The 132,832-nt window shown below is 41.4% G+C and overlaps 8 protein-coding genes and 1 pseudogene across 10 annotated transcripts in view; 5 read left to right on the top strand and 4 right to left on the bottom strand.

The window, feature by feature from the left end:
- Window positions 1-11,208: 11,208 nt before the first annotated feature.
- LOC111621785 (hypoxia-inducible factor 1-alpha inhibitor-like) lies at window positions 11,209-55,285 on the bottom strand. 3 transcript variants are annotated; one of them, XM_023364034.1, is made up of 4 exons: window positions 53,932-55,270; window positions 32,058-32,228; window positions 28,663-28,770; window positions 11,209-11,686 (listed from the first exon to the last, which is right to left on the bottom strand). In XM_023364034.1, the coding sequence occupies exons 1-4, from the start codon at window positions 53,986-53,988 to the stop codon at window positions 11,642-11,644; spliced, it is 381 nt and encodes a 126-aa protein (XP_023219802.1). In that variant the 5' UTR covers window positions 53,989-55,270; the 3' UTR covers window positions 11,209-11,641. The 3 variants fall into 3 exon arrangements, with proteins under 3 accessions (XP_023219802.1, XP_023219801.1, XP_023219803.1); XM_023364033.1 differs by lacking the exon at window positions 11,209-11,686 and adding an exon at window positions 25,314-27,109 and having other exon boundaries at window positions 53,932-55,285; XM_023364035.1 differs by lacking the exon at window positions 11,209-11,686 and adding an exon at window positions 27,150-27,659 and having other exon boundaries at window positions 53,932-55,280.
- A 13,898-nt stretch (window positions 55,286-69,183) lies between these two features.
- LOC111621784 lies at window positions 69,184-72,665 on the top strand. The gene is made up of 2 exons (XM_023364032.1): window positions 69,184-69,731; window positions 71,467-72,665. The coding sequence occupies exons 1-2, from the start codon at window positions 69,709-69,711 to the stop codon at window positions 72,317-72,319; spliced, it is 876 nt and encodes a 291-aa protein (XP_023219800.1). The 5' UTR covers window positions 69,184-69,708; the 3' UTR covers window positions 72,320-72,665.
- A 9,670-nt stretch (window positions 72,666-82,335) lies between these two features.
- LOC111621805 (vegetative cell wall protein gp1-like) lies at window positions 82,336-82,998 on the bottom strand. The gene has a single exon (XM_023364054.1). It carries the CDS (start codon window positions 82,996-82,998, stop codon window positions 82,336-82,338), a length of 663 nt encoding a protein of 220 aa, XP_023219822.1.
- A 691-nt stretch (window positions 82,999-83,689) lies between these two features.
- LOC111621804 (uncharacterized protein T26G10.4-like) lies at window positions 83,690-85,537 on the bottom strand. The gene has a single exon (XM_023364053.1). It carries the CDS (start codon window positions 85,535-85,537, stop codon window positions 83,690-83,692), a length of 1,848 nt encoding a protein of 615 aa, XP_023219821.1.
- An 843-nt stretch (window positions 85,538-86,380) lies between these two features.
- LOC111621803 (mucin-2-like) lies at window positions 86,381-87,406 on the bottom strand. The gene has a single exon (XM_023364052.1). It carries the CDS (start codon window positions 87,404-87,406, stop codon window positions 86,381-86,383), a length of 1,026 nt encoding a protein of 341 aa, XP_023219820.1.
- A 2,596-nt stretch (window positions 87,407-90,002) lies between these two features.
- LOC111621802 lies at window positions 90,003-93,305 on the top strand. The gene has a single exon (XM_023364051.1). It carries the CDS (start codon window positions 90,003-90,005, stop codon window positions 93,303-93,305), a length of 3,303 nt encoding a protein of 1,100 aa, XP_023219819.1.
- Window positions 93,306-111,780: 18,475 nt separating this feature from the next.
- On the top strand, window positions 111,781-112,872 carry LOC111621800 (extensin-like). The gene has a single exon (XM_023364050.1). It carries the CDS (start codon window positions 111,781-111,783, stop codon window positions 112,870-112,872), a length of 1,092 nt encoding a protein of 363 aa, XP_023219818.1.
- A 19,506-nt stretch (window positions 112,873-132,378) lies between these two features.
- Window positions 132,379-132,550, top strand: LOC111621808 (annotated as a pseudogene).
- Window positions 132,551-132,797: 247 nt separating this feature from the next.
- The window catches only part of LOC111621765, a 1,514-nt gene continuing 1,479 nt past the window's right edge, over window positions 132,798-132,832 (top strand). The window contains exon 1 of the mRNA XM_023364007.1: window positions 132,798-132,832. This exon is cut by the window's right edge and continues 1,479 nt beyond it. The gene's annotated coding sequence lies outside the window, so the exon portion shown is untranslated.

Genomic DNA, 132,832 nt, shown 5'->3' with positions numbered 1-132,832 from the left:
CAATTTTTATCCATGGTGTTATGATCGTTATTGTCTAAATTTCCTCGGGAGCAATTAATACACTTGGGTGGATTCTGCTTATTCGGACAACATTTAAATAGATGCTTCTCGTTACAGTGACTACATATATTTTCTTTTTCAGGGCAACGTTTAGCAAAGTGATGGAAAGATAGACATCTGTAACACTGTATTACTGGAATGTAGTCATAAACACGACATGAAGACCATTGTAGATAAATTTTCCCAGCTTTTATCATCTTTTGTCTGATCTCTGGAGTTACTTCCAGTACCCAGGAGACATTTTCAGTATTCTTCTCATTTAATGAGAACTTAATGTGTACCTGTTCAGCAAAGATTCTATCAGTAAAAGTATCTAATAGATATGCATTCTGCTCAAAAATTTGTAAGATTAGATCTTCTTTAGCTACACATTTAGGTACTGATGCTATTTTTATCAGAGGTAATCTTTTTTTAGGTAATTTTGCACTTAGATTAGGAATTTTTTCTGCATTCTCTTTAAAATATTTGACTTCATTTTTGTGTTGTAAATCCACAGCGATACCTCCATTTCCTATTTTTCTAACATTTCGTACTCCTATACCTAACACTCCAGGATTCAGATTGTCTGTTAATTGCTTTTTTGTCTCCTCACAAGTAGCCTCTTTCTTATTGCTATAAACTAGTACTGTGTATTTTGGTGGAGGCGGCTCACTTACATTAAGAATTGGTTTTAATCCTTTTTTTAAAACATCCCTATAACTCGAAGGACAAGAGTCGTTGCCTCCACTAAAATTGTTTATCTGATATGTTTCCCTATTGGTAAGCATGGTATATTGAATATCCTTCATAATTTTGCTAGTTTCTTTATTTTGAGTTTCTGTAAATCTTAATAAATCATCCTTTGTTACTAATCCAGATAATGTTTCATTAATTACATGTTATTGTGGAGGGTTACTTCAGCAAGTTCGACTAATCTCGAGAATTGTGTTAAGATAAATGATAAGTGGCAATCAGCTCCAAATTTAGCGTTCGGAAATCGGCGAAAATATTGTCTAATTTCGTCCATAATACCATTAGTAGTTTCACGAAATTTCTGCATTATAGATTCCATTTTAAGTAAAATAGTATAAATTTTATTAGAAAGCAAAAAAAGCCAACTTCCGGTTATTGTTCTAGAAGCTTATAGAAGTTGAGGTCAATGACCTTTAACTGGATGTTGAATTTGATGAAATCTAAGAATTGCTGTAATTTAAAAACTATTAGTCCGATGATAACAAAATTTTCTGAGCAGGTTACGTTTAGGGTCTTAAGAGAACTGCCTGAGTATTTTGTGAAAATGGCCCACCGGAAGAAAGTTAACTGAGTTCGAATTTAGACCGGAAATAGTCGATAATTCCGCAAATATTAAGTCCAGAACAATTAAATCGCTCCACAGAGTTTCAGCTGCATACATCAATGACACTCACAACGTCACTGCCCACTACACCCTCCACTCTGACTCCTCCATCTTTACGGCCGAGGGTTATGCCATCCTGCAGGCAACCTCTTGTGACAATGCTGTCATCTGCACAGATTCCAAATTGATCCTCACTGCCTTGACTAACTATAATGTTAACTTCCCTACCATCATTCAAGCATTCACGAGTGCCTCCACACCCATTACTGCCAAGGCAAACACTTACACCTTGTTTGGACTCCGGGCCATATAGGCATCAAAATCAACAAAAAAGTCAATGCCCTCGCCAAAAGTAATCCGCAAACCTCTGTTAACTCCAACTACATCACACCTGAAGACCTCCATGGGGTCCTGCTCCTCGATCAGCAGCAGAACATGGAAGACGGCTGGAACCACTATCCTAATAACTCCAATTACCCCTGGCTACACGACTGTTCTCATATCAGCATACCCTCCAACATCGATCGCCACATAAACGTCCTTGTTAATCGCACCAGAACTAACTCCTGCTTACAAACCACTTTCTCTTCACCCGGAAAATTAAAAAGACGGATAAATGTAGTACATGTTTGACCAGATTGACACATCCTCAAACTGCCTCGACTACTGTCCCAAATTCAACAATGTCCGACAAAAAATTCTAAACAACTATCCTCTTAGAACACCAAATAATGCCAATATCTCCAATTACCTTAATCTCTCTCCTCCCGCCACCTGTCAGGAGGCCTTGATTATTTACTTTAAAGAGTACACCAAAACATTCCTCTACTAGTGGGCACCACCACCACTCCCAACAATAAACATCTACAAGTTATTGTCTGACTTCACTGCCAGAGGACGGCTAGCCAGCAAGCAAATGTCGATGGGATGCTAAAGCCTCATAGCAGGCATCCAACTTCCTACATTAAGAAGAAGGTTTGAATGACTACTGTGGCCATCGGCCATATAATTTATAGTTTTCTATGTAATATAAGTTAGTCTTAGAAACTCTTTTGTTCTTTATCTTGATTATTTTCTAAATTTTCCCTTCTAATCCGCTTACCCTTGGGGTGGGATTACCATTTCGAAGAAAAGCCCGGTGAACAATAGGAGGAAGACCCAGGGGGTCTTGCAGGAAGGAAAGGGAACTCATTCTTGTACCAGGACGAGAGAAGGCAAGGTGGTAGAAAGGATCGTCCTCGAGCAGCGTGAGAGTGCGTGAAGTGAGTGTGTTACGGAGAGTCAAGAAGGGACACGTGGTGCAAGGAAAAGAAAGGACGCTGACGACCAAAGGAGTCACGACAAAAACAAAGAGTGGTATCTCACCCCAGTATTATACGTACGTTAGGAAAGGAAACCCGGGTATTTCTGTCTTGTTCTATCTTCTCTCCTATCTAATCTTTCTTTCGATAGTTATAAGTAGGTTAAGTTCTAGTTTTAGATCTACACGCGCTTGATTGTCGGGTCACGTATAGCACGTGATATCTTTGTTGTAATAGACGGCAAGCCTGTACGAGTGTTTGTACTCGAGAAGTTGGGATCCATAAAGAACCTGCTTCGATTCTTTCTGGCGATAATAAAAGGGAACCGGATTTTATTTTATTTAATTCGTTTCTTTTATTTTGTGTCGGTCTGTTCGCGGAACCCATCACACATCGCTACAAGAATCACCACAATGGCGTCCGCGACAGGATCCCAACTGTAATAAAGGCTTTTTGTTCTTGTCTCGGGTACCCACGTAGTGTTTTATTGTTATTTGGTGTATTGCACTGCAAACAAAATTATAATGGCCACGAGTTGCCAAGCTGAGAGTTCGAATGCCGGGGATGGGGCTTGCTTCAGTACACCATTAGTAGTTACGGGTTTTCTGGGCATGATCCCCATGTTCTCGGGGTCACCGAATGATACTGTAAACGTAAAACAGTTTTTTCAAACTGTCGAAAATATCGCGCACCTAGCTGGTTGGAATGAGGAGGTAAAGGTAGCGGTGTTACAATCTAGACTGAAAGGTGAGCCGCTGACCACCTTTTTTTGCCTTTTGGAGCAATACCCTGGCTCTTACAAGGATATAAAGCGGGACCTAATTAAGTGTTTTAGTAAACGGGAAATAGGCGACAGGGATATCATCGATCAGCTGTTGAACATTAGACAAGGAGGTAGCGAATCCGTAACAGATTTCGCAATACGGACAAGGACTTTGTTGGCTAGAGCTGTAAAAGGTAATGAGACACTAGGCAGGTTGCGCGACGATGTAATTTTGGAACGTTTTATCAAGGGTTTGAGGGGAAACCTTAAGAGTAGTGTGTTAAGGAGAGCCCCGAGAACCCTGGAAGAAGCGTTCGAAATTGCCAAGACGGAGGAGTCAATTGAGATTGAATGTCACGGCCGATTTGAACGAAAGGGAGTTAGCACGGTGACGGAAGACAGAGTGGGGACGACAGTTAGGGCTTGCGATAGCATGGAACCGCGACGAGACGAATGTGTTAAGAGAATTGAAGAATTGGAAAAGAAAGTCGATACGTTAGTTGATACGGTAAGCAAATTGGTAGACGAAAAAAGGAAAGAGCTTAGAAATACAACTAATAAGCGTTGTTACGCCTGTGATAAGGTAGGGCATTTCGCCCGGGACTGCCCAAACCGTGGAAACCCCCGTTTAAACTGGTAAAGGAGCGTCAAAAGGGTCAGCATAACGCTCCATATATAACCATTAGTCTGGCCAATGAGATAATCAGGTCACGTAGTGGACTCCCCGTCATCGAAGGAAAAATCGAGAGTAATAAATTTTACTTCCTGGTTGACACAGGAGCGGAGAGATCAATAATAAGTTCTAACACAATAGAAGGTTTGCCACGGGAAGGCATAATGAGTACCACAATAGAAGGCGAAAATGTAGGGATCAGGGGGATAAACGGTGCCGTTACCGAATGCAAGAAGGTCCTAAGGGTTAAAGTAAGTTACAGAGACCAAGAATGTATCGCGACGGTAGCGTGCATGCAATTGCTCGGTCATATTGATTACGACGGCATTTTGGGAATGGACGTCGCAGCAAGGTATACAAGGTCATTGAGGGGATGAGGACGGCGATAAAAGGGAGTATCCCTAACGATGACAAAAGTAGAGGGACGTGTAATTCATGCCTTAATGTCACCCCGATAACTATTAAGGGCCTGGATGGTCTAAGCCAGGGGGAGAAAAGGCGCGTTTATGAAATATTCGAAAGACACCCGGGATGTTTCGCCGAGTCGGTTGAGGAGCTGACAGGTATGATTGGGGTATCACACAAACCAATAATAGACCAAAGTAAGCCAGTCAGCACACGCCAATATCGGATCCCGGAGTGCTATTTAACGAGATTAAAGGCGTTAACAAAGTCTTATTTAAAGGCGGGAATTATTGATGAGAGTTCGTCCGCGTGGAACTCACCAATTCATATTGTAGATAAAGCTAATGGGGAGATCTGGATGACTTTAGATCTCCGACGTGTAAATGACCTCACTGAAGCCCAAGAATTTCCAATCTCTCGTGTAGATGAAATCCTGAGCAAATTTCACGGCAGTAAATATTTCTCTGTATTAGATCTGAAGTCCGGCTATTTTCAAATCAACTTGGATGAATCGGTTAGGCACGTGTATGCTTTCTCCACCCCGTGGGGTAAGTATCAGATGTGCCGCCTCCCACAGGGAGCAAAAAATAGTGGGCGGTTCTTCCAAGCTGCGATGTCTAAGGTGTTAGCTCGTTTTGCAGGGATAAACTGTTACATCTTTCAAGATGATGTGGTATTATTTTCTAAGTCCCTCAATGACCACATAAGCTTATTGGAAGAGGTCATAAGTACTCTCGATAGAAGTAACCTGAAATTGCACCCGTCGAAAAGCCGCTTTATCGTGAACGAGGTTAAATATCTCGGACACATTATAAGCCAAAGCGGGATACTCCCAGATGAGGATAATGTTAGAGCAATTCTTGATGTAAAATGCCCCAATAACGTGAAAAGCGTTAGGAGTTTCCTAGGTATGGTCGGTTTCTTTAGGGACTTTATACCAAGGTTCTCCGATTTGGCTTTACCTTTGACTAATTTGACTAGAAAGAATAGTAAATTTGTATGGGATGAGAGTTGCCAGAGGAGTTTTGACGAATTCAAAACGATATTAACGAATCCGCCTCTCCTAAAGCACCCCAACTTTAAATCCCCATTCCACATGTACACTGATGCATCGGATAAATGCGTTGGAGCTGTACTGGGGCAAGTGGAAGGCAGCGATTTCTACCCGGTAGGATACTTTAGCCGAAAGTTCAGTACCACTGAAGAACAGTACTCTACAATCGAGAAGGAGTGTCTGGCAATGATCCTGTCCCTACGACATTTCAAACCCATAGTTTTAGGATACCCGATTGAAATACACACTGATCATAAACCACTCATGTTTATGAGTGATATGAAAAATCATAATAGAAGACTAATGAGATGGTCAATGGAACTGGCGAATTACGATGTGAAAATAAATCACATAAAAGGAAAGCATAACGGGATAGCCGATGCTTTATCGCGGCCAAGTTCAGGAGCGAGAGAAATGAGGAACGAAGCGTGTATCAACATCGTCGAAAATCAAGAGATTTGGCGTAAAGTAGTCGAGTCTCAAGGGAGGGATAAATTTTTAAGAAAATTACGGGAAGCCCACGAACATATAAAGGAAGGAAAATCGGGAGCAAGAGGGAGGGTTAGACCTGAGTTCCAGTTGGAGGGTGATGTGGTTGTACACGTAAAGCCCGGAAAAATGGGGCTCAGGAGGTGGACTCGCATATGTGTAGGAAAAGATATGACCGACCAGCTGATATGGTTATTCCATAGTTCACCGCTATCGGGACACCTAGGTGTTAAGAAGACGTGTGACCTAATCGACAGGTATTACTACATCAAAGACCTGAAGAGCCATGTTAAGCGTATAATAAAAGGATGCAGGACTTGTCAAAGGTACAATCTAAAAGGGGGTCGTGCGCCGTTTCAGGAAACGGAAACCGCCGAGTTTCCTTTCCAGAAAATAGCTACGGACATAATTGGTCCCCTCCAAACATCTCACGGAGGACATAAGTATATCCTCACGATCGTTGACATATATACACGCTATGGGGAAGCGATGCCTATCTCCAACCAATCAGCCCCAGTTGTTGCTGAGGCGATCTTTAATAATATTGTATGCAGGTATGGGTGCCCAGAGGTGATAGTCTCCGACAGGGGAGCGAATTTCACCTCCAGCACGTTCCAAAAGGCATGCGATGAGCTCACAATTAAACATAATGTAACAACAGCGTATAGGCCGTGTTCCAATTCTGTGTGCGAGCGGTTTAACAAAACCATCTGTGGCATAATAGCAAAAATATCAGGAGGTAACAACCGCGATTGGGACAGATTCATAAATATGGGCCTCTTCGCTTATAATAATTCGACCCATTCTGCTACAGATGAGTCTCCCGCCTACCTATTGTATGGCTTCGATCCTCGGTTTCCAAGTGCCTTCCCCGAAGAAAACCTAGAAAATCATCAAGACCATGAGCGTGGCCCAGATTTTGTTGATAAGTTAAAAGCACTTAGGGAAGCGGCATACAATCTGGGAAGGAAGCGAAACTCAAAGAATAGAGGGCGAATTAACGAGAGTAGAAAACAAAACGTGTGGAAGGAGGGTCAGAGAGTGTGGTTGTTACGTAAAGGGAGGAGAAAAGGTTTGGGAAAGTTCTCCCCCAAATACCTAGGACCGTATAGGATCTCACGTGTCTTAGGACCCGTTACTATTGAACTAGAGAGTAACCGGCAGAAAGGGAAATGGGTGGTGCACATCGATCGGATTAAGCAGTGCTACTCCCCGATATATAGGGAGAGCAGAACATCCTCGTACCAGTACGGGAAGAAGCCGAGGAATTAGAAGATGGAGAAACGGAGGAATACATAAGAACTTGGATTCCCCGAAGAGATACAGGGCAAAACCCGACTCCACCCCAACCAAGAGACGAAGAGAGGGTCGACTCGGAAAAAGCCCCCACCAACGTAAAGGACACGGAACTTCAACATCGATATAATTTAAGGGGAAATAAAGTAAACTACCGTAAGTTGCACTACGGAGTTTGAATCTTGGGGGGGGGCGTATGTGGCCATCGGCCATATAATTTATAGTTTTCTATGTAAAATAAGTTAGTCTTAGAAACTCTTTTGTTCTTTATCTTGATTATTTTCTAAATTTTCCCTTCTAATCCGCTTACCCTTGGGGTGGGATTACCATTTCGAAGAAAAGCCCGGTGAACAATAGGAGGAAGACCCAGGGGGTCTTGCAGGAAGGAAAGGGAACTCATTCTTGTACCAGGACGAGAGAAGGCAAGGTGGTAGAAAGGATCGTCCTCGAGCAGCGTGAGAGTGCGTGAAGTGAGTGTGTTACGGAGAGTCAAGAAGGGACACGTGGTGCAAGGAAAAGAAAGGACGCTGACGACCAAAGGAGTCACGACGAAAACAAAGAGTGGTATCTCACCCCAGTATTATACGTACGTTAGGAAAGGAAACCCGGGTATTTCTGTCTTGTTCTATCTTCTCTCCTATCTAATCTTTCTTTCGATAGTTATAAGTAGGTTAAGTTCTAGTTTTAGATCTACACGCGCTTGATTGTCGGGTCACGTATAGCACGTGATATCTTTGTTGTAATAGACGGCAAGCCTGTACGAGTGTTTGTACTCGAGAAGTTGGGATCCATAAAGAACCTGCTTCGATTCTTTCTGGCGATAATAAAAGGGAACCGGATTTTATTTTATTTAATTCGTTTCTTTTATTTTGTGTCGGTCTGTTCGCGGAACCCATCACACATCGCTACAAGAATCACCACACTGCAATAAGACGATAAGGTTTGTAATAGTTTTGAAAATTATATAGGTAATATTTTAATAATAGAAACCATATATTAAGTGCCTCATAGGAATTTGTAATGCTGCTAGAACGCCCACAGGGGGGCGTCTAGCAGCGGGCGTCCCGGGCTACTAGTATGTCAGAACTGACCAATTCAGTCGATTCTGGCATATTTGTAATGCCAGAATAAAGGCCAGTTTTCCTTAAGTCTACCTGGCAGGCACATTGCTGGATTGGCAGATCACCCTCCTGCTACATTACATAACACCAATCAATACACTCATGCATTGAAAAAAATCATTTGCTTCTTGAAGTGACTCACATGCTACTTAGTGCCAATTTTTTGTGTAGCATACTAGCAATGAAAAAAATAATAAAATATAAAGGCTAAGATATCTTTTTACAAATGCAAAGTCAGTCAAGTATTGCATGATGTTTCTACTTCTTTGTTGAACAGCAGAAAAAACATACAAAGCTCGGTATATATTATACAGAGTACAGCTCTTTAAACGATGTGAATATATTCATTTAAATTTTTGGAGTTTTTTGGTTACAGAAATGCAACACAAGGACATTCTGCAGAGGGGGGTTATCTCCTGGGAGGACTTTTATGGAAAACTGGTCCCTATTTAGATGTTACTAATGTAAAGGAAACATGGAAAATTCCACATGGCCAGCTCGTTGACAAGGCACAATCCAGCTATCAGTGTTCAAGGGTTATCCATTTGATCACTGGTGGGCCTTAAATTAACAACAGCCAGTCAATATATACAGTATTGTGTAAAGAAATGGCTATTTTATTATGTAAAAGTACATTTCAATAGACAAACTTTAATAGAAATGTATATATAATGTCAAACATTACAACAAAAACGACACAAAAAAGATACAAAGCAGATTAGGAATTTAAGAAGTTCTAATTTTTATTTATTTATTTTTTTTGTTTCAGTTTAATCCATCTTTGTGATTTTATTCAAGTTTTAATTATTTTGTTTTGTTAAATCTACTTGACTTTTATTACTCTCATACTTTTCCATATGTCAATAAGACAACACATCAGATTACAATTACGACTGACATCCAATTAACAGAAAAGTATCTTTATTTTAATTAGTTTCATGTATTTATTTTTATGTTAAATATTAACCAATTTGTATATTAAACCTTTGCACATTTGATGTGTAACAAGATTTGAATCATTAGACTGTTTGTATTTTTAAAATTGTTTTCTGTTCTATCATAAGAACCTGATGATGATCTGAAATGTTAGTTTGGTTTTGTTTTTGTTACTGGATTAAGGTGCATTTTAAGTTAATTATAGTAGTAATTATAGTATCCAGTTTTTTTAAATAATTATAATGTAATAAACACAATGTGTTATGAAGTAGAACCATCTGAAGAAAAGAAGAAAAACAGATAATGGTTACTATGTTAATAATATGCCCTCATCTCAAACTTAGGCTACTTATCTTTTTTACACTTATACCATAGCTAAAAGCTTAGTGCTGCCTGCAAAAAAATATACTAAACAATTTTTTAAGTTTGTTCCCAAATGATTTATTCCCAATTACCACACTAAAATAAAACAAAACTGAGTCACTTTCTAAACAGATCTCTGGGAGTCATTTCATTTAGAGAGAATTACTGTAAACTTCTCAGCTTTTAAGATACAAGTTCTATTATAAATGTATAGTATCTATTTAAAGAATATAAATAAGAGAACTATGGATGAGGGACACAGGATGTTTTGAAAGGTCTCGCCAAACTAACTGCTTGTTCTACAGTCACAAAAATGAAAAACTCCCCTATAAACATAAGGACTTTCCAGCAGTGGATTGGGATGTGATTTTGAATCTGACAAAATTGGGATCACCAGCCCACTTAAACTAATGTCAGATATTAATATTCGAAAAGAACTAGATGAAGAGATGATAAAACGATACAAAGCAGAAAGCAATATTTATTCAAATGTAGTTGATTATACAAAGTATTCACATTTGAATATTATAATACTTGAAAATTTCAACAAACGACACTTTTACATACAGAATTTCTAATGCTACCAGCCCATTTTGGCACTGGCCCTACTGGCATTTGCCACAACTGCCCTATGGCTAAACTGCCACTAGTCATATAAGTTACAGTAGTATGAAAAGTTGTGTACAGTCACTGCATTTCACATGTATTGCCATTGGCTTGGCAATAAATTGGAAATGACATTCATTTTATGTAGAGTAAGAATTCGTCATATTAAACAATGTTTAAAATGTTACTCAAAAACAAATCAAAATCATAACTTGCTATTAATTTGAATGATGTAAAATTTTTAAAGTACAGCTAATCTTAAAATTTCTATAATTTTGAAAGAAAGAATTTTCAGACCTGTGTTTACATGGAATTTTTTTCATTTTTATGACCCACAGAACAAACTACTAAAGTCTGCTGAGACCTTTCAAAAACACTAAATATGTGACTTTGATGGTTTTTGGGATTGTTATAGCAGATGAATAAGTCTATAGTATACAAAGGACTCTTCATTCTTTTGAAAGATGCTGTTGATAAGTTTAGCCAAAAGAACTGTTGGATGAGGTCATAATTATGAATTAAAACTAGTAAATAGACTAAACCTGCTTTCAAATTAACTTTCCAATAAAGTTATCCCAAGTTGTCTACACAAAATTACAGCAGTATTTTTGTTATTGGTCAACTCTAATCTTAATTTTTTAATGAACTTATTTCTGTCTTAAAATTTATGAAAAACTACTCACAAGAATTTCTTTTGCATTTCTCAATTATTTTTATATATCTATCAAAATTAAATTCATTAAAAATTTAAAGACAAATGCAATTAAAATTTTAAACAAATATTATATTTTTATATATTTTTATTCTAGATTTACAAATATTGTGTGTTTCAATTTGGGAAACAACAGACACATTCTATATGCAATAATTTTATACATTTGACGTGAGCAATGCTAATAATTTATTGATTACTCATTTATCAGGCTGTTTTACATCTAGTAATATAAATATTGCTTTGAGGATTATTATTAAATAAAAACTTTAAAAAAATACTACACTTCATCTAAAATCTGTTATCAAAGATCCTGATAAATAACTTTCTATTAACTACCTGTACAGACTATTATATTTTCTATCCCTGCCTTTTTAAATCACAGATGCGAGAAAACTGATAATACCTAGTAATAAGTTATGGAAAACGTTCAACTTCTTTGTGCAAAATATTTGAAACTTTATAAATTAGCAAATCTTCTATGATGGCTTTATAGAGAAAGTTTTCTTCTTTTCCTAAGTAAAACTTACGTATATCTTCCTAATACCATTGCACGAAGTAATGGTCCAACCTGAAAAATAAATTTTTTTCTTAATTTAAAATAATCTTTTAGTTAGATTTTAAATATAAAATATTTCTTCAATAAGATGTACCATGAAGTTTTTAATGAGAATAAAATAAATTATTAAAAATTTTTCCTAAGTCTTGTTAAATAACAAGATCATATTGTTTCTAATGCCAAAAATAATTGCTGAACTAGCTATTTCCATACTCTCTAAGGTATATGAGAACTTTTCTTTTAATGTCTGAAAAACCACACTTCAAATTTGAACTGTTTTTTAATCTTTAATGTTCTCACCAGCAAAACTCATTTCAGGTAATGTAACCATTTGGCATATTGCCAAAAACACTTAGACAATGTATTATCATTACGCAGATGAATACTTGCTTACAACTGTTGACCATTCTTTTGGACTGTAAATGTAAGATGCATCTCTGTTTTGGACAGGTAAAAAGAATGTGCAAGAGTGCTTCTTAAATTGAGAAAATGTTAAATAATAATACATATTATAAATACAGAATAAAACATTTTGGAATTGAAATAAAAAGTGAGTCAATTTCATAACATTAGTATGTAAAATGTCTACAAAGGACTTATTTTATTAACAGGACTTATTATATTGGTGACCTGGTTCAGCAAAAGTTTAGAAAACTAATCAGAAAAAAGCAGTCTTTATTTTTCACCTGAACACCTTTTATATGATATAGTTGTGTTTCAGACCTGTTGGTCCCTCATCAGCAGGTTTACATCCAAAAACTTCTAAAAGCAAAATATTTAAAAATTACTATAACTTATACATTTTTTACCATAAAACTGACATTAAAATGAAATAAAATAACTTACAGTATCTTGATTATAAGTTACATCGAAATTTAGAATTATTAACAGGGTAAATCCAAATATATTTCCAATTCCTGCATTCAATAACAGAAAATATAAGCCATCTATTAGAGAAATGAGTTAAACATTTTAAAAACTTGTGTATCCACACCAACTATAACTTGAACAATTATCCTATTACAATGTTACTTCCCTTATATACCCATCATTTCCTCTTTCAATGATACTTTCCATGATTAGTGAATTTCTCTTCCCATATTGTTATCTTGTTATATAAATATGTTCATATAATTGTCTTTTATAATTATTTCTCTCTCTTTTCTTTATTTTAACAGTATTCAAATTTATTTCACATCCAGTTTTATTCAAATATTTACAATGTTCTGCTGCTGCTGAATTTGCATAATTGTTACTTATGGCACAAATATGTTCTTTTAACCTTATTTTCAGTTTTCATTTTGTTTCTCCTATATGTCTTGTTTGTGTTCATGATTGCAATTAAATGAATATACTACACCTTTTTCTTCTGTAATTTCATATTTTCTATCATTTCTGTAAAGTAAATATTTTTTGGTTGATTCTATTTTCTTGGGTATTAAATTTATTTTATTACCTACTAGCAGACCCCGCCATGCGTTGTTGTGGCTCAAAATGTATCTATTATAAATGTATAACACTTCCCCCGTGGGGGGAATTTTTCGAAAAATTTCTTCTTACTGTACATTCTCTTGACGTACCCTATTGAAACAGGATCAAAAACGCAAAAACCCGCATCTAAAATAATATAATAGAAGCCAAGTTTTTCACAGTAAGCCTTAATTCTGTCCCTCTCCCCCGCAGAGGAATATTGAAAAATCCCTTCTTAGTGTACATTCTGTTGACGTACCCTATTAAAACGCAATCAAAAACGCAAAAAAACCGCATCTAAAATAGTATAAATATAAACAGAGTTCTTTACGGTAAGCCTTAATCCTAACCATCTCCCTTCAGTGGGGGGAATTTCGACACATATATTACATAAAAAGACGTGCGTATTCGAATGCAGCATTGTGTGAATATTTGAAAAGAGTCGGTAGGAACAAACAAACATTACATTTTTATTTATATAGATAGATAGATGATGATCTGCTTTAGTTCATTTTCACAGAAAAGCAAATTTAGGACGCCGTACTCATAGCGCCATCTGTTGGACATAAAAACCTTAACCTAGATTATATTTTGAAATTTATATGAATGTTTATCGGAATAATATACAGCCTATGTCCACCCTGAGGTTCCATTCTAAATATTGGTGAAAGAATTTTTGAAATCAGATGAGTAGTTTCGGAGATTACCTGCTGCAAAGAAACTTACTTACATACATACAAACATAACCTCTTTATAATATTAGTATAGATTACTTTTTTAATTGTTTCAAATATTTTTGGTATGTACTGTACATTAATTTTACAAAATTTTTTCCATCATCATATAGTTTTTTGGTCATTTATAATTTTCTATTTTTTGTATCCATTTTTCCAGTTTGATTTTCAGGTAATCGTTTAATGTGAACATTTTAACTATTTCTTCTATTTCTTTTTCTTGAGTTTCTATTTTACTTATTCTGCTTTTTTTTTATCAACATACATTTTAAATATATTAAATTTCATGCTTATTGGAACTGATTTATAATTAATTACTTTGGGTAAGTGCATAGGCTTGACATATTTCTTGTATATTAATTTATCATCTTTCTTTTCTATTGTTATATCTAAGTAGTTAATATAATTCTGTTTTTCCACTTCAATTTCAAACTTGATACTCACTTTAATGTTGTTTGTTCTAATATTAAACTTCCATTTGTTTTTATTTTGTCAAATATGATAATACAATCATCAACATACTTATTGTAGAATTTGATCTCTTGTATATTTCTAATTTTTTCATCAATCTGTATCATGAATATTTCTGCCAATCTTGAACCTATGCATGTTCCCATAGGTATTCCATCTGTTTGGGTAAAAATTTGTTATCAAACTGGAAATTATTATTTTTGATTATTAATAAACATAATTTGATTATCCATTCAGGTGCATCTATTCTAAATAATGAGTTTTAATATCTTCTTTAGTAATAATAGGATACATATTTTTTATATCCAATGATAATATTAATATTAATGATTAAAAAATTATACTAATTTCATGTTATCTTTTTAACAAGTCATCTATATTTTTTATACCATATTTTGATATTTCTAATAAATTTAATTTATTTTCCAAGAATTTTTCTAAATTATAAAATATATCGTTTTTAACATCTATTAACAATCTGTATTTAACTGGATCTTCATGTGTTTTTACTAGTGATATAACAAATATTCGGTTACTATTCAGTATTCAGTCTATTTTTTGCTACTCGGCCAAATACCAAATATTCAAATCACTATTCGGCCAAATACCAAATACCAAACAACAGGAGAGAGAAATAACAAAAACACAGTAAATTAATCATTTTGGTATTTAGATTTATTATTATCAGGTTAGTGTTGTTTGTTTATATTTATTTATAACTTATAACATGCACAAAATAAAAAAGAAAATAATATTAGTCACATGTATTCACAATTTACAATTATAAAGATCAGCACACGTGCACACCTATTCATTCAAGAATCGTCGCTCATCTGAGGGTCTGACCCTGCCTATCCTTCTTTTTAAGTGCTCATCTTTGTTCTTCCCTTTCTCTTTCCTCTATTGCTCTATTCTACATATGCCAATGCATACATCATAGTACACGCTCACGATACTTTCGATTCGTCACTTTTACATTGTAGATTTCCCATTTTACAATTACGTGACTCATAGCCTGGTGATAATGGCGAATAGAGACAGATAGGACATCGGTATAAGTCACAGTTATGATTTCACAGATTCCAGACTACTTGGTAGCCCAAACGGCCCCAGACTTTCACCCATGCACGCTAAGTGACTTTCATTACAAGCATTTACCTTTCTAAAGTATATGACAACAATTGTTTGGCATTGACAGACGCGAATTTTGTGCCAATAAGCTGCCTCGACTTGTTCGATTATGTTATCAATTCATTTCATATTTATTTTCACATTTTCACTTCTCGGTCCTTCTCTTCCATTATTTACACATGTAGGTCATTTCATTGTTATCCACATTTGATATCATCATTTATCACATACTGCCATGATGCTCTTGTTTGTCTGCTACATTTATTCATTTTAGTATTGTACATTAAAAGTACAGACTGGCCACACATAAGCATTACCGGTTATACATGTTACAAAATAATAATAATACACAAGATTTAGAAGATACACTGTTATAAATGATGAAAATATACAGGTAAAGAAATAGTCAGTAAATACATTAAATAAAGTAAAATGGAATAAAATATAACAAGTAATAAATTATATACAAATCTATATACATAAGGTTAGCGAAATGCTAAACATGATGTGCACAACACACAAGATAAGATGTGTAACTCTTACGAGGAGAATGATGATACACAAGATAACATGTGTTACACTTATGTAAATAAACGAAATAATATGTATATATGCTTATATAAATATTGAAAGAGTTTGCAGGTAAAAGAATCAATAAATACATTAAATAAGATAAGGAATATTACACATAACATGAGTTACACTTACAATAAATACATCAAATAAGATACAGTAATAATATACCAGGTATATGATAACAAATGTTCACTAAGTAAAAGAACTAGTGTGTTACACTAACACATACTGTCCGCTACAACTATCAATAATTAATGCGATTGGCAAAGTGTAATGACAGCAGGGTTCTTGCCATAATGCAGTTTGCATGCCAATTTTTGTACATGCGTTAATCAAGCCGAATAGTTTGACCGAATATACTATTTGTTGCAACACTTTCTTACTCTAATGTTAAATCTTGGTGTTCTATTATCTTCTCTTTTTATATTCTTAATGTCTTCTTCCATTATTAGTTGTTGTATTTTTAAATTTTTCAATTCATTATCCAGTAATTTTGTCATTTTCTTAATCTGGTCCTTTTCCAGTTGCTCATATTTTCCTTCATGTGTTAATTCCTTTATTACTTTTATTTTTCTCTCATTTTTCATGTTTATTATTTGTTTTGTTTTATCACCTTGTAATAATTCCAAATTATAATAATGTTAAAACATTTTTCATAAATAAAGTTGTAGTAATTTTTAAATATTTTGTTTTTAGAAATTTTTGGATGTAAACCTGCTGATGAGGGACCAACAGGTCCAAAACACAAGTACAGTATATCATGTAGAAGGTGTTCAGGTGAAAAATAAAGACTGTTTTTTTCTGATTAGTTTTCTAAACTTTTGCTGAACCAGGTCATCAGTATAATAAGTCCTGTTAATAAAAAAGTCCTTTGTAGACATTTTACATAGTTACCTACACAATAAGGACACAGTGGCATATTGTAAGGAACCAAGTCCGTGCTTTATTTTTAGTTTACTTTTACTTTGCTTTATTATATTTTTGTTTGGGGCTTATGTTTGGTTAGGACGAAGGTTTCCTCACCCACCACCCTAACGTTCAAAACGAGAAGATAAAAGATTAACCAACTCACCGACGACGAAACAATAGCGCCATAGCTAGCATTGCACTCACGTGCACGCCCGAGCGGCAGAATTGTAAGTCCGCACTGAAGGGGGGGACACCCCAATAGACTTTCTAGGAACTTGTGTAACCTTAACAAAACATCCCGATAATTGTTAAAGAAATGCTGTAAAAGGTTAACAAAGTATTGTCGAGAAATAAGCTACCAGATAACGAAGAGAAAACAATGTTACGTGTAGATATGTAAATGAGGGGAGTGGCTACAGTAGAACTGTGACGTCACCTCATACTATAAGTACAGTAGCTCAAGTGAAGACAGACGAGGTGAGCTCCTGAACCGAAAGCGTTGGTCTGCTGGTAGCAGTGAATAGGTGTCGAATAGGAAATCCTAGTAGGAGATTGAAGGTTCGATTTTGGTGATTTGGAAATAGGAAAGTCTTGAGTAGAAGAAAAGGTTCCGAGTATTAATTGAGGTGACGGTTAGGATTGATAGTTATAAGAGAATTTGTATCTAAGTTAAGAATTGGATTTTGTTTTGTCGGAATTCCAAGGGGAATAGTTCTAAGTTAGAATAAGACTTAAGTTTGTCGGGTTGATTTGTGATTTGATTTTGATTAATAAATTTGTTGTTTGTTTATAAATCTTGTACATAGTATTGGTTAAACTTGATTAAACATTTATTATTGAGATTTTTTTGTGACTAACTTTGTCCTTAATTTATTTCGGTGCACGCTAAAAGTCCAGGCCTGGCAACTAACAAACGCGAACACGCGTAAAGTACCCGTTAGGTCCCGGCTCTAAGAAAAATATCGTTGTAGAGCAACAAATTAAAAATAGTACTTTACAATATGAATATATACAATTTTATAACAATTTTAAGTGTGCATTTGTTTTGTTCTGTGACTTTGTTGTGAACATTATTCTGTAAATTTGGCAATGTCTTGCTCATTCAATGTTTTTTGAATTAACAGTAATATTGCAAACAAAAAAATGATCTACCTTGAATAGTTCTATTTTTGTTTCATACATTTATTAATTAGAAAATGTGTGTTGAAATTATTTTTCTTTGTTAATATATTTTTTGGACTGGCTGAACGGCTTGAAGAGTTTTTCAAATTATGGTTTGAGTTAAAATTTTAATGGTTCACAAATGATATTACCTTCAGTAAAAATACTTGTAGTACTTGTATTGATATCATTGAAATATTCTCTATGAACTAAATAAAATAGATGCATTGGTTAAGTACTAAAAATTTTTTTAACAACTTTTTTCTTATACTGTAATTATTATTGTCATTTAGTGATAAAATTAAGATTATAAAATGTATGTATATGAAACTAATTTCTCTGAAAGTTTCACAAAACCAAAAACAAGTAAAAATGGTAAAAATTTTCTGCTAATTTTTGATTTTTGTGAAGGTAGTTTAGCTAAAATATATGATAATCACTACAGCAAGAAAATGCTGAACTGACTCCCAGTCAGTTCAAGGCAAGTCAAAGATTTATCCATGAATTTAACGTCATAATTTGATCTATTCTGTTGAACAACTTTTGATAAAAAAAAACCACTGCAAGATTACATTCCAAAAATCATCAGCTTCATTACTTGTGTGAGACATCAGCAACAGAAGAATGTTGACATAGATGACATCTGTGGTTGTGACAAAACTCAAGTGTGATTCAAAGGAACTGACAATACAACAATAAATCAGTCTGATTCCAAAAGTTCTAACCCTTCTGAGAAATGGACATGAAAACATGTGCTGAACTATGATGCTAACTGCTGAGACCAATGGTAAGAAGGTACAGCTATATGTTGTTTTCAAATAAATGTGTCATGTACTGGTTGACTAGAAAAAGGTCACATATATAACCAGAAACACCTTTATTATAGAACAAGAACATCATTAAACTGTAAGAAAAAAAGCAACAATCCTGTTCCCTCAACTTACTTTTTCATAAAAAGGGGATTAGTCATACAATTAAGTCATACATAATAATAATTACATAATTATTTTTATTAAGGTACTAATAAGTACATACCTTGGCCCCGCTTTTGGCATTACCAAGAATTAAGTCATAGATCCATTTTTTTTTATTGCTTCATTGATTACGTCACCCACTGAACATCACCTTCTCCAAGATATTACAAAATATAAAAATTTATGCCAACGATTCCTACATAATGTATGATCATTTCTTTTTATCATTTTGTACAAAAATTTTTTTACTTTGTTAATTTTATTTGTTATTTTAAATTGTATTTTATTGCATTTTTGGGTGAAATGAGTTATTTGGGAGGTGGAAATCTATTGTCCATTGACAGTTCTGATGAAATGTATAATAAATAAATATAGGAAAATAGAATAAAAAAATTCCTTCCTTAGTTAAACAGTCCTGCAGGTGCCCAGAATGGCAAGTTTAGACATGAGCCAAGGTAGATGTATGTAGAGTCTGAACTTCAAGCAAAGGAGATGTATCAGAAGAGTTTGAGAGGCTGGTGTATCATTTGGTGGAATTTATGTCAAGCATCTGGTCTAAATGTTGATGTTGGAACCATGAGTGCAAAATGAGTCCAAATCACTTTTTTGATGAATAACAGCTTTCAAAGGGCTTTGAGCCAGCTCATCTCTTCTATTCCATAATCGCTTGCATTCGACATTGTTATAAACAATCCATTTTTTGTTGCCAGTTATAATTCACTTCAAAAATGAATTATTTTCTTGATGTTTGAAAAGCAAATCACAGATGTCAATGCAACAGAGCAAATCTCTTTCTTTAGGAACATGTGGAACCCATATATCTAGCTTTGAATCAAAACCAAGTCATTTCAAGGGATCATAAAGAGTTCAATTTGACAAATTTAATCTCTTAGTGATTTCTTATTTTGTTATTCAGCGGTTTGCTTCAATCAATACTTTTATTTTGTCTTCATCAGCTTCAACTGGCCTTCCAGAACACAGTGCATCTTATATATTGAAATTGCCAGAACAAAATTTTGCAAACCGGTTTTGGCATTGTCATTCTACCAACACATCTCCATACATATCACACAATTTTTTTCTTACTTAAACAGTATTCTTACCTTTTCAGTAATAAAAAAGCAAAATATGCCGAAAATGATGCATTCAATTTTCCATATTTGATGGGACACAAAAAAAACCACTTGCAAAGAATGAAACAAAATTTTTTGCATAAGCCTTGAAATGTCAGCTGTCAAAATATATAATGACAATACAATTTAGAATGAAATTGGAGGGTAAAATACAACTAATCCCTCTGGTGGTAAAAAAAAATTACTTTCCAAACAACCCAATATGTATCCATTATTGTAAATTGGGGTTATATGTTTGGAATGCAAAAAAAAGTAATATAGCAAATGAATGATGTAACAAGGAGCTATTGTAATAAAAACTTTGTAGTCCAGCAATGTTTGTAAAACGATTGTTGGCCTTTTTTTGCTGTTAGTTTTATAATTACAATAAAACTCACTAAGTTAAACACTGGAAGTGGAACCAGTTGGTGTCCAACTTAGAGGAATTTGATATATGAGTTTTTGTGCACAGTACATACCATAATTGAAAACTACAATTCAAGTTCTTTTTATATTTTAATGTTTCTAGGCTCAATATTACAATTATTGCAACATGTTAGCTTTGTTTTTGCAAATAATACAGTTAGTATAGTACAGTTCAATTATATGAAAAGACTTTTGATAAAAATTGTGATGCCTCCAGACATGGTGAAGTATGCATGTGTAATGCCCGTGTTATATAATACTTCACAATTTAATAATAACGTACAACTACACACTGGAGTTTACTAAATATTACGTACCTCCGAAACCTTTAACCAATGTGAATAAATTTAACATTACTAACGTTTTCAGACCCCTTCTGGGTCCTTCTTCAGGTGGATACATAGTAGATACATAGGATACATAGTAGATAGTAGAAAAATACATAGTAGATACATGCTGTTAGTCATAGAAGGGATACAATAATATAATAGCAGAGAAAAGGGAAAGTAAAATAAAATAAATGAAAATAAGAATAAAAATTAAATAATAAAAGAATAAAAATACACTATAACTAAAGTAACATTGTTGTACATCAAAGTCTACATGCTGTTATAGCAGAGCAAGGCGTGTATATACATTGGCATCAAGGCTAGAGTGAATCAGATCACAAGAAAGTAGGTCGATGGATCCGACATCTAATAGAGTAGAGTGAAACAAACTGTTAGATCAGTTAAGCAGTCATCCACATAGACTTCCAAAATATTGTCAAATGTTGCTACTGCTTCTATGTCAACGACCAAACTGTCAGCCAAAGATTTAGGAAGAGCATTCACTGCTTACTTCAGTTCTTTTTATGTCTTCTGTCTTTTTGTTCTCTTATTAGCTCTGGAAAATCAGAGCATGCTTAATGAAAGCTTTTTTGAATTAAAACAATTCAAAAATGTTCTGTTAAAGGTAACATTTTGCAATCCATTAAAATTTTAATATGATTCAACATTGGTTCATAACCAGTGGCATGCCATGACAATTGACGATAGGGAAGCTGTGTTTCTGTAAGAAGCTGACTTCCAGGGGCAATCAGTTAATTGCACATCAGGGTTCATTCGTATTCGTTTGTTCAATAAGCCAGTAAAAAGCGTAGACTTCTTTAACCAGTCAGTTGCGCTGTACTACCATTGGAGTAACCAGTTTTAGTTAAACTGTTGCGCAGCAGTACTCCAGTTGGAGTAAGTGTCAATTTTTTTCATAATTAACTAGTTGGTGGTGATTAAGCACTGATTGGCATTTATCTACATAGACTAAGTCTGTTTCAATGAATAAGATATTTGTTACCATCCCGTATTTTTAAATTTTCCCACAAAACCCCTCCTTTCCATGTTAAGTCTATGGGAAATGTTTCTTTTGTTCATTGGACAATAAAATTTTTGTTTACAAGCCTGTTGAACTCCAATTGGTATATTATTGCTAAATGACTATGGTTTAACGAATAAGCATCGACTTGGGTTTGTAGGGTGGGAACTTTCTTGAAAAAAGTTATTTTTGTCCGAGCTACATTGTCAGTTATAAACATAAACAATCAATCATAAATCAATATTGTCATTTTATTTTTAGCTTGAATTTAATAAAATCATACATATATTTATCCTATTTAACAAATATTAGTGTTTTTAGGATCATTCAGTTGTAAATTTTTTTAAAAAATGAAGTACTTCCGGTTAAGACCATGCCCCTAGCAGAAACAGTTGTTGTCCTAAATATAGAAAACAGATATACCCCCCAAACAATGTGCGTTAAATATTATAAGTCGCATTATCACTTTAAATAAAGTTAGAATGCTACAGTTTTTTTATTTCACAGAATATAGACATATCTAAGTAAGATATATAATAAATTAATAAAATATTTATAAAAAACATTTCTTCCATTTCCCACAGTTATTAACTCCTCATTTCCTCTTTGAAGGATTTTAACTTCAATATTGTGGTTCATAACATGACAAAAGTCAAAATGTGGTTTTTCATTGTAAATATTTTCACAAATTGAAACTAAAGTTTTCACAAACAAACTATAAGTATGAGCAATTCTTTATTGTGACAGAGTCATAATGCTGGGCTGCAATTTTTAATCATATTTTTAAATCATTTAATTTAAAATATACGCTCTCCTTCTCAAATTAGTAGTGACTTGCCCCTGTACATTATACTTTTTCTTTAACAGTAGAGTCGTGCCAATCATCAATTAACTGCTTTTGAGGCATTTTTAATTGAAAAAATGTGACTTCCAATTTGCATCGAAAGTTCCTATATAGTTAATTGGGGCCTCCTGTCCCTAAGGTTTTCACATCTGGTCTCGGATTTCAAACTCTCTGTTCTCGAGATTAAGACAGACGGACAGTCAGTCAGTCAGTCAAAATAATCTTTATTGTCTGGCACCGGTGAGCACAGCCAGGCAGAAATACAGAAAAATACATAGTAGATACATGCTGTTAGTCATAGAAGGGATACAATAATATAATAGCAGAGAAAAGGGAAAGTAAAATAAAATAAATGAAAATAAGAATAAAAATTAAATAATAAAAGAATAAAAATACACTATAACTAAAGTAACATTGTTGTACATCAAAGTCTACATGCTGTTATAGCAGAGCAAGGCGTGTATATACATTGGCATCAAGGCTAGAGTGAATCAGATCACAAGAAAGTAGGTCGATGGATCCGACATCTAATAGAGTAGAGTGAAACAAATTCCTTTAACGAGTTAAAGTTGCTATTGTTTTGTAAGAAAAAAAATCAGGCTTTACTGGCCAGTCTATATTGTTCATATTGGCATGCTGCATGCACTGATACATGATGTCATCCAGCATAGGACAGTTGTATAAATAGTGCATGAAACCGTCCTGCACTCCACACAGCTGACAGTAGTCAGAATTAGAATGGTGAAACCTTTTCAGATAAACATGAAAGCACCCATGTTCTGTCAAAAATTGGGCTAAATCATGTGTGGGTTGAATCCATTTGCTATGAATGCATTCCTTGACCTTTGGGATAAAACGTCTTGTTATGTGTTGTTGTGGGATCTCGTCCCAATCCAGTTGCCAGGTTTCCAAAGCATTGTCCTAGATAAGGTATTTAAGTCTTGACTTAGGAATGAGATTGTACGCAGGAGGAGTATCAGGATTAGACATTATGTTTCATGCCAGAAAGTCAGTAAATTCATTACCTGGAATGCCACTGTGTCCTTTGATCCAATTGAAGGCATACTTGTTAAAAGACATAGAAGCTGCAGCGAAGATGTCGTTTGCAACAGGATGATTATTATATTTATTCCCCAAAGCAGCAACAGTCGCAGCACTGTCTGTGAAGATATTTATCAGTTTGTTCACAACATTAGAGTTGTATCAGTTGATTGCCATCAATACAGCGAAGATCTCAGCTTGGAAGACAGAGCATTCTGGGTGTAGAGCAAAGGAATCATTGTAAACCTCTTCACTGGCTGAAAGATCACAAAGGCACTTGCCATGCCTTCAGTTGACTTGGATCCATCTGTAAAAGCTTCAATCTCTGTAGAGGTAACACGAGGAGAGAGTCCCTTCCTTAAGACAGGATGGGGGAGTGTAGATACAGGCCTATCTAATTCAAACATGGTGGCATTAAAGATGGTTACATTAATATCAACATCACTGCCCCTAGAGATACAGAAACATTTGCTATTAAATTGGAGAAATTGGAGGATGAGGAGCTTCCCAGCCACCACAGGGAGGGCTGCATTTGAAACAGTGGAATAGCACCTGGTAAGTCGTAATAAGGCAATCTGTTGTGCAGACCTCAGACGCCAATAATTATGAGATTGAGAGGCAGCAGCACTCCAAACAGCAGATGCATATGAGATAGTTGGTAAAAACAGGCAATCATATATGGCATTAGCTGCCTCAAAACGAGGCCCCACTTGCATCTGGAAACCTTAAAAGACCATTAAAGTCAAGTTACTTCGACCAGTAATGTGTTTTATATGCTGTTTCCAGGAGAGTTGATGATCAATCACAACCCCAAGGAAAGTGAGATGACTTACAACTTTTATTGACTCATTACGAAACCTGATACAAGGCACATGTCTGTAAAGGTCAGGGGTGCTCAGAGAAAAGAAAATGATTCCCTTAGTCTCTGTCATGTTAAAACAGTTTATTTCTCACACCCCAGTTATACACTTTTTTAAAAATGTCAGTGTCTGCCCTTTCTATGTAGTTTCTTGATGGGGCAGGGAAAACCACAAAGGCATTGTCTGCATATGCATAGACATGACATTGGTAGCTGAAGTCGTTACGGAAGAAGTTATCGAATAAAAATCCCAGAACAGGAGCTCACAAACAGACCCCGTGGACAGCCGCGTTGTAGCTTACATGTAAATTGAAAATGCCCCAGAGAGATAATTGCTTCTCTATCCTCAAAATAATTAGCAGCAAGATGGAATAAGTTAGACAGACAGACATTCATTCATTCATTAGTTTAATTGTACATTTAAAACAAGGTAAAAAGTCCTGCCCCGCAGTGAGCATTACAAGAGCATATCCGTTACATAGTTCCACTGAGTTACACTAATGAACTAAGCAATAGTGAATGAAAAATGCACTAATGAATGAAGTATGCACTAATGAACAAAGCAAAGTGAAAAGAAAAAATAAAATAAAGAAATAAATAAAATAAAAACACAATGACAATAAAAGACCCAAATAAAATATGCAGCAGCTTGCTGCATCATATAACAGATTACCTATCTGCAGGAATATTTTCGCAAAAGAAGGTCGCAGTAAATACAAAAATTCTGACAATAAGTGTTGTTTAACAGCATTTATCCCGTGCAGAAAATTTGTAAAACAAAGATTTGAGAACCCCACGAGTCCATATATATGTGTACAAGTCAAAAAACAAAGTCCACACAGCTAGTAAGTGTATCAATTCGAACACTTTAAACCCAAAAACAGAGAAAGATCATGAAGCTTACATATTTCCTACAGTCAGCAAACACAAATGATGATCTGCTTGTATCAGTTGTTGTGCTAAGAAGCAGAGGTAGCACTATGAATTAAACAATTTGTGCCATGTAAAGGATTCCATAATCATTAAGATAAGTAATCAGCTGTCTTAATATATAAGGCTTTTGCTTTAATGTAAAGTGGACACTCCTTGTCCAGTGTGTTATGTTTATGTTTATCTAGGCAACTCCTCAAACAATTAGCACATTTAGGCTTTCCACTTTTCTTTGTACATGTCTTAAACAAATGATCATCACCACAATGGCTACAAACTTTCTTCGGTGATGGGCAACTTGCTGCCAAATGTCCAAAAGCAAGACATTTGTAGCACTGCCGTACAGGGAAAAAAATCATAAACATTGCACGTCTTCCACTGAACTTAAAGATATCCTTATTTTTTTAATCATTGCCCTAACCTCCGGTGACATTTTTAACACCCATGATAAAAACTCATCATTTCTCTGTTTGATTGAAAATCAAATGTTTAAAACCTTTTTAAACTCCTCTATCATGTACTTCTGTGAAAAAAAATTCTGTTCAAGCAGATATTCCAATAGGTCCTCTTTGGTGATTGAGTTGGGGACTGAAGTCACTTTCATCAGAGGAAGATGCCGTCTTGCGTTTCGTTCCTTTAATCCTTCTATTTTGTCTAATTGTTCCTGAAAGTATTCAGCCTCCTCTCTGATAGGAAAATCAACAGCAATTCCACCCTTGTTAATCTTACAAATACGCTTGGTAAATTACCTTATGCAATCTTTGATCAAAAGAATTAGTGAGCAGTGTCTTAGTCTCTTCCAATGTGCTCTCTTTATTATCATTGTAAACTAGAACAGTATACGTTGGTAATGAGGACTCCTTTTCAGACTGTGTATTCTTCAAAGAATTAAGATCGCGTTATAAAATATCTCTATATGTCAGAGCAGTAGTCCCTTGAGAACCTTTCACCCCTAAAAGTGGAGGTTTCTCTAAGTCACAAGACAGACAGACAGACACAGGACAGTGGGAATTTAGAGGTCTACAAATTTTTTCCAATTGCCTCAATGCCACAAATCGACATGAACTAACAGATTGCAATGCCGATGGGAAAAATCCAACTTTGACTTTGACTCTTGTAGACATAACAAAATTTAGAAATAAATGTAGCATTCCTTCAAAAGCAAAATTGTTGCCTTGTAAAGTAATGAAGACATAAAGAAAAGTTCTTAACCATCAGAAAAGAAAATATCGTGGTGAGATACAACCGAAAGTTTCAGTCTATCAACACTCGCGTGAGAAATAGAACGGAAGTGTCAAACTGATTAACCCATTAAATTAAGAATTTAGCAGACAGATCCTTTAAAAAGCCAGAAATTTGAGGAGAAAGATTGGTCGCTTTTCCTCGGCTCAGTCTGTTTATCCTCCATGTCAGTTTCCCCCTTGTCTCCAACTTCATTTTCATTCAGCTGTATTATAAAAATTTTTTGATATTTTTAATATTAACTTTATCCAGTTTGATGGTGAATTTATTTATCAAATTACAAACACAAGAAAATGATTGAAGCAAAATTTAAAAAAGAAAAAAATTTATAAATTAATTTAAAAAAAATAAAATTTAATTCCAAATTTTACGTAGTTCTAACATTGTTGATGCATCTTTTAATGTTTGTTCAAAATTCATCACTCATGACGATTTGCAGTTCAACTGTGTTTCTGGTTCTGGTTGTGTTTCAGAAAAGGATTTTGTAAACAGTTATGCCTAAAAAAGTCTTTTTTTATTGTTACATAATTTATTTTTTATGTGATTTTTTTTGTGGTAGTTTTTGGCGTTACTCCCGAAAGAATTTAACGGATACAGTATATTCGTCCCTCACTGCTGCCACACGATCGCCCTGGACAAATATAGCCATCCCTCACTGTTGAGTGGTTAATGCATATTGGATATGTCTCACAGAATTCACATAAATTCTTAAAACTTTAAATTATCAAAGTTTCTATAAACAAAACTTGAATAAGCTGAAAAAAAGGAATTAATATCTAAAAATTAAAATAGCTATAAAATTAGATTATACTAAACTTGCAATTAACTAAGACACATTTGACTGAGGTTTTGTTTTAATTGACATGAAATTGGGAAATTAAATAAAACAAAGAATACATTATCTATATATATATAACCCATTCAACAGGTGTCCGTCCGTTGGTAACCATTTGATAACAGACACTAGAGGCGCCCCTATCATGTGTCATATTTCAAACATTCAAATTAAATTAACAATTTTAATTATTATTTAAATTAACAATATAAATTATTATTATTCATTTGGCCAATAAATTATTATTTGGTCAATATAACAATATAAATAATTCAGTATATTTGTAATAGGAATTTATTATTGNTATAAAAATAAATTAATATTTCATGTATTTTTTTATACAACTATGCCCAATAAAAATAAAATATTATCTTGTAAAAAGCATTTCATTTCACTGGAATTAAAAGTACAGATTTTGGATCATCTGAAGAAAGGAGAAAAATATCATATCTTGCAAAATATTTAAATTTGCATAAAACAACAATCCAAACCATACAAAAAATTTGAGGTTCTGTTACTGCAGGATGTTCAATTTCTGCAAATATGACAGTGCATTCTAGAGAACTGACATACAAATATAAACAACTCAACAAAACCCAATATATATTGCCAGAGTATTTTATAAATCATTAAAGAAATTTTAAATGTAATTATAAGTTTGTATTTACTTTAAGAAATATAGTTATATATCATATTACAAGTGTTTTATATAATTTAAAGGTCATTATGTTCAATAAGTGAGTGAGTCTACTGTAAAAATAGAGTATGTTATATTTGTTGTTAATTTAAGTAAACTGGATTCAGATACATCAATTTACCAAACATTCTTAGCCAAACTTTGACTATCCAAGATAACCCAATCAATAGCACCTTGGAAAATCAAGACTACTATTCTTACAACTGTATGAAAAAAACGATAGTACCTCATTAACATCTTTTAAAGCTTCTACAAGCATTTTCTCTATATTTCTCATAATTGCCATTTTTTGATGTCCATTTAAAGGATATTTGATTTTACCAGTTGGTCCAGACTAAAAAATAAAAAAGCACATTATTATTCATTTTTTAAAAACAAATATATTTAAATTACAGTGACTCAAAAAAGTCTGTGTATAGCAGTTAATAAAGTCGTCAATTGTCTTTAAGATGCAAAAACAGCATGTTTCAGAATACTGTCTATATTTATTGTAATTGTCTACATAAGCACTATATATAAAATAAGGTATTAAAAAGTAACTAACATTATACATAATATAATGAATAATAATAAGATACAGATATTTAAAACAAAAAAGTCTGCATTCAAACATATAAAAACATCTCTAAGCCCAAAAGTTATATTAAAGCCAAATGATTACCAGATTACATTGGCCTATATTACCATTATTATTAATAATTAAATACAGGTATCGCTCGTACAACACGGTTTCACTCTAACACAGTTTAAAAAACAGGGACATCCCATAACACAAATTCCGGTTTTGCTCCAACACAGTTCAAGAAATAAGGAAATCCTTTGTATAAAATTTCACAATTTTTATTGTAGAAAACTGTTATTCTATATGTTTTATATGAGTAAGCAAATGTGCCATCTCAAATTTATGCATGGATTTTACAATATTGAAATTTTTAATTTCTTTTGTTTGCCTTTCATCAGGTTTACTTTCACGAGAACTGAGAGTGCAATGTTTTTCTTCCTTGGTAATAGGAAACCAGATGCTGTTGTTATCACTTTTAGGCTTACGCATTTAAGACTGCATTTTGTTTTTATACATTAGTCTTTGTATTTTGTGAAGTTCATTTAAACACTTTTAGGTAAGTGTTATTAAACTGTTTTTAACTGTAGAAAAGTAATCATTCATAAAAATGACAAACAAAATGCAACCTTATCTCAATATTTGAACACATATTCAAGAAGAAAAAGAACAGCAGCACCAACAACAACAAGGGTGGGAAATCGCTCAGTACTCAACTGAACATTGCAACCCATTAGAGAAATTTTCAATTAATAACTTATTTTTATTTTGTCATCTATAAAAATTTTTTAATAATTAAAACAAGCAAGTAATTTAATATAAAACAAAATCCCAGAGTTGCCTATCATAGTGAGACAAAATTATACTCTATCCAGTTTTTTTTCTTTCACTCAATGCATATGGAATGCAAACATCGTGTTTTCCAACAATTCCAAGACAAGGAAATGTTTTAACAATACTGATCTGTGAAATATTAAAATTTGTTGGAAGTTTATACTTGTTATTAGTCCATTTTTTATTACTTTTCCTGCAACTTTAGGTGCACCATACATTTTGTATCCAGTAGTTCAAAATTTAGGTGTGTCTTTCCCATATGCATTACAAATATTTTTACCATTTCTTCAGTGCATCATCTTTCCAAAACTCAAAAAGAATAACATGCTTGATATGTTTTCTCATCCAAAGACATTACAAAATAATTCAAACAAAATGTGAAGTAAAAAGTTTAAAATATGCTTCTAAATAAAGAATTTGATCTCACACTAGCAATAATGTGTTGAATTTCCCAACAGTTATAATTAAATCACACATCTAAGTGATGTCAGCTGTTAAAAATATGCAATGTGTTAAGCATGTAAACTTCTTGTTAAATTTGTGGTAAATTCTAGTTAAAATATTTTTATAAGTTTATTTTATGGGATTTGAAACAGATTAATCTAATTTACATTATTTGTTATGGGAGAATTGCTTTCGGTATTTGAATGGTCTGAAACGAACTAAGTTTGAGTACCAAATACCACTTTATTTCAATTATGTATGTGATATATATAAAAATAAATTAATATTTCATGTATTTTTTTATACAACTATGCCCAATAAAAATAAAATATTATCTTGTAAAAAGCATTTCATTTCACTGGAATTAAAAGTACAGATTTTGGATCATCTGAAGAAAGGAGAAAAATATCATATCTTGCAAAATATTTAAATTTGCATAAAACAACAATCCAAACCATACAAAAAATTTGAGGTTCTGTTACTGCAGGATGTTCAATTTCTGCAAATATGACAGTGCATTCTAGAGAACTGACATACAAATATAAACAACTCAACAAAACCCAATATATATTGATAATGCATCCACACAGTAAGCAGCAGTTGTAAGAATTCCTAATTGAGAACATGAAAGAAAGCTCTTAACATTTGGATTGTTGACTGTTTTNTTATTAATATTAATAATTATAAATAAATTAATTAATTTAAATAATTTAGAACAGCTGGGAGAAAAATTCGGCATTCTGTTAGTATGTAGCTATATTGTATATCGGGTTTAGAGATGTTTGTATATATTACACAAATCTTTAAAAATTTTCAACTATTTAAGTAGTAAATTTTTAAATGTTTTTGTTTATAACATTTTACAAGCTACAAAGTTGAGACAATGGAGAACAATCTACCAGTCTTGACTTTGTAGTTAGTAGAGGTTGGTTTGAGCATTTTAAAAAATGTTACATATTACAGAATGTAAAAATAAAAGGGAAAACTACATCAGACAATGATGAAGCTGCCAAAAAATATCCAAATAAATCACAACAAATTATTGAATGAGGTGGCATCACGAGACCAGGTTTTTAATGCATATGAGACAAGTCTTTAGTAGAAAAAAAATGCTGCTTGAGTCTTCTTGATTATACAGTATTTTTCTTAAATAAGATTGAACTGCGGCCTACTGTAGATAAACATGAACATAACACACTGGATAAGGAGTGTCCACTTTACATTAAACTTTCATAAAACTTTCTTTTTATAACATTTCCTTTCAATAAAATCTGAATACTGTTTAGTAAGATCTGGTAACCTGTATTGACAGAGGACAGTAACAGCCAAGTTCACATAAGTATTATGCCAAACAATTATCAAATTAAATCAGACTACTACTCTGTGATTATTTATAATTATTAAATTTAATAAGACATGGCATCTAATGCCTACCTTTAGTGACTATTTTTAATTTCTAAATAATTTATCACAGAGAAGTAGCCTGATTTAATATGGTAATTGTTTGGTATATCACTAATATATTGGGTTTCAAGATGTTTTTATATCAAATAATGATATTTGACAGCTCAAATATGTTCTCAATCTAATTTTTAATTGCCTTAATAATCTAATATGCATTTAAACACTTAATGCAAGGTATTGAACTAATTGTTTAAAAGGTTAAATAGCACAATACATACTATATATACAAGAAGAATTTGCTATCTAAGTAATTATAAAATATTCTAATAATTAAATGAAATAGGAAAAAATATTACATAAATATATTAAATAATTTATACCTTATACCAAAAATTTACAGATATAGTATATTTTGTACGTAATAGTGATTCCACATGATGCCACCAATACATAGGAATATATAAAACATCTCCTGGACCAATAATTGCATCTTGTCCTCTAATTTCATGGAATCTTGGAAATTTTTCAAAATCAGGATTATCAAAATCAACCTAAAAATCAAATAATTAAATGAAATCATAATTAATTTCTTGTATTTTACTTAAGATCAGACTAATATTAGTTACATTTTGATAATAATCTCTTAAAAAGATAACAGCACTTTTAGTTACACAAGATGTTCATAATTAAATAGGTGGTATTTATAGATAGCTCTGCGTAGAAAAATATATTGAATCAAATGCAATTATATTTGGTGCTATGTTGCTGCAATTTGCATATTAGGGTTTATAAAGAATTGCAGTGTCTTCAATGTGAATAAGTAACAAGTTGTGGTTTAAAATTTATCTTGTATGTGAGGGTCGTAAAAGTGCGCCAAAATTGCGACTAATTACGAAACTCCTAAGTCGGAGAGTTTCGAGGATACAATCAGGAAGAGGGTGTTAATGACAGAACCCAGATGGGATGAAAACTTTCTTACGTAGTGTAAGACAAACGCAACGCAATGACAAACAGCAGGGGGGAATGTCAACAGAGAGAGAGAGAGAGAGAGAGAGCTTTGTCGAGATGCTCGTGAACAAGTGTTGGGTCGAAACAATCAAGAAAAGGGGGAATTTAATGACAAAAGGGACATCTGTTAAACCCGAACACGTTAGGGGGTAAATGGCCACAAGAATATATGGTGGACCATTTAAGTTCAAAGGTGTCAGAGAGAAGGGCCATAACAGAGTAAAATACAAGCACAAACTTTAAAAGCCCCGTCATCACCTCTCCGACCTGGATCGGTCTCGGGTTTCACCTAGAAACTAAAGAATGACCAATTGGGGTAAGGGAGAGGGTGAATGGGACTAATCAAAAAGGTGATATTCGGGAAAAATCTTATAAAATCCCCGAATCTCAAAGATGAAAAGGCCAATTCTCCCCAAGATGCGTGCCTAGAAGACTTTGGGTCATCTGTGCACCTACCAGCCACATCCGTCCAAGCTTCTCTGCCTACTCAGAGGAAGGAGTGTGAATCCGAACACAGGACATCATCCATTCTCCGTCGAACTCTTCTTCAAGGAAGCCCGAGGTCACCCTCCAGCACCCGACATTCCTAAATTTTGTTATTCATACTATGTAAGTTAACTTCCTGTCAAAAATAAACAGTTTCATGTAAGACGTGTATCATCTTTGTCTCCTACTGCCACCACCCACATACGATTATCCCCTAGGTTTTCCTGACATGCAATTAACATATTGCCCCTAAAAGTCAGCAACCTTACATGTATACTAGTACAATATCAATTAACAGGACTTATTATACTGGATTTACAGATGCAGAAACTTAGTCTTACAGATCAGAAAACATTTTTTATTTAATTAATTAATAATTCACCTGAACACATAAAACTTAAAACTTGTGTTTTTGACTTGTTTGTCTCTCATCAGCAAGCATTCAAAAGACTGCATCCATAAATCCAGTATAATAAGTCCTGTTAATTGATATTGTACTAGTATACAAGATAAATTTCAAATCAAGATAGAAGACACAAAGGCATAATAATTAAACAAGTTGTGGTGCTTACATTACATGATTGCACATTATTCATTAAAATTTATTATCTAAGAAGCAGCAATGTTAGTGCTGCACAAAGAATTCTGATGTTTAAATTCCTGGCAAAAAGCTCTTCTGAGTGCTATTGATATAACAAAAACTGACAAAAACAACTGAAGCTGCAATCACCTCAGTGGAGCAACAAATGAAGAATCTGAGGCAACCATAGTGCATAAGATCACAATTGAACATGCCCTGCCTTACCCTACAAAACAAAATTTTGTGATAAATATTGTAATTATGAAATATATCACAGTAACAAATGACTTGTATGCTTTACCTAGAGTGCTCGGTGTTCCAGGTCAAAATGTTCATTGTCTTGATGGCCCCAAACTAAAGTAATTGAACAGTTCCATTGCTCTTTTCTGATAGTGCTGCAACCACTGCTGCATTGAAAATAAGGACAGTACACATGCAATTGCTAGAGATATTCCACAGCTTTTCTGGGGACATCCAACCAAATTTACATCAACTGGATTAGAGGCCACCAAGGTACTCCAGGCAACAAACAGGCTGACTTCTTTGCTCTTGCTGCTATAGGTTACTCTATAACTCTGCATTAAAACCTTCTTCCCAGTTCAAGATTGACACACATTCTTTGGCACAATGCTGTTGAGGCTTGGCAGCATGAGTGGGAGGTGGTCCCTATGGAACATATCACAAGGCTGTTTTTTTCCCAAACATCAAAAAGTCAACAAAAAATGGATCAAACTTAATCACAGGCTTACTCAATTCTTGCATGAACACAGACATGTATATCTACAAAGTTTGGACACTGATTGCTGCCCAATGTGTGGCAGGGTCTGGCATTTGTTTTTGATTGCTTCATGTTGGAAGCCATCACACTGTTCTGTCAGCTACAAGCTAACTTGGAGGGTTTGGAATGGCCATGATCACTAGACTTTTTTCTAACTAAACAGAACAAAGGACTGATTCACTGAGCTTTAACTTTAACTGAATGTCCCAAACATGACTGTTTGCTTTGTCGTCATCCTGTGAACAATCAAACTGAATGTTGTCCACTCTGTTACGATACAGCAAGAAACTTTATCATAAATTGTAATGATCCTGCTTTGCACTTTCACATTTCTTTCCCTTTTTTTACTTTTATTTGTGCTGTGGTTTAACTAACATGTATTCTTCAATGTTCCTTCTTTCTATTCTGTGGCTGGTGGTGCCAGGTGATTAATAAAGTTCACTTTGAGTGAGTGAGTAACAAATTACTTCCTTAGTAATAATAATCATCACTTGCACATCGGATATAACTTAAATAACACACACCTCAGAAAAACCTTTAACCGATGTGAAATAAGATTTAATAGTACAAACGTTTTCAGACCCCTCCTGGGTCCTTCTTCAGATAAAAATCGTTTGAAAAGTTAATAAATACGAAAAATATTCGTTTTGAACGATTTTTTAAAATCGAAAAGATAGAATGGAATCACGTGACCTATAGCTCTGAACGTCACAGTTTCCACGTCATAACGACAGCTATTTAAATATTTTCCATCTTTTTTAAAGTTTTTATGAATAACTTTGTCGTAAAGCATAAAATACATCACATAATCTCAGATAACCCATTTACTTCCTTTAATTTTAGGTTTACGGTTCACCTAATCCTCCTGTTGTATTAGGGCCTGCCATGCCAAAGAGAGAGAGATCTCATCTCGAATTAATAGGTGATGTAGTGCTGTATGCTCTGTATATTTCTATTTGCTCCAACCATTTGAGATGGTCTAAATATGAAGAGGTGGTAATTAATTTAGCATTTGCAAAGTCTGCAGTTATTTCTGGATCAGACGCATAAGTTGATAAGGAAGTGGTACATTTATTTTGTTGAATACCACGTATGTGTTCTTTCAATCTGATCCCAACAGCTCGTTTTGTTGAGCCTATGTAAATTAAGTCTTTGCCAAAACGATGATGAGTCCTTGCCAAAACCATGCGTGATATTCAACAAAATAAATGTACCACTTCCTTATCAACTTATGCGTCTGATCCAGAAATAACTGCAGACTTTGCAAATGCTAAATTAATTACCACCTCTTCATATTTAGACCATCTCAAATGGTTGGAGCAAATAGAAATATACAGAGCATACAGCACTACATCACCTATTAATTCGAGATGAGATCTCTCTCTCTTTGGCATGGCAGGCCCTAATACAACAGGAGGATTAGGTGAACCGTAAACCTAAAATTAAAGGAAGTAAATGGGTTATCTGAGATTATGTGATGTATTTTATGCTTTACGACAAAGTTATTCATAAAAACTTTAAAAAAGATGGAAAATATTTAAATAGCTGTCGTTATGACGTGGAAACTGTGACGTTCAGAGCTATAGGTCACGTGATTCCATTCTATCTTTTCGATTTTAAAAAATCGTTCAAAACGAATATTTTTCGTATTTATTAACTTTTCAAACGATTTTTATCTGAAGAAGGACCCAGGAGGGGTCTGAAAACGTTTGTACTATTAAATCTTATTTCACATCGGTTAAAGGTTTTTCTGAGGTGTGTGTTATTTAAATTACTTCCTGGTGATAATTCTCAGTAGAAATCATTTGCCACATCATAGATAACAAGTGACAATTTCTGGCCACAGCAAATTCAAAGCTATTTCTATGGCTCAAAGAAATATGAAAGAAACACCAGAGATAGCAAAGATAAGGAATAACCTGAGTAGAACTATATGCTGGTTGAGGAGGAACAACATTACTCTAATTGGGGCTGACAAAAGCAAATCCTTTGTAGTTATCAAAAGGAACACTTATGTACAAAGTTTGCAACAGTATATAGAATGAACACAATGTGAAGGCATGGAGCACCGAATCATTAATAAGCTGTAGGCTAGAGTTAAGTGCTTTACATGTACTAAGTTAGCTAAATGGTTAGCTATAGCTAGATCAACCAAGGACTCACTGGATATTCCGAGGTCATTCACATTTGCTGAAATCCACAAACAGGGCCAGCAACTCCATCCAATAATGGACAAGACTAGATCTCCTAACCACTTGTTGGAGAAGTACTGTACATCCACACACTGCTCAATCAGCATTTAGAGGGCTACCCTTACTCTGTTTGTAGCTCATATTAACTGGTCCAGCAATTACAAAATGTTGGCCCTCCAGGCCACCTAACAGTTTTAGACTAAGTCGCTGTACCACTCTATCAAACTTCTCCCTTGTTTCTATGCAGTTTGCTATTGGTTGTTCTGGCGTGTTAATGATGATACACTCTACCTATAGATAGTGGAACTAGAACATTTGAGTTGCTATAACCCTATCTTCAAATTCAATGGTAAGGTTTTCCTCCAAGGATGCAAGATCCTGATGCATAGCCCCATCTCAGGAGTCTTGTGCGAGATAATGATTCATCAGTTAGAAGAGAAGGTCCTACTGGTGTTCTACTCCAATATTCTTTTATATAAGAGATATGTTGATGATATCCTCCTTTTACGGAAGGCAGACCCTGATTTAAGAGCATTCAAATTAAAATGTTTAGTCAATAGGGTAAAAAAATGTGTTATTTCTACCATCCGCTTTACTTCATATGAAGGAGTTGGTTTTGTGCCCCAGTTATCTTGTACCTTGGTTCTCCTCTTTTGTGTATTTGTATAGCCTTTAAAAATTTTGGGTTTGTACTGCCACTAGTTCCCTAGCCCATATTGCATAGAATTCTTTGCAATGAGAGAAATTTATACTCTTTGAAAAGTCTGGTGTTTACAATGTACCTTTACAAAATCCATTAACTGGGACAACTTTATTGTATATAGGTGCCACTAGGTGTTTCAGATGCATCTAGCAGAACATCTTGAAAATATTATACATAGATATTTAATAAATCTTGAGAAAAACATGAAGATAACTTTGATTCCCTTTAGTCACAGGTTCCATTGATAAAAGACTGTTTGGATAAAAGAACCTTACTCATTTGGGAGTCGTTATTTATTTCAGCAATGTCTCCATGCAATTCTCCCATACTTGATATTCCTGAAATTTGTATTGTGCTATTCAACTTACTGCAAACCTAGATTGTGTGGCTATTTGAAAGGAATATGCTGAGGGGAAGGGACTCCAGCATTTATAATTTTTGTATTTCTGTCAATTAGTTCTGTATATATTAAGTTGGTTAATTTTGTAAACAGTTATCATCATATATTGTAATGACATATAATTTTGTATTTTAAAACAAAGTTTTGAATTCAATGTTTGTGCACAACAAGCAAATTGAAAATATTCTATTTTTTGAATTATTGTGTTTTAACTGCCACAGTACCTGAGGATGACAGTTATATACTATTTAAAGTGCTTCTATTTTGTTCTTAGTAATTAATTCTTGTTCTGATAATGCCAATAGACTGCTTGTTCACTTCCTTTTATTTTTAGTAAGTGGCATTGCTTATTTTTCTCTTTAGCTTAGGCAATTCTTTCTCAAATACTCATTTTTCCATTCTACTTTATAACAACATCTATAATAAGCTACTAACAAAAATAGATATCGAAAAAGTAATTTGGGTCAATGTATTTCACTGCATTTGGGTTAAGTGACATGTTTTCCATGCCAACTTTGAAGTTGCAGAGAATGACAGTATGCATTATATAAATATTTTTGTTTTAGCAAATATATACACAAAAAAATATTGTACATAAACTGCATATATAAACATAAATTGTAAAATACTCAGTCATTTTGGACCAATTCTAATTGAAGTATTTATGATTTCAGTATCTTCAATAATATATAAAAAAAGACCATTCAAGTATTCTATCAATAGTTTATATGGAGAGGAAAATTTGTTTGTATCTAAAGATTACTGATGAAAGATGAAAGGTGTTTTGTTGGTAATTAAGGTTACACTAATCACTTACTTTTATCTTCAATCATCACAAAATTGTCTGAAAGTAATTGCTGTATATTTGCAATTGATTTTAACTTTTTGTCCAATGACATAATTATGGGCAAGAGCTACATTAATTTCTGTTGACTAGTGATAACGAAAGGGGAGATTTAAAATAAAAAAAAAAGCAAATTCTTGCTGATGTAATATTTGAATGGCCCCCAATACAAATCTTATCAAATTTTGCAAATAACTTGTTTTACTTCACTGCAATTAAAGTAACATTTATGTTTGAATGAGCATATCACCGATGTTCTAAATGGAAATTAAATATAAAATCTCAGACACAAATATTTTGTACAACTAAAAATTATTTAAATGACTAGACTAAAATGTACAATTCAATTATAAATAGCAATAATGAACCTAACTCAACATTTCTGAAAAATAACAACTTTTAATATTACTGGTAATCTTCAAACCTCATTTAGTATATAACAGGGGTGGCCAACCTGCGGCTCGCGAGCCACATGCGGCTCTTTGAAGGATTGTTTGTGGCTCTCGATAAATGTACCCGAGTTCCCTTTTCATTTTTGTGTTATTATATTTTTAAAAATTATTATCGTTCCGTATGTGTTTCAAAATGTCTTTTAAATTACTAACAACAAATATGAAAGACTAAGTGCAACGTTGTAACAAATTTCATTTCCGTCCAAGTTAAGAATGATATGACTCATCGAAAACTGCGCGAACGAACATAAACAGTGGCGTAATAGTCCGTTATCGACCGACTCCAGACCAATTTTGAATTTGTAAACTGTCATTGCAACGGACAGTTGACATTGTGCTCTGGAGGAACAATTTGTATCATTCTTGCTACGGATATAATTTGTAATCTGGAATTTTTTGCATACCTTTTTAATACGTATTTAATTGCGGCTTGCGAAAAAATTTCAAATTTTGAAAAATGGCTCGGACTATCATGGAGCTTGGCCACCCTGGTTATATAGCCTTTTCAATCATAGGTACTATACTTATCCTAGTAGGCTTTATTTTCTGTTGTTAGTATTTTCTCAAAATTGTCCCAGTTTGAGAAAAAAATATTATGGTAAGCCTACCTTACAATATCTTTCTTGGAATGGAACCTTTTTGTTTCTGTTAACAGGATTCACAGAGCTGTAAGAAAAATTCTGTATTATGCCAAGTAACAGCAGTGCCCATAGACTATAAAAAAGAGGTATTGTACATACATTATGTAAGATTAGGGATACAAGGGATATATATATATCCCACAACATATATATACATATGTATATCCTACATACTATCCACAACATATATACATATATATATATATCCTACATACNCCGTTATCGACCGACTCCAGACCGATTTTGAATTTGTAAACTGTCATTGCAACGGACAGTTGACATTGTGCTCTGGAGGAACAATTTGTATCACTCTTGCTACGGATATAATTCGTAATCTGGAATTTTTTGCATACCTTTTTAATACATATTTAATTGCAGGTCGCAAAAAAATTTCAAATTTTGAAAAATGGCTCGGACTATCAAGGAGCTTGGCCACCCTGGGTATATAAAATGGATAATCAATATAATTGCAAGAATTCCAAAATTACAATTATATTTATTACTTGCACTCTATGCATGTGATGGTTAGTTGGAGTTTTTTGCCACAAGGCCAAGCTGTGCTATGTCAAATAATTTTGTAGAAATAAACAGAGTGGGTGATTGGTTATCGAACATAATCTGTTCCAAGACTTTTTTCACTATCTGAATTGTTCATTAATTAATTAACCGATTGTCAATTTACCATAGATTTCTACGGGAATCTAATTAATCCGTTCTGGAGGCCCCCAAAAATAAAAAGTTACATTCTTTCTTACTATGTTTATTTATATGTAATAATAAAAATACATATATACACAGTCTTGCATTTTTATTAGTCATGTTTTTTCCGTTTGTAGGGGTTAAAGAATCTGTCCAACGTCGATTGCTTTTCTCTCTTTTTCAGGATTTTTTGGAAGTAATTAATAGCATTGTCATTGTAGAGATCCCTAAGTCTATTAACCTCAACTTGGTTTGGATGCCATTCTATAAGAACCATTTCTCCTGAGTGACAGTGGATGCTCATAAGCATCCACATACAGGCTTTGAACAGGAGAGGTGCAAAAAACACCAGTGACCAAACACAATGCTTGATGGTGAATTGAATCCAGCATCTGAAGAGTAGATTCTTTCACAAATCTTTGAGAACATAAGGGCCGTATAAATCCTAAGCATAAAACGTTTATCTGCTTCCCAGAATGAGCAGCTTAGTACTTTTACAAGGTTTAGAGACTTTAGACATCTACTCTTCAAGTTGGGTAAGTGTGGCAAGGAAGTCAATAATTGGTCGAATGGAACACCCAGAAACTCAGTTTCTTTCACCATTCAAATTTTAACCCATTTAGATGAATTTCAGGTTCATGATGCAAATTATGCCAATGGCAAAAGTAGATGCACAAGGTGTTCTCTGCATTAAAGTTAAAACCATTGATCTTGGACAAACTGTATATGCAATTTAGGGAAGTTTGCAGTTGTCTCTTGATGAAACTCATATCACTAGAATGACAGGAGATGTGAAAGTTATCTATGTACAGTGTGTGTTTCACACTGAAAAGGGATACAGTTAGCTATGCTGTTAATTTTAATTAAAAACAGAATCACACTCATAATAGAACCTCGAGGATTACAAGGCAGCATACAAACAAGTAAAATGGCAAGACCGTATCTGGGACAAGACCAGGTCTCTGAGACTCACTACTAAGCAGAATCACTTTGACACTCAAGGCGAGTCTCGTTCTCATTCTCCAATCTTCTTTGGAATCACTGGTTTTGAGCGCAATCTTTCAAACTTTGCCAACCACAACCACAAGGTTGTCCATGATGCATTTTCAGTAAAATTAACCTATCCAATTTTGAAATTTCTCAACATCATGAATAGGGTTGCCACCTCATAACTTAGTTTTGCCCAGAGACAATGATTTAAGAAACCAAAAAAAACCCAAGGATGTTTCCATAGAAGTCTTAGGAGGTGAAGGGTCTAAAGTACAATGAATACTAGCTGGCCACATTTTTCTAGATATTTTTCAAAAATTACACTTTTTATTGCAATTTCCAACCACCGACTTAATTGAACATATATGTAATAAAATCTATTAATTAAAAAAATAAAAAACTATTGGATGTCGTTTTTGACATCAGAAAGTAGCTTTAAATAACTTTACTGAAAGAACTAGAAAATCCATGCACTAGAACTTTAGAACAATGAATGAAATTTGATAAAAAACTCCCATAAAAAACAATTAAGTGTTAATCATGCGACATTAAAGGTTGATTAAAATAGCAATAACATTTTTTACGCAAGCAAAAATTTTTGGAAAAATTTGGAGACTAAAAATAACTTACTTTCAACCTCGTAACCGGAGTTTAAGTATAATATTTCAGCTAATGTTTTCGATGCCCCTTCTGGGCTCTTCCTCAGGAGGAAGAGCCCAGAAGGTTACGAGGTTGAAAGTAAATTATTTTTAGTACATTCCAGTGTGAAGAGTAAATTAAATTTGGAGACTAAAAAAGCATCCAAAAATCAAAATATATATATATTTTTTTTAAGAGTCCAACAGAACCATTTGTTATGTAACGCTATTTAACCTGCTCGAGACCGACTAGACCGTGAGATGATAGGAGTAACTATATACTATAACTTACCATTAATCATCAACCAAACACTGATTATCAAACTGTCACCTATGTAGGCTATATCATGTCACTGTCAATAGACATCTCTTGACAGAACTGTCACAAGAGAGAGTATGACTACATAGCACACAGCAGCACTGCACTTACACCAGTTATAGATGTTATGTCCTTAAGCCAATGACCACCACAATAGTAATTCAGTACAAGGGGGAAGAAATATACGCGATGGTTTGCATATAATTTTGTACCTTTTTATTTCAACTTGCACAACCCAGAGAATTATTAATTAACTCTGGAGCCCAGAGGTAACTCATTGAATCCCGGAGTCTCCGGGTCAAACCCGGATAGGTGGCAACCCTAATTGTGTGTCATCCCAGGTTGAATTTTTGTCAATGCCTAATGAAAATTTCCTGTTTTTGAAAAAATAATCCTGGCTATCATATTGTCCGAAATTATTTTTTTATTTATAAAAAAATATAATATATATATATATATATATTATATTTTTTTATAAATAAAAAAATAATTTCGGACAATATGATAGCCAGGATTATTTTTTCAAAAACAGGAAATTTTCATTAGGCATTGACAAAAATTCAACCTGGGATGACACACAATTAGGGTTGCCACCTATCCGGGTTTGACCCGGAGACTCCGGGATTCAATGAGTTACCTCTGGGCTCCAGAGTTAATTAATAATTCTCTGGGTTGTGCAAGTTGAAATAAAAAGGTACAAAATTATATGCAAACCATCGCGTATATTTCTTCCCCCTTGTACTGAATTACTATTGTGGTGGTCATTGGCTTAAGGACATAACATCTATAACTGGTGTAAGTGCAGTGCTGCTGTGTGCTATGTAGTCATACTCTCTCTTGTGACAGTTCTGTCAAGAGATGTCTATTGACAGTGACATGATATAGCCTACATAGGTGACAGTTTGATAATCAGTGTTTGGTTGATGATTAATGGTAAGTTATAGTATATAGTTACTCCTATCATCTCACGGTCTAGTCGGTCTCGAGCAGGTTAAATAGCGTTACATAACAAATGGTTCTGTTGGACTCTTAAAAAAATATATATATATATTTTGATTTTTGGATGCTTTTTTAGTCTCCAAATTTAATTTACTCTTCACACTGGAATGTACTAAAAATAATTTACTTTCAACCTCGTAACCTTCTGGGCTCTTCCTCCTGAGGAAGAGCCCAGAAGGGGCATCGAAAACATTAGCTGAAATATTATACTTAAACTCCGGTTACGAGGTTGAAAGTAAGTTATTTTTAGTCTCCAAATTTTTCCAAAAATTTTTGCTTGCGTAAAAAATGTTATTGCTATTTTAATCAACCTTTAATGTCGCATGATTAACACTTAATTGTTTTTTATGGGAGTTTTTTATCAAATTTCATTCATTGTTCTAAAGTTCTAGTGCATGGATTTTCTAGTTCTTTCAGTAAAGTTATTTAAAGCTACTTTCTGATGTCAAAAACGACATCCAATAGTTTTTTATTTTTTTAATTAATAGATTTTATTACATATATGTTCAATTAAGTCGGTGGTTGGAAATTGCAATAAAAAGTGTAATTTTTGAAAAATATCTAGAAAAATGTGGCCAGCTAGTATTCATTGTACTTTAGACCCTTCACCTCCTAAGACTTCTATGGAAACATCCTTGGGTTTTTTTTGGTTTCTTAAATCATTGTCTCTGGGCAAAACTAAGTTATGAGGTGGCAACCCTATTCATGATGTTGAGAAATTTCAAAATTGGATAGGTTAATTTTACTGAAAATGCATCATGGACAACCTTGTGGTTGTGGTTGGCAAAGTTTGAAAGATTGCGCTCAAAACCAGTGATTCCAAAGAAGATTGGAGAATGAGAACGAGACTCGCCTTGAGTGTCAAAGTGATTCTGCTTAGTAGTGAGTCTCAGAGACCTGGTCTTGTCCCAGATACGGTCTTGCCATTTTACTTGTTTGTATGCTGCCTTGTAATCCTCGAGGTTCTATTATGAGTGTGATTCTGTTTTTAATTAAAATTAACAGCATAGCTAACTGTATCCCTTTTCAGTGTGAAACACACACTGTACATAGATAACTTTCACATCTCCTGTCATTCTAGTGATATGAGTTTCATCAAGAGACAACTGCAAACTTCCCTAAATTGCATATACAGTTTGTCCAAGATCAATGGTTTTAACTTTAATGCAGAGAACACCTTGTGCATCTACTTTTGCCATTGGCATAATTTGCATCATGAACCTGAAATTCATCTAAATGGGTTAAAATTTGAATGGTGAAAGAAACTGAGTTTCTGGGTGTTCCATTCGACCAATTATTGACTTCCTTGCCACACTTACCCAACTTGAAGAGTAGATGTCTAAAGTCTCTAAACCTTGTAAAAGTACTAAGCTGCTCATTCTGGGAAGCAGATAAACGTTTTATGCTTAGGATTTATACGGCCCTTATGTTCTCAAAGATTTGTGAAAGAATCTACTCTTCAGATGCTGGATTCAATTCACCATCAAGCATTGTGTTTGGTCACTGGTGTTTTTTGCACCTCTCCTGTTTAAAGCCTGTATGTGGATGCTTATGAGCATCCACTGTCACTCAGGAGAAATGGTTCTTATAGAATGGCATCCAAACCAAGTTGAGGTTAATAGACTTAGGGATCTCTACAATGACAATGCTATTAATTACTTCCAAAAAATCCTGAAAAAGAGAGAAAAGCAATCGACGTTGGACAGATTCTTTAACCCCTACAAACGGAAAAAACATGACTAATAAAAATGCAAGACTGTGTATATATGTATTTTTATTATTACATATAAATAAACATAGTAAGAAAGAATGTAACTTTTTATTTTTGGGGGCCTCCAGAACGGATTAATTAGATTCCCGTAGAAATCTATGGTAAATTGACAATCGGTTAATTAATTAATGAACAATTCAGATAGTGAAAAAAGTCTTGGAACAGATTATGTTCGATAACCAATCACCCACTCTGTTTATTTCTACAAAATTATTTGACATAGCACAGCTTGGCCTTGTGGCAAAAAACTCCAACTAACCATCACATGCATAGAGTGCAAGTAATAAATATAATTGTAATTTTGGAATTCTTGCAATTATATTGATTATCCATTTTATATACCCAGGGTGGCCAAGCTCCTTGATAGTCCGAGCCATTTTTCAAAATTTGAAATTTTTTTGCGACCTGCAATTAAATATGTATTAAAAAGGTATGCAAAAAATTCCAGATTACGAATTATATCCGTAGCAAGAGTGATACAAATTGTTCCTCCAGAGCACAATGTCAACTGTCCGTTGCAATGACAGTTTACAAATTCAAAATCGGTCTGGAGTCGGTTGATAACGGACGATTACGTCACTGTTTATGTTCGTTCGCGCAGTTTTCGATGAGTCATATCATTCTTAACTTGGACGGAAATGAAATTTGTTACAACGTTGCACTTAGTCTTTCATATTTGTTGTTAGTAANATCTCTTTGTCATTAGATCTATTAATAGTAATAACAATTGGTTAAGTGAGCCGTGGATCCTAAAACTTAAGATTAATAACAAAGTGTTAGAATGTAATTTGGATACGGGTGCTCAGGCTAATGTAATGTCAATAAGAAATTATAAAAGTTTAAAAATTGCTAGAAAAATACAACCTACGGCTGTAAGGCTTACGTCATTCTCAGGAAATGATATACCAGTTTTGGGAGTGGTGTTAGTCAATGGTGTAATCAATGATAATTTGTCAGCTAGTATTCATTTTGTAATTACTAATACTGATAGTCAGACCATTATAGGGCTACCTACAATCCAAAGACTAGGTTTAGTCAAAAGAGTATTTAATATCAATAATCATGAGTCAGTCCTGTCGCAGTATAAAGATGTATTTGAGGGTCTTGGTTGTCTACCAGGAGAATATGAAATATCCGTTTACAAAGATATAGTACCAGTGATAGAACCGCCTAGGAAAATACCGTTTATGTTAAACGAAAGGTTTAAAAAAGAACTGGAACGTATGCAGTCTTTAGATGTTATAGCAAAAGTAAGTGAGCCTACCGAATGGGTAAATTCAGTTGTTATTGTTGAAAAGAAAGATAAGTCATTGCGAGTCTGTCTAGATCCAAGAAATCTGAATAGAGCAATAAAGAGGTGTCATTATCCATTACCAACTGTAGAAGAACTGAGGTCAAAATTAGCTGGTGCTAAGTATTTTTCAACTTTAGATGCACAGTCTGGATTCTGGATGATAAAACTGAGTGAAAACAGTTCGAAGTTAACTACATTTAATACTCCTTTTGGTAGATTTAGATTTAAACGTCTTCCTTATGGTGTGTCAAGTGCTCCAGAAATTTTCCACAAAATCATGACTGATTGGTTCTCAGACATACAAGGAATCATGATATATCTTGATGATATACTGATTTATAGTCAAACATTAGAATCTCATAACGAGATACTGCAAAAAGTCCTTGAAAAAGCTCGTCAAATTAATTTAAAGTTTAATAAAGATAAGTGTCATTTTCTAATGAAAGAAGTCAAGTATTTAGGTCACATTTTTAGCCAAAATGGAATGTGTCCTGATCCAGCTAAAGTTAGTGCAATATGTCACCTACCAGCACCTAAGGATATAACGGAACTTAAACGTTTTTTGGGAATGGTAAATTATTTGGGATCTTACATTGATAACTTAGCTGATAAAACCTTCAACCTACGTCTATTGTTAAAAAAGAATATAGCGTTTCATTGGTCAGAGAAACAGCAGTCAGAGTTTCAATTATTAAAGGAAGTAATAAGCAATGCACCAGTCTTAACTTATTTCCAACCCAACCAGCCTTTAACATTGTCTGTGGATAGCTCAAAGGCGGCAGTTGGTGCAGTCATACTACAAAATAACAGACCCATAGCCTATTCATCAAAGTCATTGACAGAGTGTCAGTCACGTTATGCACAAATAGAAAAAGAGCTGTATGCAATTCAGTATGGTTGTAATCGATTTCGTCAATATATTTACGGTCATAGGGTCATTGTGGAAACTGATCATAAACCTTTGGAGACATTATTTAAGAAACCATTGTCTGAAGTGCCAGTGCGTCTACAACGTATGATGCTGAATCTGCAACAATATGATCTGAGTGTTACATATAAACCGGGCAAATTCCTGTTCATAGCAGATGCTTTAAGTAGGGCTCCAGTAGATCTACCCGATGTAGAGGATTCTCTAGAGGAGGATCTCCGTATACATGCCAACTTATTGATGACTAATCTTGCAGTGTCTCCTGAACATCTAGAGGAGATTAAACTAGCGACCCTGATGGATGCAGATCTTCAAATCATTATGAAATATTGTCTTACTGAGTGGCCTACATCAAGAAACAAGCTTGACTGCCAATTAAAACCTTATTTTAATATACGTCAGGAACTCCATGTCATCGAGGGTTTATTGTTTAAAGGTAATTCCTTTAAGTCTTCGTTCCAAAATACTAGACATTATTCATGAAGGTCATTTGAGCATCGAAAAATGTCTAGGACAAGCAAGAAGTGTTGTATATTGGCCAAACTTAAATGTCGATATAAAAAACAAAGTAGAACAATGTCACGCTTGCATTAAATTCAGAAAAGCAAACAATGCAGAGCCTCTTATTCCACATGAGCATGTCAACCTGCCATGGCAAAAAGTAGGCATAGATTTTTTTTATTATAATAATATTACTTATTTGCTAGTCATAGACTATTTTTCTAAATATTTCGAATTAGTCTCAGTCAGTTCCAATAATGCTAAGCTGGTCATAACAAATCTAAAAGCAATCTTTTCGCGTCATGGAATTCCTGCAGTCATTGTTTCTGATAATGGTCCACCCTTCAATTCAGAAGAATTTAGATTATTCCTAAAGTGTTGGGACATAACTCACAGAACATCAAGTCCACACTATCCCAAGAGCAATGGTCTTGTTGAAAGAGCTGTTGGCACTATTAAACATCTTTTTAATAAGTGTCGTGAAAATAATTCAGATCCATACATCGCAATGCTACAATATAGAAACGCGCCTTTGCCTTGTGGATATTCTCCAGCACAACTCCTGATGTCTAGAGCACTGAGAATGAAACTTCCTGTCAGCGAAACTGTGTTGAGGCCAAGAGTCATAGATATAAAACACTACAACAAAATCCGTGCAGAGGAAGTGAGTAAAGCAAAAACCTATTATGACCAGCACACTAAAGTCTTATCACCTTTAAAGGAAGGTGATGAAGTATACTATAAAAAGAGTCCAAAAGAACCATGGTCACCTGCATCTGTTGTCAAAGTTGGCCCGATGCCCAGAACATATGTCATTAAAACACCAGATGGAATTCACTATAGAAGAAACAGACATCACTTATTGAAGACTCCTAGAACAACAGAAGTGCCAACTTGGAAAATAGAAGATACAATTAACAGCATGCCTACATCTAGTCCAATTACTCCTGAGCAGGCAAATAGTCAAGCAGAACCTGACAAAATAACTGAACCTGTCTCAGCTCAACCCCGTGTTCTGACAACCCGCTCGGGCAGGCAGATAAATAAGCCTCGCAGATTTTCGTTTACTGAGAATGATGAAAGTCCACAAAAGTTGTAAACATAATATATATTGTTAATGTTTGTATTTTCAAAAAAAAAGGGACGTGTTACGATATACTGGTGGCGACACATAGCGGCCAACAAAAAACGAAAGTCGGCTGTCGTCTGTCATACAGTCCATAACGAGTGTCTCCTCTTTAGTAGTAATAAATAATAATTTAAGTTTTGTCAGTCTTATACAACATATAATATAACACAGCAGTATAAAACTTATTTGTAGATACATAGATGAAATCTTCAAAATATGGAATGATGATATAAAAAATACAAGACTTTATAAGGGAAATTAATAACAATTCTGTAGGAATACAACTTAATTTGGATCAAATTAGCAAACAAAAAGTTAATTTTCTTGACCTATACATCTCCAAGTTGGGAAATAACATGCCATGAAAGTATATAAAAAACCTTCTAATTATGACTCTTACATACATTGGAGATCAAATGACATAATGGCTCATAAACTATAAACTTTTAGAACTTTAATAAAAAGAGCTATAACACATTCTTCTTTAATGATAGACAGAGAACAAGCATTCAAGTACTATATACTATGCAGACAGCAGTTACACATGGCTTTCCTAGTAAGGTTATTAAAAATCTCATCAAAGCAGCAGCAGAAAAGTACAAATTTGGTCCCAATGATGAATATAAGAAAGAAGATTGAGCTACTAATAAGATATGAGTAAATACAGGAGTAAAGATGGCCGGTTTAATTAATACTTACATTTAAAGGAATAATATTTCTTTAGCTATCAGATGTGTCCCTTCTATTAGGCAACTACTTTGTATGGATAAGGAAGAGATAAAATAAATGTATAAGGCAAGAGTATATATGGTCAACCTTAAAAAAACAAATGATAGCTTCTACTATGTAGGATTGATGTACAGAACTCTATGGCAATGCCTAAAAGAACATTTAATACAGATTCATAAAGACAAAAAAATTGCTACATCATTAACAAAATGGGCACTTGATAATGAAGTACAAGTTTTTTGAAAAAATCGTATTATAATAAAAAGCTGGACAGACAAACATATGTTAAGCTGTTAATATTAGACTTTGTTTCTCCCAAGAAAAGACACCTTCAGTTATAATCTAAACACCTTTACTTACAAAATATTAAACAAAAGAATACAGGAAATTTAGTTATGCTTTACATACTTCACTTTACTACTTTAACTCTAGTGCCAATCACAACAGTGCCCCCTCGTGTTCTCTTTGGTTTTTACTTACTAAATTAAATTCTTCCAACATAAGCATTATAGAACAATAGAACAATGTTATATGTTTATATTTATATATATATATAGCTTCGCGTTGAATTTTCATCGATGTTAAGCTTAATGTAAACTTTTTAAAATAATAATCATGGATATTGTATCGTTAAAAATTATTTCTTTATTTTTTACAAACAAAATAAATATATTGAAAAATATAAAAACCAAAAAATATATACTTTAGAAGTTGATCTAGTATCAAAAACATTCGATTCATGATGACACACAGTCCTCAGAAAAACACCACACAAAAGTGCCAGTGCTGCCAGCTAAAACACACACACCAACAAAAAAAATATTGTAGTAGCCCAAGACATAGCCAAAGATTGCAGCACTACAGCATTAGTGAAAATTTAAATTTGCCGACTGGAATGCTTTCGGTTAACCAACGTTTCAGATCACCAACTTTCAAATAAACGACACTCTACTGTATATATATATATATATCTNTATCAGCAAACTTTCAGCCTCAGTGAACAATGCCATTAAGGATGATGAGTTTTCGGTAAACAGCCTTAAGGATTAAAGAGGTTTTACATTTTATGGCTTTAGTCTGCTAATTATTTTTGACGCTAATCACATTTGAAGACATGTGCAAATCATGTGCTTACCGTTCTGCTATAAAAGCTTGGACTCAAGTCGTTTAGTACATAAAGCTTAGTTTACACTGAGCGCGATTCGCTAGCGACCGCGCTCAGTGTAAACTAAGCTTAAGAAGCAATTTAGTATTGCTCTCCCGTACTGAACTTCGTGTACATTTTTAGATATTCCATAAATAATTGAAAATAATTTTCGTCTGAAATGGTAAGTTTCATTTTACTTATATATTTCTTTATTTATTGGGGAAACTATATATATATATATATATATTTTTTTTTTTTCCACACAAAAGTAATGTAATTAATGCAAATGACTCCATAATTTTAGATTGTAGATGGGTTGAAGTTTTAAACACTCAAAATTACAATTTTTTTCTGCAAAAAGTAAGAGATTGAATTAGAAAAGTAATTAGAGATAAGATGAGGGGAAAGTTGTTCAAGATCAAAAGAAGAGGTAGAGAGCAGCTTATATCTTTGTGTTATACAATTATTTCACATAATATTTTCATTATTTGAATTTTTAAATGTACAATTTAATTAATTTACTTAACTATTATTTATGTTATAATACTTAAATAAATTCATAAATTAAAGATCTATAATTTATTTATTTATTTACTTTTTGTAGTTTGTTTAATTTAATGTTCGAATGTGATGACATTCTAAAAATGTATTCGTTCCATTGCAATTTAAGAGAGTTTCTGCTGAGAAGGTTCTTATGAAAAGACGAAAATGTTTCCGATTAAAAACAATTTGTTTGGTTTCTGAAAATAGCATTTATTCATTGTTTATTTCTTTACTAAATATTATAAGAATTCATGCTAAAGAGAATTGCTGCTGTAATTAGTTTAAATTAGTGCAAATTGTTATAGGACACATCACATTATCCAATACAGTAGAGCGTCGATTATCCGAAAGTCAATCATCTGAAACGTCAATTATCCGAAAGAATTCCAGTCGGCAAATTTAAATTTTTGCCAGTGCTGTGGCGCTGCAATCTTTGGCTATGTCTTCGGCTACTCAAATATTTATGTTTCTGATACTAAATTAACATCTGAAGTATAATTTTTTATTGTTTTTATATTTTTCAATATATTTATTTTGTTTGTACAAAATAAAAAAATAATTTTTAGCGATACAATAGTCTTCCTTAGGCTTAACATCGACGAAAATTCAACGCAAAGCGACACGCAACGGAAAAAAATTTCAACATCGGATACGTTAAACTATTTTTTCATGCATAATCGGTTATCCGAAATATCAGTTATCCGAACAACCCCAGTCCCCAATTGATTCGGATAATCGACACTACTGTATTTTAAAAATTTAAATCTTTCACTACTACTAATAATAATAATTACAAATTAACTGTTACAGATATCTTTAATAAATATGTACACAGTTTTAACAAAATACGAAATAGGTAACAAAATTACTAAAATATTTATAGAAATAGTTAAAGAAAAACTAAGCAAAATTCCGACTCAAAAAGGTATAGAATTTAAGAAACAAGCACACTTAAAAATGATGTTAATCATTAATGTACAAAAGAAATCATAGAAATTAAAAATGGACTGAAATTGAAAGATTTAACAATACTTAGAGACAAAATAATGCACAACATTTGTAGTGTTGGAAAGACAAGGAAATGGATTGTTATTTTAAACTAATAACTTAAGAATTTTAAAAATTCTTACCACAGACCAATAAAAATGACTCCGTGCCAAACTAGTAAGAAAGAAAATGAAAGTATATAATATTTTATTTAAGAGTACAGATATTCCTAATATCTAAATTTGCAATTGATGATAAAAATTAATATATATTTATACAAATGATTACTTAGAAAAGTCATTAATGTAATTTTATTGAATAAATATTTTGAAATGATTTTCATTTTATTTGATACAACTATTTAAATATATTGTCAAATTATGCAATTTGCAAATTTTAAATAGAAAATAATACAAAAATTACATTTAAGTATTTTGATATTTGCTTTGCCTATTGTTCTACATCAAACAAATATTTATTGATATAATACTCTATAATAATAGAGATACATGGCAGCCTATTGAATTAATAGTTTGAAGCATTCTTCTTCAAAAATTAGCCTCTATATTATATTATAGTAGTATGATTAAAAGGGCTTTAAAATACAGCATTAGGAAACAAAGAAATGAACAACACTATTCTTCAAATGTGTTAACAAAATTTGTTATTAAACAGCAACATCTTACAACAGTGGAAAAAGAAAAAACATTTATTTCCTATAATGCAGGACTTTAAGACAACAGTTACCATTTAGATAAAGAAGCTTCCCAACTAATCAACATTACACTTATAAATCATTTAGATTTGTATATTAAAAGAATCATCTTACACACACACACAACACACACCATTAAAAAATAAATGTGTGCACATAATCATTCTTTTCAATACATAAAAGTTTATTAATAATTCAGTAATCATAAAACACAGTATATTCCAATTTTTCAATTTTTTTTACAGTTTGACAGTTAGCATTTTCAGCTTATCTCCTTTCATATATGTCTTAAGAAGTGTCATTAAAGAAACAACAGATAGAAGTACTCATTTAATTTAAACTATTCATAATTACTCAAAATGTCATTGAGCATTCAGCATTATTTTAATCTGAAGACCTACACTGAAAGATAATTTTACAATACATTCACATGAAAATTAAAACTTGGACAATGGTATTTACATTTTAAAAAATATAAAGATACTAGCAGACCCCGCTATGCGTTGTTGTGGCTCAAAATGTATCTATTATAAATGTATAACACTTCCCTCGTGGGGGGGAATTTTTCGAAAAATCCCTTCTTAGTGTATATTCTGTTCATGTACCCTATTAAAACGCAATCAAAAACGCAAAAAACCACATCTAAAATAGTATAATAGAAGCCAAGTTCTTCATGGTAAGCCTTAATCCTGTCCCTTTCCCCCACAGGGAAAATATTGAAAAATCCCTTTAAATTTCTTAAATATTACATACAACTTAGAATTAACAATTTCTCACTTACCTGGCTTTGTCTATCATGTGGATGCCAAACCGGATGAGGATATAAACATTCATACATTTCGGGACAAAATAATATAAATCTTTTAAATCCATATATCTGGGCAAAAAAGTTTTGTTGTTCATCATAATGTGCAGGAGTAACACTACCTAAAAAAATAATTAAAAAAATAATAAATGACAATTCTCAAACTTAAGTCAAGTAGAAAATTATTAGTAACATTTCATTAGCATTTTGTTTCCTACCTTAAATAATGATAGCATTGAAAATATCTTACATTTTTTATATAATAAAGTGATTAAAATGGCCAACTGCCTGTAATTCAACAACATGGATTTAACTGTTCATGAAATATTCACTGTTGACTATTAATACCGTTTATATAAAAATGGCAAAATAGAGTCATTGATAACAAAAAGCAATTCAACTGTTTCAAAAATATTTAGAAAGTCACTCACAAACAAAACAACTAATTTGAACTGATATGTCAATAGTAAGAATGTCCCGATACCACAGAGGTATTGATAGCGGTATCAGTATCAGTCAAAGTATCAATACCAGCCAATATCAGCATCGGGTACTGAAACTGAAAATCTTGCTGGTTGTCACTCTTCAGTCTTTTGCATTGCCTTCCAGTTGTTTTTATTGCTGAGAAAGTACTGTACTTATTATAATGAAAGCTGAGTTGACACAGAGCAGCAATTAACATTTCATTGTTTACTAGGAAATTGAATTCCAGATATCTGGAGTTCAGGGGGTCAGTGCATCAGTCAATAATTCAGTTCAGCCAAGTTGAACCTAAGCTGTTCAACTTGGTGTCCAAAATGATCCAGACATGTTCAATCAATGGCAAATTGAGACAGGGCAGGCCAGGCCAGAAAAGTGTGACAATGTGGCATAGACAGTCCTGCGACATATGTGCTATGTGTGGTCAAACAATGTCCTGTTGGAAAATGGCTCTTGGGAACCCTGCCATAAGAGACAACACATATGGCTGCAGGATATCACTTACATTGGTCCCTTGGATTGTTATTAGAGGTGACTGGCTTTCGTATGTGATGGTATCCTAGAACATCACAGTGCTTTGGGGTAGTATGCTGCTCTAAAGCATAGACAGGATTGAGGGGTTCACCATAAGACCTCCAGACATTACATTACATTAGTCGATCCCCCTATAACACGGTAGATACATTCCAGTTTTTATGGATCCATTTTCTACAAGTCCTTAAATACATAATCCAATCAAAGCCCGGCACATATGCAGTTTACGAACTATGGCTATTTCAAAGGTTTTTCTTCCATAAAATTAATCAATTCTAGACTAATTCGACTCAATATTTCCAAAATACGTATATTTTTTTTGGAAATAATCCGTATAAACTACGCTATAAACAAAAAATTGTAGGATTACTTACTGAGTGTGCACCACTTGACAACGCCATTGCTTAAGCTTGTTTTCATCGTGGAGTTTGTCATCGAATGGTGCTCGTGTGCTTCCTGATAAATTATTTTTTTTGCAAAAAATTCGCTGAACTTAGGAGACATCATTAATATAAATATAATTTTTATGGACGTTAAATAATAAATGGTTTTTAGTAGGTATGCTGCTCATTTAAACTGAACTGTTTGTACAATATCTGCTATTGGTCTAGATTCGACCAATCCTGTCGTGACACGAGTCGGCGATGACATTTTACCGAATTATACGAGTTTTTTTTAGTGTGTTTGTACAAATACAGTCACAATTTTTTCGCCATTATATAGGAATCTAAACTATATGAACCCGTTTTATAGGGGGGTCTTCTGTACATTACATTAAAAGAGTAGAGAGGTTGTCTAGACAAGAACACGGCCATTATCATTCAAAAACTGAATCTGGATTTGCTGCTGTAAATGACTTGGTTCCGTTCTTTTGCAGTCCAATCTTGTGGGGAATGACACCACTTCAAATGATGGTTAGATGGGTGGTGTCAATGGCAGCACACATAATGGCTGCTGCAATACCGAACATTCTTCACTCAGGTGCCTCAAAATGATACCGATAAGCATGGGCCCGTAATTATGGTGCCACCTGTATCCAGATGGTGGAGTGTTGTGTGTGTGTGTGTGTGTGTGTGTGTGTGTGTGTGTGTGTGTGTGTGCATACATGCTTGTTGGAGGACCAGCAGTCCTCTCAGGCTAGTGTCTTGAGCATGGGCACCATGTGTGCAATCTGTCTCTCTTTCCCTGTTCCCAACACCTCCTCACAGTGTTATCAGAACAGCTTAGGTGGTGGGCTATTCAACAAAATGACCATCCAGCATCTCTCAACCCTCTGAAATTCAGTTAGTTGCTTATACGGTCTTTGACTGTGGCATAAAGGCATCTCTAGTGACACAGCGTCCCCCTGCAACAGGCAAACTACAGACAGGATGCCTTTGCATGCTTTTTTTTATAGGCCAATGGAAATGCACTTTAATGCCCTCTGCTGGCATTATGCAATGAGCCACCATGCTCTAACTCACTGGTTCTCAAACTTATTTTGACCACTGCCCACTTTGAGGTTAAAAAAAACATCTAGTGCCTCATATTTTTTAACTTACCTTTTTACATTACCATCTGTTGATTATCTTAAAAACAATTATTGCAAACATAATGTTTAAACATTCATTATTATATAAATAAGATAGATAGGGTGTGACCCATATCCTATTTCTGAGATCAAAGAACGTTTCAATGAGAAGAAATAAAACTCATATTTAATCACTAAGCCTTCTACTGCCCCCTGAAAGACTCCAGTGCCCACAAGGGGGTGTTATTGCTCACTTTGAGAAAGGATGCTCTAACTCTAATCGTTTCCATATCTGCTTGAGACTTATCTGCATGCCAAGTTCTGCAGTAACACGACAACTTCTTGGTGCACTAATTTTTATGGCAATGAGCATATTTTATAACATATTACATCTACCTGCTATCAATGCTTCTGGGAATGGGAGTGGCACTTGAGGAGGGAAGACGTGATAAATTGTGCTCTGTGGAATTTTTGTGATTGTGCCAGAAGTATTAATCGCATTACATTGTGAGAGTAGCCAAAGACGCAGAGCTCAATCTACGCCACTTATGGGCACTAGTCGGTAAGACCAGCTCTCTAGGATGCAGATCACTAGATCTGATCTTAAAGGTTCTTATAGGAGGGCTTTTAATAATGATCCAAATCTCGCGATTTGGATGCTCATCAGGTTCCCGACACCAGTTTGTCAATTTATCGATGCGCGGACAAACACGCGTATGCGATCTGATTCGGAATAAATTGAGGAGACATTCTTATAACATAAAACAAGAGTAAATTTAATAAATCTCAAACAAACGAATACAAAAATTTCGATTTCAACCATTTAGCGACAAGCTAGAGGCTATGACCTTTTCTATGCTAATGCGCAATCGAGAGAGAGCTCACAAAATGATTCTAAACATACGACCTGTTAGTTGTCGTCGTCTTCGTTTCTGTAGGTAGAGGACACCTTGCAAATAAAGTTCATATTCCTTTCGTAAGGGAGATCAATTCGTGCACAAAATATAAAAATATCACTTCTTCTAAGTGTAGACTCGGACTTAGTCTATCGGACTCCGTTTTGGGCGTTGGCCATCAGGAGGAAAACTGCGTGGAGTTTAGATGCTTCGGATCTGTCGAAGAACTCCGAAATTCTGACTGATTTCTCCTTTTATTCCAAAATTTTCGTCCAATCATCGGCTTGAACTTCGTTCATGTGAGCGGATGAAAGGGGAAGCGAAGAGGGGTCGAAAGTTCCCATCTAAGTGAGATTTTTAACGGATAAGGGAAAAACAGAGGATGTATGGACTTCCTTTAACGGAAGTAGCATCTGTTATCTATCTTTTCCCACGTCTAAAACACTAATTTTTCACAAAAACGAAGTAATATTTTGTGTCGATATTTAAGCATATTTAATAAAAATTATTAAATGAGGCCTAGGGCCCTCAGGTTTTCACAACATCTTTGATGACACTATTGTAATCTACTCTGGATCCTGGTTCGTTTGACATATATATTGTTACAGTATGCTAATTGGGAAATAGTTAATTAACTTTTAATTTCGTAAAATTATTTCGGGGGGGCTGAATCTCTGGGGGCGGCACTAGGGGGTTAGTTAGAAGTTAGCTTAGTCAATAAAAGGGGGTAGCAATATGTTTAGTCTAATATTAATCGAATTATAAAGGTTTAAGATTTTACAGTAGGGATTAATTGGAAAATTTTAAATTTTGGACGGTTATAATGGAATTTAATGGTCTTCTAACGTTTTTTAGCGAAATTTTTAACGGATGTAATAGCTATTCTAAATTAATCTTCGCAACTACAACTTTTATTCTGATGCTCAAGGAATTAATTGTAAAAATACATTTAACTTAATTCATAGTATAACAGTATTGATTATATTAACGGTGCTTTTAATAATTTTCGTCACTTTATCGAATCTGAATGTAATATCTTTACTCTTTTGAGTTAACCGTCAAGTTATTAAGCTTTTAGTCAATATAATAGTAGGTTTCAAATATTATTGGTGTATATTTATTTTACACCAGCACATCTAGGTGGGATTTAGACGTGTTACATTTCAAAACCGTTAGGATAATAAATTACGAGGGGTTGCAGGGGAGACGAGGAGAACGAGGGAGAGAGTAGAGCAAGGAGAGAAGTGAGGCAGTGCGACAGCTGGTGACGACGTGAAAGACGAACAGGTCAAAAAGACATCATGAAAGCGAGAACATTTTCGTCCCATCAAGACGGTTACGTACAGTACATATATAGAAATTGGGCTGCTTTTCTTTTGGCAATGGATCATATTCAGTATCCATCAGATAGACTGGAGCCAACTGACAAACTGCTATTGAATGAGAAGCTACAGTCTCCGCCCCCAACACCACAAGATTCACCTAAACCTAAACTAGACAACAGGAAGGCAAAATAAAATGTAGAAGAGCCAATATTGAGAGAAGCCAGACATTTATTGAGTCGAGTAAAGAAAATATGTCCCGAACTAGGTAATAATTTCATTTGCAATAAGAACAGAGTAGAAATTAGAGAAAGTGCTGCACGAATATTTGAATGCATATGGGGTTATCAGAGAACTTAGAGCCTCCAAAAACGAAATAAATCATAACGAAAAGTACAAGACCCGTTTATACTCAGAGGTGGTTAGCACCGGATTTGAGGAAAGTAGAACTACAAAGACAATTTATAATTCATTGAATACAAAGGTTAACAACGAGGGAATGGGAGGGAATCAAGCAGTCTTAGTATATCCAAACAACGAAGAAGGCCTGAACATCAATATGAAAGAGGTAACAAATGAGAGACTCAATAAAATAGAACCGCACCAACTAAAAATAAAAATAAAAAATGTCAAAACAATTAATGCAAATGGTATATGTATTAGGGTAGGAAGTATGGAAGATGGAAAAAAAACTTAAAGAAGCAATTGAGGACCTTCCAGAAATCAGAGATAGAGTCAAATGTAAAATATCTGAAGGGAAAAGACCAGGAGTTATCCTCTTAAATATCCCTAACAGCATCACGGATGAAAAACTAATAGAGGTAATGATAGAACAGAACAACATATGGAAGGAAATGGATAGCAACAGTGTCAGAGATGCATGCAGAATCAGTACAATATTAAGGAGAGGAAAAGCAAAGGAAAATTGCCGACATGCCGTTTTATCAGTAACACCAAATATCCGCAATATCTTAATAGCTCATCAGCATATCTCCATGTCATGGACTAATATACATGTTGATGATTTTATACCAATCACGCGATGCTATCAATGTTGTGGATTCAACCACCTTCCGCGTGATTGCACAGAAGAACAAAAATGCAGTCATTGTTCTAAGGGCCACCGTTATAAGGACTGTCAACTACTGAACACAATACCATTTTGCATAAATTGCAAAAAAGCTAATAGGAACCTACCGCCAGATAGAAAAAGGTCAACAAATCACAACACACTCAGTAGCCAATGTCCAATATTAGCAAAGTTGAAGATTCAAACGATTGACAAAACTGACTATGGACTGTAATCATACTCTAAACACTCCGACTAACACAAATCATAATAGGCAAGAGAAAGACCATCACAACAATTCTGATGTAGGCCTTAATATTTTACATATTAACGCACAAAGAGGGAAAGCTTCAAGCTCTTTAATGATGCATAAAGCTAATAAGCTTGAAGCTGATCTAATTTTAATTCAAGAGCCATATACAGTAAAAAACTCAATAATGAGGCTTAGAAATTGGCAAATCCTTTATAAAAATAATGGGAGTACTCCAAAAAGCTGTATAGGGGTGAACAATAATTTGATAGATATAGCACTGATTCCACACCTTTCTTCTGAGATAATTACAACAGCTATAATACATCACAACCCTCCTTTATATGTAATAAACACCTACATATCGCCATATATGAACGATGAGGAAGGTATTAATGAACTTGAGAAAGTACTAAGAAAAGTGGATAGTGAAAATGTGATTGTTGCTGGCGACTTAAATGCCAAATCGGAGGTTTGGTTTAATATACAGGAGGATAACAGAGGTCGGCTGGTAACTAACTTGATGGAAGAGTTTGGTTTAGTCTCGGTTAATATGACCAACCATCCGACTTTTTTCACGCCACACACTAGAGGTTGGACAGACGTTTGTCTGGTGTCAGCGGAACTGGCGCAAATAGTAGAGAATTGCGAAACTTTATTATGTACCTTGGCAAGTGACCATAGGTTTATCTTTACTCAAATAAAACACATAAATATCATCAACAAGAATGCTCAGGTGAACATAAAACAGACAAATTGAGATCTCTTTCGTTACTTATTTAATGAAACTTGGATAAATCATGACTTCCCACACATTAATATGAAACAAGACATTAATACCTTTGTTGAACACGTGACTAAAGACATTCAAAATGCAGGCAACCAAGCCAGTAAGACAATTACTGCAAACAAAAGAAAAACCCATTGGTGGACTAATGAGCTAGACAAACAAAAGAAAATAATTAACAAAACAAGAAAGCGGTATCTAAGGACGTTGGACAAGGAGACCAAGCAAAGAATTCGTGATAAGTACAAAAAATTACTTAAAGAGTATAAAAAGAGTATAAATGCTACCAGAACAAAAGCTCGGAGAGAATTTTGTAACAAGACAAACTCCAAAGGTCCGTGGGAAATTCCATATCAACTTGTCTTTAGAAATAAAAAGAAACTTAAGCTACCAGACATTGTTGATTGGAACAAAGGAATAGAAGATAGTGGAGACTACGATATCGATCCTTGATTATCATTTTCCTTAATAGGATCCTTGATTATCATTTTCCTACAGATACCAATTTGGATAACTGTAACACAGATGGCCTGTCAGATATAGAAGTAAACACTAACGAATACTATGAAACTTGCAGATTATTTACATTCAAAGAGATAAGACATGCCATCTCTTCTCTAAGAAATAAAGCACCAGGTCTGGATGGTATAACAGCAGAAATGTTAAAAAATGCTTTTGAGGAGATCCCAATCGTATTTGTTTATTTATACAATGAATGTCTAAAGCATGGTTACTTCCCGGCAAAATGGAAGACGGCGAATATAAAGTTAATCCCAAAACACAATAATCCATCGAGTCCTGGTGATTACAGGCCAATTAGCCTACTCTCTGTAATGAGAAAAGTCCTTGACAGACTTATTATTAAATGGATCAACCTGTACAAGAATGGTCATATGCACCAAAACCAATTCGGATTTCGAACAAACAAATCAACGATACACGCGGCATTAAGCATTAAAGAATTTGTATACAAAGCATGGGAGGAGAACAAACATGCTTTCTTCTTAATTGAAGTTTTTAGACTATTTACAAAAAATTAAATTTTTCGAGTCTATCTTTTAAATCCCTTTTATACCACCACAGAAGTAACAGTTTTAAAAATTGCTTTTGAAGAAAACTTCTAAAAAATTGGTAGAAAAAGTCCACAAAGTTAAAAAAGTCCCTCTTTTTTAACTTTGTGGACTTTTTCTACCAATTTTTACCTGTTTTAGAAGTGTTTTCTTCATTAGAAGTTTTCTTCAAAATCAATTTTTAAAACTGTTACTTCTGTGGTGGTGTAAAAGGGATTTAAAAGATTGACTCAAAAAATTTAATTTTTTGTAAATAGTCTAAAAACTTCAATTAAGAAAAAAAAATATATCCTGAGTTATCACAAAAAAATTGTAACTGTATAAAACATGCTTTATTAATAGCAATCGATTACAAAAAAGCCTTCGACCACTTCAGATGGCCACTCATAAAAAATCACCTCAAAGATGTTAACAATCCAAGAAGTGTCAACAAATTATTAGATAGCTACTTAAACGAAAGATTCATCAAGTTTCACTCCAACTACATTCATATAAGGAAAACAATAAACAGGGGTTGCCCACAGGGCTCCCGTAGCGGCCCAGGGCTATGGAATTTGGTGTTCGATACACTACTGACGAATTTTGACCATTGCAATGATCTAAAGGTCCAAGCTTTTGCTGATAACTTACTTATAATGATAGCAAATAAAAATTGCGATAAACTGACCAATGAAGCTAATGGAACACTTCACAAAATACTGCAATGGAGCAAGGAACAGATGCTTCCAATTAACTATGCAAAGTGTGAAGCAATGGTGTGTACTCAAAAAAATAAATGCGGACAGTTACAAAATACCCTTAAACTTCGTATGGATAATAACAGAATTAAACAGGTGAAAGTTTTGAAATTCCTTGGTATATTCTTTGACCCAAAGCTCAGTTGGCACCATCATGTGGAGGAAATTAGCAAGAAAACGAGTCAAAGAGCTAACCTCCTCAATTGGATTATTGGAAAACACTGGGGATTAAACTTTACAAACAGCAAATTAATTTATAAGATGGCAATTGAGCCAGCTATTTTATACGCTGTCCCTATATGGCAAGACGCACTTAACAACACACGTTTGCAAAAAATTACTGTCGATACAGAGAAGAGCAGCAATAAGGATTACTCGTGCTTATCGAACAGCTCCGACAGATGCAATACTGGTACTGGCTGGACTAATGCCAATACATATCACGGCAAGAAAAACAGTTTGGAATTGGCTCTGCACTAATATTCGGCTACACAGTTACACACAGGAGGATATTGAAAAACGTATTAAAAATAAAATGATTCCAAACAGCTACTGGAATATACCTGATATTATTTAAAAATATGAAATTGATAGAACTAGTAATGATATATGCCTCCAACTACACCTAGCAGACGTGCACAGCTACAAAATAAGTTTCGATTATAATCCTGAAACAAACAGATACTTTCAGTGGATAGTGTACACAGATGGTTCTAAGCAAGAGTGCGGAGTGGGAGCTGGTGTGTGCATTCAAAACAACAACAATAAGACAATATATCAGGCCAAATTAAAACTTGCTAAACATTGTAGCATTACGCAAGCTGAACTACGGGCCACGTACAAAGCAATCACCCAAATAATAGATAACTTAAATAAATACAAGGGTAACATAAAATTCCTTATTGACAGTAAGGTGGTTCTTCATGTCTTGGCAAAAACTGAAAACATCCCACTACTGGGCAAAGAAGTTATTAAAGTAGCACAATATCTCAGTACTACCTGCAATATTCAATTCAGTTGGATACCAGCTCATAAAGGTCATAAAGGAAATGAACTGGCCGATTCTTTGGCCAAAGTGGCTGGTACTCTCAGGACGCAGGATACATATGCCAGGTTACCAAAATCAACACTGAAAAATTCCTTAAACGAATGGGCACTACTTGAATGGCAGGAAAATTGAAATAATTCTACAACGGGGAGACTTTGCCACCAGTTTATTCCCTCTATTACTAATCGCATCAAGGCTAATTACTACAAACATAGATCCGAAACCACCCAATGTTTAATGGGGCACGGCAATTTTATGGCCTACCTCTACCGCTTTAAGAAGAGAAACACTAATAAATGCCAGTGCGACAATAATAGTGTAGGAGATGCCATTCATTTTATATTCCACTGTGAACGATATGAGGATCAACGCATTCCATTCTATAGGGAATGCCTTCAAGAAGGTCATAATTGGCCACCGACACTACAAAACATTTTTGATAAGAAAAATCTCTGGAAGTGTTTTGAAAGGTTTATTGAAAGCACCAGGGCTCTTCTGCCAGACTTCTACAGGAAAGAAAAAATTCTTGAGAATGAAACCAAGAACAGACAAGATGAGCAGGAAGACAGTGAAAAATCGGAAGAGTGATGTTATCAGCGATTGATTGATCAGCCGTGTATTCTTCTGTACATAGTTTAGTTGTCTAGTATTAGTTTAGTTTTAGATTCTAGATTTAAAAAATAAAAATTCCCATTTATATGTATCGGGTCCTCACGTACCATGTAATCTGTATTATTTTATCATAGTAAGCTGATATTTACATTTTCTCTGCGTGTTAAAATTGTAATCTGTTCTTAATGTTATTGTGACATTGCGGTGTTCATGGTTAGTTTATACTTACCCATAAATAATGGGTTTTGCATTTTACTGTAACCAGACCATTCCTCGTAATTGTTAATACTGTATAACGGTCTTGTCAACTTTTGTAATTTTGGTTATTAATAATTTCCGATGCAGCGCTCTGAGGTCCTAATAACTTTTTTCAGCATTACTTTTCCCCTTTTCCTTTATACTTCTCCCTTCAGAACCCTTCCTTCAACCCTTTCTTCACTCCTTTCTCTTCAAAGTGGGCTAAGTTTGCAAAAGCACAGCCCTTCCTCCTCCTTTATTATTGTTATTATTATTATCAATGCTTCTGTTATATATTGATAAGTGACTAGCAAAAAGACATCACTGCAGATTCATTCTTCAAGCTACCAAAGAACCAAGAAAACCTTACATGAAGGCTAGGCCTAGCCAGCCACAATTATCACCTAATGTAGATCTTCCTGTACAGATAATCACAGACACTGAAGAAATACAAAAGTGCTAACAGAATTAAAAACAAAATTAGAAACAAAACAAAAATTAGAAACAAGATTAAAAGAACACATCACGGATTTGAAATATAATAGCATCAACTCTTTTTTTTATGAACATTGCACAACCCACAACTGCAAAATAGATAAGAATGATGTTATAATAGTACACAGAGAAAAAAATTGGTACAAAAGAAAATTTAAGGAAAACTACGAAACTACTACAGACAAAAATAATATTAACAAGAATCTAAGCATTGAAATTCATAAAAACTGGCTACAACTATTAAAATAGAATGTTTATACAGTCACAGGCGAGGCTGTGTGCGGCACTCTGAGAGTGAGACGCTACAAGTTATGAGGCATGTGGGGGAGGCCGTCAAGTCGGGAGGGAAGGGAAGGTGACTGGGAAGTATGGAAGGTGTCTGACAGATACTGTACGCACAAGATACAACCTATCTATGTAACAGACTGAAGAGGGGCAAAAGCCCGAAATGCGTACTGTATCTGTATGGATTAAAAGTGGATGATGAAATTATTTGTCAAGTGTCAATAAATTCACCAAATCGTGACATTGAAACAAACAAAACAAGACAACGACACGGTTTCGACAAATAAATAAATAAAGTATTTCATATTGAATAATTGTAATTCAATTGCCAGTCAAATTCTGACCACTAAATTATAACTTTTTATTTACCCTGTCAGTAATTATTAGCAGTTCTTTTTGAAAAGACCTGAACAACTGACAAAATTAACTCCCATCGAGACAAGAGGAAACAGAATTCTTCTTGTCTTGGGTGGGGGATTTTCTCCTCAGAAACCAGCAGAGCACAAGAAAAAAACAAAGGAAATGGGAAACAAGTGTAGGATAATGGGCTACATTAGGAAAGAAAAGAGACAGAAGAATGAGAGAAGATGAAAAAAAAGAGACTCTTGGTACGAGGACCGAAGATAAAGAATACCATGAAGGTAGGCTCTGATGGTCTAGATTTTAAAATAAGTTAGTCGTCCCTGGACTGCCATCTTGCATCACCAAAATTATTATTTTCTGATTTGCATTTTAAACCCCAAAATACAACCCACCTCCATAACACCAAATTAGTAAAATGTCATGTCAGGTTGAGCACCTTCACAACCAAGAGGCTTTAGAAATTTACAAAGCCGGATCGGCTGGCAACTGTATTAACGCAAAGAATGCTGCTAATGTTACTTATACATGGAGGTGGTGCTATGAGAAAAAACGAGAGCAACATTAAATGCCTATGCTACACAATTATGTACAGTACATCTTAATATTTATTTGTTGTATCACTATTTTAAAGATATTTATATCACTATTTAAATTAAAAGATTAAAAGATATTTATATCACTAATATTTGTATCACTATNGATACCGGTAGCAATTTTTTCGTAGTTTTATAGGAATCGTAATTATAGGGGGTCGACTGTAATTTGCTGTTAAGAGAGATAGATGTACAGCAAGTGCTTGCTTAATATTGTTGAGGAAAAAGAGAGGTACATTTGTAATCATTCACAATTATTATTGAAATTTCTCTACAGACAGTAAAATAGATTCTATGAAGTGAGAAATAAATGTTGGAAGTTGCAAACATGTTCTAATTAGAATATTGTTTACTGAATTACTGAATTTCATCATATGCTAAATGATATAAATAATATCTTATTTATATCAATTAGCATATGATGAAATTCATTTCATTAATTAAACACAGTTTCCAAGAACCTATCAACAACATTAAGTGAGGACTTGCTGTATAATTTTTGGATACTGGAAATAAAGATTTCTATCAAGTTTAAAAAATCGGAAATTGGGATTCAACTTTTGACAATATAATAAAATTTTTGCATTGTATTGAGCTGCATTATATTGGATCTAAATACAGAGTATCTGTTATTAAAGTGTATCACTTTAGACCACTCTTGAGACAAAACTGTTAGAGATAGATCAATAAACTTTTGTAGGCACATTTATCTCAACATGGGAAAACTTTGGATATAGTTTCAAAAATAGTTAGTTTCCATTGCTAGGGATCTATGAAGTGTCATAAGTTCCCAACCTAACCTACCCTTATTTGAAACTTTTAAAATTAGAAGGCAGCTACATTTTATTTATAAAATGGTTTTTCTGTTTTACATTTCCTGAAGAGCGCTGATAAAATAGTGGCTGAAAACGTTCAAACATTGAAGTTAAGCATTTCTTTGCTAGAAGTTTTGCATTTAGGTGTGATTCTCTACTCTAACCTACTGTGCATAACTGAAAGACATGTCATGAAAAGTATATATAAGATTAATGTCTTAGTGTTTGATGCAAATTTAGTAGCTGTAGTACTAATAGGTGATTCATAGTGGACTTTTGTATATTACATGGCAGCAAGTTTTAAACTAGAATATTGGACAGTCATCAAGTTTCTTACAAAAGAAGGCCAAGTGCCCATGAAAATCAATCAATGTATGGAAAAGCTTTACCATCATATACCACTCAAAGAATGGGCTAAACATTTTCAATTAGGAAAAGAATTCCTTGAAGATGACAGAAGATTTGATTATTCAGTAGATGCAGCAATCTGTAATCAATCAATCAATCACTCAGTTGATGTGATGGAGAAGTTGATTCTTTTAGATCACTGGTTGAAAGTGAAAGAAATAGTAGCAATGACCGACATGTTGGATACAAGTGTTTGGTATATATTACATGAGCATTCAGGCATGAACAAGTCAGTGCAAGATGTGTTCCCAAACTTTGTTCTGTCCAACAGCAGCAGTATGTAGAAAGTGCACTGTTTACTTTTATGAAGCAGATAGTTGATTTTTTTTAAATCTATTGTTGCATGTGATGAAACTATGTTTCTTTATTATGACCCTTTTCCAAAATAGAATCAAAGGAGTGGCAAAAACTGTGGGAGAGAGTCCCAAAAATGGCTTAAATATTGCCATCAACCAAGAAGATATAGCTACTATTTTTTGGGATTAAAAGGGCATATTGATGGTGGACTTTAAAGAAAGAAATAATACTATAAATGCAAAATATTATTCAATGTTTTTACATTAGTTGTGTGCAGATATGTGAGAAACATTGAGGAAAATTAAAAAGAAGAGTGCACTTGTTGCGTGACAATGTAGCCATCCACATTGCAGTACTTACTCAAGCTGCCATTTGAGACTGACTTTGAGCAGCTCAGTTACCTGACTTAAAACCCGTATCTGGCCCTGTCAGACTATTTTTTTGTTTTCAGATTTTAAAAAAGCTCTTTGAGGAAAACATTTTGACAATGAGGAGCTGTAAATAGCAGTAATGGATGATTTTAAACAAAAATCTTCAGAATAGTTATAAAAAGGGATTGAATGCTTTTTAAATATTGTCATAAGTGCATTGAAATCAAGGACAATTACAACAAAAAATAACCATTGTTTGTTTTTTTCCCTTGTCCTTTCTTATTAGATCAAGAACTTATGTCACATCCTACATATAGGCCTTACTGTCACATCAGCATCAAGGAGAATGCTTTGTCACTCTCAGTCACGTGTTACTATTGGGTTATAACTTTAGTAACAGTTGAGTGCAACATTTCTGGATTAATGAGGCTCACTTCCTTTTTAGTTTGCTTCTTTAGTTCTGATAAATCTGCAACTCCACTTATATAAATTTTGCTTTTCAAATAGCCCCATAACCAGAAGTTACAAGGTTTGAGATCAGGTTAGCAAGCAGGACTTTGCATTGGAAAAGATTGACTGATCACTTTTTCATGTTAGACACCAAACATGCTAGACAGTATATCTCCCACAATGATTGCAAAGTGAGGTCTTTCACCATCTTGCATAAACATTACTCAAACATCCTCTCAGCTGTACTTTAGAGATGACAAAAGTTTGTAGCATGTTTTCATAGTGCTGCTGCAACAGTGGTGCCATTATAGACACACTAGCAATAAAAATTGTAACTGTTTTTGAAACTGTAGTTTCTCCATATTGAGATAAATATGTCTACAAAATTTTATCTGTCTACTACTAACAATTTTATATCCAGAGTAGTCAAATAATGGTATACTTTAATTACAGATACCCTATATATTTAATGTGTAATTTTTATTCAAATCATTCTATATACATAGGATGATTTGCATTTCTATTTAAATAATCCTACATATTGTGGTGGTGCCCACCATGTTTGTTTTTGTTTTTTTCTTTTTTTCCCTTCATGAAGGCTTAAATGTGGTATTCCTTTTTTTACTAAAATATTATTGTTTATATGTATTATTAGTAACGTTATGTCAATGTAAATATTCGTGTGTTATAATAATTGTCTATTTTATTTTTTAATTTGTAATTTGGGAATGTAACACAAGGGGGCGCTAGGGGCAACTGATATATAAGGAGTGTAAATGGATCATGGGATACTTTTTGGCTGTTTGAAGACTTTGGCGGGAAGAAGAAGAAAGAAAAGGACCGAGCGAAAAGGGAAGAATAGCAAGATCTTGGATTAAGAACAACTAGTCACATTGTATGTATGTTTCCCCTTCGACCCCGTTCTGGCTGTACTCCTAGTGTTAATATACGATTATCTCTGCTCTTAGTGTTGTCTGTTTTCTTTGTCTACTCAAAACACGACACACCACATATGGCGTCCGCGACAGGATACAGCCAGTAGGGTCATAACTTGTATTTTCTATCCGGTGTTGCATTTAGAACTGTTTGAATATTTTTATATATCTGGATATATCATTGTCATTATGTCGGTTAATGTACAGGAAGACGCTAGCGAACTGGGAACTACTTCCAATAGGGAAGGTGAGCCACCAATTATATCAGGGTACCTCGGAATGGTCCCGTTCTTTTCTGGTGAACGTGGTTCGATAAATGTAATACAATTCTTTAGATGTTTTGAACAAGTGGCCTCCCTGGCCAAATGGCGGGATGCATCGACCCTGATAATAACCTTAAGGGCCAGGTTGAAGGGTAGACCATTATTACTGTTCTGTGAGAGTGAGGCAGTGCATGGTGAGGACTATGAAAGGATAAAGGGGGACATGATTAGTGAGTTCTCGCCCAAAACTACAAATGCTGCAATGGCAATGGATTATTCGCACTGAGCAGAGAAAAGGTGAAAGTGTGAGGGAGTTTACTGTGAGAGTCAAGTCCGCCATGGAGGTTTTAGAGCTTAGCTCACCTCAGTACAATAATATAAAGGGTGAAATGTTGAAGGAGCAATTTATTCGAGGGCTTGTACTGCCAATTCAGCAGGAGGTCATTAGGCTGGAACCTAAAAATTTGGAAGAGGCAGTTAGGCAAGCAGAGAATTTTGTCCAGCAGAAAGAACGTTATGCAAGGGTGGAGTCAAAATGTGCGGTCGTTTCCTCTGAGGAGGTTGCTGTGGACAAAGTGGAAGCTTGTGTAAATCAGGTTAGAGAAAATAGCTCATCATATGAAGATGAGATAAAGGAATTGAGAAGTAAGGTGGAAAGCCTCACGACATTAATGCAAAGTGCTTTGTTGGGAAATAGAAGAAGGGGTAGAATTCGACGGGAACAACCGCAGTGTTTTGAGTGCGGAAATATGGGGCATATTCGTAGAAGTTGCCCCCATAGAGTCAATTTAAACTAGAAGTTTCCCACCATGGGGGTCAGCATGGCGGGAGTGAGTGCATCAAACTGACCGGTCTGGAACAGAGTGCAAGGGGTCTACCCGTGTGCAGGGGACATGTTGGTGATTTGAGTGGTGTCTTCTTGATAGATACTGGAGCTGAGAAATCATTAATTGACCAAAACATAGTTATGGGCCTGGACAGTCCAGAATTTCTCGAAATGGACGTATCTATAAAGGGCATAGGAAGTACACCAATAAGATACCAGAAAGGTATCAATATAAATGTAAGAATGTTGTCTGGCAAAATTATATGTCACCCATTTGTAATTCATGATACTAATAGCAATTTTGGTTATAGCGGCATACTTGGTATGGATTTTATCATGTGTGATCCAAGTATAATAAGAAGTGTGTCCAAGATGCTATGTACTGGTGCACACGAAGATGATATACAGACCGACAACAAAATTTCGGTCACATGTAACAAGATAATCACCAATAGCGTAATCGAAAAAATTCCTATTTCTCATATAAGCAGCGAATGGAAAGAAAAGGTTAGGTCTGTCATCTTAGAAAACTCTAACTGTTTTGCAATGGCCATCGAAGATTTAAAAGGGACTACGAAATTTATTCATGAGTTTGAGCTCAAATCTGATAAGCCTATACACACCAAACAGTATAGAATCCCGCATGTGCTCCTTCCGAAATTAAAATCTAAACTTGAGGCATACTTGACTGCTGGCATTATAGAGCAGAGTGTTTCACCATGGAACTCTCCGATCCACTTAGTTGAAAAGAGGGATGGTGACATCAGACTGACTCTCGACCTACGTAAAGTGAATGAGGTTATGGTAGGGCAGGACTTCCCCATGATGCGTGTACATGACATCCTTGCACAACTGGANCGCTAGCGAACCGGGAACTACTTCCAATAGGGAAGGTGAGCCACCAATTATATCAGGGTACCTCGGAATGGTCCCGTTCTTTTCTGGTGAACGTGGTTCGATAAATGTAATACAATTCTTTAGATGTTTTGAACAAGTGGCCTTCCTGGCCAAATGGCGGGATGCATCGACCCTGATAATAACCTTAAGGGCCAGCTTGAAGGGTAGACCATTATTACTGTTCTGTGAGAGTGAGGCAGTGCATGGTGAGGACTATGAAAGGATAAAGGGGGACATGATTAGTGAGTTCTCGCCCAAAACTACAAATGCTGCAATGGCAATGGAGGAATTTATTCGCACTGAGCAGAGAAAAGGTGAAAGTGTGAGGGAGTTTACTGTGAGAGTCAAGTCCGCCATGGAGGTTTTAGAGCTTAGCTCACCTCAGTACAATAATATAAAGGGTGAAATGTTGAAGGAGCAATTTATTCTAGGGCTAGTACTGCAAATTCAGCAGGAGGTCATTAGGCTGGAACCTAAAAATTTGGAAGAGGCAGTTAGGCAAGCAGAGAATTTTGTCAAGCAGAAAGAACGTTATGCAAGGGTGGAGTCAAAATGTGCAGTCGTTTCCTCTGAGGAGGTTGCTGTGGACAAAGTGGAAGCTTGTGTAAATCAGGTTAGAGAAAATAGCTCATCATATGAAGATGAGATAAAGGAATTGAGAAGTAAGGTGGAAAGCCTCACAACATTAATGCAAAGTGCTTTGTTGGGAAATAGAAGAAGGGGTAGAATTCGACGGAAACAACTGCAGTGTTTTGAGTGCGGAAATATGGGGCATATTCGTAGAAGTTGCCCCCATAGAGTCAATTTAAACTAGAAGTTTCCCACCATGGGGGTCAGCATGGCGGGAGTGAGTGCATCAAACTGACCAGTCTGGAACAGAGTGCAAGGGGTCTACCCATGTGCAGGGGACATGTCGGTGATTTGAGTGGTGTCTTCTTGATAGATACTGGAGCTGAGAAATCATTAATTGACCAAAACATAGTTATGGGCCTGGACAGTCCAGAATTTCTCGAAATGGACGTATCTATAAAGGGCATAGGAGGTACACCAATAAGATACCAGAAAGGTATCAATATAAATGTAAGAATGTTGTCTGGCAAAATTATGTGTCACCCATTTGTAATTCATGATACTAATAGCAATTTTGGTTATAGCGGCATACTTGGTATGGATTTTATCATGTGTGATCCAAGTATAATAAGAAGTGTGTCCAAGATGCTATGTACTGGTGCACACGAAGATGATATACAGACCGACAACAAANCATAGAAAGATTAACCCTTCCACGTAAAGATGGCAGACGTGGCCTGATTGACATAGTTAACCTCCACTACAAACAAATACAGACATTGCGTAAGTTTTCTACTAAAAAAACAAGAAATATTACAGTTGCATGAAGCAGTAACTCTAGCAGACTCAAATAATACACCATTAAATTTACATTCACAACGTATGGACACAACACAACATATAAATAGCATAGACATCGTTAACTCGAGTAAGGTTTATAGCATTAAAAAAAACCAGGTGTTTGGGTCCCTGAAAAATTTTTTTTTATTTTTGAAACGTTTTTTAGGTCCCCAAATCTTTTCAATATTTTTTGCCCGCGCAAAAAAATTTTATCGCAATTTTAATCAACCTTTAATGACGCGCGCTTCACGCTTTATTGCTTTTTAATGTTTTTTTTAATGGGAGTTTTTTATCAAAATTAATTAATCGTTCTAAAGTCATAGTGCATCGCTTTTCCTTCAATAAAGTTATTTAAAGCAGCTTTCTGATGTCAAAAACGACCTCCAATAGTTTTTTAATTTTTTTAATTAATAGATTTTATTATATATATGTTTAATTAATTAGGGGAGTCAGAAATTGCAATAAAAATTAATTTTTTAAAAATATAGGTTTACTTTCTAGTCACCCTACTTTAAACCCTTCTCCTCCCGAGACGTCTGAGAATGTCCCGGGAAATATGACACCAGCTGTTCTCAGGGTCATCCAGATGTGTAAACAATGACTCATCGGTGTTAAATTTCACAGAAAGGCAAGACAAACAAAACTAAATGATGAAGCGTTTTAACCAAAATTAACGCATTTCTTTCGTTTTTTTCAGTTTTAAATATTTTTTATGCTTAATTAAAAATTTTTTTAAAAAGGTGGACAAGAAGCAGTTAATCAATTGTGGGAAGAGCCTATATGGCTAGCATCTCCATATCAACCGAAATAAAAAGAAAAAGAAGAAGGAAAAACAATCGTGGGCTCAAAAGGCACTCCATGGCAGACATCCTTATGACGTGGCCCAGGATTTTGTTAACAAAACTGCGTCAAATAGCTGGTTAGCTCGGGGATGCCTCTTTCGCACAAAAACACATTCGCCTAGATTCAGACATTATTAACCATACTGAGGACGCGCCACATTTCATTGACAGAGAAATAAACCTGGCATTCTGTAATTTACACTCTGGTAAAGCCCCTGGACCAGATGACATTACTCCTGAACTTGCTAAAAAGTTATGGTTATTAATCCCTAACCAATTAATTAAACTATATAACACCTGTTTAACACATTCTATTTTCCCTCGGGCCTGGAAAATTGCTAGGATAGTACCGGTTCCAAAGCCTGGGTCCCAAAATGATGCAAGACCAATTTCACTGCTCCCTATACTTGGTAAAATACTAGAAAGATTAATAATGAATAGATTATCTTGGCATGTTGAAAGTAACAATTATCTAAGTGATGCACAATATGGATTTAGGCCTAAAAAATCTGCTGAAATGGCAATAGAAAACATGGCTCAATCTGTTCAAACACTACTTGATAGCTACAAATACGTACTAGGGGTCAGCTTAGATATAACAAAAGCATTTGATAGTGCTTGGTGGCCCTTAGTTAAGTTTCAACTACGTAAGATCAACTGCCCAAGTAATATCCAAAGAATAATGCACTATTATCTATGTCAACATGAAGCAATACTACAGTATGGTCAGCATGAGGTTTGCAAGACAATTACTAGAGGTTGTCCACAAGGTTCCGTATGTAAACCTCTTTTATGGAATATAACTTTTAATGCATTCTTGAGTGAAAACTTTGGATATACAAAATGCTTCGCATGTGCAGATGATGTCATGCTGTTGATTGGTGGAAGGTCCAGGACAGAATTAGAAAATAAAGTTAATGATATGCTACAGAACATGTGTAACTGGGGAAACAAACATAAATTATCCTTTAATCATATTAATTATAACTAAGGCAATTGTCTTTAATAAACCTGGAAAGCAAAACTTATATTTAAGGCCACCTTTATTTAAAATGAACACAATACCATTCATGTTAATAAAACACTGAAATACCTGGGAGTTATCTTAGATTATAGATTAGGTTGAAATGACCACATAAAATATATAACAGATCGTGTTGGGCTGGTATTAAATTCGTTTTCACAAATAGCAGAGAGAGATTGGGGGCTCTCTGCTGGAGCTATGAACATTATATATGATGGTATTTATATACCAATTATTACTTATGTTTGCGGTACTTGGGGCTGTTCCACAAGTAAAGTACACATTAGGAGGAAATTAATATCTTCACAAAGGCATGCCCTAATGATCACTAGAGCATTCTGCACTACTAGCAATAAAAGTGTACAAGTTATTGCCCAAACACCCCCTATTGATATTATAATCAGACAAAGGCAAAAACTACAACAAATTAAATGGGGAAATTGCATCAACCTCATCTCTGGCAGCCTAACTCCAAATGACATAAAATGGTCTTTTCCCTTTAAAAACACAATTCAGTATGGCATACCATTAAGCTACTTACATGATAACAATCATTCAGCTAATATAAAAATATATACAGATGGGTCTCGCATAAATGATTGCGTGGGTTGCAGCTTTGTGGTCTATTATGACAACAGTGTAATTTTCCAACAGAAAATTCGTTTAAATAATTGCTGTACTGTTTTTTCAAGCGGAGATGTACGCCATCAAAAATGTCATTACCTGGTCTAATAGTATATTTAATCATGCTAACATCAATATTTTGACTGACTCACTCTCTGCATACAACATCATCTATGGAGATAATTTACATCATATGGCTGAGAAGATCAGGAACTTGATCAGGCTTGATACCTCCACCTATGAAATCTCATGGGTTAAAGCCCACTGTGGAATATCAGGTAATGAAAGGGCTGATATTTTGGCCAAACAAGCAGCTGAAAATACAACATTGCCAATCTTATATAATAAAATTAGTTTACAAACATTACGACGCCTCCTATGGAATGATTGTATGCAGATATGGCAGGAGTTCTGGAATGAAAACTCTAATTATATTACGTATGAATTTATTCCAGACATATGCAACTTACTTAATTTGAAATGGTATATTCCCAACTATTATACAACGCAAATGTTTAGCGGACATGGGAAATTTGCCAGCTATTTGCATAAATTTACGAACAGACCTAATAATCATTGTCTTACTTGTTTAGTTGAGGATGGACTGAAACACTACTTTTTTGATTGCGTGATGTTAGAAAAAGAAAGATTTGAATTGAAACTGTTACTAGAAAAATATAGTGTCAATTGGCCCTGCAACTTATCGGACATTTGGATAAACAGGGAAATTTATAATGCTTTCTTTGAACTATCGAGAAAGACTAATTCTATAACACACCAAACCATCTATAATTAATTGTTAATTACATCTGTATATCTGTATTCATCATTTGTGACATTATTGCGCATGTATACCCTGCTCCGCCCGTCTATAAATATACACTTATCACCACTCTATTGTTTCTTATTGTTAATTAGTTATGTTTATTAACTATAAGTTAATTATGGTATTACCTATGGGCATTAACGCTCTAACCATATCAAATAAGTATTAATAATCTCGTATTAAGATACTACAACTGTATTTATGGCGACACCTGAGACATTGGACATCTGAAACATTAATGGGACTACACAATGTCATTAGACTTATACAAGTGTCGCTGTGCCTATACATGTGTTATTTTTCAACAACTTCATATTATTTTGTGAAGTTAATGTGATTGTTCTGGTTTTGCTTTGAGCAGATAGGTTGAATCCTCTTCGCACATATGGGTACAACTGTATAATGTGATATTGCTAAGTAACTACAATGTTTATAGTAATTAAATACCCTTTTTAGTGTATATATTAGAAATTATTCAGGTACCTACGAATGTGAAGGTGAGATAAGAATTTTGAAGTGCACTTATTTAGATATTAGAATATGTTTTGTGTCATCAATACGACCTCTACAAGTGACACTACGGTGTTCTTGGTGCTAAGTGCTCTTCATTATTCAGAAGACAAGTCAACTTCGGAAGAGTATCATATTATGCATTCTGTGTATTGTGTATATGGGTTAAGATCAATTAGAGTGCTTATTGTGCTTCAAATTACATCTTCAATGTTTTAGTGCTGTGTTCTCCATGTTTAAGAAGACAAGTCAACTTCAAAAGTGTATATCATTATGCATCCTCTGCAGGTGTATTTAAAGTGATTCAGTTTGCCTTTGTGTAGAATGGAGTTAATCTACAAGATAAGATATTGGTTTCCGTTATGTGTTATATGATCAAATTATAGAAGATGGAGCAACACTTGTTCACTTATTCAGTACACTGAACAGATAACTCGTTGCAGTGGACTGGAGTGACGCAAGTATTCCCAGACCTCAAAATGACGCTCTGGCAAACTTTTCTGAACATTGTGTTCCAGTGACTTTCTGCATCTTTGGTGCTACTGGATTCAAGCAACTACTTGTTACAACTCCTTATTTATTTCATTTTCCTTATCTGTTTTTTTTTTCTCTTATGTTACCTTTAGATAATTATCATATATTTAATGTACCGTACATATATTTGTATCTACACATTGTGTCAAATTATTGTTACTATGATCACACAAAGAATTATCAATATATTAACTTTATATATACACAATATTTCTGTAATATAATATAGTATGTAAAAAATCAATATAATGTTTTGTCTATTATTCTGGTGATGCTTACTGCAGTACCAGAATATGTATAAATGTATACCTTAATAAATATTGATGATGATGATAATGATGATGTCTGTTTAAATTGATTTTGTATTCTTCTTGTGTTCGCCGTTCGTCTTAACAGGCGCTGATCAGCATTTATGTGCTTACTGTGTTTTAAATTGAACTGTCAGTTCATGAACTTTCCAGATGTTTTAAAACACTATCCTGTGTACTTCCTCATAAAGAGTAAGGGAAGGACTTAATTCCTGGACACCTTTCTGTTCCACGCCATTCAGCTAGAACAGCACAACCAAACCACTGTTTGTGTCTGACACTCTGTGTTCATCCCAACATTGTGACATGACTGTGAATGCTGTTAAAAACTTTCTTGAGGAATCCTACAGAATTATTGGTGAATTAAAAGACTACTGGAAGAATAACCCCAATAATAGACTGCATACTGAATCTCACCAACATTACATTGAGGACCAGTTTCATAGACTGGTATCCATAGCTCAAACCACCTTGAGGGAAAATAACTTCTCTAAGGTCCTTGATTACAGACTTGCCACGCTGGCCGTTAAAAAGAATATCTAGCAGATTGTCACTGCTGAAGGAGATAAACCAAAAAAGCCATCTCTGAGTTAGTGAAAGCAACCCGTCAAATACTATAATTAACCCTTCCTACAACTCCGACCTGCAATCAGGTAGAGCTGTTGACACTTCATATCAGAATGTGCACATCAAACCAAACAAGGAAGTTCTATTAATTTATAACAAGAAGGATAATAAAAGTAGTGAAAATACCTACAAAATAGTACATCATCATATCAACCCTTTGAAACCTGGAATAGGTGTAGAGAGGATCTGCTGTATTGGAGGCGGAGATTTTGCTATACACTTGAATAATAAAAAGGATGCAGAAAAACTTGAAAACAATGTGCAACAAAATATTCCAGAGCTTACAGCCAGAAGACCAAAGAAAAAAAATCCACACATAGTGATCTACTCAGTGCCAACACAACTGTCCCGTGATGATCTCATCAAATACTTTTGTGAATAAAATACACCCATTAATGAAAACTAATCAAAAGATTTTACTAATCAACTCAAAGTAAAGTTCAATTTGGGATGAAAAGAAGCCCCTAATCATAACTGGGCGGTGGAAGTATGGGAGCATATATGACCGTTGTGGGAACATGGTAGAAGAGTTTCTTGCTTGCAATTACCTTATGGTCGTTAATAATCCTTTATCCCCACAGACTTTCACTTTGAGTCTGCAGCACTTGAAACACTGCAGGACCAAGCAAAAGTCCGAGATCCTGCAGCGTGACCAATCTATATTTGCCTTAGCCATATTTAATAGCAATCTCCTGACAGAGGGAGACATCTCAGCCATCCAATTTTTAAAAGTTGATTCCTTTTTCCTAGTTGAAATTTGACGTGTAGTTGCTTGTCAAATTCTTCCATTGTGAATATTTTTTGTATTAGAGCATTCTGTGTATAGATTTGTCAGAAAGATCCTCCTTTGTGATGTTGGTATAAATGGAGAACAAGACCACATGTAACCACCTCTTCTTAGGTTTGTGTGATACCAATTCTGGAATATTTTCTCAATATTTTTTTTTTTTTGATGCATTGCCACAGCCCCAAGTTCCATGGCAATGCCCCCTTCCACAAACCTTGCAGATTCTATCTACCCTGATGTGCAGACCGGATAGCTTAATCTTGGCCTGCATTAGATTCTGAACATAATCACTATTCTTATTATCGTTGTCTTTGCTCTATACCAACAAGACTTCCTTTGGGAAAGTGTGTTTTGTGCCCTCCTGGTGTTCTGTTGTTATTGAGCCTCTCCTGACTACAGAGCTGTATAGGGAGCAGGAAGAGCGTGTGAAGTTGCCTTTTCTTCAATGTCATCGAGTCTTTTTAGTATGGTTTGTTGGGTGGTGTGAACACTTGTGAGAGCAGTTGCCTCAGACAGGTCCTCCTTGGTGGCAAGGGTGGCAATTTTTCTTTCGAGAGTCTCAGTTAGGCCTTTCGTTTTAAAGGTTTGAATAGCGATATTTATGATCTCAGTAACCTGGTCTGTGACGTGTCGTACAGACTCTCTAGCACCAAGTTTACTGTTGTAATTATTATGGCAGAAGTCCTTAAGCTCCTTTAAAAGATTATGAGCTTCACTTTTGAAACCTTCAATAGCGTTAGGATCCATAACGGTAAGTGGTAAACCACCAGCCAGGGAGAGTGTGTAGTGTGTTTGTAAAAGGTGGTGCAGTGTCAAGCATACTCTCCGCTGCTGAACTGTCGTTCAATAGTGCAGAGGGGAAGCAAACGGACTGGCTGGCAGTTAAAAAATGAGGTACTCACCTGGGCAGAGGTCGTAAAACTAGTGCATCCTCCAAGCGTAAGGTGTAAAATCCAAACAAATCTCTGCAGAGCAGCATGGACACAGAAGCTTTCCAGTAATCAGCTGGAAGATAGTCATAGTAGTTCAAACAGCAAAGATAAAAAAGATAAAGGGTAGAGAGCCAAAAAGACTTGACTGTACAGCCTTATGGCTAAGATCAAATGTGTAGTAGCTCAGACGGGCCCTGTGAATAAATCTCCAGTCCGCAAATGAGGTGTAGTTCCCATTGCGGAGGAAGTGGTTACTGGCCGGGTGCGCTGCTGTGGATTTAAAAGCCTTACCCTGGTCAGGTTTCCGGAGGAGTTGGAGAAGTAGGGCGTCCTTGCATCTGGCAAACAGGATACGGGAACAGCCGTTTTTGCTGAGGAGTGAGTCGCCGCAGAAGATGGAGATTAAGTTGCCGACTGGTGTCCATCCGCAGTTGATCAGTTTACGGAGGCGGCGAGTGGCGATACGAAGACGGGTCCACATCGAGGAGATGTCGTAAGATTTGGACCCGAATTCGTTGTCCATGGACCCATTTAAGTATGTGCAGAGGTCCTCTAGAGTAGGCGTCCGACTGATGCGTCTTTCAACAACATCACGTAGGAAGTCGGTGGCAAGTGAGCAGATGGTGGGGTCTTTGGAGTTGAAGAGATGTATTGCTTGAGTCACTTGCGAGATGGCGGCGAGGGTGTAGCAAGATGGAACATTGGCACCTCCGTGGTCGTGGCTAATGTTGACTATTTCCGAACTTGCCCTCTGCGGAAGATATAGCCACTTCTTCACGTGTTTGACGACATGGCGGTCAAGTTTGTGAAGGGGCTTCTTCGGGTTGGACCCCAGCAGGAAGTGGAAGGAGAGCCTTGGCAGGAGGATGGAGTTGAGAGCGTCGATCTTCTGCCAAGGAGCCAACCTGGATCTGTCGAGTTTGGTGATGTCGTCCGCAATCTTGTCGTGGATGGAGGTGTTGGTGGGGTGCGTGGCGTAACCGGTGGGTATCCCTAGGTGCTGGTACGCTTCATCGGGGCGTAGGCTAGGTAGAGGGGATCCCTGTACGCAGAACGTGGTGGCAGCAGTTGGTCGGCGTGGGTCAGATATGGACAAAGAGGCACACTTCCTGGGTTTGAAGTGGAGGCCCGCCCAGTCGGCCCAGCTGGAGATGGTGTCTAGTTGCTGCTGCAGCCCTTCTTTGGTGGAACTTATAAGGGCGAGGTCATCTGCATAGGCGATGATGCTTACCTCTTTATCCATTAGCGTGTAGCCTTGGCGGAGATTTTGGACGCTTCTGATGGCTGTTTCGATGACGATGTTAAAGATGAGTGGACTGAGGGGACACCCCTGTTTAACCCCAGAGAGGATGGGGATGTCCTCAGTGTACCCGTCGCTGGCACGAATCCTCGTGGAGCAGCCAGTCAATAGATCGGAGATGATGGCGATGCTGTCCTCGTGTAACCCGCACCATTGGAGACAACGGATGATGGTGTGGTGTGGGACCGAACCAAAGGCGTTGGCCAGGTCGAGCCACGCGATGTGGCAGTCCTTGCGTTGCCTCCTGGCGTCTTTAATGCCAGCCTGTAGAAGAAAGTTGTGCTCAAGGCACCCTTCGAAGGGGAGGAAACCCTTCTGCGAGTGGGAAAAGATGTCTCTGTCGAGACACCAGGATAGCAGGCGGCTGGCGAGGCAGGCCGAGTACAACTTGCCCTGAGTGCAAGAGAGGGCAATCGGTCGCCAGTTACTTACATCGTCCTTGTCACCACCTTTGTGGATCAGTATGGTGTTGGATAGGCTCCACCATCGTGGGATGTGGGAAGTACGCCGGATGGCGTTGAAGGCGCTGGACAAAATAACACCATGCGGATCAACGCGGCTCCAATGGTGGTAACGGAGCCCGTCCGGGCCGGGGGCCGTGTTGTGGCACTTACGGTAGCGGAGCTGGATTTCGTCCGGGGTGAAGGGAGCCGATAGCGGGTCGCTGTCTTCGTGGCGTAAAGATTCTGGAAAGAAAGTAGGCAGAGGGCCCAGATGGTGAGTGGGGGCTGCATATACTGACCTGAAGTGTTGGTATAGTGCGGCCTGGCCGATCTCACAGTAGGTGGGTTGCCCGTCCGTGACGATGGTCATTGCTTTCTTCTTATTCACCCGGTAAAGTTTTTGAATGCTGCTGGCGTCGTTGGCAGCTGCTGCACGGGGACGGCGGTTGGTAGAGGGTTCATGGACCCGGATGTTGCAGATCTGCTGCGCCAGGTTGATGAGGTCGTCAGACATGACCTCCAGCATGTCTGCGTCAAGGGCGACGTCGAAGCGGTCGCGCCAGGCCAGGGCCCAGCTCGGGATGGTGGAGGGCTCAACAGGAGGTGTCCGTGGTGGCTCGAGTTGTAAGCCTGAGAAAGGTGCAATGCTGAGGCCTGGTGGTCTCAAGGGGCCAGTGACATAGGAGTGTCGATGGGTGGAGGTGGAGGACCTGGGGAGGCGACATCGCTTCTGTCAGTAGGAGGGACCGGGGTTGGAGGAGAGCACTCAGTAGGTGGTGGTGGAGAGCCTGGTGAAGCAGGAGGAGGTCCAGAGGTGGCTGCCGGAGGTCCTGGAGAGGCCGGTGTGCTGAGGGGTTCCTCGGGTGGTGCGGGAGCAGGGTGAGTAGCTCTGCGTAGTCGGGCCCTGGTTGATCTTCTGGCAGTGCTGTGTTGTCGTGCAGCCAGAGATACATATTCCGGCGACGTAGGCGGGCTGCTGGCTGAAGATACAGAGGACTCTGCAGCTGCGGTGGAGGCGTCCGTGGGGAGGGACCTATGCCAGTTCCTGAACCGCCTGATTTTGCGGTTCTTGGGCACTGGAGCAGGAGGTAAGTAGGCCTCGATGCTGGATTTGCAGGCTGCAGACTTGGCCTGGTGGGCTTTCAAAGCTTTAAGTTTCAACAAAGTGAGGCCACAGGCACGACATTCGAAAGCAAGGCTGGTATTGTGCTCACGTTTTAAGTGGCGTACCAGGCCCGCGTGGTCCACATATTCACATGGGATGGGAAGACACAGTTCACAATTATGTGGAGGTCGTAATGGGACCAGGAGAGTCACTGGCGGCATGGCTAAGATCAGTGCGAAAAAGTGAGAGTGAAGGGGCGGGAATGCCTCCTGGGGTGCCGAAGCAGCCAACCAAGGAGAGGCAGGAAGGGGAAGAAAGAATTACTGCCCAGGCAAGCCTGTGCAGTAAAAGAAGTACATGTTGCATCGTGAACAGAGTTCACGCCGCGATAGGAAAGTCGTTGCTGGTCAGGCAGCGAATACACTGTGCGTCTAAACAGTGCAGGCCGCCCTTCCAGCGGAAGTAGGAAGGGGAATAGGAAAGAGAGAAATAAGTTAAAACAACTTACCACCTGTCGGGGAGCAAACGGCTCGGAATCCGGAGGTCATCAGCTGGAGGCAGGATCAGGCTTAATTAATGATAATCAAGCTGATAAGAACAGATTTAAAAAGCCTTTATTAATATATAAATTCAAAAAGATGATTACAGGGTATACATAGGCAAAGGTGAATATATACAAAGTGTGAGCACACTTATGTGAGCGCGACATGGGCAAAGAATTTGCCAACAGATATATACAAAAGGTGTTAACACGAAACATGGGCACGTTTGCCAGCCAGTTATTTTACAAGTACAGGTGTTGTCGCGATACATGGGCACGTTCGCCAGCCAGTCATGGAGTACATTGGTATTGGTGGTACCGAGGACATGGGCACAGTTGCCAGCCAGTATCCCATTGGGATAAAAACGCGTTTACAGAGGTACATTTACCTGGTTAGACAAAGGTTGGGTAGTCGATGTGGTGTGTGTTGGTCGGGCTTGGTTGCTGCGTCGGTTAGAGTCCAGTGGAGGTGGGCGGCGTGAGCAATCTCCCAAGTGCTGCCGGTATATGTCATTGCTCCACCTTATGGCGTCGCTAACCATCAGTCGTTTCATCATGTTAGCGTAACGACGGCCGATGTTGAGGCGATGAAGGATGGATTCATTTTGATGGTCATAACCTCCGAGCGCACCAATTATGAACGCCCCGAAGAATGTGTCGTAGCCCCGGCTGCGAAGATGTTGAACGAGGTTGTAGTATTTGCGTTCTTTTTCTTCCCTCGCAGCGTCGAAGGCCGGTCGATCGTTTTCAAAAGGGGTTGTGACATCTATTACCGTTGCAGATTTCGATTCCTCGTGCAGGATAACCAGGTCCGGCCTGCAATTTTCGTGGTATCCAGGAACCCGCTGATTCACTAGTACGGTGGCACCTCTTGGCTGGAAGGCTTTCACCAGCCGGTTCACTACGGCGTTGTGGCGCTGTGTTATAAGGCGAAAGTTAGGTGGGCAGTGGCACAGTACGTGGGAAAGCGTTTCACGAGCAAATCCGCATCGGCGGCATGATTTGGTCTCGTTCCCGAAGCGCTTGTGGCCGCGTAGAGCAACCACACTCAGCCTGGCGCGGTGAATGAAGCGCCAGTCCGAGAAGCGGGTGTACTGGCCACTGCTGAGGAAGTGATTGCTCACTTCACTCGAGGCCGTGATCTTGAAGGCCTTAACTTGATCTGGCTTCGCCGTCAATCGCTGCAGGTGGTGGAACTTCAGGAGTCTGTCAAGTACGTGTTGGCAGCCTCTTACCCGTAGGCAGTTGTTGTCTATGGCGATGGTGGGGACGTTTCCGGGCCCGTTCGTCCAGCTGATGTCGATCTTCTTTTTCAGACGTCTTGTAGCCATCCTCAGGCGAGTCCATGTCGATGTAATGTCCTTCGATGGATTTCCTAGGTCGCCATCCATGGACCCGTCGAGGTATTGGCAGATGTCGTCGATGGTCGGGGTACGTTTAATTCTGGAAGAGACCACGTCGCGCAGAGCGCCAAGTGATACGTTGATGATATTCTCGTCCCTGGAGATAAAAAGATGCATTGCGTGACACACCTGCGAGATGTCGGAGAGAAGGCTTGACGGGGTGACATTAGCGCCTCCTTGTTTGTAGGCCAAGTAGACAATCTCAGCGCTGGCCCGTTGTGGTACGCTGAGCCATCTTTTAACCAGGCGCTTGAGGACTCTGTCGATCTTGTCGAGTGTCTTTTTTGGTGTGGTTCCTGCAGTGAGACAAAAAGACAGCCGTGGCATGACGAAGGTGTTTAGTGCGTCGAGTTTTTGCCAGGGTGCTAGGTGGGATGAGTCAAGCTTGTACATATCACGAACTACGCCCTCGGTGGTGGATGCTTCCGTGTCGCATCTCGAGAATCCGGTGGGGACCCCGAGATGCTTGTAGGCATCGTCGTTGCCGAGCCTCGGGAGGTCGGCTTGGTCAAGGGAGAAGGTGTTGGTACCTACGGAATGAAGCTTACCTAATACGGCAAGTGTGCCGCATTTTGCGTGATTGAATTTGATGTTTGCCCATTTCGCCCATGCGGCGATGGAGTCCAGCTGAGCTTGGAGCCCCTGGCTGCTGCTGCTGACCAACGCAACGTCGTCGGCGTAGGCCAAGGCGTCGACAGTGTGGCCGTGGATGGTGTATCCTTTCTTCAAGGCTTGGAGTCGACGGAGGGCAGGCTCAACTGTAAGAATAAAAAGAAGTGGGCTGATGGGGCAGCCCTGGCACACACCTAACAGCATGGAAACAGGTTCGGTTAAGCCTGTGCAGGTGCGGATCCTAGTAGTGGAGTTCTCATAAAGCAATTGGATGGTGGCGATGGCGTCAGGGTGCAAGCCATGCCATTTCAGCGATTCCCATATGATGGAGTGGGGAATGATTCCAAATGCGTTGGCAATATCCAACCAGGCTATGAAGCATTCGTTACGAGTGCGCCTGGCGTCTTGGATAATCGACTTTAGCAAGAAGTTGTGCTCCACACAACCTTGATAGTGGAGAAACCCCTTTTGAGCGGTGGAGATGCGATTGTTCTGGTCGCACCATTTCAAGAGCCTATCCGCCAGGCAAGCGGTGTAAAGCTTACCTAGGGTGTTGGATAGGGAAATCGGTCGCCAGTTCCTAAGGTCCGATTGGTCCCCTTTTTTGTAAAGTAGTACGGTGGTGGAAACCCGCCAAGCTTGGGGGATGTACCCAATCCTTTGCACAGCATTGAAGAGTGCTGCAAGAATAATACCTTTCGGGTCCACCCGCCTCCAGTGCAGGTAACGTATTTTGTCTGGGCCCGGTGCGGTGTTATGTCCCTTGGCGATCCGTACAGCGACTTCTTCCGATGTGAATGAGATGTTGATTGGGTCCGTAGTCGTCGTGGGAGCTGGATCTGGGTCGATAGGCACTGGGGTGGTTTCCCTAAGAGGACAGATTTCATTAATGTTTTTAAAGTGGTGGTAGATTACCTCGGGGTCGACCTGGCAGAAGCGGGATTCGCCACCAATTATGTGATCAAAGGCCCGCTTTCTGTTGGTACGGTAGAGCCGCTGGATGTGGCTGGCCTCTAGTTGACGGGAGGAGTTGCGGTCCGAGGTATTCTATTGGTTGCGTCTTGGTCCCTGAATGTCGCAGATTTCGTAGGTCAGTCTCATAAAGTCGTGCAGGACGCCTTCGAGCATATCCTCGTCGAGCGTAGCGTTGAAACGGTCAGCCCATGCTGTAACCCATTGAGGGGGGCCGCCGCTAGCATCTGCAGATGATTGTAAGTCGCTCGGTGGGAGTGCAGTGGCTGGAGGGCTGGGCTGCGTCGATGGAGCCTGGTGCGGAGGTGACGGAGGGTCCGTTGGCGGTGAGGCGATGTTATCTCTAGTGGTGGTAACAGTCTGTACAGGGGTAAAGTAAGAATGGTTCGCCTTACCTGGTGGCGGACATGGGGTGTCACCTGTTAGTTGCGTGGGGCTGGCTGGCACCGGTTGACTGACGCTGCGAGGTGGAGATGGGTCCGGATCCTTCCTTGTAGAGCTTCTCGTGTTTCTCCGTCGCTTCGTCGAGGTAGCTGTGGAGCGTTGCGACGCTGTGCTAGTTGCTGGCACCATTGCACTTGCTGCTGCTACCTGGCTGTAGAGACGTGGCGTGCTGGATGTGCTGGCAGTTGGACTACGTTGCGACGGTTGGCTTTCCTCCGTAATAGTTTGGATGGACCTAGTGGCCCTCCTGTTCCGTGGCGCCGTCTGCCTGGTCGGCGGGGAAGGGGGTGCTGAGCTCCAGGACGAATCTCCACTGGGCGGATTGGCTGGCGTTGCTTTGGGCTTCCTCCGGACATAAGGTTTTCTCGGCCTGGTTGGAATGCATATCTTCTTACGATCTGCCGGGAGCGCAGGAGGGGGCGACAGAGCCTCAATCTTAGCACGGCAGTCGTCGACACGCAATTGATGAGCCTTCACAGTTTTTAGTTTTTCGTGAGTGTATCCACACGCACGACACTCGAATTGGAGTGTAGTGCTGTGGATAAGCTTCAGGTGCTTAACTAGCCCGGCATGGTCCGCATAGTCCCGGGGAATTGGCAGACATAGCTGGCAACCATGGGGCGGGTGGAGAGGCACAAGTACAGTTTGAATTGACATGGCTTAGTAAGACCAATGTGTAGCAGAGAGACAGAAGGGTAAAGAGTGGAAAGCCCCCTGGGGTGCAGAGCAGCCAACCAAGGAGGGGCGGGAAGGGGAAGAAAGAAGGTGTCCTGAGTGAAACACCACGGGCTTTAAGGACTACGGGGTGTCCAAGTGGAGCACCAGAAAAGCTACCGGCCTAGGCTGGTAACGATAGACGAAAGTGTTGCCAGTCGAGCAGCGAATACACGGTGCGTTTAAACCGTGCAGGCCGCTCTTCCGGCGGAAGAGAGAAGAGTGTAGGACAGAGAAAGTAGCAAAACCAAAATATACTTACCCAGAGGTCTGGGGAGCAATGTGGGGCTCGAAGTCCAGTTCTGGTCCTTAATTTAGGCAAGGAACATCAAGCTGATAAGAACAGATACTACACATTTGATCTTAGCCATAAGAGTAATGGCTAAGATGAAATGTGTAGTCTCCTCGACAAAACCATCAAGCGGCACGTCAAAAAATGGATGAACCTGCCGCAACGTGCCTCCCCAGAGGTCGTCCATATGCCGAACTGCCAAGGTGGAGCCAACATCTCACCGTGTGCAGTACTAGCCGACGTCGCCCAGGTGAGTCATGCGGTCAATTTATTTCTATCTAGGGACAGCAACGTCACCAGCCTCGCCACCATGACCCTCAAAAAGGTCGTTGAAAAACGCCTCAGACGCGAACCCACCAACGCCGACCTGTGTACATACCTGGCTGGGTCCATGGAAAATGAGTTTGGATGTGATCCATATGACGTCCCTTCCCTCTGGACCCGACTCAGGATGGCCACACGACGTTTAAGAACCCGCATCGACCTCACCTAGACCCCAAACGAAGACGGCACCCTCGCTCCCTCAGTCGACGGCAAGCCACTCAACAAGTCCAACGCAGTCAGCACCATCACCGCAGCAGTTAAATCTACATACCTAACGGCCCTCTTAAGAAAACCCGACCAAGGCAAAGCATTCCGCCTAATTGCAGGTAACCACAACTCTAACCATTTCCTGCGAGATGGGAACTTTACTAGCTTCGCCGAATGGAGGTTTATTCACCGGGCAAGACTCAGTGTAGTCCCCCTCCGCGGCCTACGCCGCTTCGGTAATGCCTCCCAGAACTGTCGACGATGCCAGCGGCACAGAGAAACTTTGGCGCACGTGATTAATCACTGTCCGCCAAATTTCTCCCAGATCACCAAACGACACAACTCAATACTCAGCCGCCTCCTGAATGCCTTCGACCGGAAACAAGCCACGGTGTACTCAAACCAATGTGTTCCAGGATACACAGGCAACTGTCGACCCGACCTCGTCATTGTAAACCATGAACCAAAAACGGCAACAATCATAGACGTCGCCACGCCGTTTGAAAATGGCGAAGAAGCATTCAACAGAGCCCGCGAGGAAAAAATCAAAAAGTACGAAGACCTCGCCGCCTACTTCCGCAGCCGTGGCTTTGACACATTCATTGATGCTTTCGTCATTGGCGCTTTAGGCAGCTATGACACCGCAAACGAAAGTGTTATTCAACGCCTCGGCATCTCGAGAAGATATGCAAAATTGATGCGCTACCTTATGGTAAGCGATTGTATAAAATATAGTAAGGACATTTACATGAACCACGTCTGCGGTCGCCGCCAACAATAACTACTGTTACTTTCCGCGTCCAGACTATTGTATTATTTTTGACAGGCTAGAGCCCATGTAAACGCGCACATCTCTCATTGTACATATCTCCGGCTTGAGCCCATGGAACGCGCAGAGGACTTCTGTCCTCACATACTTCTTTCACCAACCACTTTGTATCTTACTGGCTGGCTAAGTGCCCATGTTCTCACCTACTGATCTACCAATTTCACTGTACATACTTATTGATTATAATAAATGGCTAAGATCAAATGTGTAGTCTTCTCGGCCTTATGGCTAAGATCAAATGTGTAGTACCTTTGTACTTATCCTCTCCTTTTTTATCACACCCCACATTTTTGTATATATTTTAAAGGAATTTAAATAAAATCGTTTATATCTGTTCTTATCAGCTTGATGATCTTTGGCTAAATTAAGGACCAGACCTGGATTTCGAGCCTTACATCGCTCCCCAGTCCTCTGGGTAAGTATTTTTGGTTTACTTGTTTCTCTTTCCTCTACTCTTCTCTCTTCCGCCAGAAGAGCGGCCTGCACGGTTTAAACGCACCGTGTATTCGCTGCTCGACTGGCAACACTGTCGTCTATCGCCACCAGCCTAGCCTGGTAGCATTTCCGGTGTCTTGCTCTTACACCCCTGGGTGTTTCACTGAACACCTTGTGGTGTCTTGCCTGATCACCTCTATCTTCCTCTTCCCGCCTCTTCTTGGTTGGATGCGTAAGCACCCCAGGGGGCCTTCCGCTCTTACCCCTCTCTTATCACTTTGATCTTAGCCATGTCACGTGTGACACTCCTCGTCCCACTACAACCGCCGCATGGTTGTCCACTGTGCCTCCCAATCCCAAGGGAGTACATTGACCATGCTGGCCTAGTGCGACACCTGAAACGTGAACATTCTACGGAGCTGAACTTCGAATGCCGGGCATGCGGCATCGTCATGACAAAACTTAAGGCCCTGAAATTGCACCAGACAAAGGCCAAATCATGCAAAGCCAGCATCGAGTCCTTCTCGCCAGCTCCCATTCCGGAAAACCGCAGAATACGACGTTTCACGACCAGGCCCAGACATCGCCAAGTGCGCCGTGCCACCATTGCCACAGCCATGGACACCACTACCTCACCGTGCTCTGACACCAGTGCCTCTCCTCCGCAAAACAACACCTCTCCAACAACGAGCAGCCACAACAATCGACGGAGATCGGGTCGGACCCAAATGAGAAGAACCACCAACCCGGCACCCATTTCACCGGAGGACAACGCACCCGCAACAGTCGATTCTCGCCATACCGCCAGCAGCACCCCACCTGCTACTCCGAGGCACCATACCGCACAGCCTGTGGTCATCATCTCGCCATTGCCTAATAGCAACTGGACGAGAAGCGAACCCTTTCTTTCCAGGCCCCCATCACCACCTACGGACCAGCCACATGTACCCGTACCAGAGGCTCAACCAAACCCCGGATGCCCGCCACCAGCATGCGCCCCGGTTGAACTTCAGCCTCCAACAGACCAGCAATCGACGGATGTCCCCAGCTGGGCCCTCGCCTGGAGAGATCGATTCAACATAGCACTGGACCCTGATATGCTGGAGGTCATGACCAATGACCTCGTCACTATGACACAAGAAATGTGTGCCATCAGGGTACACGAGCCCACCACAAATCGCCACCAACAGCCTATCACGGCATGCGACGCCAGCAAAATCCAGAAGCTGTATAGGATAAACAGGAAAAGGGCAATGACCATCATAACTGAAGGCCAACCGACCTATTGCGAAATAGACAAAGACTGCCTCTACGAACATTTCAGGTCAGTACATTCCTCACCCACTGACTCTCAGGGCCCATGCCCTACCCTTTTCCCACAGACGCTTCAACATGACAACAACGACCCGCTGACAACGCCTTTTACCCCCGAGGAAGTAAAAGCTCGATTCAGACGCTGCCACAACACAGCCTCAGGTCCTGATGGTCTACGTTATCAACACTGGAACCGCCTGGACCCTCATGGTGTAATACTGAGCAGCGTATTCAACGCAGTCCTGAGGACTTCCCACATCCCGCAAGGATGGCAAAAATCCAATACCATACTTATCTACAAAGGCGGAGATAAGCAAGACGTCACCAACTGGCGTCCTATCGCCCTCTCTTGCACACTTGGCAAACTGTACACAGCTTGCCTTGCCAACCGCCTCCTAACCTGGTGTCTTGATAATAACATCTTTTCCCATTCACAGAAAGGCTTTCTCCCGTACGAGGGTTGTTTAGAACACAACTTCCTGCTACAAGCATCAATAAAAGACGCAAGACGCCAACGCAAGGACTGCCACGTAGCGTGGCTTGACATTGCCAACGCGTTTGGATCGGTACCACACCGCACCAACGCCCAATGTCTCCAGTGGAGCGGCCTCCATGAGAAGAGCATTGAAATCATCATGAACCTCTTAGCCAACAACTCCACAAGGATCCGGGCCCAAGACGGATATACCGATGACATCCCAATCCTCTCAGGCGTCAGACAGGGCTGCCCCTTAAGCCCACTTATATTCAACATCGTAGTGGAAACGGCCATCAAATGCGTAAAGAGCCTCAACAATGGCTACAACCTCATGGGAGAAGAGGTAAGTATTATCGCCTACGCAGATGATCTTGCCCTCATCAGCGCCACCAGAGAAGGCCTCCAACAACAACTGGACGCCATCACGGAATGGGCAGACTGGGCTGGCCTCCACTTCAAACCTAGGAAATGCGCCACCCTCTCAGTCATCGGCCCTCGGCACACCACCGAAAACATCACTTTCAGCATCCAGGGATCCACACTTCCAAGCCTTAGCCCAGACGACACATACAAACATCTTGGCGTCCCGACGGGCTTCTCTACTCACCCAACGGACCCCGACATCTTCAACAAAATCTCCGAGGACATTCCCCGACTTGACAGAGCTAAACTGGCCCCCTGGCAGAAGATTGATGCACTAAACACCATTCTTCTGCCAAGGCTATCTTTCCACCTTCTTGCAGGTTCCAACCCTAAAAAGCCACTGCACAAGTTGGACCGCCACATCGTGAAACACACCAAGAAGTGGATGAATCTCCCACAAAGAGCCAGTTCTGAGATCATCAATATCCCCAACGACTTCGGCGGCGCTAACATCCCATCTTGTTATACTCTAGCGGCCATCTCTCAAGTCACCCAGGCAATGCACCTGCTGACCTCCAAAGACCCTACCATCTGCCTCCTGGCCACCAGTTTCCTCAAAGACGTGGTGAGAAAACGTATCTACCGAGACCCGTCCCTCGAGGATATCTGTACCTACTTAAATGGATCCATGAACGACGAGTTCGGCGCCAAGTCATACGACATCTCATCAATATGGACGAGACTTCGAATAGCCACTCGTCGCCTCCGCAAGACCATCGATTGCGGCTGGACCCCAGTAGGAAATACCATCGCCATGGCCTGCGAGAACAACCTTACCAACAGAGCCAATTGTACCAACGTTCTATCTACCAAATACAAATTAGCTCAACTGAACTGCCTGCTAAGAAAACCCGACCAGGGTAAGTCTTTTAAAATCATTTCAGGACACCCTGCAAGCAGCCACTTCCTCAAGAGCGGTAATTACACGACCTTCGCCGACTGGCGCTTTGTACACAGAGCTCGCCTCAGCATCGTCCCCCTCCATGGACATCGGCGCTTCGGGAATACATCTAAGAAATGCAGGCAGTGCAACTATCCCCGAGAAACTCTAGCCCATATGCTTAATCACTGTACTCGGAACTTACACATGGCCACCAAACGCCATGATGCAGTCTTAAACAGACTCCACCACGCCATCCGACCCGGAAACTTCGAAATCCTCACCAATCAACAGGTCCCCGGGTACAACGACAGATGCCGACCAGACCTAGTGGTCATTAGCGACACGGCAAAAACCGCAACGATTGTGGACGTATGTATCCCCTTTGAAAACGGCCAAGACGCCTTTGATATAGCAAGACGAGCCAAGGAAGAAAAATACCGCAACGTTAAAGAATACTTCAGAAGGCAAAGCTATAACACCACCTGCGACGCCTTCATCCTCGGATCCCTGGGAGGTTATGACCATCAGAACACCTCCGTCCTACAACGTCTCGGTATCTCCCGCAATTACAGCAGAACCATGATCAAACTCATGGTTAGCGACACGATTCGCTGGAGTAGGGAGATCTACCACCACCACCTTCAACGTCCCAATTAATCATCTTGTCGCGTGTCACTCTATGTAATTACCATCTTACAGCTGGCACATCCTGAGCCCATGTCGCGAGTACACTCTAATCTGTCGCGACCCATGGCTGGCATCTTTGAGCCCATGTCTCGGTTGATCATTGTACCTGTCGCGTCCCGTAGCTGGCATTGAGCCCATGTCACGTGTGTACCCTACTATTGGTTAGGGTCACTCACCTCTTTGTGGCCACCACGGCCCTTCCTTATATTTACATCATTGTACATTGAAATTTTAGTCTTCAATAAAAAGTTTTTACATCTGTTCTTATCAGCTTGATGTTCTTTGCCTAAATTAAGGACCAGAACTGGACTTCGAGCCCCACATTGCTCCCCAGACCTCTGGGTAAGTATATTTGGTTTCTCTAATTTCTCTTTCCTACACTCTTCTCTCTTCCGCCGGAAGAGCGGCCTGCACTGTTTAAACGCACAGTGTATTCGCTGCTCGACCGGCAACACTTTCTCTGTCGTCGCCAACCCAGTTTGGCGACGTGTCGGTGCTCTGCGTGAGCACCCTTTCTGCCCCTTTCTTCCTCTTCCTGCCCCTCCTTGGTTGGCTGCTCTGCACCCCAGGGGGCATTTCCGTACTTTTCTCTCACTTTGATCTTAGCCATGCCTCAGGTGGCGCTTTTGGTTCCCCTCCATCCACCACACAACTGTCCTTTGTGCCTCCCTATTCCTAGGGAATACATCGATCATGCGGGCCTTGTCCGCCACTTAAGGAGGGAACACGCCACTGAGCTAAATTTTGAATGCCGGGTCTGTGGCCTCATAATGTCAAAGTTGAAATCCATGAAAGCCCACCAACTTAAAGACGGCGCCTGCAGAGCCAGTATCGAGGCCTCTACTCCGCCAGCTCCTATACCTGAGAATAGGAGAATATGCCGCTTTCGTACCAGACCCAGGCAACGCCGAGACCGTCGGGCCACTACAACTCCGCCCGCCAACGACGATACCTCTTCACAATCGACAAACAGCCCATCACCTTCTCAGGGCGACTGGACGCCAGTCTCACGTCGTCGGAGCAATCGGAGGAGATTGAACGGAGCTCAACAGCACCGGGCCACCCGCCCCGCACCTACCTCGTCTCCGACCAGTGCGGGCCCTTCTGTGGCACTCGATCCTCCCCCTCCTCCCTGCGGCACCCCGCCGCTCGTTGCTCACTGCACTGCGTCCCCACCGCCCCCCACCTCAATCCTGACTTCACGCAATAGTCAGTGTATCACTGCCCTGTCTCCCAGACCACAGCATCCGCCTTCCATTCACGACGTTCCGCAGACAACTAGTTCGCCCATTCTGCTGGGCAATAGGCCGTCTTCTCGTGCGGACCCTTCGATGGAGCACTCACAACCACCCTCGCAGTCCTCCTCAGCTGTTCCCAGCTGGGCCCTCGCCTGGAGGGATAGGTTTGAAGTGGCTCTAGATCCTGATATGCTGGAGGTCATGGTCGACGACTTCGTGGCACTGGCACAACAGATATGTGACGTTAGGGTCTTCGAACCTTCCAACAACAATCGTCACCAGCCAGTCTCAGCCACCGATCCTAGTAGGATTCAAAAGTTATATAGGATCAATAGAAAACGGGCAATGACCATAATAACCGAGGGCCAGCCAACCTACTGCAACATAGACCGCGACCAGCTCTACCACCACTATCGGTCAGTCTATGCCGCCTCCTCTCAACACCAAGGCCCACGTCCATCTTCCTTCCCAACAGCCTTGCACCACGACTTTAATGACCCACTATCTGCACCCTTCACTCCATCAGAAATCCAAACTCGCTTCAAGCGTTGCCACAACACCGCTCCAGGGCCTGATGGGCTCAGATACCACCACTGGAGCCGGATAGACCCGCACGGTGTCATGTTGTGCAGCTTATTCAACGCGGTGCAAAGGACGTCTCACATCCCTCGCTGGTGGCGGTGTTCCAACACCATCCTCCTCTACAAAGACGGCGACAAGCAAGATGTCAACAACTGGCGTCCGATCGCCCTATCTTGCACTCTAGGCAAGACATATTCTGCCTGTCTCGCCAGCCGTCTCCTATCCTGGTGCCTAGATAATCGCATCTTTTCCAACTCACAGAAGGGGTTCCTCCCCTATGAAGGCTGTCTAGAGCACAATTTCTTATTGCAAGCCACCATTAAGGACGCCAGGCGTCGGCGATCCGAATGCCACATCGCGTGGCTCGATATTGCCAACGCCTTTGGTTCCGTCCCCCACCACACCATTATCCAATGCCTCGAGTGGTGTGGACTTAGCGAGGACAGTATCACCAGCATCTCTAACCTACTAGCCAATTGCTACACCAGAGTCAGAGCTAGCAATGGTTACACCAACAACATCCCCATCCTCTCTGGGGTTAAGCAAGGATGCCCCCTCAGCCCATTAATTTTTAACATTGTAATTGAGACGGCTATCCGTCACGTCAGAGACCTGAAAGAGGGCTACACTCTCATGGGTGAGGAGGTAGGCATCATTGCATATGCGGACGATCTGGCCTTAGTCAGCGCCACCAAAGAAGGTCTACAGCGGCAGTTAGATGCCATCACCGAGTGGGCTGACTGGGCGGGCCTCAGATTCAAGCCGAGGAAGTGTGCCACACTGTCGATCATTGTGGCCCGGCACACTTCGGACAACATCACCTTCAGTCTGCAAGGCTCGCAACTCCCCAGTCTCCGCCCCGACGAAACCTACAGGCATTTAGGGGTCCCCACAGGGTTCGCCACAAACCCAACTGACTCCAGCATCTTTCAAAAGATTACGGATGACATCACCCGCCTGGATCACTCTAAGCTAGCTCCTTGGCAGAAGATCGATGCTACGAATACCATCCTTCTGCCAAGGTTATCATTCCATCTGCTAGTGGGTTCGAACCCAAAGAAGCCCCTACACAAACTGGATCGCCACATAATTAAACACGCCAAGAAGTGGCTAAACTTACCCCAGAGGGCAAGCTCCGAGATTGTCAATATCGAACATGACTATGGAGGTGCGAACATCCCCTCCTGGCCATCTCACAGGTTACCCAGGCGATGCACTTATTTACTTCTAAGGACCCCACCATCTGCTCCTTAGCCCTCAGCTTCCTCAAAGACGTGGTCAAGAAGAGAATATACCGCGACCCGTCCTTGGAGGACGTTTGTACCTACCTTAACGGGTTCATGAGCGACGAATTTGGTGCAAAATCATACGATATCTCGTCTATATGGACTCGCCTTCGCATAGCCACTCGTCGGCTCCGCAAAACCATCAATTGCGAATGGACTCCGGTAGGCGACACCATTGCCATCGCCTGTGATGACAACCTGGTCAACAGATCCAGCTGCACTAAAATCTTGTCTATGAAATTCAAGGCGGCACAGCTTTCCCGCCTGCTTAGGAAGCCTGATCAAGGCAAGGCCTATAGATGTACAGCCAATCACCCCGCCAGTAATCACTTCCTTCGCAGCGGCAATTACACAACATTTGCGGACTGGAGATTTGTCCACCGTGCTCGCCTGAGCGTTGTCCCGCTCCACGGACTTCGACGATTTGGCAATGCCTCCACTAAATGCAGGAGGTGCAGCCATCCCAAAGAAACATTGGCGCATGTGCTTAACCACTGCACAAGAAATCTACACATTGCCACCAAGCGCCACGACGCAGTATTGGGGAGACTTCAACGTGCAATCCGGCCCGACAATCTTCAAATCTTCGTTAACCAGCAGGTCCCCGGATTCGACAACCGCTGCCGTCCAGACCTCGTGGTAATATGTGAAGACGCCAAGACGGCAACAATAGTAGATGTCTCCATTCCCTTCGAGAACGGACAAGAAGCATTCAGTATCGCCAGACAGTCCAAGGTGGATAAATATAGGAGCTTAACCAACCACTTCAGAAGTCTGGGCTATGATACAGTATGCGACGCGTTCATCTTAGGATCTCTCGGCGGATACGACATCAACAACACATCCATCCTCCAACGGCTAGGTATCTCCCGAAAGTACAGCAGTACCATGATCAAACTCATGGTGAGCGATACAATTCGCTGGAGTCGGGAGATATACCATCACCATCTCCAAACCTTCCGCTCAACCAACTAAACTTGGACTTTGTACGCATATGCTGGCACCCTGTGCCCATGTCGCGATTTCTCTTACTCTATTGTCGCGTCTAAACAGCTGGCAGTAAGAGCCCATGTCGCGTATACTCACCAAATACTCTGTCGCGTCTCTAAGCTGGCAGCATGTGCCCATGTCGCGGACAACCATCTCTATCACTGTCGCGTCTACTAGCTGGCATAAGTGCCCATGTCGCGACCACTACATCATGACAGGCGAACAAGCCCATGTCGCGATACTCAACCCAGCCTCCAGACTTATCTATAGGCACGGGAATTAACATCTTGTAAATACTCCTATCGGCCATCTCGGCCGCCCATGTAATTATATATTCTCATCATCCTTTAATGTACATTTATTAGTCTGAATAAAAAGTTTTCAAATCTGTTCTTATCAGCTTGATTATATTAATGTAATTTCGCTGTTTCTTTTCAGGTTGCCAACCGGATTCCGAGCTGAGTGCTCCCCGGCCTCTGGGTAAGTTTTACTGACTTCTCTGTCCTACCTTCTTCTCTCTTCCGTCGGAAGAGCGACCTGCATGGTTTAAACGCACCGTGTATTCGCTGCTCAACCGGCAACACTGTTCCTATCGGCGCCGTTTCCGGTAGCGATTCGGTGCTCTGCGCGAGCATCCTTTCCATAGCGTATAGCTACTCTGTACGCTACTTTTTCTTCCCCTTCCTGCCTCTTCTTGGATGGTTGCCCCAAGCGCCCCAGGAGGCTTTTCCGCCCCTTTCTCCTACCAATTTCCTACGCATTTGATCACCCATGCCAGAAGAGACAATACTTGTCCCTCTTCAACCGCCGCATGGTTGCAGACTCTGTCTGCCCATCCCTAGGGAATACTCTGACCATGCGGGTCTGGTTAGGCATTTAAAACGTGATCACGCCACTTCCCTCACATTCGAATGCAGGGCGTGCGGGCTCATCTTGGACAAGCTAAAAGCCATGAAATACCATCAAGCTAAATCTGAGGCTTGTCGTGTCAGCATTAAAGCTGCCACCCCACCTCCTCCGCCACCCCCTACTAATGGGATAAGACGTCGTATACCAATACGACCTAGGAAACGGCGAACCACTGGCCTCCCTCCCTCTACCACCCAGCCTACGCCAGAATGCGATCAATCTTCTGATGCTTCCTCACCAGCTGTGTCCCCGATCGCCAGGCCTAGATCTCGTCGCAGGAGAACTGCCAGATCATCGCAGCTCACCCCAGCTGAGGAACAATCTCCAGGCGTGCAGCCCGTGTCAACCCAAACCACGGGACCTTCAACCACCTTCTCTAGGCCGCCTGATCCATCAGGTTGGACCGCCAGTGGCAACTCCCCTTCCTCCTGCCCGCATCAGCCTGTCCACCACTCTCCACCCACTTCTCCCGGGCTCCATCCCACCAATCTGCAACCCCATAGCCAACTAGGTGAAGGGGATCCCTCAGGCCAGATGTCCATCCCTGGCCCGCAGAACGGTGAGGCCTACCATAGCCAGATGTTAGTTCCTGGCTTACAGTCAGGCCTTGTACACAGCCAGACGTCCATTCCTGGCTGCCCCACCAATGACATGCACAGCCAGATGTCCATCCCTGGCCAGCATAACAACCACACTCTCCCTAACCAGACCTCCACTCCTGGCCTACAGTGTAATGATGCCCACACTAGCCAGATGTCCACTCCTGGCAACCACCCCAACGACAATGACCCTTCCTCTTGGGTATCTGCGTGGGTAACACGCTTTGATGCTGTCCTGGACGAGGACATGATGGAGAGTATACTTGGTGACTTCATCGCCCTCGCCCACCAGATCTGTGACATCAGAGCACCACGGCAGCGTCATGGCACCCGTGGCCCAAGCACAACACCTCGTGACCCGCCCCGGTCAGACGCTGGTGATCTTCAACGCCTGTACAAGGCAAATCATAAGCGTGCTTTTGACCGTGTGGTGGGTGGGCCACCCCGTTACTGCACTGTGGACTCACGCACCATCTACAACCACTTCCGTGCCATGTACGAGCGACCAGCTCCTGAAGCTGTCGCCCCTGTTCCTGCCGACCCATGCCCTCCTCCAGAGACCAGTAACCCTTTTGAGGCTCCCTTCACGCCACAGGAGGTGGCTACTAGAATCGCTAAGGGGCACAACACCGCTCCAGGTCCGGACAAAATCCGGTATCTACACTGGAGGCGGATCGATCCAAAGGGCGTAATATTATCTTCCATCTTCAATGCGGTCTCACGAACGGGTTATGTCCCCCGCAGTTGGAAGGTATCCACAACAGTGCTGATCCACAAGAAAGGCGACACGGCCAACCTAAAAAACTGGCGCCCTATCTGCCTTTCGAACACCTTGGGCAAACTGTACACAGCTTGCCTAGCAGATAGGCTACTCCGCTGGTGCTCCGACAATAGCCGCCTCTCTCTATCCCAAAAAGGCTTCTTGAATTACCAGGGTTGCCTTGAACATAACTTTGTCGTAAAATCGGTAATTCAGGATGCCAGGAGGTCTTTGAAAGATTGCTGCATAGCTTGGCTAGATATAGCCAACGCTTTTGGCAACATACCCCATCACACGCTTTGGGAGTCCCTCAGATGGCATGGCATCCATCAGGATGCCATATGTGTACTCCAGCAGCTATATGAGGGCTCTTCTGCACGGGGTATACTGACCAGATCCCAATGAATTCGGGAGTCAAACAGGGGTGCCCAATTAGCCCCCTGCTTTTCATCTTAGCAATAGAACCGGCAATTCGTCGGGTTCAAGCTCTAGGAAAAGGTTACTCCCTTCATGGATGCAGCATTGACGTATTGGCATATGCCGATGATGTGGCCTTGATTAGCAACTCACCGGAAGGCCTACAGTCACAGCTTAACTCCATCTCTGACTGGACTGCGTGGGCTGGAATCACCTTCAACTATTCAAAGTGTGGCACCCTCACAGTAGCTGGGAAATCACATGCCACCAGACCCACTGTCTTCACCATCAACGGTCAGGAGCTACCAGTGCTCGGCGACAAAGATGCCTATAAACATCTTGGCGTCCCCACCGGCTTCACGCGCTGTGACACTGAAGCTGCCACCACAAATAGTATCATACAGGCCATAGAAAACTTGGATTCCTCAAGGCTTGCCCCATGTCAAAAAATAGATGCCATTAACACCTTTATAATGCCAAAACTGTCATTTTGTCTGACTAATGGGACAACGCCTAAGAAAATCCTTGACAATATCGACCGAACCACCAAACGCTGTGTAAAGCGTTGGCTGGGTCTCCCCCAGCGGGCCAGCCCAGAATTGCTTTTTCTCTCATACAAACAAGGAGGCACTAACCTCATGCCTACCAGTCAGTTGGCAGACATTGTCCAACTGTGTCATGCACTCCACCTCTTCCAATCCAGAGACCCTAACATCACTTGCATAGCTCATGGTGCACTCGAGGGAGTAGTGATGAAACGTATCGGCAGGCGGCCCTCTCCCGAGGACCTGTGTAGTTATCTTAACGGGTCCATGGAGGATGTGTTTGGTCTTCCTAGCAAAGACATCTCTTCTACCTGGACGAGACTCAGAATGGCCACTCGGCGTCTTAAAAAATACCTAATCTTTGACTGGACAGTCGATCCTGACAACATTCCAATCATAACAGCCGAGGGCAAATGGTTACGCGCCAGCAACTGCCATCAAACCCTCACTGGTCTTATGAGAATTTACCACCTACAAAAACTCATTGCAAAACCAGATCAAGGGAAGGCCTGTGGGGTCACGGCGGCCAGCGAGTCCAGTAACCACTTTATCAACAATGGCAGATTCACTCGCTTTGCCGATTGGTTTTTTGTACATCGGGCCAGGCTAAGTGTGGTTGCCCTCCGCGGCCACAAAAAGTTTGGAAACGACACCAAGCGGTGCAGGAGATGTGGTTATGCCCGCGAAACCCTGGCCCATGTACTTTGCCACTGCCCCCCAAATTTCCATTTAATCACCCGGCGCCACAATGCCATTTTGCAACGCATCGTCACCGCCTTCCGACCAAAAGATGCGACGGTACTGGTCAACCAGCGAGTACCTGGATTCGAAGTAAACTGTAGACCTGACATGGTAGTAATTCATGAACCCTCAAAAACAGCTACCATTGTCGATGTGACAGTACCGTTTGAAAATGGTCCTATGGCCTTCCAGTCAGCCCGTGATGAAAAACTTCAGAAGTACAACACCTTGGTCCAGCACTTCCGTCAGAAGGGGTACAACACGCATATAAGTGCCTTCATCATTGGAGCGCTGGGAGGCTACGACCATGCAAACGAGGAGACCCTACAACGACTAGGCATCAGCAGGCGATATTCAAAACTCATGAAGCAGCTGATGGTTAGTGATACAATCCGGTGGAGCTGCGACATTTACAGACGTCACCTGGAATACCAACGACAGCATGAAGCCCCGCAACACCGACAACGGTAATTTGGCACTTCTCCACTCTCATGTATGTATCTTGGCTGGCATACGTGCCCATGTCCGCGCATTCTTTTCTCTATGTACAGGTCCCAGCGACCTTTGACTGGCAACTTAGCCCATGTACACGCGCTCCATCTGTATATGTTCGCGTATACTTTGGTTGGCACACAAGCTCATGTCCGCGACCATCTACTTCTGTATCTCCAACAGTCTGGCATACGAGCCCATGTTCGCGCACTTTCTATGTACAGGTCCCCGCGACCTTTGGTTGGCACTTAAGCCGATGGACACGCGCTTTGTTTGTATATGTTCGCGTACTCCTTGGTTGGCACACAAGCCCATGTCCGCGAACATCCACTTCTGTATCCTTAACAGTCAGGCACACGAGCCCATGTTCGCGATACTACCCACAACTTTGGGTACTTTTTATATTCATCTTGCCTAAAAATCTCCTTATTGTAAATAATTTAAATTTCTTAATAAAGGCTTTTTAAATCTGTTCTTATCAGCTTGATTAATTTTTAATTTTGCTGGTTATTCTCTTTTCAGGTCGCCGCCCGGACTCCGAGCCATCTGCTCCCCGGCCATAGGGTAAGTTACTGAACACTCTTATTCTTTCCTACTCTCTTCTTACTTCCGCCGGAAGAGCGGCCTGCACGGTTTAAACGCACCGTGTATTCGCTGCTCGACCGGCAACACTGTCCTGTCGGCGCCAACGCTTGTTGGTGACCTTTCGGTGCTTTGCGTAAGCACCCCTTCTGCCACTTTCTTCCTCTTCCTGCCCCTCCTTGGTTGGTTGCCTTGCACCCCAGGGGGCATTTCTGCTCTTTTTCTTCTCCCCTACTGCACATTTGGTCAAATATGCCAGCTACCACAATCTTGGTGCCGTTACAACCACCACATCATTGCCAATTATGCCTACCAATCCCACGTGAGTATATAGATCACGCTGGGTTGGTTAGGCACTTGAAGCGAGAGCACGACACTGTCCTGCACTTTGAATGTCGTGCCTGCGGTCTGGTGATGGAAAAACTGAAATCCCTCAAAGATTATCAGCGAAGAGCAGAGGCTTGCCGATCTAGTATCGACGCCTGCTCCCCCCCACAACCACCTCCCACCGACCGCCGTATCAGGCGGATTCGGGTCAGGCGGAGGAATAACCACCATAGGACGCTTGGTAATCAGAATACCACTCCACCTACCGCACCCACCAACCAATCATCATGCTCTTCCGCCATGTCATCACCAATGCTCGACCCCCCTTCTCCTCCAACCAGAAGGGTTACCCGCTCTGTCCAGCAAACCATCGACAACCGTACTAACATGGGCCCTCAACACATCTCGCCTATCGCTACGACGACTGCTGGGTCATGGAGTACGGACAACTCACCCGGTGGTAGCCATTCACCCAGGGACCAGCCACCCCAGGGTTCACAGTGCTATAGCCCAGCTTTCCGGCCTCCCACCACTGGTCTGGACCACATCAATGGTACCGCTCCCGTTTACAGCGATGTTGCTGCTCGTGGAGCAAGTCCACCCACCTCACCGATGGCCAACCAACCTCCAGCCATCAACAGAAGGCCTAGGAGGCGCCGGCCCTCAGTCGTCCGGGATAATGGTCGCCATCGCAGCCCGCCTCAGGGCCGCTCTGGCAGCTACAACTCTCTCGTAGTTGATAGCCCTGCCCACCATATCCCCACCTCCGACCAGCCTCCTCTCCAACCCATGTGCACCAGCCAGCACTCCACCACTCTGCCCTCCACTGCAGACCCGTCAGCCATCCCCAGTTGGGTCCTCAACTGGAAACACCGTTTTGAGGTCGCTACGGACGGTGATATGCTTGAGGCCATGGTCGAGGACCTCGTCATTTTAGCACAAAACATCTACTCAGCCTCTGAGACCACCATCCAGCCGAGGGAGCATACCCCCTCCTACTCTTCCATCCCTTCCGACGCCAGACGTATCCAGAGACTGTACAGGCTTAACAGGAAGAAGGCCATTGATTGCATCACTAAAGGGCAGCCCAGCTACTGCCACATCGACGGGCAAGAACTCTACAGTCATTTCAAACGTTCATACGCCCATAATTCACAACATCACCCGTCGGCACCTTCCGCCACTCCCCCATGCACGGATCTCGACTCCAACAATTCACTCACCAGCCCTTTCACTCCCGCTGAGGTGGCCACTCGGATTCGGCGTTGCCACAACACTGCCCCCGGCCCAGATGGTCTCCGATACCATCACTGGGCCAGGGTTGACCCGAAAGGGATAATCCTCAGCAGCGTCTTTAACGCTGTACTTCGCACCTCATTTATACCACCAAGCTGGCAGAGATCCAACACGATATTGCTACACAAGAAAGGCGATGTCCGCAGTGTTAGTAACTGGAGGCCCATTGCCCTCTCTAACACTCTCGGCAAGATCTTTAATGCCTGCTTAGCCAACAGGCTTCTTCTCTGGTGCCAAAGCAACGACATCCTTTCTAGTGCCCAGAAGGGGTTTCTGCAGCACGAAGGCTGCCTTGATCATAACTTCCTCCTTCAAACGATAATTCAAGATGCCAGGAGGAAACATAGATCATGCCATATTGCGTGGCTAGATATTAGCAACGCCTTTGGCTCCGTGCCCCACAACACCATCTCTCAATGCTTGCAATGGTGTAAGCTACATGAGGAAAGCACGGACATCATTACCAGCCTTCTGCAGAACTGCTCCACCCGTATCCGCACTAGTAATGGGTACACTGATGATATACCTATCCACTCAGGGGTCAAACAGGGGTGCCCATTGAGCCCCCTGTTGTTCAACATCGTCATTGAAACTGCTGTTCGAAGCATTCAATGTCTCCAGCTTGGTTACCCTTTAGAAGGCGAGCCAATCGATATCTTGGCCTACGCAGACGATCTGGTACTCATAAGTCCGACCGCCGAGGGCCTGCAAAAACAGCTTGACTGCATCACCAATTGGGCAGCTTGGGCAGGCTTGCGCTTTAATGCAGGTAAATGCGCATCCCTCTCCGTCAAAGGAAAACAACATGGCACAGGCAATGAAATCTTTAATCTACAAGGCACCAACATTCCACCTCTGTCCGCTGGTGGAAGCTACGACTATTTGGGCATACCAACAGGATTCTCCACACATCACACATCCGAAGACGTCATCAGCAACTTGGAGAAGGACATTCAGCAGCTGGACGAATCGAAACTCGCCCCTTGGCAAAAGATCCATGCCATTAACACTATGCTGCTGCCCAAGCTTACTTTCCACCTCCTACTCGGTTCCAACCCTAAGAAGCGGCTACGCACCTTGGACAGGCACATTAATAACTGTGCCAAAAGGTGGTTGAACCTGCCCCAACGTGCCAGTGCCGAAGTGATCCACTTACCATACGATCACGGGGGAGCCAACATAACCCCCTGCGGCACCCTAGCAGACATTTGCCAGATTACCCATGGCACCCACCTATTCACGTCCAGAGACCACAAGGTACGCTCCATCGCCATCAAGTCACTCCAAAGTGTAGTCTGGAAACGTATCCGCCGTGACCCCTCACTCGAGGACTTGTGCACGTACCTCAATGGGTCTATGGAGGGCGAGTTTGGCGCCGACCCAGCCGACATCTCGTCGTCATGGTCACGCCTACGCTCAGCCACAAGACGCCTGCGGAAACAACTTGACATCACATGGACCGTCTTCGACGACACCATCGCCATCACTACAACAGGGAACATCATCCCCAGACAGTCAGTCACCAAAATCCTCACAAACATGGCGAAGAACGTCCTCCTGAATCGCCTCCTACGGAAGCCCGACCAGGGGAAGGCGTTCAAACTTACGGCGCAACATCCAGCCAGCAACCACTTTATACGCAGCGGGCTCTACACATCCTTCGCCGATTGGCGATTCATCCACAGAGCCCGACTCAGTGTGGTACCCCTTCATGGTCTCCGCCGCTTTGGCCAGCTTCCAACCAGATGTCGCCACTGCGGATTTCAACAGGAGACGCTGGCCCATGTGGTAAATCACTGCACACGCAATCTTCATCTCGCCACCGAACGGCACAACGCGGTCCTTAATAGACTTCGCCGAGCCGTAAATGATGAAGATCTCACCATCAAGTGTAATCAGCGCATACCAGGATTCGAGGGCAACTGTAGACCAGATCTGGTGGCTATTAACGACAATGCCAAGACAGCCACCATCATCGACGTTGTTATCCCATTCGAGAACGGACACAACGCTTTCAACTCCGCTAGGGAAAAGAAGATTGAAAAATACACACCCCTAGCACAGCATTTCCGAAACATGGGATACGACACCTATTGCGATGCGTTCGTGGTTGGTTCATTGGGCGCATATGATCCCGGAAACATCGCTGTCCTTCAGCGTCTGGGCATAGGAAGAAAATACTCCAAGACCATGGCCAAACTCATGGTAAGCGACTGTATCCGCTGGAGTAGGGAAATATACGTACAACACCTCAACTACGGACGTTCTGCTCCCAGTCACCAAAGACCAGCAACCAACGCCCACAACCAACATCGTCGGCGAAGAACCACTACCAACCGGCACACCCCTGACCGTCGTGATCAACATGCGACCAGACTCCATGACCAGCGGGATTCGCCTCGACACCCCGACTCCAACTACCGAAGTTACAACCACACGGACTGAACCTATGAACACCTGCTCATCTACCTTCACGCGCGTCTATCTACAGACCTGTTGCGTAAGTCATATGTACCCTCAAACCCTTGTAAATACTGGCAGGCTAAGAGCCCATGTCGCGACATTTATCCTTACTGTATTATACACCACTGGCTTTGTGCCCATGTCGCGCTGTACATAACTATATGTACATGTTTCTTATGTTTAATTCCACTGCTTAATACCCCATACTTGTACTTTTTTATTTGGAATTTATTATTAATAAAAGCATTTTAAATCTGTTCTTATCAGCTTAATGGTTCTTCAGTAAAACAAGCTCCAGACCTGGATTTCGAGCCCCACATTGCTCCCCAGTCGTCTGGGTAAGTATACTTTTATTTTTGGTTACTCTTTCCTTTGCTCTTCTCTCTTCCGCCGGAAGAGCGGCCTGCACGGTTTAAACGCACTGTGTATTCGCTGCTCAACCGGCAACACTTTCGCCTATCGCCACCAGTTCTGACTGGTAGCCTTTCTGGTGCTCCGCTTGGACACCCTGTGGTTCTCGCTTGAGAGGCCCGTGGTGCTTCACCCAGGACACCCTCTTTCTTCCCCTCCCCGCCCCTCCTTGGTTGGTTGCTCTGCACCCCAGGGGGCGCTTCACCCACTATCTATCTATCCTTGATTCTACACGTTTGATCTTCACCGCCATGTCTGAACTTACTGTATTAGTTCCTTTACACCCACCGCACTGATGCCAGCTGTGCTCACCGATTCCCCGCGATTATGCGGACCACGCGGGCTTGGTCAAGCATTTAAAGCACATCCATGGTACAACCCTTCGGTTCGAGTGCCGTGCCTGCGGGTATACTCATGATAAGTTGAAAGTGATCAAGGCTCACCAAGTCAAGGCCGATGACTGCCGTGTGAGGATAGAGGCCTGCTCGCCTCCGCCCCCACTCCCGGCAGACCGTAAAAAGGTTTGCATTCCCACGAGGCCAAGAAAGCCATACGCCAAAAAAGCGTCGAAACCAGCGCCGACCCCTCTGAGCAGCGATGCATCCTGGAACTCTACCTCCCCGTCACCACCGACCAGACGTGCTGCACCACGAAGAAGAAGAACCACGAGGTCGTGCCAACCCATCGCCGAGGAAGAACCCACACCTAGTGCGCCAGCCACGCCATCACCTGACACATGTGGGCCCAGCCAAGGCATAACACCTGCGCAAGTGCAGTCCACGCCCAACGGTAGAAAACGTCGACAGAAAACCAAGAACTCTGCAAGACCCCAGTCCAATTGTGAACAGCAGCTACCGATCACGCCAACACTGCAGCCAACAATGTCTACAACTTCATCAGGTAGGACAATTACACCCATGTCCTCTTCTAATCCTTGTACACTCAGCTCTCCGCACCTAAGAGATGCCACCGCAAGCCCAGCCTCTCCAGTGCCCTCGCCGACACAACATCAAAGAGAACCTACAGTAGAACTCAATCAGGATCCGCCGTCTGCGCAACCACAACAGGCCCCAGACGCACCTACACCAGACGATGGACCCCCCCCAATGGGTTACGGCATGGGCATCACGATTCAAGGCAGCACAAGACGAGGACATGTTGGAGGGAATTCTCGCTGACTTCATCAACTTGGCCTACGAAATCTGTGATATCCAACGCCCGCGGCAATCCAACAGGAACACTACCAACAATGCATCGACTCGACAAATAGAGGCAAGTGAACTGCAACGCCTCTACAGAACTAATCGAAAACGTGCTTTTGATCACATTCTAGGTGGAAGCTCGCGATTTTGTCAAGTTGATACGACCATAGTACAGCAGCACTTTAAATCCATCAACGAATGCAGCCCGCAAACGACCACCACACCGGTTCCTGCCACATCAGACCAGCTCCCGGCCACAAGTGACCCGCTCAACATTCCATTTACACCGGAAGAAGTAGCCTCACGAATTGCTAAGGGTCACAACACTGCCCCCGGCCCGGATATAATGAGGTATCATCATTGACGACGCATCGACCCCAACGGGATCATCTTGGCGGCCATATTCAACACGGTACTTAGGATCAGCTACATCCCGACAAGTTGGAGGGAATCCACCATGGTGTTGATTTACAAAAAAGGTGACTGCACCGATCTCCGTAATTGGAGACCTATTTGCTTATCGAACACGCTAGGTAAGCTCTACACAGCCTGCCTAGCGGATAGACTGCTGAAGTGGTGCCACAACAACGACCGTATTTCCACATCCCAAAAGGGATTCCTACATTACCAGGGATGTGTCGAACATAACTTCCTGCTAAAAACGGTAATCCAGGATGCCAGGCGTACCAGGAAGGAATGCCACATCGCCTGGTTGGACATTGCGAACGCTTTTGGCAGCGTCCCCCACAGTGTCATCTGGGAGTCACTCAAGTGGCACGGCCTCAACCCAGATGCAATCTCCACTCTACAGCGACTATATGACGGCGCCACCACCAGGGTCCGCACCTGTACGGGTCACACAGACCCCATTGCCATGCTGTCAGGGGTCAGGCAGGGCTGTCCAATCAGCCCCCTGCTCTTCATTCTAACCATGGAACCAGCCCTAAGACGCATCCAATCACTCAACAATGGATACAGCATCCATGGACAGACGGTAAGTGCACTAGCCTACGCTGATGACATTGCTCTTATCAGCAATAGCAGCAAGGGCCTTCAGGACCAGCTCAACTCCATCGCAGAGTGGGCGGATTGGGCCGGAATTCGGTTCAATCACGCCAAATGCGGCACTCTGGCTGTTATAGGAAAACTGCACACCGCCGGGACCAACAGCTACACCCTCCACAATGAAGAGCTCTCATGCCTAGGCAATGAGGACGCCTATAAACACCTTGGGGTCCCAACTGGGTTCGCAAAATGCGACACCGAGTCGGCCACCATGGAAGGTGTCATACGTGATGTAAACAAACTCGACGCCTCATACTTGGCACCGTGGCAAAAGATTGACGCTCTGAACTCTTTCATCATGCCACGGTTGACCTTTTGCCTGACAACAGGGACTGCCCCAAAGAAGGTATTAGACAAAATCGACAGGACACTAAAGCGCCATGTGAAGAGATGGCTTAGCGTACCACAACGTGCGAGTGCAGATATTGTCTACCTGTCCTACAAGCAAGGAGGAGCCAACGTTACACCGGCCAGCTCGCTTGCAGATATAGCACAGGTATGTCATGCCTTATACCTTTTTAATTCTAGAGACAACCACATCACGAGCATAGCACTAGGAGCACTAGGAGCACTCAGGGACGTAGTAGCCACCAGAATCGCCAAACAACCCAGCAACGAGCAACTCTGCCGCTACCTAGACGGCTCGATGGAAGGGGACCTGGGCAACCCATCCAAAGACATCACGTCTATGTGGACTCGACTGCAAATGGCTACCAGAAGACTGGGCAAGAAAATCGACATCAAATGGACCATAGGACCAGACAGCACGCCAACTATCGCTCTAGGGGACAACATTATCCGCACTAAAGGATGCCAGGGAACGCTAGTCAGCCTCCTTAAACATCATCTCCTCCAAAGACTGCTAGCAAAGCCCGATCAAGGTAAAGCCTACAAAGTAACGGCCAGTAACGAGGCTAGTAACCACTTCCTCAACAACGGCCGTTACACACGCTTTTCAGACCGGCAATTCATTCACCGGGCTAGATTAAGTGTAGTGGCTCTTCGCGGACACAAGAGATTCGGCAACGAATCAAAAACTTGTCGCTGCTGTGGCTTTGCCCGCAAAACTCTCTCCCACATCTTATGCCACTGCCCACCAAACTTCAGGTTAATTACCCAACGTCACAACGCAGTACTAAATAGACTAGTGGCGGCATTTCAACCAAGAGGAGCCACAGTCTTAGTCAATCAGCGAGTGCCAGGGTATCCAGAGAACTGTCGCCCAGATCTCACCATCCTACACGAGGAATCCAAAGCGGCAACAGTCATCGACGTCACAACGCCGTTCGAGAACGGGCGCCCAGCCTTCGACGCTGCGAGGGACGAGAAGGAGAGAAAATACAACGGCCTCGTCCAACATCTCCGCGCCAAAGGATATGACACTTACTTCAACACCTTCATCATAGGGGCACTAGGCAGCTATGACCCCCTCAACAAGTCAGTATTACAACGCCTGGGAATCAACCGCCGGTACTCCATCATGATGCGTAAGCTGATGGTAAGTGACTCCATACGCTGGAGTAACGATATATACCGCCTGCACCTGGGAAGCTGCCCCAGACGCCCAGCCCAACCACGGCAAAACAACGGACAACGCAACCAGTTACAACCCCAATCTGCACCAAGGGTAAACTTATAATCTTTTACCAACCGGCGACACATTGTATATATTGGCTGGCATAGAGCCCATGTAAATATATACCTAAAATACGCGCAAATAACTCTGTACATACTGGCTGGCATTGAGCCCATGGAACGCAATAATCTAACACCCCTTCACTGTATCTACACCACTAGTTGGCAAACAAAATGCCCATGTCGCGATAACATATTCCAAATTTGTATATATCTGGTTGGAACTTTAAAGCCCATGTCGCAATGACTTATTCTTTATAACTAACTCTACTGCAGCAATGCACTTTTTGCCTTAGTCACGCCTGTAAATAATTAATTTTTGATTTATAATAAAGGCTTTTTAAATCTGTTCTTATCAGCTTGATTGTCAGTAATTAAGCCTGTTCCTGCCCTGCCACGATGACCCTCGGACTTCGAGCCAACTGCTCCCCGACGGATTGGTAAGTGTTTTTTGACTGTTTTCTCTTTCCTACACTTCTTCCTACTTCCGCTGGAAGGGCGGCCTGCACTGTTTACACGCACAGTGTATTCGCTGCCTAACCAGCAACCACTTTTCTATCGCGGCGTGAACTCTGTTCACGACGCAACGTGGCTTCCTTCTACTGCGCAGGCCTGCCTGAGCAGTAGTTCTCTCTTCCACTTCCTGCCTCTCCTTGGTTGGTTGCCTACGGCACCCCAGGAGGCATTTCCGCCCCTTCTATCTTCCCCCTACACATTTGATCACCATGCCTGAGGAAACTCTCTTGGTCCCTCTTCGCCCGCCGTTTGGATGTAGACCATGTCTTCCCATCCCACGTGAGTATTCTGACCATGCTGGCTTGGTCAGACACCTCAAGCGTGAGCACGCCTCCTCACTCATCTTTGAGTGCAGGGCGTGTGGCATTATCCTCGACAAGCTTAAGGCTATGAAACTACACCAAACCAAGTCAGAAGCCTGTAAAGCAAGTATCGAGGCTGCCACACCACCTCTCCCGCCGCCTCCACCACCTGCAGTGCGTCGACGTATTCCATGTAGGCCCAGAAAGAAGTGCTCCGCTAGGCGACCAAGATCCACACAATCTCCTGCCTCTGAAAGTGATGTGTCTACTACTGCCTCCCCTACAACTCCTATCAGACCTACGACTCGCCGCAGCAGGACTACAAGGTCAAATTGGCCACGCCTGGATGAAGCTCAGCAACCAAGGGGTGCCCATTCCCTGGAGCAACCCCCTGTGATTTCCACCAGCCCTGCTGCTGCTCCCAACATCAGGACAGTCCTTTCCACCTATCCAACTACTGATCGTACGCCTCCAGCTCAGCACCCTCCTCCTGAGGACGAAGGTAACTTACCTACTCATCCGATAACCACTTGTGTCTCTTTACCAGTTCCCGAACCACAGCTTCCCAGCCCAGCGCCTGTCCCTGACGACGACTCAGCTCCTCAGGACAGCCAGCACAGTGAAGGTGATCCCCGTCATGGGTTAGTGCCTAGATGTCACGCTTCGACTCTGTCATCGATGAAGATATGCTGGAAGTTGTCCTCAAAGACTTTCTCAACCTCACTCACCAGATCTGCAGCATCCAGAGCCCACGGAAGCCGTCTCGTCCCCGACGACCGAATCCCATGCCACGCCAACCTCCTCGTTCAGACGCCGGCGAACTACAACGCCTATACAAGGCCAACAGAAAGCGCGCCTTTGACAGAGCTGTGGGTGGCCCCCCAAGGTATTGTGACGTTGACTCCTCCACCATATACAACCACTTTAAACAAATGTACGAACGTCCTCCATCCGACAACATTGCTCCAGTTCCTGCGACATGCCTCACTCCACCAACTACGAACAACCCTTTCGAGGACCCCTTCACGCCGCAAGAGGTGGCAATTCGGATTTCTAAGGGACACAATACGGCTCCAGGACCCGATAACATCCGTTACCACCACTGGAGAAGGGTGGACCCCAAAGGTAGGATTATCTCATCCATTTTCAATGCTGTTTCCAGAACTGGCTATGTCCTAAGGGATTGGAAAACTTCGTCCACCGTCCTGGTCCACAAGAAGGGTGATGTGACCAACCTGAAGAATTGGAGGCCTATCTGCCTATCCAACACTTTGGGTAAGCTGTACACGGCGTGCCTTGCCGACCGCTTGCTCCAGTGGTGTAACAACAACGATCGCCTCACCCTCTCCCAAAAGAGTTTTTTAAACTACCAAGGGTGCCTGGAGCACAACTTCATACTGAAGTCGGTAATACAAGATGCTAGAAGGAGGCAAAAAGAATGCTTTGTGGCGTGGCTAGACATAGCCAATGCCTTCGGAAACATCCCGCACCAAACCCTCTGGGAGTCCCTTAGGTGGCACGGACTCCACCAAGACGCAATTGAGGTCCTGCAAGAACTCTATGATGGCGCTTCCACATGCGTCCGCACCAATTCTGGCTACACTAGGCCTATCTCCATGGACTCGGGCGTCAATGTTTTTTGACGCCCAAATTATCCACATTTCCAAGTTTTATGCAAATCTAAATTTTAGAGGATATTCTGCATCCACTTAAACTTGTAATTTCACAATTCTTGCTTTCTTCTCTGTCACATCTTTATTGGAGGGACTGCAGTTTTTCTTCTCAGATTTTGTTGGACAACTTCCCCATAAATATACAAAACATCCCACTACTGTACATGGGAAATTCAAGTGAAAAATAAAAATCGGTCAACCTTGGGGAATCCTTCTAAAATATACAATTATGCCTAGAAGGAAAGCCAGGGTGGTCATTACATAAAGATCCCAATTTGGTCCTAAAAGACGAGTAATACTGACAGCTGGTAGCAGTTTTTCCCAGTTATACTCTTTAAAATAACTGACACTGTAGAGTATTCCCAAGGCTGCCCGATCAGCCCTCTCCTGTTTATTCTTGCAATGGAACCTGCAATACGGCGTGTCCAGGCCTTAGGGAAGGGCTACCAACTCCACGGTTGCCCAATTGAAGTGCTTGCCTATGCCGACGACATTGCGCTCGTTAGCAGCTCCAAGGAGGGATTACAAGAACAACTGAACTCCATCGCAGAATGGACTGACTGGGCAGGGATCTCATTTAACCACACGAAATGCGGCACCCTTGCCGTCCTGGGTAAGTCGCACGCTGCAGGCGCTAACATCTTTTTTCTCAAACAGCAAGAACTACCTGTGCTCAGGGAAACGGACGCCTATCGTCATCTCGGAGTACCGACCGGCTTTTCCCGCTGCGACACAGAGGTCGCCACCACCGACGGTATTCTGCGCATGATCGAGAAGCTGGACTCTTCCAGACTTGCCCCATGGCAAAAAGTCGACGCCCTGAACACCTTTGTGATTCCTAAACTGTCTTTCTGTCTTACCAATGGCACCACTCCAAAGAAGACATTGGACAAGATGGATCGCACCCTCAAACGCGCCCTCAGAAGATGGCTGGGTCTTCCCCAACGCGCTAGCCCGGAGGTCATATACCTCCCGTACAAACAGGGCGGCGCCAATGTCACCCCCACTAGTCAACTCTCTGACATCTCCCAAATTACTCATGCTTTATATCTCTTTCAGTCAAGGGACCCCCAAGTCACCTGCATTGCTCTGGGTGCTCTGGAAGATGTTGTCAGAAAACGCATCGGAAGACACCCCATCACTGCAGACCTATGCCAATACCTCAACGGGTGTATGGAGGCAGAATTTGGACTCCCCAGCAAAGACATAACTTCAACATGGACCAGGCTAAGGATGGCGACCAGACGCCTAAAGAAACAACTAGACTTTGAGTGGACTACCGGACCCGACAATCTCCCCTGGGGATAACATCATACGCGCCCAATCATGCCAACGCACCCTATGCAGCCTCCTAAAGATGTTCCACCTACAGAGGCTATCAGCAAAACCCGATCAAGGTAAGGCCTTCCAGGTCACAGCGGCCAGCGAAGTGAGCAATCACTTCATCAACAACGGCAACTTCACCCGCTTTACGGATTGGTTCTTCATCCACCGAGCGAAGTTAAGTGTGGTTGCCCTTCGCAACCATAAACGATTTGGAAATGAATCAAAACGTTGCAGAAGATGTGGCTACGCCAGAGAAACTTTAGCACATGTTCTATGCCACTGCCCGCCCAACTTCCATTTGATAACGCAGCGACATAACGCTATCCTGCAACGGATCGTCAAGGCCTTCCAGCCTAAAGATGCTAAAGTCCTCATAAACCAACGTGTTCCTGGCTTCAGCGAAAATTGCAGACCGGACTTGGTGATAATTCACGAGCCCTCGAAGTCAGCAACCATAGTAGACATAACTGTCCCATTTGAGAACGGACCCACGGCTTTCCAGACTGCCCGCGATGAAAAGGTGAGCAAATATAATTCTCTTGTGCAGCACTTTCGCCAGAAGGGCTATAACACCCACATAAGTGCCTTCATCGTCGGCGCTCTGGGCGGCTACGACCACTCGAATGAAGAGACCCTCCAGCGCCTGGGCATCAGCAAGAAATACTCTAAACTGATGAAACAGCTGATGGTCAGCGATACCATCCGCTGGAGTAATGACATTTACCGTCGGCATCTAGGCTACCAGCAGCAGCAGCATACACAACCCCGACAATAACACTGTATTGTATTTGCTGGCACACGCGCCCATGTTCGCGTATCCTCCACTCCTATTGTGTTCTTTTATGGCTGGCATACGAGCCCATGTCCGCGACCCTCCCGCGTTCTTATCTGTACGGGCACATGCCCCTCTCTTTGGCTGGCACACGTGCCCATGTCCGGTACTTTAAAATATATAATACTGTAAATATTTCTAGCTGGCATACGTGCCCATGTTCGCGTGTCCTCTGGTATCCTTTAGGATACTCCTGTTTATCATTGCCTAAAATATTATCTCACTGTAAATAATTGTTTTCTTAATAAACGCTTTTCAAATCTGTTCTTATCAGCTTGATGATCTTCGCCTAAATTAGGACCAGAACTGGATTTCGAGCCCCACATCGCTCCCCAGTCATCTGGGTAAGTATTTTTGGTTTTACTCCCTTCTCTTTCCTCTACTCTTCTTTCTTCCGCCGGAAGAGCGGCCTGCACAATTTAAACGCACCGTGTATTCGCTGCTCGACTGGCAACACTTCTGTCTATCGTTACCAGCTAAGGCTGGTAGCTTTTCCCGGTGTTCCGCTTGGACACCCCGTGGCCCCCCAGGCCCGTGGTGTTTCCCTGAGGGCACCTTCTTTCTTCCCCTTCCTGCCCCTCCTTGGTTGGCTGCTCTGCACCCCGGGGGGCACTTCCGCTCCTTTCCTCTCCACCACTCTACACATTTGATCTTCGATGGCTGCGCCTAACATCTCTGTGCTAGTTCCACTCCAGCCACCGCACCCATGCGAACTTTGCCTGCCAATCCCGCGCCAATACATCGACCACGCGGGACTGGTTACGCACCTTTAGCGTGAACACAATGTCACGCTGTCTTTCAAATGCCGAGCTTGCGGTCTTATCCAGGACAAGTTGAAGACGCTTAAACACCACCAACAGCGCTCCGACTCCTGCCGCTCATGCATTGAGGCGCTGTCTCCTCCAGCCCCTCCTCCACCAGTGAGCCGTCGCATCCGCATCCCCCTCAGGCCGAGGAAGGCTTATCAACGAAGGACCGATCGCCCACCCAACAACTCCACTCCGAGCTCCAGTGTGCAGCCTACTGACAACCGTCCGTCAAGCTCCACCAGCAAGCGCACCAGAAGGACTACACACTCCAGTGGCCAAGCCATTGTGCACCCTGCACCGCCATCACCTGCTCCTGCCCTCGCACCTGCCCCCAGCAGTCCTATCTTTACAGGTGTCACCACTCCATCACCGGCCAGCCGTCCATCTCCTGCTGCTCCAATCCACCAGTCTACACCCCCCACGGTTCCTCCACCACCGTCTCCGCCTCCAGCGGTCCAACTGCCACCCCCTGGACCAGACACTGTGTCGCCTCTGGCCGGGAACGCCCGCACTGATGCCACGACGTGCACTCCTCCGACTACGGCCCCTGTGGCGCCTCCTTGCACCCCCAACCAGATGGACTCTCAGCCCGCACCTGGTTGGGTCACTGCCTGGTGCGACAGATTCAGCGTCGCGCTCGACGAGGACATGTTGGACAAAATGGTGGACGACCTGGTCACACTCGCCCATAACATCTGTAACGTGTCGCCCTACCGCCCCTCTCTGAATGGCGACCACCCCTCAAGGGACATCACCAATGACGCAAGGCTAATCCAACGCCTATACCGGAGAAACAGGACTAAAGCTGTCTCTATCATTACTGATGGACAGCCTACCTACTGTCGCATAGACAGTAGTCTGGTGCAACAACACTTCACCACCATCTATGCTAACTCCCCACACTCATGTGGGTCCTATCCTTCCTTTCTCCCTACAGCCCACAAGCCAACCGACGACAACCCTCTAGTGGCTGCATTTTCTCCCGCCGAAGTCAGCACAAGGCTCCAACGAAGCCACAACACGGCGCCTGGACCAGATGGCCTCAGGTACCATCATTGGCTCAAGACCGACCCAAAGGGCATCATCTTGTGCAGCGCTTTCAACGCCGCTCTTCGTCTCCTACACATCCCCTCCAACTGGAGGCACTCTAACACAATTCTTATTCACAAGCGTGGCGACCAACATCAAATCGACAACTGGAGACCAATTGCGCTCTCCAACACCTTCGGCAAAACCTTCTCGGCGTGCCTTGCCAGCAGATTCCTGTCGTGGTGTACCACCAACAACATCTTCTCTGGCGCNCAACGAACCTATACAGAAAAGCTGCCATCGCAGGGATGGGATGCCCCTGTAAAGTGGGCTGTCGTGATGGAAAGACTCCATTTAGGAACCATCCAAGGCGCGAACACAAAAACTGTTTAAAACTTTTTTTTAAATTAAAATACACTTTTTTTCTTTATTATTTAATAGCAAGGCAACTTTTTAAGCGACCTTTTTCCCGAAACAAGAAACTTAAAGGGTTAATAAAAATAGCAAATGTGCCAACTGATATTAAAGAGGATGAGATATTGAAACTTTTATACAACCAAAATGAGAAGATTAAAATTAATTCCAGTGAAAGGCAATTCTATGACAATGTAAAAATTAAATTCCCGCTCAAACAGAGAAACGCGGAATACATTTCCTGGGTGATCGAGGTTACACCGAACCTTAGAAAAGTCATTTCGGAAGAAAAGAGAATAAACTTGAAATGGAGCAGATGCCCAGTATACGATTTTGTGCCCATTACACAATGCTACAAGTGTCTCGCCTTTAATCACCGCGCTAGTACCTGCCCAGAGAAACAACCTGTCTGTAGCCACTGCGGTGGCAACCACATCCGTAATGACTGCACCAACACCGGAGAGCCTCCTAAATGCATCAATTGCGTAAAAGGGAAAGCAGCGAGAACTGACCATAACTGCATGAGTAGAGACTGCCCAACGCTACTCAGGATTAAAAGTGAAATCTCCCGTAGGTTTGACTATGCCACATAGCCAATCTCTCCCTTTCTACCAGCGTACTTCTCATGTTTTTGTGCCTCCATCGCTGATGTGTTTTACCTGCCCATGTCCCTTTACTGCTTCACTGTATTTTGATTAGATATGTACTCCTAATTGTGTTATTAATTTTGTTCTTAACTTAAATGTTTGTATACTTATATCATCATATCGTCCTATTTGTCTTGTCATAAATCCTGATGTATTTTGATCTATTGTCGGTTAAATCCTCTGTAATTTTACCGCGTGTTATTACTTCACTGTATGTGTTTTTTATGTTTCACTCATTTTGGTATTGTTATCTGTCTAAACTTCATTCATCTGTATTATTAATTGTACTTTTTGTCCAGCTATGTAACCTTATCTGTTTGCCGTATGTCTCATATCAACTGTCGCATTCATAACTGTATTCCATTTTTTGTATGTTTTCTTGTTTGTATCTGTTTTTTATTATTAATAAATAACCGATGCGAGACGCTCATGGGGTCCCATGACCCCTGGTTGACTATATTTCCTCTATCCTATCAAACTTTAATTCCCCTTCGCTCTAAACTCTTCTGAACCACCTTTATCTTCCTCCTTTTCTTATCTTACCAGGCTATACCTATGAGTTTCGGCCTTGGTCTTTATTCACGTGTCTATTCACGTGGCTTGGTACGCCACTTAAAACGTGAGCATAGTACCAATCTTGTTTTCGAGTGCCGTGCCTGTGGCCTTACTCTGCTCAAACTTAAAGCCCTGAAAGCACATCAGGTCAAATCGGCAGCTTGCAAAGCCAGCATCGAGGCCTACTCTCCCCCAGCTCGTGCCTAAAAACCGCAAGATTAAGCGGCCCAGGAACTGGCGTAGGTTCCTCCCCACGAATGCTCCAGCCGCAACGGCAGACACCTCTACCTCCTCCGACAGCAGCCCGCCCACGTCTCCGGATACCTACACGCCGACTGCACGACGACACAGCACTGCTAGGAGATCAACCAGAGCCTGCCAACGCAGAACTACCCGTCCTGCTCCATCACCACCAGCGGATCCCTCCAGCCCGACTACTCTACCGGACCCTCCGGCCGTCACCCCCAGGACCTCTCCTGCTTCACAAGGGACCATACCTCCGACCACCATCTGCTCAACACCAGCTCCAGCTCCGACTCCTCCTGCGGCCAACTGTAGCGTCGCCCCTGCTAGTCCCCCGCCTCCACCAGCCGACGCTCCAATCTCGCTGGCCCCCCGTCCATCGAGGCAACCAGGTACTGACAGTGCAACCTCTTCAGGCCCACAATCCGACTCAACCCAACCTCCTCCAGCGGAGCCCACCACCATCCCGAGCTGGGCCCTCGCCTGGCGCGACCGTTTCGACGTCGCCCTCGATGCTGACATGCTGGAGGTGATGATCGACGACCTCATCTACTTGGCGCAGCAGATTTGCAACATCCGAGTCTACGAGCCCTCCGCCAACCACCACCCCCATCCAGCAGCAGCCAACGACGCCAGCAAAATCCAAAAACTATACCGGATAAACAGGAAAAAGGCCATGGCAATCGTAACTGATGGGCAGCCCACCTACTGCGAGATCGACCGGACCACATTATTCAATCACTTCAGGTCAGTATACGCAGCCCCCACTCACCAACACCAACTCTCCTTGCTCACCTTTTTTCCAGAGACTCTACAGCACGATTTCAACGACCCGCTGACGGCACCCTTCACTCCTGAGGAGATTCAGCTCCGCTACCGTAAGTGCCACAACACGGCCCCCGGCCCGGACGGACTCCGTTACCACCATTGGAGCCGCATTGACCCACGTGGCGTTATCCTATGTAGCACCTTCAACGCCGTCCGGAGGACATCGCACATTCCGCGATGGTGGAGCCTTTCCAACACCATCTTGATTCACAAAGGAGGAGACAAGAACAATGTAAGTAACTGGCGGCCGATTGCCCTCTCCTGCACACAGGGCAAATTGTACTCAGCCTGCCTTGCCAGCCGTCTGCTGACTTGGTGCCTCGACCGCAACATCTTCTCCCACTCGCAGAAGGGCTTTCTTCCCTTCGAAGGGTGCCTTGAACACAATTTTCTTCTACAGGCGACCATAAAAGACGCCAGGAGGCAACGTAAGGACTGCCATATCGCGTGGCTAGACATAGCCAACGCGTTTGGCTCAGTCTCCCACCATACAATCATCCGTTGTCTCCAGTGGTGCGGACTGCACGATGACAGCATCGCAATCATCTCCGACCTCCTGACTGGATGCTCCACGAGAATTCGTGCTAACGACGGATTTACGGAGGACATTCCCATCCTCTCCGGGGTCAAACAGGGGTGCCCCCTGAGCCCCCTTATTTTTAACATTGTGATCGAAACGGCCATCCGCTGCGTCCAGAACCTCCACCAGGGCTACACACTCATGGACAACGAGGTAAGTATCATCGCCTACGCCGACGACCTCGCCCTCATTAGCTCCTCCAAAGAGGGACTACAGCAGCAACTAGATACCATCTCTAGCTGGGCCGACTGGGCAGGTCTTCACTTCAAACCTAGGAAATGTGCCTCCCTGTCTATCACCGATCCCCGACGACCAACTGATACCACCCCGTTCAGCGTGCAGGGTTCTCCGCTTCCTAGCCTTCGCCCAGACGAAGCCTACCTACATCTAGGAGTTCCCACCGGCTATGCAACCCACGCCACCAACACCTCCATCCACGACAGAATCGCAGACGACATCACCAAGCTCGACAAATCCAGGTTAGCCCCTTGGCAGAAGATCGACGCACTTAATTCCATCCTTCTGCCAAGACTCTCTTTCCACCTTCTCCTGGGCTCCAACCTTAAGAAGCCCCTTCACAAACTCGACCGCCACGTCGTCAAGCACGTGAAGAAGTGGCTCTACCTACCACAGCGAGCGAGTTCGGAAGTCGTCAACATCAGCCACGACCACGGGGGTGCCAACGTCCCGTCCTGCTACACTCTTGCCGCCATCTCTCAGGTTGTCCAAGCCATACACTTATTTAACTCCAAAGACCCTACAATCTGCTCACTCGCCATCAACTTCCTGCGTGACGTCGTAGAAAAACGTATCAGCCGTGAACCTACCTTGGAGGACCTTTGCACATACTTAAACGGGTCCATGGACAACGAATTCGGATCCAAATCATATGACATCTCATCGATGTGGACCCGTCTCCGTATCGCAACTCGCCGTCTTCGCAAGACGATCAACTGCGGGTGGACTCCGGTCGGCGACACCATCTTCATCTTCTGCAGCGACTCCCTCCTCAGCAAAAACAGCTGCTCCCGTATCCTGTCCGCCAGATGCAAAGACGCCCTACTTCTCCAACTCCTCCGGAAATCTGACCAGGGTAAGGCTTTTAAATCCACAGCTGCACACCCGGCCAGTAATCACTTTCTCCGCAGCGGAAACTACACCTCCTTCGCGGACTGGAGATTCATTCACCGGGCCCGGCTCAGCGTGGTTCCTCTGCACGGCCTCCGTCGATTTGGGAACACATCCAAGAAGTGCAGGAGATGCAACTTCCCCAACGAGACCCTGGCACACGTGCTCAACCACTGCCATCAAAACCTGCATCTGGCCACCAAAAGACACGACGCCATCTTAGGTCGACTTCGCCGCGCCATTCAACCTGGAGATCTTCAAATCCTCTGCAATCAACAGGTTCCTGGCTTCAACGACAGATGTCGGCCCGACCTGGTGTTAATCAACGACTCTGCCAAGACAGTTACAATCGTCGACGTATCCATGCCTTTTGAGAACGGGTACGAAGCCTTCAGCATCGCCCGACAAGCAAAGGTAGACAAGTACCAAGCCGTAACCGAACATTTCCGCAGGCTTGGACACGACACCGTCTGCGATGCTTTTATTGTGGGAGCCCTTGGGGGTATGACCCCCACAACATATCCATCTTACAACGCCTAGGAATATCCCGCAAATACGGGAACACAATGGCCAAACTCATGGCAAGTGACTCTATCAAATGGAGCAGGGAGATCTATCAATACCATCTCCAGAACTTTCGCTCCATCAACTAATGGACACTGTATCTTCACCGCGCTCATCATTGGCTGGCATTATGTGCCCATGTCGCGTTCTTCATGGCAGGCACGACAGAGCCCATGTCTCGCGATCTTTTGTACAGCTGGCTATGAGCCCATTTTGCGGTATACACATACATGTATTGTACATTCACTTGGTCTATACGACCCTCGTAACTCTCTTACTTACATCCCTTGTATATTTTTGATTAGTTTGGAATAAAAAGTTTTTAAATCTGTTCTTATCAGCTTAATTAGTCCATAATTAACTGATTCTCCGCCGACATGAGGACCTTTGGATTTCGAGCCAACTGCTCCCCGAAGCCCTGGTAAGTTACTTTTAGTTTATTTTTCTGTCCTATCTCTCTTCCTACTTCTGCTGGAAGGGCGGCCTGCACTGTTTAAACGCACAGTGTATTCGCTGCCTGACCAGCAACCGCTTTTCTGTCGCGGCGTGATCACTGATCACGACGCAACGTGCACTTCTTCTACTGCCCAGGCTTGCCTGAGTAGTAGTTCTTTCTTCCCCTTCCTGCCTCTCCTTGGTTGGCTGCTCCGGCACCCCAGGAGGCATTTCCGCCCTTTTCCCCTCACCTACACATTTCAATCTTAGTCATGCCACCAGTGACCCTACTGGTGCCCCTTAGGCCACCGCACAACTGCGAGATATGCTTTCCCATACGACGTGAATACGTGGACCATGCTGGCCTTGTACGCCACTTGAAGCGAGAACATGGCACCAACCTCGTCTTCGAGTGCCGGGCCTGCGGCCTCACACTGCTTAAACTCAAGAGCCTCAAAGCCCACCAGGTCAAGTCTGCTACCTGCAAGGCAAGTATCGAGACCTACTCTCCTCCTGCCCCAGTGCCCCAAATTTGCCAGATCAAACGGCCGAGAAACTGGGACAAGTATCGATACCCAAACGCACCAACTGCAATGCCTGAGGCACCCGTCTCAACAGCCAGCAGCCCACTGACGTCCCCAGACACCGAGACTCCAGTCACTCAGCAACACAGCGCCATCGGGAGATCTACCAGAGCCCGTCGACGCAGAACCACGCGGCCCGCTCCCACGCCGCCTGAGGATCATACCTGCCCCGTCGACCAGCCTTCTGCAACTCCGGTAGTTCCATCACCATCTCTGGAACCTCCGCCTCATGCTCCTCCCAGGACCTCCTGTCCAGCCTACCTGCTGCCACCGCCCCGATGGACCACTGCAGGGACTTCAGGACACCACCAACCACCGTTTCTATTTTCAGCCAGTCCCCACCCTTACCAACGGCCAGGAGACCCAGAAGACGGCGTGCCACCGCCAGCCAGCCCAGCAGCAACACCATCCAGCCACCCGCTGACTGCGACGACGTTCAACAACATCCCGGTCCAGCTCCCCCGCTGCCTGCCAATCAAGTCTCTCCAGTCGTCCGGCCATCCCCACCGCCTAGCAACATTCCTCAACACTCAACCCTAGAGGCTTCCTCGCAACACCCAGCCACGGACTCCTCCTCCATCCCCTCCTGGGTCACCAACTGGAAATCTAGGTTTGACATTGCCATCGACGGTGACATGCTAGAGTCTATGGTAGATGACCTTGTTGCACTAGCACAAGACATCTGCTCTGTCTCTAACACCACCATTCAACCAAGTGAACACCACTCTTCGCAATCTCGGATTGCCTCTGATGCTAAGCAAATTCAGAGACTTTACAGGGAAGAAGGCCATCAGCCACATCACGGACGGCCAACCAAAATACTGTGATATCGCCACGCAAGACATCTTCAACCACTTCCAGCGTCTCTACACCTGCAACACGCAGCACAATCCTCCTGCTCCTGCGGTTGGCTCACCCAATCCCTCACCGGACTTCAACAACCCACTTGCGGAGCCCTTCACCCCAGCAGAGGTAAGTGCACGCCTCAAGCGGTGCCACAACACGGCCCCAGGGCCAGATGGTCTCTGCTACCTTCATTGGTCACGGGTTGACCCCGAAGGTATCATTCTCAGCAGCGTTTTTAACGCTGCCCTCCTCACTTCTTATATCCCTTCCTGCTGGCAGTGTTCTAATACCATCCTGCTGCATAAGAAGGGCAGCGTCGACAATATCTCCAATTGGCGCCCGATCGCCCTTTCCAACACCATGGGCAAAATCTTCTCGGCCTGCCTTGCCAACAGACTCTTGAATTGGTGCCAGGACCGCAACATATTCTCCAATGCCCAAAAGGGCTTTCTCCAGCACGAAGGTTGCCTGGACCATAACTTTCTTCTGAAATCCATCATTTTAGATGCCAGGAGAAAGCGTAAGTCTTGTCACATTGCATGGCTTGATCTCAGTAATGCCTTTGGCTCTGTGCCGCACAACACGGTCATCCAATGCCTGCAATGGTGCAACCTTCATGAGGAGAGCATCGACATTATCAACAACCTTCTTAGTGGCTGCTCGACCAAAGTCCGTGCCCGAAACGGGTACACGGATAGCATCACCATCTACTCTGGTGTCAAGCAGGGGTGCCCCCTAAGCCCCCTGCTTTTTAACATCGCTGTTGAAACCGCAATCCGGAGCATCCAAGACCTACAGCTGGGTTACAAGCTTGAAGGCGAAGGCGAAGACATAGACATCCTAGCCTACGCTGATGATCTCGTCCTAATCAGCCCAACCGTGGAGGGTCTACAACAACAATTAGATTGCATCTCCAACTGGGCCAGCTGGGCAGGATTGCGTTTTAACCCCGGTAAGTGTGCCACCCTTTCTGTGTTAGGAAAGCATCACAACACGGGAGACCACTCTTTCACCGTACAGGAAGCTGACATCCCGTTCCTGCAGGCTGGCGATACTTACTCCTACCTAGGTACACCTACCGGCTTTTCCACGCACCACACCAACGACGACGTCGTCCACAACCTCGAAAAGGACATTCAGCTACTCGACGAATCAAAACTTGCCCCTTGGCAAAAAATAGATGCAATCAACACCATGTTGCTGCCAAGACTCACATTCCACTTGCTTCTGGGCTCCAATCCCAAGAAAAGACTGAACACCCTGGACCGTCACATCAAAAGGTGCGCCAAAAGGTGGCTCAACCTTCCCCAGCGCGCTAGCACAGAGGTTGTGCACCTACCATATGATCATGGGGGAGCTAATATCACTCCCTGCAGCACCCTGTCAGACATTAGCCAAGTCACGCATGGAGTCCATCTACTACTGTTATTGGATGGTAGGTCAAGGGCAGACCTCGAGACTAGAGGCAATATCATGCTGCAAAATATATTTGATTGGGGCACTATCCATAAGTTACGTTTTAATGCTCAAAAAACAAAAGGCATTGTTTTTAATAAATCTGGACAGCCTAACCTTTATAAAAGNCTCGGCCTTTTTGGCTAAGATCAAATGTGTAGAAATGTGTAGTATCTGTTCTTATCAGCTTAATGTTCTAAATTAAGCCTGATTCTGCCTCATTTCGACGACTCCAGGATTCCGAGCCGGATGCTCTTCGCCGAGTCGGTAAGTAGTTTTTAGTGTTTTTCTCTTTTCTATCCTTCTTCCTACTTCCGCTGGAAGGGCGGCCTGCACTGTTTAAACGCACAGTGTATTCGCTGCCTGACCAGCAACCACTTTTCTGTCGCGGCGTGATCACTGATCACGACGCAACGTGCACTTCCTCTACTGCCCAGGCTTGCCTGAGTAGTAGTTTTTTCTTCCCCTTCCTGCCTCTCCTTGGTTGGCTGCTCCGGCACCCCAGGAGGCATTTCCGCCCCTTCCCCTTCACCTACACATTTTGATCTTGGTCATGCCACCAGTGACCCTACTGGTGCCCCTCAGGCCACCGCACAACTGCGAGATATGTTTTCCCATACGACGTGAATACGTGGACCATGCTGGCCTTGTACGCCACTTGAAGCGGGAACATGGTACCAACCTCGTCTTCGAGTGCCGGGTTTGCGGCCTCACACTACTTAAGCTCAAGAGCTTCAAAGCCCACCAGGTCAAGTCGGCTACCTGCAAGGCAAGTATCGAGACCTACTCTCCTCCTGCCCCAGTGCCCCAAAATCGCCAGATCAGACGGCCGAGAAACTGGGACAAGTATCGTTACCCAAACACACCAACTGCAGTGCCTGAGGCCTCCACCTCAACCGCCAGCAGTCCACCAACATCCCCAGACACCGAGACTCCAGTCACACGGCAACACAGTGCGGCCGGGAGATCTACCAGAGCCCGCCGACGCAGAACCACACGGCCTGCTCCCACGCCGCCTGAGGATCTCACCTGCCCCGTTGACCAGCCTTCTGCAACCCCGGTAGTTTCATCACCATCTCTGGAACCTCCGCCGGCCAACCCTGCCTCAGGCTCTCCCAGGACCTCCTGTCTAGCCTGCCCGCTGCCACCGCTCCGATGGACCATTGCAGGGACTCCAGGACGTCACCAACCACTGTTTCTTTTTTCAGCCAGTCTCCACCCTTGCCAACAGCCAGGAGATTCAGAAGACGGCGAGCCACCGCCAGCCAGCCCAGCAGCAACACCATCCAGCCACCTGCAGACTGCGTTGACGTTCAACAACAACCCGGTCCAGCTCCCCCGCTGCCTGTCAATCAAGACTCACCAGTCGTCCGGCCATCCCCGCCGCCTAGCAACATCTCTCAACACTCAACCCTACAGGCTTCCTCGCAACATCCAGCCACGGACTCCTCCTCCATCCCCTCTTGGGTCACCAACTGGAAATCTAGGTTTGATATTGCCATCGACGGTGACATGCTAGAGTCTATGGTAGATGACCTTGTTGCACTAGCACAAGACATCTGCTCTGTCTCTAACACCACTATTCAACCAAGTGAACACTACTCCTTGCATCCTCGGATTACCTCTGATGCTAAACAAATTCAGAGACTTTACAGGGTTAACCGGAAGAAGGCCATCAGCCACATCACGGACGGTCAACCAAAATACTGTGAGATCGCCACGCAAGACATCTTCAACCACTTCCAGCGTCTCTATACCTGCAACACGCAGCACAACCCCCCAGCTCCTGCGGTCGACTCACCTAATCCTTCACCGGACCTCAACAACCCACTTGTGGAGCCCTTCACCCCAGCAGAGGTAAGTGCGCGCCTCAAGCGGTGCCATAACACGGCCCCAGGGCCAGATGGTCTCCGCTACCTTCATTGGTCACAGGTTGACCCCGAAGGTATCATTCTCAGCAGCGTTTTCAACGCTGCCCTCCGCACTTCTTATATCCCTTCCTGCTGGCAGTGTTCTAATACCATCCTGCTGCACAAGAAGGGCAGCGTCGACAATATCTCCAACTGGCGCCCGATCGCCCTTTCCAACACCTTGGGCAAAATCTTCTCGGCCTGCCTTGCCAACAGACTCTTGAATTGGTGCCAGGACCGCAACATATTTTCCAATGCCCAAAAGGGCTTTCTTCAGCACGAAGGTTGCCTGGACCATAACTTTCTTCTGAAATCCACCATTTTAGACGCCAGGAGAAAGCGTAAGTCTTGTCACATTGCATGGCTCGATCTCAGTAATGCCTTTGGCTCTGTGCCGCACAACACGGTCATCCAATGCCTGCAATGGTGCAACCTTCACGAGGAGAGCATCGACATTATCAACAACCTTCTTAGTGGCTGCTCGACCAAAGTCCGTGCCCGAAACGGGTACACGGATAGCATCACCATCTACTCTGGTGTCAAGCAGGGGTGCCCCCTAAGCCCCCTGCTTCTTAACATCGTCGTGGAAACCGCAATCCGGAGCATCCAAAACCTACAGCTGGGTTACAAGCTTGAAGGCAAAGACATAGACATCCTAGCCTACGCTGATGATCTCGTCCTAATCAGCCCAACCGTGGAGGGTCTACAACAACAATTAGACTGCATCTCCAGATGGGCCAACTGGGCAGGATTGCGTTTTAACCCCGGTAAGTGTGCCACCCTTTCTGTGTTAGGTAAGCATCACAACACGGGAGACCACTCTTTCACCATCCAGGAAGCTGACATCCCGTTCCTGCAGGCTGGCGATACTTACTCCTACCTAGGTATACCTACCGGCTTTTCCACGCACCACACCAACGACGACGTCGTCCACAACCTCGAAAAAGACATTCAGCTACTCGACGAATCAAAACTTGCCCCTTGGCAAAAAATAGACGCAATCAACACCATGTTGCTGCCAAGACTCACATTTCACTTGCTTCTGGGCTCCAATCCCAAGAAGAGACTGAACACCCTGGACCGTCACATCAAAAGGTGCGCCAAAAGGTGGCTCAACCTTCCCCAACGCGCTAGTGCAGAGGTTGTGCACCTACCATAAGATCATGGGGGAGCTAATATCACTCCCTGCAGCACCTTGTCAGACATTAGCCAAGTCACGCATGGTGTCCATCTATTCACCTCCCGGGACCATAGGGTAAGTTCCATTGCACTTAATTTTCTCCGTAGTGTCGTCAAGAAGCGTATTCGTCGGGAACCTTCGCTGGAGGACCTATGCACCTATCTAAACGGGTCAACAAAGGGCGAGTTTGGTTCTGAGCCTTCAGACATCACCTCAACATGGACACGTCTGCGAATGGCCACACGTCGACTACGGAAATCGCTGGACATCTCCTGGGTTACAGCCGACGACAGCATCATAGTCACCGCAGCAGGCAACCCGATTCCACGACACGCCACTTCCAAAGTCATCACTGCCATGGCCAAAAACCACCTCTTGAACCGCCTCTTGAGCAAGCCAGATCAGGGCAAGGCTATTAAACTCACTGCCCAACATCCAGCAAGCAACCACTTTCTTAGAGATGGTCGCTACACCTCTTTCGCCGACTGGAGGTTCATACACAGGGCTCGACTTAGCGTAGTCCCCCCTGAATGGCCTCCGTCGGTTTGGCCAGTCCTCAACCAAATGTCGTCGCTGCAGCTACCCGAAGGAAACCCTTGCCCACGTGCTAAATCACTGCAACCGAAACCTACACCTTGCGACGGAGAGACACAACGCCATATTGGATAGACTACGACGCGCCATCCACGACAAGGACTTAATCATCCGCACCAATCAACGTGTTCCTGACTACGAGGGAAATTGCCGACCAGACATCGTGGCCATTGACGAAGCCACCAAAACAGCAACGATTGTGGATGTGGTGGTTCCCTTCGAAAACGGTCACGATGCTTTCAACAACGCAAGAGAGAAGAAAGTCCAGAAATATCGACCACTTACTCAACACTTCAGGACAAAGGGCTACGACACGTTCTGCGATGCTTTCGTCATTGGGTCACTTGGTGCCTATGACCCTGGCAACATCGCAGTGCTACAACGTTTAGGAATTGGAAGAAACTACTCTAAACTCATGGCTAAATTAATGGTAAGTGACACCATTAGATGGAGCCGTGAGATCTACATGCAACATCTAAACCGTGGACACTCATACAGCGCACAACGTCGACATCCGCCCTCGAATGGACAATCTCAGCACAATCATCCAAGCCAAACATCCAGAACTGACGACAACAACGATCGGCCGCAAAGACACTACCCTGTTCGTGCCAACCAACGTTTGGACTCTGTCTAATCGGACGTCAGGCTTATGCCTAATTTGTGTACATAATTCTCCACATCTCTGTACTTATCCAGCAGGCTATGCGCCCATGTAAACCACTTACTATGTATATATTTGGCTGGCTTTGTGCCCTTGTCGGGTTACTATTTATTCATTTATTCCTACCTCTTTATATCCCATTCCCTGTAAATATTAAGGAATTTTAATAAAATCATTTATATCTGGACCCATATTGGTAAGTATTTTTTCGTTTTGAGCCTATTTTGCTTTTCTATTGACTTCTAACTTCCGTCAAGAGATCTGCCTGCACGATTGAAACACATCGTGTATTCGCGGATCGATTGACAAAGCTTTTTACTATCGAGGGGCGAGCAGACTCCTGCGACTCCCCCAACTAATACTTCATCCCCCCTTTTTTTTNTCGGCAAAACCTTCTCGGCGTGCCTTGCCAGCAGATTCCTGTCGTGGTGTACCACCAACAACATCTTCTCTGGCGCTCAAAAAGGCTTCCTTCGCCACGAGGGGTGCCTCGATCACAGTTTTCTTTTACAGACTATCATCCAAGATGCAAGAAGGACACGGAGCAACTGCCATATTGCTTGGCTCGACCTGGCCAACGCATTTGGTTCTGTTCCGCACAACACTATCCTTGCCTGTCTCCACTGGTGCGGACTTCACCCTGACAGCGTAAACGTCATTCGTGAACTGCTAAAAGACAACTCTACCAGCATCCGCGCCCACGACGGTTTGACGGAGAGCATTCCCATCAATTCTGGAGTTCGTCAGAACTGTCCCCTCAGCCCCCTCCTGTTCAACGTGGTGGTCGAAACAGCGATCAGAAGCGTCACTGAATTACATCACGGCTATAAACTCCACGGCGAAGAGATCAACATCCTAGCATACGCAGATGACCTAGTACTGATCAGCTCAACACCAGACGGGCTGCAACATCAACTAGATTGGCTTACAGATTGGGCCAAATGGGCAGGACTCAACTTCAAACCAGGTAAGTGTGCCACTCTATCTGTCCTAGGTGAAAAGCACACCACCAGCGATGGAACCTACACGCTCGACGGGCAACAACTTCCCAACCTCCGACGGGACGAATCCTACACTTACCTGGGCATCCCCACCGGCTTTTCTAACAAACACACCAACGACAGTGTGATCTCCAACCTGATTGAAGACATTTCTAAGCTGGACCGCGCCAAACTTGCCCCCTGGCAAAAGTTTGACGCGCTGAACACCATCTTGCTGCCCAAATTGACTTTTCATCTACTTCTAGGCACCAATCCAAAAAAGAGACTTCACGACCTCGACCGCCACATAAAAAAGTGCGCTAAACGATGGCTCAACCTGCCACAGCGGGCAAGTCCTGAGCTCATCCAGCTGCCCTACGACCGAGGTGGCACCAACATCACGCCCTGTAGCAGTCTTGCGGACATCTGTCAACTTACGCACGCTGCCCACCTCTTTGACTCCAGAGACCCGACGGTCATCACCATTGCTCTAGGCACTCTACGCAACGTAGTAAGACATTGCATCCGTAGAGTTGTAAGGAACCAAGTCTGAGCTTTATTTTTATTTTACTTTTATTTTGCTTTCATTATATTTTGTTTGGGGCTTATGTTTATTTAAGACGAAGGTTTCCTCACCATTCACCTTAGTAACTTAAAAATAGAAGAAAAACCAACTCACCGACGAAAGAAAAGCGCCGTAGAAAAACTCGCGCTTCCCAAGCAAAAAAAGTAAGTCCGCACCGAGAAAAGGGGGGGGGGAAGACCCCACAACCCAGTTAGGAATCGCTAAACCTTAAAATAATAAAGCATCCCGATAATTGTTAAAAAGAATAATGTAAAAGGTTAGCGAAGTATTGTCGGAAAATAATCTGCCAGATAAACNAATAACGAACAGTTGCAAATATTGTTTGTAATAAATTAATTCTGACTGTAGTGTATTTACACCGATTGCGTTTCGACACGTGGTTTAGTAGCGTCACGACATACAGTAAATACAGCTACGCTTGTCGAGCTTCATGGCCTCATGAAGCAGCGACATCTCGTGGTAAAAATCTGAACTACGGGTACGGCATCGTTCCGTAAATATTTGCTATTTATGCTACGTAGATGGCCCCAGTTTAAATCTGCGCTATTGTTGAAGTACGATTTTTTGTAAACTAAAGGATTTGTATTACCCGTGTACATTACATTAGCATTCAAAATTACACACTAATACTTACATTAAAAATTCTAATAACGTCTGTAAGAACACCGAAAGAGAAAGATACAAGAATATAACGACACGTGAGAAGTATGTTGCAAAAATATATAGACTTCATTATGTGAGAAGTATCGATGAAGTGTGCTTCCTTCAAAAATTATCAGGTTTGGACCGAACACCAAACCGATACGAACACCAAACCGATAATTTCGCTTCTCGGCCTTTTTGGCTAAGATCAAATGTGTAGTATCGGACCCATATTGGTAAGTATTTTTTCATTTTTTCGTTTTGAGCCTATTTTGCTTTCTTATTGACTTCTAACTTCCGTCAAGAGATCTGCCTGCACGATTGAAACACATCGTGTATTCGCGGATCGATTGACAAAGCTTTTTACTATCGAGGGGCGAGCAGACTTCTGCGACTCCCCCGACTAATACTTCATCCCCCCCTTTTTTTTGCCTCTCTTTGGGATTTTCCCCAAAAGGTCTTTTAAACTTCCACTTTGTCTTCCTCTGCCTTCCGCTCCCTTTCGATCTTAGCCAGCCGGGACTGCGATTTTTGGCGCTTTCTTTCGCCTGCCATCTATTGGACGTTTTGTGGATTTTTTCACCGATAGTCGGAATAAACGCGTTTTTTTACCTAGTGCTGTGCCCCCTTTACTT

This window comes from Centruroides sculpturatus, unplaced genomic scaffold, assembly GCF_000671375.1.
Source record: "Centruroides sculpturatus isolate CEXI.00-Female unplaced genomic scaffold, Cexi_2.0 scaffold153, whole genome shotgun sequence".
Taxonomy (NCBI): domain Eukaryota; kingdom Metazoa; phylum Arthropoda; class Arachnida; order Scorpiones; family Buthidae; genus Centruroides; species Centruroides sculpturatus.
This window is presented reverse-complemented; position numbering and strand designations above follow the sequence as displayed.

What these genes read in the sequence shown, in the direction of transcription:
- LOC111621785 (XM_023364033.1), bottom strand. Translation starts at nt 53,988, where the DNA reads ATGTATGAATGTTTATATCCTCATCCGGTTTGGCATCCACATGATAGA. An exon ending in CACATGATAGACAAAGCCAG is followed by an intron (nt 32,229 to 53,931) that starts GTAAGTGAGAAA and finishes TTTGATTTTTAG; the next exon opens with GTTGATTTTGATAATCCTGA. An exon ending in CTGTAAATTTTTGGTATAAG is followed by an intron (nt 28,771 to 32,057) that starts GTATAAATTATT and finishes TTTATTTTTTAG; the next exon opens with TCTGGACCAACTGGTAAAAT.
- LOC111621784 (XM_023364032.1), top strand. Translation starts at nt 69,709, where the DNA reads ATGTCGGTTAATGTACAGGAAGA.
- LOC111621805 (XM_023364054.1), bottom strand. Translation starts at nt 82,998, where the DNA reads ATGCCGCCAGTGACTCTCCTGGTCCCATTACGACCTCCACATAATTGT.
- LOC111621804 (XM_023364053.1), bottom strand. Translation starts at nt 85,537, where the DNA reads ATGCTGTTAGGTGTGTGCCAGGGCTGCCCCATCAGCCCACTTCTTTTT.
- LOC111621803 (XM_023364052.1), bottom strand. Translation starts at nt 87,406, where the DNA reads ATGTCAATTCAAACTGTACTTGTGCCTCTCCACCCGCCCCATGGTTGC.
- LOC111621802 (XM_023364051.1), top strand. Translation starts at nt 90,003, where the DNA reads ATGACAAAACTTAAGGCCCTGAAATTGCACCAGACAAAGGCCAAATCA.
- LOC111621800 (XM_023364050.1), top strand. Translation starts at nt 111,781, where the DNA reads ATGAAACTACACCAAACCAAGTCAGAAGCCTGTAAAGCAAGTATCGAG.